Raw genomic sequence first — 144,179 nt, 5'->3', positions numbered from 1 at the left:
TATGTGGAAATGCTCTAGGCAAAAATCAGAAGCTAAATAAATCATTAAAAAATCTAACTTTAGAAATTGAAAGGCAAAAGATAAATCTAAGAAAAGGTCACCGGGATCAAGTCATGTTCCGCAGTCGTGAACACATAGGAGAATTCGTTAAACACTTTCTGGGAGAAGCCTTCAAGTCTACATCGATCGTACAAATGTACTATTGTTTTACAAGATTTTTAGAGGTGGTGTGCCATTTTCTTTACGCGATACATTTACCTTTTAGAATTTAGAATACATTTTATTTAACGCTTATTTCTATTTAGGTACCAAAGCTATTTTTGTAATACGTTTTGGAGAGCCGCTTACATCTTTGGTTTAATTTTTATGAAACCCAAAAGCCTTTGCTATTTCTTAAATAGGACCATTTTTTCCTTTCGATTGTTGAACCACAATGAGGAAGGCCACCTTCTCACTAGGAGGCCATAACAAAACTCAATGATTATGCAAAATAATAAATGAATGAATGTTGAAATGAATAGTTGTGCGTATGTATGTGCGTTCTATTGTCTGATCCTTTGCAAACCACGCCTATTATCACAAACAAAAATGCTGTTGTATTCTATTGTCCGAGAAATGAATTGAAATTTTGTCTGTTTTTTATTATTGACACTTGAGCTCTGCTTTTATTCTGACAAATTGCCTTGTTTTATTGCGTTGCCCAAGGAATTCCTTTGAAATGCTTAAGCCTTATTTGTTGCCTTTCAAGGCATTAGATAATTTTTTGATTTATATGCCATAGAGGTTGTGAAGTTGACCTTTAACTGTAATAAATACTCATGTCCTTCATTTCGTTTTGTCGTAACCACAAACAAAAGAGATTGTACGAGCTCTCTTTTAATCAAAAGGGATTGGAAATCTAACTATATTTATTAAAACAACTAAAAAGGCGTTAAGTTCGGCCGGGCTGAACTTTAGATACCTAGCACCTCGGGCATATATGCAAACCACCTTTGGTGAAAATTCATTATTAATATCCCTTAGCAGTTATATCGAAATATGGTCCCATTTGGACCAAATTCGTCGCGGACATTGAGTGGTCCAATAGGTACAAGTCATTGTTTAATTTGGTAGGACAAAATATAGGTCCAAATATACACCAATCTGAACCATAAACAACACGGATGTCGAAAAGCCTACAATAAGTCACTGTGTCACATTTTCCAGAAATCGGATTATAAATGCGCCTTTTTTGGGCCAAGACTTTAAATCGAGGGATCGTCCTATATGTCAGCTTTATCCAAATCTGAGCCGCTCTGGGCCAAATTGAAGAAGGATACCGAAGGCCATAACACAACTCGCTGTACCAAATTTCGGCTAAATTGAACGATATATTTGCCTTTTATGGGCCCAAAACCTTAAATCGGCAGATCGGTCTAATGGCAGCTATATCCAAATTTAAACCTATCTAGGCCAAATTGAAGAATGGTGTCTAAGGGCCTAAGGGCGGAGAATAAATGCGCCTTTTATGGTCCCAAAACCTTAAATCAAGAAATCGGTCTATATGGCAGCTATATCCAAATTTGAACCTATCTGGGCAAAATTAAAGAACGATGTCGAAGGGCCGAACACAACTCATGGTCCCAAATTTCGGCGATATTGGACAATAAATGCGCCTTTTATTGGCGCAAGACCTTAATCGACGGAACGGTCTATATGGGGCTATATCTAAATATGGACCGATCTAGGTCAAATTGAAGAGGGACATCGAAGGCCCAACACGACTCACTGTCCAAAATTTCGGCAAAATCGGACAATAAATGCTCCTTTTATTGGCCCAATACCTTAAATCGAAAGATCGGTCTATATGGGGGCTATATCCAAATCTGGACCGATCTAGATCAAATCGAAGAAGGATATCGAAGGCTCTAACACAACTCGCTGTCCTAAATTTCGGCGACGTCGGACAATAAATGCGCCTTTTATGAGCCTAAAACCTTAAATCGACGGATCGATCTATGTGGGGGCTATATCTAAGTCTGGACCGATCTAGGTCAAATTGAAGAAGGATATCGAAGGCGATCTGGGCCAAATTCAAAAAGAATTTCTAGGGGCCTAACACAACTCACCGTCCCAAATTTTGACGTCATCGTACAACAAATGCGACCTTTATGGGCCAAAAACCTTAAACCTAGAGATCGGTTTATATGGCAGTTACATATGCAAATTTGAACCTATCTAGGCCAACTTAAAGAACGATGTCGAAGGCCTAACACAACTCACTGTCCCAAATTTTGGCGAAATCGGACAATAAATTCGCCTTTTATGGGCCCAAAACCTTAAATCGAGAAATCGGTCTATATGGCAGCTATATTCAAATATGGACCGTTCAGGGCCAAATTGAAAAAGGATCGACATCCTTATCACTATTCACTATTCCAAATTTTGGCAAAATCGGACAATAAATTCTCCTTTTATAGGCCCAAGACCTTAAATCGTGAGATCGGTCTATATGGCAGCTACTTCCAAATCTGGACCGATCAAGGCCAAATTAAAGGAGGATGTCCAGTGGCCTAACACAACTCACTGTCCCAAATTTCAGCAAAAGCAGATAATAAAGTGACTTTTATGGGCCTAAGACCTTAAAACGGCGGATCGGTCATCATGAAGCTATATCCAAATCTGGACCACAACTCGCTGTCCCAAATTTCGGAGACATCGGACAATAAATGCGCCTTTATGGGCCCAATACCTTAAATCAAAAGATCGGTCTATATGAGGGCTATATCTAAATCTGGACCGATCTAGGTCAAATTGAAGAAGGATGTCGAAGGCCATAATGCAACTCGCTGTTCAAAATTTCGGCGAAATCGGACGCCTTTTATGGGCCCTAAATCGGCAGATTGGTCGGGGCCAAATTGAGGAAGGATGTCGAGAGGCCTAACAAAACTCACTGTCCAAAAATTTCAGCAAAATCGGATAATAAATTTGGCTTTTATGGGCCTAAGACCCTTAATCGGCGGATCGGTCTATATGGGGGCTATATCAAGATATAGACCGATATAGTCCATCTTCGAGCTTAACCTGCCTATGGACAAAAAATAATCTGTGCAAAGTTTCAGCTCAATATCTCTATTTTTAAAGACTGTAGCTTGATTTCAACAGACAGACGGACGGACATGGCTAGATCGTCTTAGATTTTTACGTCGATCAGGAATATATATACTTTATATGGTTGAAATGGATATTTCGATGTGTTGCAAACGGAATGACAAAATGAATATAGCCCCATCTTTCGGTGGTGGTTTTAAAAATGCTAAAATATAAGACATATTTAATGATTTTATATCTATTAACAAAATGTTTTCTTTGTTAAATTTGCATAGATGTAGTAACTTCTTCATACCACTTGTAGCTGATCGAAATACTTAACTAAGACCCTATAAGATACTTACATATTTAATCGATCCTCCGGACATTCTTAGTCGATAATTGCGATTCAAGGTAAAGGACAAGTGGTTTTTTGTGTATAATTTTCCCCTTAATCTTTTAAGTAAAGAAATTAATCTATAATAAAAATTTTTCCCCGAAAAATAGGCAACATATATTTGGCCTACGCAAATGTTGAACCATCTTCATAAAGATTTGGCCTAGCCTGTCCGCCCATACAACAAATGATTCATTCATTATCTTCTTGACAGCAGTCATCCAATTCGAGCTGTTGGGCCAAACGTCAACGTCCAAATTTAATCAAACTCGAAGTGCAACATTGCCGAGTTACTCCCAATATTCTGGCAAATAATGACTTGCAGGAAGAAGAGAAAAGCTCAATCATGCATATGTAGATGTGGGGAGCACTCGTAAATGATAAATGATGCAGAAGCTGTCAAATTTTCCACATAAGATTTGAGTTAGTATGGCTGCCATACTACATAGTATGGCAGCTTACAGCTCTTGGTTTTCAAGAAAGAGAGAGAGTGTAGATGCGTGCAAGTGAAGCCTCTTGGTCAAACAAGTTAATGCGAAACAATTACACTCTACTCAAGATAGCCATCCAAGTGCATTGAGACGAACACAAACGCAGATACCCACACTTACTTATGCAGCCATGAATCCGATATGGAGTGACGACGACAATGCCATTACTTGCTACAAAAGCCATATTGCAGTGACTTCAATAACCATACATTATATCAATGTTACCAGTTATATATTGGCCTTATTACGCTGGTGATAAACGATGATTGTTTGTGTTGGTAAAAGTCGATATAGGGGAAATTTCACGAAATCTCAAACATGGCATATGAAACGAAATAAAATAAAAAATCTTGGAAATGATAAAAATGTAAAGCTAAAGGTTTCCAGAGTTTTGTGAACCCAGCTGTAGCTGATCAAAGTCTTGCACGCAAAAAAAAATAATTCATTTGACATAAACGAACTCTTGGACAAGTAAAGTTATTTTATGGAAAACATGGGGACTTTGTTTATGATTAAATTGCAAAATGCGAAAGATCGATATTTGCTTAAAGTGCAAGATCTTGTCAAACAATCTGTGCAGTATACAAATTCTTGTTACCTCCAGCCTGGCGACGTTTGGAGCGAAGTTTTATGTTTGTGGTATTGTATTAACAAGCATTTTTTCGGCCTAAAGTAAATGCTTAAAAATTGCCGCTCGAGTTTATAAAGGGTGATTTTTTTGAGGTTAGGATTTTCATGCATTAGTATTTGACAGATCACGTGGGATTTCAGACATGGTGTCAAAGAGAAAGATGCTCAGTATGCTTTGACATTTCATCATGAATAGACTTACTAACGAGCAACGCTTGCAAATCGTTGAATTTTATTACCAAAATCAGTGTTCGGTTCGAAATGTGTTCAAATTTTGACAAATTTTGTTCAGCGATGAGGCTCATTTCTGGTTGAATGGCTACGTAAATAAGCAAAATTGCCGCATTTGGAGTGAAGAGCAACCAGAAGCCGTTCAAGAACTGCCCATGCATCCCGAAAAATGCACTGTTTGGTGTGGTTTGTACGCTGGTGGAATCATTGGACCGTATTTTTTCAAAGATGATGTTGGACGCAACGTTACGGTGAATGAACACATTTCGAACCGAACACTGATTTTGGTAATAAAATTCAATGATTTGCAAGCGTTGCTCGTTAGTAAGTCTATTCATGATGAAATGTCAAAGCATACTGAGCATCTTTCTCTTTGACACCATGTCTGAAATCCCACGTGATCTGTCAAATACTAATGCATGAAAATCCTAACCTCAAAAGAATCACCCTTTATTTGAACATGATGGCGAACTTAACAGTACTGACTGCTGGCCGAGTGAGCATAACTCAATGGAAAATCCAAAAAAAAAGACTTATATGCCAAATAGAAGATACACAAGATATAAACAAACCAAACGAATCATTTTTTTTTTTTTTTGTATCAAACAAAATATTTTTGGCTTAACAAAAATTTTTTCATTTTCAAATTTTTCTGCCTGTTAGGGCGGAGACCATAAAGACGAACTCAATTATCGGAGATTTTCTTTGCAAAAGGAAAGCCAGAGATCGCAATACATACCAAACACTATGGGAAGCGCTTCGTCTTTGGCTAGAAGACTTTTCAACCATAATAGGAGTGACGGCTTCTAGGGGCTTACTTTAGTATGTTGCATTTGTATCGTATTTATTGCGAAACGCCTCTATGATGCAAATACCTCATTAATAGAGATGGGCGATTAGTAAAACCCAAAAGGTATTTACCCGGTAAATTGGGTAAATACCCGGGTATTTATCCATTTGGGTATAAATGGGTATTCATATATTGCAGTTATCTTGGGTATAAAACATGTTTCACGCAACTTTTAATGATTTCGTATTCTTTGACCTTCCTGACCTTCTGATCTAATAAAATCGGATTTTAGTTATATATTGCCGCTTATAGACCGATCTCCAGACTTAAAGTCGTTAGGCAATAAATTGGTCATTTGTTATCCGATTTCGATGAAATTTCGCACAGTGAGTTTTGGTAGACCCCTACCCATTTCTGTAAAGTGTGGTTCAGATCGGACTGTATATGAATATAGCTGCCCTATAGATGGACCGCCCGTTATCTCGATATGGAGTAGTGAGGCCATTAAAGATCCATTTATTACCCGAATTCGATGAAATTTTGCATAGTGTGTTTCTGTCAAATGTGGTTCAGATCCGACCATATTGATGTAGCTGCCATATACACCGATCTCCCGATATAGTGTCATGAGAGCATAAAAGGAGCATTTTTCATTCTGTTTCAATGAAATTCAGCACAGCGAGTTCTGGTACCCCTCTAAACCTTTTTGTTGAATATCGTCCAGATCGGACCATATTTGGATATAGCTGCTATATAGACCGATCTCCCGATATAGAGTATTGAGCGCATAAAAGAAGCATTTTTCATCCGATTTTGATGATTTTGACGATTTTGAAACAGTGAGTTTTGATAGACCTCTACACCTTTGTGTCGAACATCGCCTACATCGCACCATATTTGGATATAGCTTCCATATATACCGATCTCCCAATTTTTAAAACTTAAGCTCGATCTTTAATGAACGTACGTACCATTTTGAACGTTTTAGTACCCATATGTACGAATTAAAAAAATCTAGTAGCCCAATATACACTGCCATCAGACTCACTTAGACATTTTCGTCCATTGTGATACCACAGGAACAAAAGAAGGAAGATACCTTCTAGTTCCTACGGTTGAACCATCCAGATCGCTTTAAAAATGCTCACAGCCCCCTCTTTGTGACCATCTATCATTCGTTACCCTTCGCGCCTAATCCTGAGCTTAGCTCACATGTCGCAAGAAGCATACCCACAGATTCCAGTATCCCTGGAATGTGTAGGGTAGTTCCTAGTCTTGCAAACTCGTTCCGCCTTATAATTCCCTGGGATATCTCTGTGAGTCGGTGAATTTTAAACTGTTCAGCCATCTCGTTGAGAGTTCTGCGACAGTCAAGGGCGATTTTCGTGTTCAGAAATGCATTCTCAAGGGCTGCCTAACTGTCTGAGAAAATATTTATGCCCATCGTAGTTATGACATTATATCTTAGCCATTCCGCAACTTCCTTATTGCCACGATCTCCGCTTGATACACACTGCAGTGGTGAGGTAACCTTTTCGATATGACCAGTTCTAGATCTTTAGCCCAAAGCCCACCTGGTCGTCTAGTTTAGATCCATCCGTATAGAAATCTATATAACATCTCTTACCAGGGATATCGTAGTTCCAATCGGTTCTATCAGGAATTGTGATACAGTACTTAACCTCATGGCAGTGGTTGCAGCAATTTATCTAGCCACAATTTCCAGGAGCATTAGATTTAAAGCATCAGATGGTGCAGTCCTCAGTGCGACTGGGATGCACAAACAAGCCATCCTTTGGATCCGGTTGACTATTGAACAGTAGGTGGACTTTTGAAGCATTATTGGTCTGACAACTGCAGTATATACCCAATGCATGAAACGCATTCTGCCATGGCTCTCTTGCAGGTGTATAGGGCAACAGTTGCTCTTCTTGGCCTTTCTAAAACGTTGGATTTGAAGTTCGATTTCCTGTCCAGCAAAAAACTCAGGTATTTTGCGCTTTCTGTAAATGAAACATTCTCTCCTCACAAGGAGACAGTTGCCACTATAGCGACTTGTATCTCGTTCTGAAAGGAACTACTTCTGTCTTGAACGGATTAACGCCTATACCACTTTTGGTAGCTGTCGCACATAGAGCTTCTCTTAGAGTGCTGGGAAACTTCCCCTAACCGCAATAGCTACGTCATCAGTCAACGCGACCACTTTTACACCTTTTTCTTTCAGAGACAATAATATATTGTGAACTTGCCTTTAAAATATACATGCTGGGGCCGAGACAAGCGTTCTCCAAGGAACTTTGCCCTAAGATATGATTATATCAACCTCTTAAAAGTCTTCAACATAAAGTATGACAGACTAATCGGACGAAAATCTTTCGCTTTCGTGTGGTAAGGTTTTCTTGTTTTCAGAATGAAAATTACCTGTGTGTCCCTCCATCCTGCAGGTATATATGACATAATGCTGCGAGCAGAGTATATCTCCCTAAGCCAAGGAACCACTCTATCAGACACAGCTTGTAAATCAGCCGGTAATATATAATCAGGGCCTGGCGACTTAAAGAAGTCAAGACTTCTTATCGCCAAAAAGATTTTCGGCTCAGACAAAATTTCCTCAATATCCTCCGATGAATGCACCCCAGTGATAAGCTCTTTTGGAGCCACGTTGTCCGTTGGAGAATTTCCCGGGAAATGTTTATCAACGAGTAGTTCTAGTGTTTCCTCACAAGGACAGGATCTTCCTTAGCCTAGAGGACTCGAATGTATCCTCCACGGAGCTACAGAATTCCACCCAGGATTTGTTCTGAGTCTTTCTCAACTCGCTCTTATATTTCCTTAGCTCAGCTTTATAGATGTCCCAATCGTTCGGTGATCTGGTGGTTTTGCCCTGTTGAAGAGTTTTCTGCAGTCCTGCCTTAGACCATCCAGTTCTGGGGACCACCATGGCGGGCGCGGTTTCGCTTGGCACTAGGACTGCTGAGACAAGCAAGTCATTCAGGACCTTCATGATCGGCTTCACCATTATGTCTATATCCACAATTACCACTTCCTTTTCTGGTCTAGAAGGTGCAGACGTGCAGAATTTTTGCCGAAATTTATGCCAATCCGGCAGCCAATGTGTTACTGTATCAATTTCAAGAGCTTTAACTCAATAGGTAAAGAATGTACCATTTTGTACCTTTTTTTACATTTTAGTACCAAAATGTGCGAATTTCAAAAAAACTTCTAGTCCTACAATATTTACTGTCAAGGTGCATCTGTATCCCAAATGTCAGAGCGGTTCAGAGAGTATCAACTACACCACATAAGTACGTTTTCTTCCACTTCTGGTACGATAACAGCATTACGTATTTTGTACTACTTATCTTATTTTTGTAAAGACTACGATCATTTTTACCAAATTATTTAATTTCATTTGTCTTTTTCATTACTGTAAAAGTATTCAAGCTATTTCGATTGTGAAAATATCATTAAGTTACAAAAAATATATTTCCTAGTTGTACCTACATGCCAAGTTTCAGATCTCTAGCTCAATCCGTAAAGAAAGTACGAAATGGTGCCATATGCGGTACTAAACATACATTTTCTTCCGTTTCCAGTACTATTTTTATACCCTCCACCATAGGATGGGGGTAAACTAATTTCGTCATTCTGTTAGTAACTCCTCGAAATATTCGTCTAAGACCCCATCAAGTATATATATTCTTGATCGTCCTGACATTTTAAGTCGAACTATCCATGTCCGTCCGTCCGTCTGTCTGTCGAAAGCAGACTTTCGAAGGAGCCGCTTGAAATTTTGCACAAATACTTCTTATTAGTGTAGGTCGGTTGGGATTGTAAATGGGCTATATCGGTCCATGTTTTGATATAGCTGTCATATAAACCGATCTGGGGTCTTGACTTCTTGATCCACTAGAGGACGCAATTATTACCCGATTTGTCTGAAATTTTGCATGAGGTGTTTTGTTATGACTTTCAACAACTGTGCGAAGAATAGTTCAAATCGGTCCATAACCTGATATAGCTGCCATATAAACCGATCTGTGGTCTTGACTTCTTGAGCCTCCAAAGGGAGCAATTCCAATCCCATTTGGCTGAAATATTGCATGACGTGTTGTGTTATGACTTCCAACACCTGTGCTAAGAAGAGTTCAAATCGGTCCACGTTTTGATATAACTGGTCTGGGGTCTTGACTTCTTGAGCCGCTAGAGGGCACTATTCTTATCCGATTTGGCTGAAATTTTGCATGAGGTGTTTTGTCATGACTTTCAACAACTGTGCCAAACATGGTTCAAATCGGTTCATCACCTGATATAGCTGCCATATAAACCGATCTGGGGTCTTGATTTCTTGAGCCACTAGAGGACGCAATTATTATCCGATTTGTCTGAAATTTTGCATGAGGTGTTTTGTTATGACTTTCAACAACTTTATTAAGAATGGTTCAAATCGGTCCAAAATTTGATATAGCTGCCATATAAACTGGTCTGGGGTCTTAACTTCTTGAGCCTCTAGAGGACGCAATTATTATCCGATTTGGCTGAAATTTAGCATGAGATGTTTTGTTATGATTTACAACAACTGTGCTAAGAATAGTTCAAATCGGTCCATACCCTGATAAAGCTGCCATATAAACCGATCTGGGGTCTTGACTTCTTGGGCCACTAGAGGGCGCAATTATTATCCGATTTAGCTGACCTTTAACATGCGTGTCGAAAATGGCATGAAAATGGCATGAATCGGTTGCAGCTACTCTATAAACCGATCTCCCTATTTTATTTCTTCAGCCCCTGAAGTGCGCAATTCTTGCTATTGTAGATTTGGCTGAAATTTTACACAATGGCTTCTACAATGGTCTCCAATGTTCAGTTCAATTATGGTCCGAAATGAACCATAATTTGGTATTGTTCCAATAACAAAGCAATTCTTTTCGTTTATCCTTTGTTTGCCTAAAAGGAGATACCGTGGCAAGAGCTCGACAAATGCGTGGTGGAGCGTATATAAGATTCGGCACGGCCGAACTTAGCACGCTTTTACTTGTTCATTTTCTTCTATATATAAAATGAACAAGTATATATTTCGCTACAACAATCATTTAAGTCAAATTTAGGAGTTCTAGCTCTACCCGTTCGCTCTGTGCAAAGTTTACCTATTTCGTGCCTTTTTGTTACTTTTTACCACCTAAATGTCCAAACGTCCAAAACTCATTTACCCTCCCAATTTAGGTTGCCATAGTGTATCTAAGTTCCAAAATTCAAAGCTCTAGCTCAATTTACAATAAAGTACAACAAGTATCAGTTGATTTTAAATTATTTTTTTTTTGAATTGACTTGCCTGTTCGCCAATTTTTTTATTTAAATACTACTTAAAACCAATTTGCAGAAAAAGATATGAACCCTTTGATCAAATGAAGGACATTTCAACGGTGTTTCTTCGAATAAAAAAAATCTAAATTTATCTTGGGATATATTTAATTTTAGTGTTTGGCTTATAGAAAATGTATATATTTTTCTGTCAATATATACATCTATATTTTTTTTAACCGAAATATATTCAGTTTCGATTAAGGAGCGTATTTTTTTTTTTAGAAAAAAATTTCAATTTTAAAATTTTTCAGGTAAAAATCAAACTGGTAATTTTGACTTGTTTGGTCTAACTAAGTATATAATAAATCTTGGACTTTCTAGTGTTAATAATATTTTTCCCAAATTCATGAATTGAGACATATGGTCTTACCCTTACTGTTGTGTGAGACATTTTTGTATGACTTTGAATGGCTTCAACTGTTATGTTATACACACATATATGCAAAATCAATAAACCGATGAAAATGTGTGATAAGAGAATTGTGCATACAATGTATATGTATTTGTCATATATGTATATATTCGTATATGTATTCATACAAATAATAAATCAAATAAATCACCAATATTATTAGTTTCAAAATTGTCAATTACTATTTAACACATTGCAGATATTTTGTGCGAACTGTAGTGTAAAGACACGCACATGCAAATATGTTCAAAATATGAGCGCTATCGTACCACCTCATATTTTCACAAGACAAATTTGTTGGTATATCAACATTAAGTGATATTCTCAGATTATTTTGAAGGCTATGTAAGAAGTAAAATTACAAATATAAGCTTTTTCTAAATATTATATATTTGATGCCATTAATGCCAAAAAAAAAGATTCAAGGGGACTTAATCTGACTGGGTCCCACTATTCGCAAACGTTTGTTGGAAAATAACTTATTCGCAAAAAGTCCGAGAATGATACTATTGTTGTCCAAGGAGTACACAGTTATACGCTTTAAGTTCCCAAAGGACATTGGATTGGCCGATTCAAAACTGAAGGCACATATTGTGGATCGACGAATGTATAATTGTATTATGTGGTGGTCTAGACAGGCGACCGCAGATCTGCAAAAATATAATTTAAACCACAACTTACATAAAAAGACAGACAAACACAAATTGGCAAGGAAGGGTTTCAGATCAATGTGGTTCTGGTAAAGCTAGTTTACCTGCTCAGTCTTCTGCCGTCAATTCCACTTAAAATTTATTTGAAGACATTGAAATTATGTTACAAAGAACCGATTGGCATATGCGGAAGAACTATAGAACGCAGTGCGAAGTGCCAGGTACAAAAACCTTTTAAGCCTATCCCAGGGTCACCCTGTAAAGAGATGCCAAGACAAGACATCAAAAACAGGTTTTTAATCTAGGCGCAGAAATAATTAACGTTTTTATTAATTAAATTTCAACTTCTGTATCATATGCTTGAAAAGCAAATTTTGTGGAACACGTTTTTCAATGAAATATTTTAAATTATTGTAGCTTTAATTGAATAATTTATTTCAAACAAGTAAGAGCGTGCTAAGTTCGGCCGGACCATAGATCGCATTTGTTGAGTCCTATGCGCGGTATTTCTTTTTGGAATAAGAACTGTTATGCTATTGGAGTTATATATATCATTGTGTAATATTTTAGTTCATTCGGATAAGAATTGCGCCTTGTAGGGGCTCAAGAAGCAAAATAGGGAGATCGGTTTATATGGGAGCTGTATCAAGCTATTGATCGATTCAAACCATATTACCCACGTCGTTGAAGGTCATGAGAAAAGCCGTTGTACAAAATTTCTATGCGCAGTATTTCTTTTTAGAATAAGAACTGTTATGCTATTGGAGTTATATCAAGTAAAATTCCGATTCGGACCATAAATTGATCGATTCAAACCATATTAGACACGTCGTTGAAGGTCATGAGAAAAGCCGTTGTACAAAATTTCTGCCAAATCGGATGAGAATTGCGCCCTCTAGAGGCTCAAGAAGTCAAGACCCCAGATCGGTTCATATGGCAGCTATATCAGGTTATGTTCCGATTTGCGCCATAATTAACACAGTTGTTGAAAGTGGTATCAAAAAACTATTTGCAAAATTTCAGCCAAATCGGATAGGAATCGCTCCCTGTAGAGGCTCAAGAAGTGAAGACCAGATAGGTTTATGTGGCAGCTATATCAGGTTATGGACCGATTTGAACCATACTTAGCACAGTTGTTGGCAGTCATAATAAAACACCTCATGCAAAATTTCAGCCAAATCGGATAAGAATTGTGTCGGCTAGCGGCCCAAGAAGTCAAGATCCCAGATCGGTTTATATGGCAGCTTTATCAAAACGTAGACCGATATAGCCCATTTACAATCCCAACCGACCTACACTAATAAAAAGTATTTGTGCAAAATTTCAAGCGGCTAGATTTACTTCTTCAAAAGTTTGCGTGCTTTTGACAGACAGATGAACGGACGGACAGTCGGACGGACATGACTAGTTCGACTTAAAATGTCGTGACGATCAAGTATATTTATACATTATGGGGTCTTAGATGAATATTTCGATGAGTTACAAACAGAATGACGAAATTAGTATACCCCCATCCTATGGTGGAGGGTATAAAAATAATGGAAAGAATTGCTATGCTATTGGAGCTATACCAAGTTATAAACCGATTGGGGCTAAAATTGGTTTGACTCTTGGAGATAAGAATTGCGTCCTCTATAGGCTTAAGGAATATAATCGGGAGTTCGGTTTATATGGAAGCTATATCACATTAATAACCGATTTAGACCATACTTGGCACAGTTGTTGGAAGACATAACAAAACACTTCGTGCAAACTTTCAGCTGAATCGGGTATTAATTGCGTCCTCTAGCGGCTTACGAAACAAAGATCGGTTGGTATGGGAACTATATCAGGTATTGTACCGATTTGGACCACACTTGGCACAGTCGTTGAAAGTTAAAACAAAAACTTCATGCAAAATTTCAGCCGAATCGGATTATAACTGCGCCTTCTAGCGGCTCAAGAATTCAAGATCCGAGAGCTATATTATGTTATAAACCGATTTGGATCTTACTTAACACAGTTTTTGGAAGTTAAACCAAATCATTTCGTGCAGTTTCAGTCAAATCCGATAATAACTGCGCCCTCTAACGGCTCAAGAAGTCAAGATCCGAAATCGATCTTGATATGGGAGCTTTATCAGGTTATAAACCGATTTGGATCACACTTAACATAGTTGTTGAAAGTAAAACCAAAATACTTCATGCAAAATTTCGGCCAAATCGGAGTAAAATTGTGCCCTCTAGTGGCTCAAGGAGTCAAGATACGAGTTCGGTTATATGACAGCTATATCAAAAATGGACCGATATATACACTACACCACACTGATAAGAAGTATTTATACAAAATTTCAAACACCTAGCTTAACTCTTTCGACAGACAGACGGACGGACGGACGGATATGGCTAGATCTACTTAAAATGTCATGGCAATCAAGTATATATGTACTTTATGGGGTTTTAGACGAATATTTAGAGGTGTTACAAACGAAATGACGAAATTAGTGAAACTTCTATCGTTATTTCTACAGGTAGCCTAGTTGGTAACGTGTGGGACTTACCAGTAGGAAAGTCGTGGGTTAGACTTCCACCAGAAACTTTTGTCTATCACTAAAAACTATAAATATAGTATCACAATAGACTAAAATTAGATTACACACAGCCACTAATATCTACCCTATCGTTATATCACTCACTATGCTCTTCTATTTCATAGGGGTAAAAGGAAGATTTTAGCACAGTAAATGCTTCAACTTCTCGTCGTTCGCCTCCCATGCAGTGTCAATAACAGTACTTATCTTATGTAGGATTACATGTTACCCTATTTGCCTCATTATAATGCGAAAGGTCATAGTGATTTCCTTTCTGTTCGTTCAATATTAGCCTCACCCTCACCCTCTCATTATCTGAATATCCCTGTAAAATCATTGTCACGCTTCCATCAGCCCTTTATTCCACCGAGTCTCTGGGGATTGTCTCACGTAAACCTTTTATGTATAGGATGGAGGAATACTAATTTCTTCATTCGGTTTGTAACACCTCGAAAATTGATCTGTGACACCATAATGCATATATATTCTTGATTGTCCTAACATTTTAAGTCGATATAGCGGTGTCCATCTAACTATCCGTCGCTTACTTTCGAAGCAGTTTAGCTAAGCGTTTAAAATTTTATACAAATACTTCCTATTAGTGAAGGTCAGTTGGGAATGTACATGGGCCAAATCGGTTCATGTTTTCATATAGCTGTCACATAAACCGATCTCGTATCTTGACATCTTGAGCCTTTAGAGGGCGCAATTATGATCCGAGTTGGGTGAAATTTTGTATGAGGTGTTTTGTTTTGACTTCCAACAACTATAGTCTAAATCGGTTTATAACCTGATATAGCTGCCAATCTCGTATATTGACGCCTTAAGCCTCTAGAGGGCGCAATTATTATCCGATTTAAAATTTTGAACGAAATGTTCTGTTTTGACTTCCAACAACTGTACTAAGTATTGTCTAAATCGAATCATAATTGGACAAAGTGGATGGACCATTTGATTGGTCAACATTTGCATGAAATAATCTTCAAACATAAAATTATATAGACCGTATTATCGTGTTATTATTATTTTTGTTTTTTTTGAAAAACTTTCCTATAGCTCTTAAACAATCACTATTTACAACCTTTAATCGTTTCTTCTATCGTCCTAAGCCTCATAGTTGCAAAAGCTGTAGCATGCCTAGTCCATTTTTCTATGAATCCGACTTTCGGAATCTTTTCTAGAGCCCAGACCGGAGTGGTTGTTTTATGTTAAGGCGGAACCAATCCGTTGCACCTTTTATAAGGTTGCTCATTTTTAACTTTTTCTCAATTGCTGTACATCATTCTAATGCGTGTATCAAAACCGGCATAACTAAGATTTTTTAGAGACAGTGAATTCAGTTCCTATTCAAGCACGTATCTTTTCTGCACTGCACTTCAACAATCTTCATGTCCTCAACTCCATCGGATATTGAGATCGCTCTGTTTGGGAAGAATGGGACATATCTTCATTTTGTTCTGCAAAAGCTACATCTATAGATAATCAGATATTGAGATCGATGTGTACAGAATGCGTGGGTCCTCGCATTGACCTAGAATCTTTGACAAGACCCTATATAGTACCAATTTAGAAACTTTCTTCGGTTTTGTTAGTTTTATTTTCATAATACTTTACCAATTTCTCTCAGTGTTTAATTACATTCAAATCAAATAACAATTATTGCTTTTGATTTAATTTTGTTGTTTTATTTTTATGTCCTGCCAATCATTGAAGGACAAAAGACCGAACAGTAATTGCCACACAAAAATAGCTTTGCTATGCTGAATAAGAAATTAATTAAGCCCTACTCTCAAGGTCGATTCTCAATTCATTGTTATTATTATTAAACTTAAATGTTTTTGTTGTATTGTTTTGTCGTTTTAATTTCCACAACTAAAGACAACTAAAACGATACGAAATTACATAGAAATGTAAATTGTTTGTCATGGAAATGCAAATAGCGTGTGTCACAAAGACAATCATTAGGTCCAATTACCTTCTCTTTGGGCGGGAATTTGGCAGGTGGGAGGGGTACTACCGGCAAAATAAGAATCGAATTAGCAAAAATGAACACCAAAGGAATTGTTTCAATATCCTTTTATTGCCGCCTTTGCAGGAAGTGTGTGAGAGTAAGCGAATAAATAGAAGGAAAGAATTCGCAAACACTCTGTTCCGTGGTCACATTATCATTATCTAGACTTTTGTGTGCTTTGCATAAATATGCGTCATTTAGCATTAACACTATTTGTTTACGTCTTTTGTTTATCGTTGGACTTAATCAATAGTCACCAGGACATGATGGTGTCACAACTTCCTGTTGCTGAGTGAGACATCCTACGAACATTGGAGACTCACAGCGTATAATGTCCACAGACACATACATGCACTGTGAATGAAATAGCAATAAGCCCTCATACACAAAGAAAAAAAAATATGTTGTAATTGTCTCAAAAAGCATGAATCTTGTTACTAAACCCCTTGTGAGATTATTTTTCGAAACTCTAAGGAGATACAAGAAGCTTAAGTTGTTATTGTTGAAGTCTAAAATCGGAATCGATTTCTGTCCATTGTGATAACAAAGTAGGAATAAGCCAAAACCTCTGGTGGGAATCGAACCCACGACCCTTGGCATGGCAAATCGAGTTTACTACCAACTTAGGATAACATGGCTTCAAGTTTCGTTATTATAAGCGCCTATATATTGTACCTCTATACATAATATGGAGCCGATCTCAAAACGATGATCTTATTGGCAGCAGAAATTTTTTGGTATATAGGGTCTACGGTATCTTCAAAGGGAAAACTACAAACAGTATATTCGATTTTTTCAGAGTGTACCACATTAATTCCAATGTATTGGAACTCAAATAGAATTTTGCGTTCCTCTAACAATTATTTGAAACAAATACTTCTATGCGTTGAGGAGGTGAAAAGTGGCTGTCTCTTTGTGTTTGCCACCAACTTACTAACCAACTAACCAGCCCCTCTATCCTATCCTGACAACCAACCAGTCTGTCAGGGCAGCCAGCCAGAAAACTCAACTTGCAAACCATTCAGGATAGGTAAACGAGTGAGTCCTCTAAGATAAGGTACTTGAATGAAAACCGCAATGATATTAGCAGCAGCAGTGCTAACAACAACAGCAGCAACAATAACACAAAGCAAATGCTTACAGTTACAACAACAAGAACAACCGCAACACCAATAACGACTACAACGACGACAATGATTAGAAAATTAATGGCAATTTAGAATTTCGCCAATCTATAATTACAATCACACCTTTCGCAAGAACACCAATACAATTATTCACTAATGCAGGGATGGAAGTGAAAGCGGACAATATAAAAGGCCTTCCTTCAATGCCATGAAATTTCCAAATTTCTTAAACCCAAAGTTGTAGAATCGGTTTTATCAAAGATTTTTCAACTTTTTTAAGTTTATTTAAGTTTACATTTTGTGTATAAGCCTATAAATCAACAGGTAGAATATTGGTCCTAAACAAGTAATGAATAAGTACGCTGTTCCATATTCGGACATCTGAAATACAATAATACTGAAATAAAATAATGATAAGTAAATTGCTTGGAGTTTTCGAAGAATTCATGTGTAAATTATAATTGCAGATTATTATAACCTCCACCATAGGATGGGGGTATACTAATATCGTCATTCTGTTTGTAACATCTCGAAGTATGCATCTAAGACCCCATAAAGTATATATATTCTTGATCGTCGTGACATTTGAAGTCGAACTAGCCATGTCCGTCCGTCCGTATGTCTGTCGAAAGCACGCAAACTTTTGAAGGAGTAGAGCTAGACTTTTGAAATTTTGCACAAATACTTCTTATTGGTGTAGGTCGGTTGGGATTATAAATGGGCCAAATCGGTCCTTGTTTTGATATAGCTGCCATATAAACCGATCTTGGGTCTTGACCTCTTGAGCCTCTAGAGGGCGCAATTCTCGTCCGATTTAACTGAAATTTTGCTCATAGTGTTTTGATATCACTTCCAACAACAGCGCTAAGTATGGTTCAAATCGGTCCATAACCTGATATAGCTGCTATATAAACCTGTAATTTTGCACATGGTGTTTTGGTATCACTTCCAACATTTATGCGAAGTATGGTCTAAATCGCTCCATACCCTGATATAGCTGCCATATAAACCCATCTGGGATCTTGAGTTCTTGAGCCTCTATAGAGCGCAATTCTCATCCGATTTGGCACATATTTTGTACAACGGCTTCTCCCATGGCCTTCAACATACATGTGCAATATGGTCTGAATCGATCTATAGCTTGACACAGCTTCCATATAAAGCGATCTCCCGATTTTGCTTCTTGAGCCCCGAAGCTTGATATAGCTCCACCTCCTCCTCCGTCCATATTCATTATTCTTTATTTGCCTAGAAAGAGATACTGCGCAGAGAACTCGACAGATGCGATCCATGGTGGAGGGTATATAAGATTCCGCCCGGCCGAATTTCGTCTTAACTCTACAGTTTACAAAATCCTTACAGATTAAATTAACTGATAAAGATATAGGGTGATTTTTTAAGAACAATAGGAAATTTTTTCGAAAAACAACACATAAAATTCAGAAAAATTCATGAAATCTTTATTTGAATCAATAGTACGGTCCATATAATTTAATGTTTGAAGATTATTTCAAATGTTGACTATGACTGCGCCTCAAATGGTCCAATTTTGGCATACTCTTTCCAACATTTCGGTCGATATGTCACGAATAAATACTTCAATGTTGTCTTCCAATGCGTCATTTGAAGTGACTTTGACTGTATAGACATGAGCTTTACCAAAAAATAGTCTAAAAGCGTTAAATCGCACGATCTAGGCCGCCAATTGACCGGTCCTGAACGTGAAATTAAATGTTCACCGAACTTGCCTCTCAATAAGTCCATTGTTACGTGTGCTGTGTGGCATGTGGCACCGTCTTGTTGAAATCACATGTCATGTAATTCAAGCCCTTGCATTTTGAGCAAAAATTCACAGTTACTTTACGATTCGCATCATCTTTGAAGAAGTACCGTCCAATGATGCCAACAGCCCATAAACCGCACCTAACTATGACTTTTCTGGATGCATTGGTAACTCTTGGTAGAAGATGCGCGATGAACTCTCTTAACAGAGCACGTATTTTGATAATAAAATTCAATAATCTGCAAGCGTTGTTTGTTTGTAAGACGATGCCTTATTGCACAATTACTCAAAATCGGGCGAACATATATATGGGAGCTATTGTATATCTAAATCTAAACCGATTTCGACCAAACTTCGTAGATATTGTCGTAGTTGCCGAGGAAAGCGTTGTGCAGTGGCTCTGTAAGTGAAAATGGGGCGATATATATACGGGGGCTATATCAAATCTGAACCGATTTCTATAAAATTCACCAGTAAAGTCGAAAGTCAAAAATGATTCTAAGTCAATCGGTATACTTATCAATGTGTCTAGCTGTCTTCCTTCTGGGTGTTACACACAAATGCACTAAGTTATAATTCCCTGTTCCACAGTAGTGGTGTAGGGTATAAAAATATCAGCATCGTGCTCTACTCTCAAATTTCTTTTATTTGTGTCCCAATTGCAATTGGTTTAGGGGGAGTTTATGGGATGGAGGCGTCCCCCAAACACTTGGCCCCAAAATTGGATATCAAATACAATTTCTACTCTCAAATACTTATGCCCAGACGGCAAATATGTCCGGTTTGGGGGGTGGACCCTTAAAAACTATCAATATCGTGCTCCAATTGCCATGGTCTGCAAAAACATCCTGTTTGGGGGTGGGACGCCACGTAAACACTTTATGTTTATATGAGATTCCATCCCAAATATCAGATATGTCTTCTACCACTAAGTACCTTTCATTTGAGTCCCACATTGTCTTGATTGGTCTATAAATATACATATATATTTGGAGGGTTTTAGGCGCTGCGTGGCCCTTTATGTATCACATCCCCTTTATGTACCACATCCCACCACCGAAGGATGGGGGTATATTAATTTTGTCATTCCGTTTGCAACACATCGAAATATCCATTTCCGACCCTATAAAGTATATATATTCTTGATCAGCGTAAAAATCTAAGACGATCATGTCCGTCCGTCTGTCCGTTTGTCTGTTGAAATCACGCTACAGTCTTTAAAAATAGAGATATTGAGCTGAAATTTTGCACAGACTCGTTTTTGTCCATAAACAGGTTAAGTTCGAAGATGGGCTATATCGGACTATATCTTGATATAGCCCCCATATAGACCGATCGGCCGATTAAGGGTCTTAGACCCATAAAAGCCACATTTATTTTCCGATTTTGCTGAAATTTGGGACAGTGAGTTGTGTTAGGCCCTTCGACATTTTTTGTCAATTTGACTCAGATTGGTCCAGATTTCGATATAGCTGCCATATTGATCCTCCGATTTAGGGTCTTAGGCCCATAAAAGCCACATTTATTACCTGATTTTGCTGAAGTTTAGGACATTGAGTTGCCTAAGGCCCTTCGACATCTTTCTTCAATTTGGCCCAGATCGGTTCAGATTTGAATATAGCTGCCATAAAGACCGATTTCTTGATTTAAGGTTTTGGGCCCATAAAATGCTCATTTATTGTCCGATGTCGCCGAAATTCGGAACAGTGAGTTAAGTTAAGCCCCTTGACATACTTCTGCAATATCACACAGATCGGTCCAGATTTGGATATAGTTGCCATATAGACCGATATCTAGGTTTTCGGTTTTGGGGCCATAAAAGACGCATTTATTGTCCCATGTCGCTGAAATTTGTGACAGTGAGTTTAGTTAGGCTTTTCGACGTCCTTCTTCAATTTTGCCCAGATCGGTCCAGATTTGGATATAGCTGCCATATAGACCGATCTCTCGATTTATGTTAGGCTTTTCGACATCCGTGTCGTATATGGTTCAGATCGGTTTATTTTTAGATACAGCTACTGTACTCCTTAGTATTTAATCCAAATCGCAACATATTTTGATATAACTGCTATGGGACATTAGGTATGAAATATTCACCGAATTTTGATGAAAGGTGGTTTACATATATACCCGAGGTGGTGGGTATCCAAGGTTGGCCCGGCCGAACTTAACGCCTTTTTACTTGTTGTTTTTAGTTTAATACGTTACTAGGTTACTCAGCTTCCAAATACCTTTCATTTGAAACCCATATTGTCCCAATCGGCAATTATGTCCTGTTAAAGGAGTTTTGGGGGATGGGGAGGAGCCTCAGATACCAAGCAATACATTTTTATATCAGATTCTCACTCTGCTGTTAAATACCTTTCATTTGATATCCATATTGGCCTATTTGGTAAATATGCCCTGTTGAGTGATTTTGGGGGGTGGACCCTCAGGTACCAAAGAATAAATTTTTAAAGTCAGATTTGTAATCTTCTTTTAAATACATTTCATTTAATACCCATATAACCCAAAGCAATGAAAGTGTCCTGTTGGCGGTTTTTTGAGGGGTGGGGTACACCATGACCAACCTCAATTCTTTGTATTCAGCAATTGATTCCATATCCATCGATTCCCATAAGTGGGTTTCATATGAATACACTAACACAGCATCGTCTTCCTCATAATGAATTATCATGTTTTTATGTAGAGTGTCCTTAGAATTTGTACAATTTCAATTTGCACTGCTTTCGAGTAATTGAACAGGTTTTTACGCACTCAAATTGTATTGAAACATTTTATTTATTTATTTAACAAATATTTTATAATGGCATTTTATTTTGTCGTGATGACAAGAATATAAATGTGACGCCGTCAATTTTTAATAGGCTGCTTTGTCTGGTACTGAATTGATATCAATGGTATTTAAAATCTTTGCTAATAGCGCGAACAAAATAATGCCAGGCGGTATTGGAAAAGTACCGTAATTTTTTTTTTAGCAGTGTACAACATTTCGTTTAAATCGGTGCACTCATCGCCGACTATCCGATTGGATGCCTTAGACGACACTTGAGGTCGAGTGCGAGGCACTGCTGCCAGCGGCACAGTCTCGTACTGACGGAATCCAGTATTGCCACCTGGAAGATCATGTTATACGGGTGAATCAAAGCTAGAGGACAGAGTGGGCCTTGCGGGTCTACATTGAGAACCCGGGGACTGAGATCTGACCATAATACGGTCCTGCTGGCGGAGATCCGCGCAATAACGGCAGGGGTGAGGTGGTGTGGTGCTATCGCGGGGACGTCGAGTGTGAACATCTTTACGGACAGTAAAATTGTTATAAAGGCAATAACAACCAGGACGGTAATATCACAAACAGTCTTGCAGTGCAAGAAGGAGATTAACGCCTTCTCTGAGGATAACGCAATCCGCATCGTTTGGTTGCCGAACTATTGGTTTTCTAAGTTCCAAGAAGACTGATTTCGCAATAATTTTTTTGACAACCGTTAATTAAAACATTCTCTGAGGAAGCCAATATTTGACCAGAATGTTTGTTAGCCCTATTAATTTTAAACCCCAATCCACATTCTCCCATAGTAATAATTTTTTATTATTAATATGTGTTAATGGTCAGCATTTGTTTATTTTCAGTTTTGATGGTTGACACTTATATTTCACTTTTGGGCCTCTATTCCCCAGGGCCTTCTAATCCTCTAAAAATTTATGAGAATGAAAAATGGTATACAGTGGGCACAAATTACGGATGGTGGGCTTTACACTCTGTGCCGTTTACCTTTATGCGGTGAATCTCACACCCATCACAACACAATCGCAACTAGAGTGGTAGCAATGAATTTAATGCCACTTCGAGAGGACATTAAAAAGAAACATTTCAAACCCCCAACAACAACAACAACAACAGCAACAATAACAATTGCAGAGACATTGATTATAGCAGCGGACGTTACAACGAACGCAGGACGTATTTCTCAGGTAAATTTGTATAAATATATCAGTAAATTGTTTGTATTTCTGTGTGTGCGTGTGTATGGGTGTTGAAGAGAGTGAGGGTTTCAATCGCATTGTTAAAGCTGATGTTTTATGTTTGTTGGTGTGTGAGTTGGCAGATAGTGAGTGAGTGAAATCCTGTGAATACACTTTGCACAAATGCCTGGCCATTGCTGGGCTAGCTACCTACCCTACCCCACCCCAAACCTACTATTATAACCACCCACCCATTTACCTTTTGGTTCGGCCACATCACAACGCGCAAATTTGTTGGTGTGGACACGAATATTTGAATTATGATTGTGGTTAAAGAGTAATTTGTCTTTTCTAAACAAAAGACCACAGACATAGGCATTAGAGGCTGCTGCCATTCTGCTATGGGGGTATAAATTACGTTATAGCCTTTATAGCTCCTACCCCCATAGTCCCCCATCCTCACTCTTTTGCTACGGGTCCTGGGAGTAGTTATATTGCCTTCCGAACAACAGAAAAGGCCTTGGACTGCCGCATAGAACCTTGTGTATATTTATAGAGAGGAAAGTGGGGTAGGGGGCTTGAGGGCTTGAGGTTGAAGCAACACACAAATCAAATAGTTTCAAAGTATGCCTCACCTTGGTGTGAGTTTTACATTTTTTGCGTTAACAGGTTAACAAAAATGTATATTTTACACCACAATTCCCTTGAGGACCATTACAACAAGGTAATGGACTCGAGTCATTGTTTTTCTTTCTTTTTTTTTTTGTATACACTTGCCCTCATCCTTTAAGCTGGTTCTAGTTATGCTTCGTTCTTTGGTTACAAGTATCCGGATACGGTATAAGCCATGAGGCGGTGGTTATATGTATGACTTGAATCGTATGTGTGTGTGTGTTATTGAGTATGTTCTTGTGTTTGTAGCAGACACTTTATCACTGGCATGGATGTAAGCAAATGGTCGTAGGATGTAGTTTATCATTTCGCAAATACGTTTAAAGACAAAACTGACAAATTATGGTATGGCCATAAGCCGAGAACAGCAAAGCCGATACCTATATATACACATACATAGAGAATAAGAAAATACTACGCCACTTGGGTATAGTAACATTAGGATTTAACAGCATTTAAAGCCACTGACATTATAGACCTCTCGTATAAGTAGAATTACTAATAAATATTTATGTGCTTCCTATGAAGTGGTGGGATATTCGCTATCATTATTTACTAACATTTCTTTTTTAAATAAATTTATTGCTAAGTAAGGACCTTGTACGCACAACCCTTACATATTTTTATTTTCCACGAACATTCCATTAAGTAGTAAAAAATAATTTCCCACACAAACAGTAATGTTGACCAATTCAAGTTGGGAAAAACTATAAACACATTTAGATATAAAATTTGGTATTTTATATGTTTGCCGAAGCGGAATAGAACGCCGATTTGGACCATACTTAAGACAATCGTTGAAAGTCGTAACAGAACACTATGTGCAATCGAGATAGCAAATCGGGAGATCGGTTTAAATGGGAGCTTAATCAGGTTATAGACCGATTTGGACCGTTCTTGGCAAATTTTTGAAGTCATATCAGATCGTCATGTGCAAAATTTTAGCCAAATCGGACAAAAATTGCGGCTTCAAGGGACTCAAGAAGTCAAATAGGGATATCGATTTATATGAAAGCTGTATCTAAATCTGAACCCATTTGGCTCAATCCCCAACGACCTACATTAATAGTAAGTATCTGTGCCAAATTTCAGCTCAATTTTTGAAGGCTCTTGCGTGATTACATCAGACGATTTGGCTGAATTTTGCAACAGGGAGTTGCACTTGGCCAACCGATATCCGATCCGGTCTTAACTGATTTTTTTTGAATTTGTAATATACAACTTGTATAAGGCTTTTCGGTAACTGAGCCAAATATGATCCAGATCGACTAAGTATGGATGTAGTAGAGTTAAAATAAAACAAATAAAAACGTGCTAAGTTCGGCCGTGCCGAATCTTATATAACCTCTACCACGGATCGCATATATCGAATTCTTTTCCCGGTGTCTCTTTTTAGGCAAACAAAGGAGAGAATAAAAGAAGGGAATTGCTATGATATTGGAGCTATATCAAGTTATGATCCGATTCGGATTAAGAATAGCGCCCCTTAGGGGCTCCAAAAGTAAAATAAAGAGGGCGTTTTATAGGGGATCTGTATTAGGCTATAGACCGATTCAGACCATATTTTACACGTATATTGAAGATCATGGAAGAAGCTGTTGTACAAAATTACACCTAATTCAGATAATAATTGTGACCTATACAGCTCAAGAAGTCAAGATCCCAGATCGGTTTATATGGCAGCTATATCAGGTTATTTACCGATTTGAACCATACTTTGCACAGTTCTTGAAAGTCATAACGACACACGTCATGCAAAATTTCAGCGAAATCGGATGGGATATGCGCCCTCTAGTGGCTCAAAAAGTCAAGACCCCAGATCTGTTTATATGACAGCTATATCAGGTTATGCACCCATTTCACCCATACTTGGCATAGTTATTGGAAGTCAAAACAGAACATCTCATGCAAAATTTCAACCAACTATTGGGTTGCCCAAAAAGTAATTGCGGATTTTTTAAAAGAAAGTAAAGCATTTTTAATAAAACTTAGAATGAACTTTAATCAAATATACTTTTTTTACACTTTTTTTCTAAACCAACCTAAAAGTAGCAGCTGATAACTGACAGAAGAAAGAATGCAATTACAGAGTAACAAGCTGTGAAAAAACTTGTCAACGCCGACTATATAAAAAATCCGCAATTACTTTTTGGGCAACCCAATATATCAGATTATGGACCGATTTAAACCATACTTGGCACAGTTGTTGAAAGTCATAACGAAATACGTCGTGCAAAATTTCAGCCAGATAGGAATTGCGCTCTCTAGAGTCTCAAGAAGTCAAGACCCCAGATCATTTTATATGACAGCTATATCAGGTTATTGACCCATTTCAACCATACTTAGCACAGTTGTTGGAAATCATTACAAAACATCACATGCTAAATTTCAGCCAAGTCGGATAAAAATTTGGCCCTCTAGAAGCACAAGAAGTCAAGATACAAGATCGGTTTCTATGGGAGCTATATCAAAACATGGACCGATATGGCCCATTTACTATCCCAACCGACCTACACCTACAAGAAGTATTTGTGCAAATTTCAATCGGCTAGCTTAACGCCTTCGAAAGGTAGCGTGCTTTCGACAGACAGATGTACGGACGGGCACGGCTAGATCGACATTTAATGTCATGACGATCAAAAATATATATACTTTATGGGATCTGAGACGAATATTTCGAGGAGTTATAAACAGAATGACGAAATTAGTATACCCCCATCCTATGGTGGAGGGTATAAAAATAGCGAAATAAAAATATCGACGGTGGGGAGCAACCGATATTCGGCACAGACGAATCGAATGCATTTTTATACCCACCACCGAAGGATGGGGATATATTCTTTTGTCATCCTGTTTGGAACACATCGATAAGTATATATATTCTTGATCGTCCTATAAATCTATAAGGATCTAGCCGTGTCTGTCCGTCCGCCCATCTGTCTATCTATCTGTTGAAATCACGCTACAGGCTTTAAAATTAGAGATATCGAGCTGGAACTTTGCAGTTTTTTTTTTGTCCATAGGCAGGTTAAATTCGAAGATGGACTATATGGGAGTATATCTTGATATAGCCCCCATATAGACCGATCTGCCGATTTAAGGTCTTTGGTCCATAAAAGCCTTATTTATTGTCCGATTTTGCGGAAATTTGAGACAGTGAGTTGTGTTAGGCCACTCGGTATCTTTCTTCAATATAATCCAGATCAATCCAGGTTTGGATATAGCTGCCATATAGACCGATTTCTTGATTTAAGGTCTTAGGCCCATAAAAGGCGCATGTCTTATGTCGCCGAAATTTGGGATAGTGAGTTGTGTTAGGCCCTCGATATCCTTCTTGAAGACGGCCCAGATCGGTCCAAATTTGGATATATCTGCCATATAGACCAATCTCTCGATTTAAGGTCTTGGACCCATAAAAGGCACATTTATTGTCCGATTTCGCGGAAATTCGGGACAGTAAGTTGTATAGTTGTAGTTGTGTAGGAGCAGATCAATCCAGTGGTTAATATAGCTGCCATATAGACCAATCTCTCGATTAAAGGTTTTGGGCCCATAAAAGGCGCATTTTTTGTCCGATTTCGCGAAAATTTAGGACAGTGAGTTGTGTTACGCCTTTCGACATCTCTTTCAATTTCGCCCAGATCGATTCAGATTTGGATATTGCTGCCATATAGATCGATTTCTCGATTTAAGGTCTTCATTTCGCTAAAATTTGACACAGTGACTAATGTTAGACTTTTCGACATCCGTGTCCTTTATGGTTCTGATCGGTCTATATTTGCATATAGCTGCCAAAAAGACTAATATTGAACTAAAATTTAACAGAAGTCACTGTTTAATTTTAGTTCTATATTGCTCAGTATTTATTAGACCATTCAATCTCCGTGCCGAATGTGGTCTAAATCGGACCATATTTCAATTTAGCTGCATAAATGTGCATAAATAATGCATTTTTCACCGCATTTTGACAAAGGGTGGTTTACTTATATTCCCAAGGTAGTGGGTATTCAAAGTTCGACCCGAACTTAATGCCGTTCTACTTGTTACTTATTGTACCCACCACCATAGGATGGGAGTATACTAATCTTGTCATTCCGTTTGTAACACAATTCGCAATATTCGTCTAAGACCCCGTAAGGTACAATATATATATTTTTGATCATCTCGACTTTCTGAGTCTATCTAGCCATGTGCGTACGTCTGTCTGTCTAAATCACGATAGCGATGTAGGTCGATCTCCCGATTTGACTTCTTGAGCCCCTTGAAGCCGCAATTTTTGTCCGATTTGGTTAAATTTTGGCAGATAGTGTTTTGTTATGTGTTGTTGGAAATCAACTGTGCCAAATACGGTGTAAATCGGTCTATAACCTAGTATAGCTCCCATATAAACCGATCTCCCGATTTGACTTCTTGAGCCGTTACAAGCCGCAATTTTTGTCCGATTTAGCTAAAATTTTGAACATAGTGTTCTGTTATGACTTTCAACAACTGTACCCAGTACGGTCCAAATTGGTCTATAACTTGATATAGCTCCCATATAAACTAATCTCCCGATTTGACTTCTTGAGCTTCTGGAAGCCACAATTTTTGTCCGATTTGGTTAAAATTTGGCAGATAGCGTTCTGTTAGGTGTTGTTAAAAATCAACTGTGCCAAATACGGTTTAAATCGGTCTATAGCTTAGTATAGCTCCCATATAAACCGATCTCCCGATTTGACTTCTTGTGCCCCTGAATTTTTGCCCGATTTAGCTAAAATTTTGAACATAGTGTTCTGTTGACTTTCAATTACTGTGGCAAGTAAAGTCCAAATCGGCCTGTAACCTGGTATAGCTCCCACATAAACCGATCTGCGCATTTGGATCGCAATGTTTTTCCGATTTGGGTGAAATTTTCTCTGTTACGACTTCCAACAACTGTGCTCTACTGAGGTCCAAATCGGTCTGTAACCTGATATACCTTCCATATAAACCGATCTCCCGCTTTGACTACTTAAGCCCTTACAAGCCGCCAAGTTTGTCCGATTGTCTAAAATTTTCCAAGTAGTATTCTGTTATGGCTTTCAATTACTGTACTACAGTTTGGTAGGTGGAGTAAAATTATGCCCTTCAACTAAATTTAGTTTGTATAAATTTTTAGCAGAATCCATGGTGGTGGGCAACCGAAGTTCAGCACAGCCGAATCGAATAATTTTTTACTTATTAAGAGTATACTTGTTTATCCGTAAAGTACCTTGTTCTGCTTGCTGACTTGCTAAATCAAGTAAAAAGGTTTACCAAAAGGTTTTTTCTCAAAAATTTTATATAATGAAACTGCTAATCGAAGCGGATTTTTCACTTCATTAACTGCAACTAAAAGAATGGCTGCAATTAGATCTGCGGTCTCAGTTTTTGCATCGAGTTGCTGTGTCATTATTGTGTTGCAGTTAATTTGCACTTTACCATTAGAAGACCATTTTCACTCATAGCCCCATCTCGCCCCACTTTCTCTCTCTCTCTCTCCCTCACTCTGCTACATTAAGGGATTTCCTTTTGTTGACGAATATTTGTCATACTTCACTGATTCGATTACCATATCGTGTAAAACAATAGCCGTAATTTCATTGACCGTAAAGCAAGTCGTGGCGTAATTTTTCCAATTAAAACCTTGCAACATGAATCGATATGTGCGTGCTACAGCTGCTGAAAGTCAGTCACAAGCAAATGAGATACAATGCTTAGATCAAGTCATCGAGTTATCACTCTAAACATAACCATGACGACAGGATGCGGTCCCAGCGATGGTAAGAGCCATAACAAGCAACGACATCACCGCCGCCACCACCACCACCACCAGTACCACACTACTATCATCATCCGCATCATCGTCATCAACGGCATTATTGTCCAAACGGATCATCTGCCAAATGCATTGGCCGCACAGCAACAGTCACCACACTGCCCACAATTCTACGTGTGTACATGCAAGTTATGTGCGTTGGACTCGCTTGTATATTTAAGCCAATGGGCCGAGCTGGGGTATTTGCATGTCTAAGTTTTAGTTTTTGGAAAATTTAAGTTTATCTTGAATTTTTGTATTGAGAAGAAAATTTTGAAAATTTTCATCTTTTAGTTTAGCTAGGTATGTTGTACCTTACCTTTATTTTAAAGATTTATAAAACTACGTTTAAGAAATTCTCCAACTTTATTAACAAAAATTTCCCTTAGCAAAGGGAATCTAAAGTCCACGTCCGCTTGTAGGTCAGTTTATTGATTTCATTTTAAATTTTCATTTTAAGTTTATGGCTATTCGTCGACTTTGATCTAGAATTTTCATTGACCCAATTTTCTTTGATTCTTATTTAAAAATGTCATGGGACATAACATTTCCAATAAATCTAAAGACATTTTTTAAAGACCATCGTCATAAGAGACGAATGATCCTTGACAAATGTTTCAAATACCACACTGCCATTAATTAACATTATTGATTTGAGTTATTAACACGTTCTTGCATGCATGCGACCAAAGACCTTTTTAATCTTGACCAACACATCTTGACCATTCGTTTAAGCAATCTAATGACAAGAACAACAAGCAAGTCTTCGACCTTTATAACCACAAACATGGAATATTTGAAATTTAGTCCTCTTTCCCCTTAGCCACACACACACACGAAGACACACTCTCATGCGCACACACTGAAAGCTGGTATGGCCGTTGATATGTTGCCATTAAGTATTTAATATTCAAAAAGGATAACAGCAGCCCATCATCATCATTGACGTCGCCTTTATACCCATACCCAACATTGTCATTGACGTTGGCGTTGGCGTTGTGTTCAAAGGATCCCTTCCTAACCAAATAACAAAGTGCGACTAACAAATTTATTATCGCCAACATCAAGAGCAACAGCATTAGTATCACCATCATACTCATCATTATCATCCTTCTCCCATTCCCCTTCCCCTCCCCACTCTTTCTTTCTCTCTAAGTGGTAAAGGCACTTATGTTGACCAAGCCGGATGAAAACATCTACAACAACAATGAAGGGACAAAAAAACACCATCACAAGTTCCACTGCCAGGGACCAACGAGTAATTGGTTCATATCTGTATGGTGTATGTGGTCACCGAGTAAAATGGAAAATTAATGTGGAAATAAGTTATAAGCATAGAGCGATGGTCTTCTTTTTGAGCAACCTAGAGCGTAGCTATTAATGGTATATATCTAATCAAAAATAATGAGCAACATATGTACCCTCTAACCCACGCATACATATATTCATATACTTGAAGAAGCGATGGAATAAATAACAAAACGTGTAGGATTACTTGCTGACTTTGTTTTTAATTGACTAAGGGTGTCGAAAATTAAAAAAACAAATTTATCTAGGTATACTGGTACAATGTATTGGGTTGCACAAAAAGTAATTGCGGATTTTTCATATAGTTGGCGTTGAAAAATTTTTTCACAGCTTGTGACTTTGTAATTGCATTCTTTCTTCTGTCAGTTATCAGCTGTTATTTTTAGCTTGCTTTAGAAAAAAAGTGTAAAAAAAGTATATTTGATTAAAGTTCATTCTAAGTTTTATTAAAAATACATTTAATTTCATTTAAAAAATCCGCAATTACTTTTTGGGCAACCCAATAAATATTAGAGTTTCGGGGTGATATACAAGTTACCCAGCAAAAAAACTTGCTGAAAATTCAGCACTTTTGTTAAGGAAGATTAAGCCCTGCAGCTCTAGCCATCTTGAGGAATTCACTGATGAAATTCAGACAAAAATTGCGGCTCGTAAGGGCTCAAGAAGTCAAATCGGGAGATCAGTTTATATGGGAGCTTTATCAGGTTATACACTATGTCGGACCGTACTTGGCACAGTTGTGTGGAAGTCATAACGGAACACCACGTGTAAAATTTCAGACAAATCGGACAAAAATTGAGGCTTCCATGGGCTCCAGATCTGAACCGATACTGCCCATTTGTAAAGATGGGCGAGCGATGGGTAAATACCCAAAAGGTATTTACCCCGCAAATTGGGTAAATACCCGGGTATTTACCCATTTATACCCCAAAGCTGGGTATTTATAATGTTGCAGATATCTTGGGTATAAAAACATTTTTCAAAATATTTTTGTATATAAACCAGATTTTCTAATCTCGTAAAACCGGATTTTAGTTATATATAGCTGCTATAAAGAGCGATCTCCAGACTTAAAGTCTTGAGGCCATAAATTGGTAATTTCTCATCCGATTTCGATGAAATTTGGCACTGTGAGTTCTGGTGGACCCCTACCCATTTCAGTGAAGTGTGGTTCATATCGGATTATATTTGGATATAGCTGCCCTATGGACCGACCGCCCTATCTCCCGATATAGGGTATTGAGGCCATAAAAGATCCATTTATTACCCGAATTCGATGAAATTTGTGTGTTCTGGTAGACCCCTTCCTATTACTGTCAAATATCGTCCAGATCGGACCATATTTGGATATAGCTGCCATATAGACCGATCCCCCGATATAGAGTATTGAGCCCATAAAAGTAGCATTTTTCATACGATTTGGATGAAATTTGATACAGTGCGTTTTGATAGATCTCTACACCTTTGTTTCGAACATGGTTTAGAACGGACCACATTTGGATATAGCTGCCATGTAGACCTATGTCCCGATATAGAGTATTAAGCCCATAAAAGGATAATTTTTCAGCCGATTTGGATAAAATTTGATACAGTGCGTTTTGATAGACCTCTAAACCTTTGTTTCGAACATCGTCCAGATCGGAACATATTTGGATATAGCTGCCATGTAGACCGATCCCCCGATATAGAGTATTGAGCCCATAAAAGGAGCATTTTTCATCCGATTTGGATGAAATTTAAAACAGTGCGTTTTGATAGATCTCTAAACCTTTGTGTCGAAAATCGTCCAGATTGGACCATATTTGGATATAGCTGGGTATTTATTGGGTAAATAGCCAATAAATACCCAAGCGTTGGGTATTTACCCGGTAGAAACCCATCTCTACCCATTTGCATTCCCCAATGACCTACATCAATATTAAGTATCTATCAATTTTGTAGAGCAAAATATTTATCTTTTTGCCAGCTATATCCAAATATAGACCAATCTGAACTATATTGGATACAGATGTCGAAATGCTAACTTGAAGTCACTCTGTCAAATTTCAGCGAATTCGGATAATCAATGCGCCTTTTATGGGGCCAAGCCTTTAAATCGAGAGATCGGTCTATATGACAGCAATATCCAAATCTGAACCGATCTGGGCCAAATTAAAAGAGGACGTCGAAGGGCCTTACACAACTCACTGTCCCAAATTTCACCAAAATCTGATAATAAATGTGACTTTTATGGGCCTTAGACCATAAAATCCACCACAAATCCTTTTATAACCGGATATAGCTCCCATATAAACCGATCTCCCGATTTGACTTCATGATCCCTTACAAGCCGCAACGTTTGTCCGATTTGGCTGAAATTTTGCAAGTGATTTTCGATTACAACTGTACCAAGTTCGGTCGGAATCGCTTTATAACCTGATATAGCTCCCATATAAACCGATCTCTCAATTTGACTTCTTGAAATTTTGCACGTTGTGTTCTGTTAAGACTTCCAACAACTGTGCCAAATATGGGCAGAAGCGGTCTATAACTTTATATAGCTCCCATATAAACCGATCTACCGTTTTGACTTCTTGAGCCCTTACAAGCAACAATTTTTATCCGATTTGCTGAAATTGAGCATGTAGTGTTTTGTTATGACTTTCAATAACTGTGCCAAGTACGGTCGATATCGGTCTATAACCTGATATAGCTCCCATATAAACTAATGTCCCGATTTGACTTTTGAGTCCTCACAAGCCGCAATGTTTTTCCTATTTGGCTGAAAATAAGCATGTAGTGTTTTGTTATGAATTTCAACAACTGTGCCAAGTACGGTCTAAATCGGTCTATACCTAATATTGCTCCCATGTAAACTGATCTATCGATCATCCTTGTTCGGTTCCTAGAAACTTTAATTTTTGCTGGTTTGACAGAAGTTTGGTGTATAGAATAAAATTATGCCCTTCAACTTTTCTTTTGTATAAATTTTTAGCAAAATCATTGGTGGTGGGTTCCCACGATTCGGCCGAACATTCATTAAGAAACAGGGGCAAATAAGATGTGCTGGAAAATTATGACAACATTTTATTTTGTTAGAATATTTTGTAAAAAATTTATTTCTGTCAATATTTTAATTCTGTAAAAAATATTTTAAATATTTTTTGACAATTTTGTCATAAATTTTTCAATCGTAAATGTTGACAAAATCTAATTGCTATAGATGTAGGTTAGGTTAGGTTTAAGTGACAGTCTGTCATCAGAATCACTAAGACGTTTTCGTCCACTGCGATACCATAGGAAAAGAAGAAGGTAGATGCCTTCTAGTTCCTTCCTTTGAACCACCCAGATCGCTTTTAAAAGCCCAATAAATTGCGAATGTTCATATCCGATAAATCAGGCAGGTTCTCAAAGAAATGAGAACCTAAATTGGAACTCCTTCTTACCTCTAGTGTGGGAGACACACACAGAAGGTGTTCTAAAGCCTCTTCTTCTTCGATGTCCTCACAGCTTCTGCAATAGTCATTGCTAGCAACCTTCGGTCTGTCAGCCTGTTTTTCGATTAGACAGTGACCAGTCATGACGGACACAATGACTGAGACGTCTGTTGGATATCTCTGTGGCCCGGCACCCAGAACAGGCGAATTTTGAACTGTTCAGCCATCTCGTTGAGAGATCTGTGACAGTCGAGAGCGGTTTATGTGTTCAGAAATACGTTCTCCAGGGATTTAATGGGTGCCTGGCCGTGTGAGAAGATATTTATGTCAATCGTCGTAATGACATTATATCTTAGCCAACACCTCCTTAATTGCAAGGATCTCCGCTTGATACACACTGCAGTGGTCGGGTAACCTTTTCGATATGAACAGTTCTAGTCGTACAGTACTTTTTGAAAAGTACTGTACCTGGTAGGGTGTAATCCACACTACCTGCAACATCGGATATTATATCAAGGATAACACAGTGTTCGTAACCACCAATGAGAAAGCTCCTTTAACCTCACGGCAATGGTCAAGAGGCATAAGATGTAGCATTAAATTCATTGCATCAGATGGTATCGTCCTCAGTGCGGCTGTGATGCACAAACAAACCATCCTTTGGATCTGGTTAAGTATTGAGCAGTAGGTGGACTTTTGAAGCGCCGTCCACCAGACCACAACACCATATAGCATTATGGGTCTGACAACTGCAGTATATACCCAATGCATGACGCGCTATCGAAACCCCCTTCTTTTGCCGATGGCTCTCTTGCAGGTGTATTGGGAAGTCTTGCCTTTCTGCTCTTTCCAAAATGTTGGATAAGAAGTTCAATTTCCTGTCCAACAAAACATCCAGGTATTTTGCGATTTCTGTAAATGGAACATTCTCTCCATCCAAGGAGACAGGTTCCACTGTAGGCAACTTGTATCTCCTGCTGAAAAGAACTACTTCTGTCTTGCACGAATTTATTCCTAGACCACTTTCGGTACCCACTTTGCTGTTGCACGTACAACTTCGTAAAGTATATCTCTTAGAGTGTTGGGAAACTTTTCCCTAACGGCAATTGCCACGTCATCAGCATACGCAACCAATTTTTACACCTTTTTCTTTCTGAGACAATAATATATTGTTAATGGCTACATTCAAAAGTAGAGGAGACAGTACACCTCCTTAAGGTGTTCCCCTGCTGATCCATCGTTTTAGATCCCCAGATCCCAAGCCTGCCGTAATGCATCTTATAGTAAGTAAGTTATTAACAAACTTTCTTACAGTAAAGTTGATGTCTAGAAACTTCAACTCCTTCATGATTGACGTTGGTTTTATTGTATATTATTGAAAGTACCTTCAATGTCAAGCAATGTTACCATTGTATATTCCTTGATATCCAGAGAACCTTCTATGTAGTCGATTAGGTCGTGAAGGGCTGTTTCAGTGGATTTGCTTTTACTATATGCATGCTGCTGCCGCGACTGGCGATTTCCAGGGATCTTTGCCCTTAGATATGTTTCTATCAACCTCTCAAGAGTCTTCAACATAAAGGATGACAGACTAGAAGGACAAAAATCTTTTGCCTTCGTGTGGTAAGGTTTTCTTGCTTTCGGAATGAAAATAACCTTCGTGTCCCTCCATCCCACAGGTATATATGACATGCTGATACAAGCAGAGTATATCTCCCTTATCCAGGGAACCAGTCTATCAGACACACAGCTTGTAATTCAATCGGCGATACATCATGAGGGCCTGGCGACTTAAAGGAGTCGAAACCTCTTATAGCCCAAAGAATTGTTGGCTCAGACAGACGTTGTCCGTTGGAGAATTTTTCGGAAATGCGTATCATCGAGTAGTTCTAGTATTTCCTCACTAGACGTTGTCCATACATGCTTTAACTTCTGAATATACCCCACCTTAATAGGTCTCGAGGACAGAATCTTCCTTAGTCTAGGGCCTCAGATGTATCCTCAACGGAGCTGCAGAATTCTACCCAGGATTTGTTCTAAGCCTTCTCCAGTCGTGTGGTGCTCTTGTGGCTTTTGCTCTGTTGAAGAGTGTTCTGCAGTCCTTCCTTTGGGGTCCACCATGACGTTCGCGGCTTGCCCCTTGGCTTGGCAATAGAACATGCTGACACAAGCGAGTCATTCAGGGCCTTCGTGATCCGCTTGACCACTATGTCTGTACCCTCCGTAGTTTCCACTTCCTTTTCTGGTCTAGAAGGGATAGAGGTGCAAAATTTATGCCGAAATGTATTCCAGTCAGCCTTTCTTCTGGTTAGCCGAGGGACCACATTTGCAGTATTTTCTCCAAGGCTGATGATCAGAGAAGCTGTGGTCCTCCAACACATCCCAGTTGCATATTCTTCCACTTATATCTTTCATGCAGGTTCCTGGTAAAAAAAGGTCGGTTTATCCCCTTTATTACAAATTGCCAGATTGCAACTTATAGTATATTCGACAAGCAGCTCACCCCTTTCGTTGACATCCGAACTTCCCTATATCTGGTTGTTGTTGTTGTTGTAGCAGTTTGTTATACACTGAGACGGCAGCCCCTGACGATGAAGAACTCTATCGGGTCAATCCGGTACGTACAACCGGCTGCCTTGGAATCCACCATATCTGATGATGTGCATTAGCATCACTTCCTGCAATGAGGAAATTCTTCCCTACAGAAGCGGCTTCAATCAGCAACTTATGGTTTGAAGGCGGCATCTCTGAATCGTGTGCCATATAGGGAAGCCAGTCAGTAATGAGACTTGTTTATTTCAAGACTGGCTACTACTAAATCATCAGTGCTTAGCTACGGAAGAAGAAAAACATTTAGACTAATCTTCGCAAGAATACAGGCTCTATGTTTCTCATTCCCTGTACCCTTGAGTAGTTTGAGTCCCGGAATCCCGGAAATCTTAGTCCACGAACCATTCCTCCACACACCCATGGTTCTTCGTGGATAAGAACCACGTCAAATCCCCCTGCCATCAGGAGAACCATTAGTGCCGTTAAAGCGGCCTTACAATGGTGGAGATGTATCTGTAGAAACCGGACCATAGTCAGGATTCAGAACTTCCACCACTGTTGCGTTAGCCTCGTCTTCGGATTCCACCAGAAGTTCATCCTCACAAGGTTCGTTAGATTCTGTCATGACGAGCTTCCGTACGCATCTAGAGACAGGTGAGAAAACTGTGGAACCACTCTTTCCCAGGTAACTGGACACTTGCTTTACAGACTTTAAATGTTAAATGTTTTTATATTTCTTATTTGAAAATGTCCCAAGAGTAAATACACCCCTCAAAATATCTCTGCAATTTCAGGTTGGCAAAGTTAAAATATACATTTTAATCAGAAAATCGTCTTAATAACCACTCATAACAAACCTGAGAAAAAGCTGCTGCAAACAAACTCGCTGTCCATTTTCCTAATTAAATATTTATTTCGCACGAAATGCAATGCCATTTCAAATCTTGACCAAAACTACAAAATTCACTTAAAATTAAGCAGAGGGAGCGAGAAACAGTGAGAGACAACAAAAAAAAAGGAAAAGGTGCTACGAGAACGGACTTATGTCAACGGCAATGAGCCTTTAACTTTAGTCCATTAAACTTCATATCAACTTCATTTCATGATTGCTCTACAGATTTTAACGGTTTTAAGGGTCATTAAACGACAAGTGCCTCAACCGTATGCGACCCATCCTTAACGGTCTTATTTTAAGGATGACAATTCCCTGATGGCCCAAACGTAGACAAATGTATCACAGCATACGTTACGTACAATTTTCGTCATAATGATGTTGTTTATGTTCGTTCGTTCGTTGCACTGCTGATATTGGTTCTTAATTTTATGCCACGCAAATGTGAGTTCTCCATAAAAAATTCATGTGTATGGATATGTGCATGTGTGTTATACGTCGATATGACATTTGAATCTCATTGAGAAGAGACTCTCATTACTTTGCGCCCCAAAGAGTTGACATCATTAATGATGTCATTGAATTTTCATTTAAAAATTTTCTGAAGCATAAGGCAAAATGTTGAACTTATACATACGAGAATAATTTTTCGAATGTATCGCTATTTTCGCAGTAACAGAAAGAACATTTTTCAATACAAAAAAAAATTAATTTATGGCGAGATGGAATTGCTCATTAACATTCCCAAATGAAAAATCTACAGCTGTATTGAAGATTCTCAATATTTTAACTTGCGTTTTTGCATGTAGGTAAAAAGGCCACATAAAACGCACCGAAAACATATCGCTCATGTATTGGTTGGCCAAAAAGTAATTGCGGATTTTTCATATAGTCGGCGTTGACAAATTTGTTCACAGCTTGTGACTCTGTAATTGCATTCTTTCTTCTGTCAGTTATCAGCTGTTACTTTTAGCTTGCTTTTGAAAAAAAAGTGTAAAAAAAGTATATTTGATTAAAGTTCATTCTAAGTTTTATTAAAAATGCATTTACTTTCTTTTAAAAAATCCGCAATTACTTTTTGGGCAACCCAATATTTAAAGAGTGGCATACTTCAAAAAATCGATTTTGCCGAAAACGCAAATTAAGTCCCAACGGCCATTTGGGTTCAAAGAAAAGAAGAAAGCTAAAACAAATAAAAACATGTTAAAGCGCGCTAAGTTCGGCCGGGTCGAATCTTGGGAACCCAACACAATGGAATCTGCTAAAAATTTATATAAAGAAAATTTATTTGAATGGCATAAAACTAAACTTCTGTCAAACCAGCAAAAATTAAAACTTCTAGAAACCGATCAAGGATGATCAAGAGACCGGTTTACATGGAAGTTATATCAGGGTATAGACTGATTTGGACCGTATTTGGCACAGTTGTTGGAAGTCGTAATAGAACACCGTATGCAAAATTTAAGCCAAATCGGACAAATATTGCGGTTTATAAGGAGTCAAGAAGTCAAATCGGGAGATCGAATTATATGGGAGATATATAAGGGTATAGACTGATTTGGCCCGTATTTGGCACAGTTGTTGGAAGTTGTAATAGAACACCGCATGCAAAATTTAAGCCAAATCGGACAAAAATTGAGGTTTGTAAGGACTCAAGAAGTCAAATCGGGAGATCGGTTTATATGAGAGCTATATCCAAATCTGATCCGATATGGTCAATTTGCAATCTCCAACGACCTACATGAACATTAAGTTTCTGTGCAAAATTTCAGGCGGCTAGATTTACACGTTCGACCGCTATCGTGATTTCGAAAGACGGACGAAAGGACATGTTTAGATAGACTCAGAATGTCGATCAAGAATATATTTATTATTATACTTTATAGAGTCTTAGACGAATATTTCGAGATGTTACAAACGGAATGACTAGATGAGTATACCCCCATCCTATGGTGGTGGGTATAAAAAGAATATCGATATGAAATTTTTACACAATGTAAAGCATTATAGGGAGCACATTTACAAATAACTATTGGGTTGTCTAAAAAGTAATTGCGGATTTTTTAAAAGAAAGTAAATGCATTTTTAATAAAACTTAGAATGAACTTTAATCAAATATATAATTGCCATTTTGTTTGATAACCTTTTGCCATCTTCCCGGCAAATTTAGTATTCCACGCTCATAGAACTTCTGGCCTTTATCTGCAAAAAACTGAACCAAGTGCGATTTTATAGCCTCATCATTGCCGAAATTCTTACCATTTAAGGAGTTCTGCAAAGATCGAAATAAATGGTAGTCTGATGGTGCAAGGTCAGGGCTATATGGTGGATGCATCAAAAGTTCCCAGCCAAGCTCACTCAGTTTTTGGCGAGTGACCAAAGATGTGTGAGGTCTAGCGTTGTCCTGGCGGAATATTACACCTTTACGATTGACCAATTCTGGTCGCTTCTCCTTGATGGCTGCATTCAATTTGTCCAATTGTTGACAGTAAACATCCGAATTAATCGTTTGGTTCCTTGGAAGCAGCTCAAAATATACCACACCCTTCCAATCCCACCAAACAGACAGCATAACCTTCTTTTGGTGGATATCAGCCTTTGAAGTGGTTTGAGCTGGTTCATTATGCTTGAACCATGATCATTTTCGACTAACGTTGTTGTAAACAATCCATTTTTCATCTCCAGTTATGATTCGTTTTAAAAACGGATCGAATTCATTGCGTTTAAGGTGCATATCACAAGCGTTGATTCGGTTTGTTAAATAAATTTCTTTAATACATGTGGTACCCATATTAAAATTGACGCCAAACAAACAAATGTAAACAAAATATCGCGCACTTTTTTTCTAAAGCAAGCTAAAAGTAACAGCTAATAACTGACAGAAGAAAGAATGCAATTACAGAGTCACAAGCCTTTGAAAAAATTTGTCAACGCCGACTATATTACTACTATATTACCGACAATTACTTTTTGGGCAACCCAATAGTATTCGCTTCGCTGCCCCCGTTTTTGATAACCCCGTTTTTAGTGTAGGACTTCCAAAAACCTAGGTAGTCACACAGTTTATAAGATTATGAAGTTTTGTAATAATCTTATATATAAAAATCAATTTGTGTTTGTTTGTTTGTGTGTCCCTTATAGACTCAGAAACGGCTGAACCGACCCCGTGGTGAAAATAGGGTACGACATTTTTTGATATCTGAAGGAGGGGTACCCTAAACGAAACGCCAGATCTCGGAGATGGGTGGTGCGATTTAAGCGAAATTTTGTGCGCTCTCATATAGTACCTTAAAAATAAAAAATTGGTATCCAAATTTCGGATGGGTACCTAGGGGGGCTGCCCCACCCTAAAACCTACCAAACATATATTTAGACCAATCACGACAATATGGGACTCAAAAGAAAGGTATTTTGTATAAGAAAACGTATCTGATATCCAATTGTCGGACCAAGTGCTAGGAGGACCACCCCAAGCCCCAAAACACCCCTAAATCGGACATATTTACCGACAATGGCAATATGGGACTCAAATAAAAGGTATTTGCGAATAGAATACGAATCTGATTTCCAAATGTGGGACCACGTTTCTGGGGGTCCACCCCATCCCCAAACTGGACTTATTTACTGACCATGGGAATATGGGGCTTAAATAAAAGCTATTTGAGTGTAAAATACGAATCTGATATCCAAATATAGGACCAAGTGTTTGGGGGGCTGTCTCTCACCAAAAACATCCCCAAAGGGGCAAATTTACGACCATAGCAATATGGGGTCTTTGGGAGTAAAATGAAAGGTCTTTGGGAGTAAAGCACGAATTTGATATCAATATTCGGAAAAAGTGTCTATGGGGCCACCCCACCCCCACAACACCACCCAAATAGAAAGTATTTTCTGACTATTGCAATATGAGACTTAAATAAGAGGGTTTTTAAAGTGGAACACGAATCCGATATATATTTTCAAGGCCAACTCACTGAGTGGCCGCGCATCCCCCAAAACACCCCCCAAGCCGGTCATGTTTGCCGACTATGGAAATATGGGGCTCAAATTAAAGGTATGTGGGAGTAGACCACGTATCTGATATCATCAACATTAGGGGCCAACTGTTTAGCGGACGTCCCATCACCATAAAAACCCCCAAATAGGACGTATTTGCTCACCAAGATAATTTGGGTCTTAAAGAAAGTGGAACTAAATATTCATAGTTTTTAGGGCCAATACCACAAACAGGACATTTTTGCTGACTTTTGTAATAAGGAGTTTAAATGAGATTAGAAAACGAATTTGATACCCAATTTTGAGGGCAATGTCAATATAGGGTTCAAATATATGAGAATAGAGCACGTTGCTGATGTATTTTCCGGGCTTAGTGTTTGGGAAACCACCCCAATCCCCAAAACAGCCCTAATTCGGGCATATTTACCGACCATGTCAATGTGGAGCTTAAATGAAAGACATTGGGGGTAAAGCAAGAATTGATACCCGTTTTCGGGACCAATTTTCTGGGGGTCTACTCCTTTTTCAAAATACCACACACACAGCAATTTTTTTACTGACCATCGCAATATGGGGCTCAAATAAAGGTATTTGGGAGTAGAATACGAATTTGATATCCAAATGTAATGTAGGACCATATAGTTAAGGCATCACCCCTTTCCCAAAACACCCCCAAAGGGAAAAAATGTTTCGACCATGCCAATATGTGGCTCGAATGAAAGGTATTTGAGATTAGAGATCGAATTTGATAACCTATTTTGGCCATGTATTTGGGGGACACCTCATCCTGTAAACTCATCTTAAGCCAATGGCAAAATGGGTTTAAATAAATGGTATTTGAGAGAAGAGCACGATGTTGATATTTTTTCAGGGCCAAGTATCTGGGGGACCACCTCTCCACCGAAAACACCACTAAATCAAACATCATAAGAATATTGGGCTGAAATGAAGTATTTTAAGAATGGAGTACAACATACATCCAAAATTCGTATACCAATTAAGATCATATGGGATAAAGGCACTTATATTGTTAAACTATATCCTTAATTAAAGGTCTTCGAAAATAAATATTCTAAGGAAAGTTTTGTTCCATATAAAGTAAAAGAAGGCCCAGCGGAGCGGGCCCGGGTCAGCTAGTGATCTATAAAATCAATAACATTTTGCATGTTACATTTTTAAGATTTGTAAAACGATATTAGGGTTATTGAGTACAACAATTGAGTCGTTAAAATCACCACTTTTACATGCAATCCCTACAAAGTTAAAATTTTCTCGAACAAAATCGGATGTATCACCATAACTATCAGAACGACAACAGATATTGCTTTAAACACCGATGTATGGACCGATATGGTCCATGCTGTTTGTAGGGTGGGGAAGGGGTAGACCCCCAGAAAATTGGTCCCGAAAGTGGCTATCAATTTCGTGCTCTACTCCCCAAAATCTCTCATTTGAGCCCCACATTGATCGGTAAATTTCCCCGTCTTAGGGGTTTTTTCAGGGAGTGGGGTGGTCCCCCAAACGCTTAACCCTGAGAAAATATCAGCATCGTGCTCTACTCTCAAATATCATTTGAAGCCATATTGCCTTTGGCCTAAAAATTGGATATCAAATTCGTTTTCTAATCTCAAATAACTTTCATTTAAACCCCTTATTGCAAAAATCACCAAATATGTCAGGTTTCGGGAATGAACTCTAAAAGCTATCAATATCGAGCTCCACTCTCTTTAAGACCCAAATTGTCATGGTGAACAAATACGTCCTATTTGGGGGTTGTTATGGGAGAGGGACGTACCTAAGGCAGTTGGTCCCGAATATTGATATTAGATCCGTGGTCTACTCCCAAATACCTTTCATTCGAGCCCCATATATCCATAGTAGGCAAATATGTCCGGGCGGCCACTCAATAACTTAGCCTTGAAAATATATATCAGATTCGTGTTCTACTCTAAAATACCTTTTATTTGAGCCCCATATTGCAAATACTTCCTATTTGGGTGGTGTTATGGGGCTGGAGTGGTCCCATAGACACTTTTCTCCGAAAATTGATATCAGATTTGTGCTTTACTCATTAAGACCTTTCATTTGAGCCCCATATTGGTATGGTCGCATATTTTTCCTCTTTGGGGGTGTTTTTGGGGAGGGGCTAACTCCAAACATTTGGTCCCACATTTGGATATCAGATTCGTATTTCTACACTTAAATACCCTTTATTTTAATCCCATATTGCCATGGTCAGTAAATAAGTCCTGTTTGGGGGTGTATTGGGGAGGGGGTGGAGACCCAAAAACTTGGTCCCACATTTGGATATCAAATTCGTTTTCTACTCGCAAATACCTTTCATTTGAGTCCCATATTGCCATGGTCGGTAAATATGTCCGATTTAGAGTTGTTTTGGGGGTTGGGGAGGTCCCCCACACCCTTGGTCCGACAATTGAATATCAGATATGTTTTCTAATCTTAAATACCTTTCATTTGAGTCCCATATTGTCGTGATTGGTGTATATATATATTTGTTAGGTTTTGGGGTGGTGCGCCCACCCTAGGCACTTAAATACCCTTTATTTTAATCCCATATTGCCATGGTCAGTAAATAAGTCCTGTTTGGGGGTGTATTGGGGAGGGGGTGGAGACCCAAAAACTTGGTCCCACATTTGGATATCAGATTCGTTTTCTACTCGCAAATACCTTTCATTTGAGTCCCATATTGCCATGGTCGGTAAATATGTCCGATTTAGAGTTGTTTTGGGGGTTGGGGAGGTCCCCCACACCCTTGGTCCGACAATTGAATATCAGATATGTTTTCTAATCTTAAATACCTTTCATTTGAGTCCCATATTGTCGTGATTGGTGTATATATATATTTGTTAGGTTTTGGGGTGGTGCGCCCACCCTAGGTACCCCATCCGAAATTTGGATACCAAATTTTTGTTTTTGGTTACTATAAGTGAGCACACAAATTTTCGCTTAAATCCCACCACCCATCTCCTAGATGTGGTGTTTCTGAAAACGGGTGTAAAGGGGAGGGTAAAGAAAATTTCTCCCTATAGAAAGCATCAGCATTATATTTCTTTATGGATTGTTTTTATTTCCCTTGGTCCAAATTTTAGATATAAAAAAATCTTATTAATTTAATTTGTTAAAAAAACAAATGGTTTGTGCTTCTTATTTCAATCAAAACCTTTTTGTGATCTTTTTTTTAATTTACTGTTTTGTTCTATTTCAAAAACTTAACGTAATGCTGCTATACAGAGCAACACCGTTAGTTAATATTTTAGAACAAACTTTATGATACAGCCTAAAAGTATGCTACAGTTTTTATAATACAAGTTGTAAATGGTCGGCCGAATAATAATAATACCAATGAATAGCCGTCTTGTCTTATCTGAAATTTTGCACGATGTGTTTATTTTGTCAAGAATTTTGGCATATGTTGTATATTGTTCAAATATGTTGTAAGATCCATAATCTGATATACATTGCTGTCAAATCGCTCTTTCGCACGTTTTTACATGAAATTACAACTATATTTCATTAATAAATAAATCTCACAAATTCAGATAACGACAAGTGAAAACTTGTTATCATTAAATTTCCAAAAAAAATTATTAATTGTGTGAATATTAAAGAAAATGCAAGCATTTTTCGCTGTCCCTAGCAAATTCTTTTTACTGGGCAAACTTTTAACCAACGACTGACTGTATGCCGATTCAAATATCTTCCAAGCCAATAACTCCATTTATTAACTTCAGCATTATGTGCTTCTCATTTCTGTTAATATAGTTTATTTTCGATGCTTTTTGCTACAGATATTGTTGTACCCACCACCACATGCTATGAAGTTTTTAATTTTGAAATATTGCATTTTTACAACATTAACCCATGTCGGGAAAAAATGAATGCAATTCAATTTCCATAAGGGATACAGTGTGGAAAGCTCATTTACACTAAATGGCTCTCATTTATTATTAAATAAACGATTCATTATGGAAGTCATTATTCAAGAATTAACAACACATTTTCCAAAGGAATTAAGCATACCAAACGCAACCCTTTTAATAATACACTTACCAAAGAGTTATAATGGCCAAAAAGAAGAGCAAGAACATGGCCAAACTCACACCATCACCAACGGCCATCGGTATGGATTAGAAAAGACGATAAAATCGTTAATTCAATTTAATCACCAAACAAAAGGCAAGGCAAATGAGAACATATCCCAAACTTTCCCATCCGCACCATGCCTCGCCTCGCCGCTTAGCGTTGCAACCATGAACGTCATGACGAAATGGTTGGGAAAGAAAAATATTGAAACATTTTCAACGCTCCGCTTTTTTTCAATTTTTCCAGTTTTTTGTTGTTGGTCTTAGTTACAGTGAAAAATATTTATAATGCTCTTAGTACTTACTTTATTAAACGTTAAGTATGGAAAAAAGTTTTTTCCTCGCCTTGTAATTAATACTTAAAAAAAAATTTTTAAGCAAAGCGAAAATGAATTGCCTTAGGAAGAGCACAAATCCTGTGAGGACCTGCAAGAGGCACGTGAGATATTTTAGGGTTATTAAGTATCTCTGAAAACTTAATACGATACGAAAAGAACTTCTTCGAATAGTTCAATATCAAACGTAGTTTTAGACACCCAAATTTTGATAGGTTACATGGAAAGGAGGATGCGAATATTAATTCGCCACTATGGATATACACCGAAGCCTGTAATCAGCTTGTTTTACGCTCTAAATACCAAAAAGTAAGGGCGTAGCGCAGAGGTTAGCATTTCCGCCTATGACCCTGAACGCCTGGGTTCCAATCCTGGCAGGAACATCAGAAAAATTTTCAGCGGTGGTTATCCCCTCCTAATGCTGGCAACATTTGTGAGGAACTTTGCCTGTAAAAACTTCCGCTCTGCGGCACGCCGTTCGAACTCGGGTATAAAAAGGAGGTCCCTTATCATTGAGCCTAAAACTAAATCGGACAGCACTCATTGATTTGCGAGAAGTTTGCCCCAGTTCATGGGCAAATTTGCATTTGCAACCCCGAAAAAGAAAATTTGAAGTTAGGAATTCCATGCCACTTACAAAATCCTTAATTGTTTTCGATATCACTTCCCTAAGTTGGTTCATATCTGGTTTTGTGTCCCCACTTAAGTACCGGTGTCTGCTAGCAGCGAAAGCTGGGCCGGGAAATGCTCCAACGTCTCATCATCTTCCCCACATGCCCTACACATGTTATCACTTGCCGCACCTACTTTGCATAAGTAAGCTCGTAGACCTATTTTTCCCGTTATAATACCGAAAGCTATACTGACCTCCTTCTTACTTCCTTTCAGTAATTCCCTCGTCTTCTTGCGATCCTAATATCCCCATAGTATTTTCCCGTTCTACCAAACGTTTCGCTGTTCCTTAATGTTAAATGAGCATTCGTAGGCCACGCCCTTAACTCGGATTGCGTCGACCCAAAAGGCGTCGGGTTAACCAAGTTTATTGACGGCAGTCCTCTAACCTTCACTGCCAAATCCTCGGCTCTTTCCTTCTCCCTTACTCTGGTATGATACGGCACCCTAACGATGCAGACTGTGCCACTCTCAGAGAAGGCGTTAATCTACTTCTCCTTCTTTCATTCCAATACTGTTCGTGACCTTACCGTCCTGGTTGTAGTTGCCCTGATGGCCAGTTTACTGTCCGTAAAGATATTCTCACTCGATGAACATAGAAAATTTGATGAACATCGAATTTTCATAGAAAATTTGATGAACATCGAATTTTCATAGAAAATTTGATGAACATCGAATTTTCATAGAAAATTTGATGAACATCGAATTTTCATAGAAAATTTGATGAACATCGAATTTTTATAGAAAATTTGATGAACATCGAATTTTCATAGAAAATTTGATGAACATCGAATTTTCATAGAAAATTTGATGAACATCGAATTTTCATAGAAAATTTGATGAACATCGAATTTTCATAGAAAATTTGATGAACATCGAATTTTCATAGAAAATTTGATGAACATCGAATTTTCATAGAAAATTTGATGAACATCGAATTTTCATAGAAAATTTGATGAACATCGAATTTTCATAGAAAATTTGATGAACATCGAATTTTCATAGAAAATTTGATGAACATCGAATTTTCATAGAAAATTTGATGAACATCGAATTTTTATAGAAAATTTGATGAACATCGAATTTTCATAGAAAATTTGATGAACATCGAATTTTCATAGAAAATTTGATGAACATCGAATTTTCATAGAAAATTTGATGAACATCGAATTTTCATAGAAAATTTGATGAACATCGAATTTTCATAGAAAATTTGATGAACATCGAATTTTCATAGAAAATTTGATGAACATCGAATTTTCATAGAAAATTTGATGAACATCGAATTTTCATAGAAAATTTGATGAACATCGAATTTTCATAGAAAATTTGATGAACATCGAACATCGAATTTTCATAGAAAATTTGATGAACATCGAATTTTCATAGAAAATTTGATGAACATCGAATTTTCATAGAAAATTTGATGAACATCGAATTTTTATAGAAAATTTGATGAACATCGAATTTTCATAGAAAATTTGATGAACATCGAATTTTCATAGAAAATTTGATGAACATCGAATTTTCATAGAAAATTTGATGAACATCGAATTTTCATAGAAAATTTGATGAACATCGAATTTTCATAGAAAATTTGATGAACATCGAATTTTGAACATCGAATTTTCATAGAAATTTGATGAACATCGAATTTTCATAGAAAATTTGATGAACATCGAATTTTCATAGAAAATTTGATGAACATCGAATTTTCATAGAAAATTTGATGAACATCGAATTTTCATAGAAAATTTGATGAACATCGAATTTTCATAGAAAATTTGATGAACATCGAATTTTCATAGAAAATTTGATGAACATCGAATTTTCATAGAAAATTTGATGAACATCGAATTTTCATAGAAAATTTGATGAACATCCAATTTTCATAGAAAATTTGATGAACATCCAATTTTCATAGAAAATTTGATGAACATCCAATTTTCATAGAAAATTTGATGAACATCGAATTTTCATAGAAAATTTGATGAACATCGAATTTTCATAGAAAATTTGATGAACATCCAATTTTCATAGAAAATTTGATGAACATCCAATTTTCATAGAAAATTTGATGAACATCCAATTTTCATAGAAAATTTGATGAACAACGAATTTTCATAGAAATGAATTTTGAACATCGAATTTTCATAGAAAATTTGATGAACATCGAATTTTCATAGAAAATTTGATGAACATCGAATTTTCATAGAAAATTTGATGAACATCGAATTTTCATAGAAAATTTGATGAACATCGAATTTTCATAGAAAATTTGATGAACATCGAATTTTCATAGAAAATTTGATGAACATCGAATTTTCATAGAAAATTTGATGAACATCGAATTTTCATAGAAAATTTGATGAACATCGAATTTTCATAGAAAATTTGATGAACATCGAATTTTCATAGAAAATTTGATGAACATCGAATTTTCATAGAAAATTTGATGAACATCGAATTTTCATAGAAAATTTGATGAACATCGAATTTTCAAAGAAAATTTGATGAACATCGAATTTTCGGGTGTTTGTAACAAACAAAAACATCGAATTTTCATAGAAAATTTGATGAACATAGAATTTTCATAAAAAATTTGATGAACATCGAATTTTCATAAAAAATTTGGTGAAAATCGAATTTTCATAGAAAATTGGATGAACATCGAATTTTCATAGAAAATTTGATGAACATCGAATTTTCATAGAAAATTTGATGAACATCGAATTTTCATAGAAAATTTGATGAACATCGAATTTTCATAGAAAATTTGATGAACATCGAATTTTCATAGAAAATTTGATGAACATCGAATTTTCATAGAAAATTTGATGAAAGAGAAACAAACAAAAACATCGAATTTTCATAAAAAATTTGATGAACATCGAATTTTCATAAAAAATTTGATGAACATCGAATTTTCATAAAAAATTTTGTGAAAATCGAATTTTCATAGAAAATTTGGTGAACATCAAATTTTAATAGAAAATTTAAGTTTTCATAGAATTTTCATTAGACATTTTAATGTTCAATGAGTGGAGATAGGCGATGGATGGACCAAAAAGGTGTTTAAGGTAAATTGGATAAATATCCGGGTATTAACCCATTTATACCCAAAAGCAGGGTATTTATAATTTTGCAGATATCTTGGGTATAAAAACATTTCGTATTCTTTGTATATAAACCTGATCTTCTGACCTCATAAACTCGGATTTTTGTTATATATAGCCGCTATATAGACCGATCTCCAGACTTAAAATCTGGAGGCAATAAATTGGTAATTTTTCATCCGATTTCGATGAAATTTGGCACAGTGAGTTCTAGTAGACCCCTTCCCATTTCTGTGAAGGGGTGTTCAGATCGGACTATATTTGGATATAGCTGCCCAATAGACCGACCGACCGATCTCCCGATATAGGGTATTGAGGCCATAAAATATCCATTTATTACCCAGCACAGTGTGTTCCGGTAGACCTCTACCCATTCCTGTCAATTGTGGTTCAGATCGGATTATATTTGCATAAGTCTCCCATATAGATCGATCTCCCGATGTAGTGTAATGAGCCAATAAAAGGTGCATTTTTCATCCTATTTCGATGAAATTTGGCAGAGCGAGTTTTGGTACCCCTCTGAACCGTTTTGAGTAATATCGTCCAGATCGGATATATATATTTGGATATAGCTGCCATATAGACCGATCTCCCGATATAGAGTATTGGGTGTATATAAGAAGCTTTTTTCATCCGATTTTGATGAAATTTGAAACAGTTCGTTTTGATAGACCTCTTCACCTTTGCGTCGTACATCGTCCAGATCAGGCCATATTTGGATACCCAAGCGTTGGGTATTTACCCGGTAGAAACCCATCTCTAGCAATGAGAGAATTTTTCGTTAAATTTAAATATACTTTTATTTTTGTTTAAATCATTATTTGAATAATTTTTATTTATTTATTATCTATGGAAGCTATGCTCCGTTATTCTCTGTATCCAGTTGTAAGCACTTCCTTATTAAGCTTGCGGTGGCACCCGCTTAAAAATTAGTTGCCGCAACCCACATTTTTCCCATAACCTTTTTTCTCTCGTTGCTTTGTGATAATAGAAAGGAAAACGTTTGGAACAAAATAACCTATCCATCCATCCATTCTGCCAAAGGAAAGGGAAAGAAGTTTTCTGTTTGATAACTTTTAATAAAGTTTTTTGTGTTTCAGCAGCTTTATGTGAAATGATGCTTTTTGTAACATTATAATCAGCACAATTATAATGTATGTGAATATTTTATTTTATGGTTCGCAACTTTGAACAGCATGAAAATTAAATAAAATGGGTTCATGAAACTAAATACAAAAATTTCTTGCACTCTGGACTATGTTGTGTTTGTTCGGGTGGTGGGGGGGGGCGAGAAGGGGTCGTGTTTGTTAGAGACGTTTGAAAGGAAATAGCAGTTGAGCAGCACTTAAGCGTACGTTAATTGTGCCGTATAAAGTAATTTGTTGCTGGTAGTTTGTGTGACAGTGGGTCGCTAATGGCAACAATTAGGCAAACCATTGGATTTGAAACTTATATTTTTTGCTTAAATCCACAAACGATACAGACGTTTCTTACGAACCTGAAAATGCCCGCTTTTGAAATAACATCTGCACATCTCTTCCGATATCAGCAGCATTATTTTTGAGCTAATGTAAGAAGGCAGAATAGTCCTTTCTGAAGGAAATAAAGCTAAAAAAATAATTCGTATAAACAACGAAAGGTCATGAATATGGACAGCAAATCTTGTGTCACATGAAAAGGTGGATAGTTATGTGTAGTTTAGATTAGGTTAGAGTGGCAGACTCACTTATACTATTTTCATCCTTGTAATACTACAGTATGAGACCTACAGTGACAAACCCACAACCTGGGCTACCGAGACGATCTACAAACACAGGGGAAAGCACTCAACAATATGGTCGATAGTCGCCGTGCTGGGCAGCATGTGAGCGTACCTCAATGAACGGATATATGCTAGCACCAGTTTTGTCAATCCAAACTTGGCAGATACTGTGGTTAGAAGGCTGGTGGTAAAGAAAACGGCCCACGGTGGATTAATCTCGCCGAATCTCTAGAACCTCGTAGCATGAAATTAATCGGACGACATCGTCCTGCTGATCCGAGGCAAATTTCTGTCGACAACCATCGAGTTCATAGAAAGGAGGAGAAGGAGGACGACTGAGGAGACTGTCGAGAATGGGTTCAAGACGAAACCAAAGGAAGAGGGAACTTCTGCTTTTGAGCGAGAGATATAAGATAAGTGATTTTGCACTCCCGTCTCTGGAGCGATCCCACCCCGATTCAAAACTGTCGTGAAAAAAGGAGGAGGACTAAGGAGACTGTCCAGAACGGGTTCAAGACGAAACCAAAGGAAGAGGGAATTTCTGCTTTTGAGCAAGATAATTAATTTTGGACTCCCGTCTCTGGAGCGATCCCACTCCGATTCAAAACTGTCGTGAGAGAAGAAAATGCCCAAAGACACGGTAGGAAGGTGAAAGACACTGTAAAAAAAAGAAGCCACAAATTACGGTTAGACTTCTAGGAGAAGAAAGAGGTTTTGTAAGAAATTGACATTTAAAACAAAGGTGTTTAGCTGCTGACAGAAGGATTCGAACTAGGCAATTTAGGAAGGCCAATGACAGAAATTGAAGGTGCTTTCAATAATGTTAAACCAACGTCAATCATAAAGGAGTTGAAATCAAAACTGTCGTGAAAGAAAAAAAAACCGAAAGACACTATAGGAAGACGAAAGACACTGTAAAAAAAAGAAGCCGCAAATCACGGTAAGACTTCTGGTAGAAGGAAGAGGTTTTGTAAGAAATTGACATTTAAAACAAAGGTGTTTAGCTGCTGACAGAAGGATTCGAACTAGGGAATTTAGGAAGGACCAATGACAGAAATTGAAGGTGCTTTCAATAATGTAAAACCAACGTCAATCATAAAGGAGTTGGAGTTTTTAGGCATCAACTCTGCCGTAAGGCGAAAGTTTCCCCGCACTCTAAGAGATAAACTTCAGGAAGCTCTACTTTCAACAGCAAAGTGTGCTACCGAAAGTGGTCTAAGTATAAATCCTTGCAAGACAGAAGTAGTTCTTTTGGGCAGGAGATACAAGTTGCCTACAGTGAAACCTGTCTCCTTGGATGGAGAGATTATTCCATTTACAAAAAGCGCAAAATACCTGGGTGTTTTGCTGGACAGGAAATTGAACTTCAAGTCCAACATTTTGGAAAGGGCAAGAAAGGCCACTCTTGCCCTACACACCTGCAAAAGAGCCATTGCCAAAAGTTGGGAGTGGTCTTTGTCATGCTTTGGGTATATACTCCAGTTGTCAGACCTATAATGCTATATGGTGTTGTGGTCTGGTGGACGTCGCTTCAAAAATCCACCTACTGCTCAATACTTAACCGGATCCAAAGGATGGTTTGTTTGTGCATCACAGCCGCACTGAGGACGACACCATCTCAGCACAGAATTTAATGCTACATCTTATGCCTGCCTCTGGACATTGTGGCTACCCAATTAACCTCACCACTGCCGTGATGTTAAGGGAGTTTTCTCATTGGTCATGTGGCGGCTACGGACACTGTGTTCTCCTTGATACAATATCCGATGTTCCAGACAGTGTGGATTACACCCTACCTGAGCCGTTTTTTGATAAAAATTACTGTTCCACTATTCCTGCTAGAACCGATTGCAACTACGAAATCCCTGGTAACAGAAGTTACATAGACTTCTATGCGAATGGCTCCAAACTAAACGACTAGGTGGGCTTTGGGGAGTACTCTAAAGATCTAGAATTGGTCATATCGAAAAAGGTTACCCCACCACTGGAGTGTGTATCAAGCGGAGATCCTTGCATTTAAGGAAGTGGTGGAATGCCTGAGATAAAATGTCATTACGACGAGTGACATAAATATCTCCTCAGACAGCCAGGCAGCCATTAAATCCCTGGAGAACGTATTTCTGAACACAAGAGCCGCCCTCGACTGTCGCAGATCTCTCAACAAGATGGCTGAACAGTTCAAAATTCACCTGTTTTGGGTGTCGGTCCACAGAGATATCCCAGATATCCCGTGGGTATGCCGCAAGCGAAATGTAAGCTAAGTTTTCAGGACCAGGCCCGAAGAAAAACAAATATTAGATGATAACAAAAAGGGGGCTGTGAGCATTCCAAAACTATGTGGCCTAATCTAGACTTGAAGAAGTCTACTGCTTTGCTAGAACAGACAGTCTCAGTCATTGTGTCCGTCATGACAGGTCACTGTCCGGGTCATAGGAGAGTAAGGGGGAATGAAAGAGCAGACGATTAGGCAATGAAGGCCAGAGGATTATTGTCAATAATCTTAGTTAACCCGAAGCCTTTCGGGTCGACGCAGTGCGAGTTAAGGGCGTAGTCGACGCTGTGGAACGGTGAAACGGTCGGTAGGTTGACGAAAATATATGGGGAGACCCGGATCGTGATAAGACGTGGCTATAACTGAAGGCCACCGTAGCGCAGAGGTTAGCATGTCCGCTTATGACGCTGAAAGCCTGTGTTCGAATCCTGGCGGAAACATCATCAAAATTTTCATTTGCGGTTATCCCCTCCTAATGCTGGCGACATTTGAGAGGTACTGTACCATTTTGTATGGTAGCCATGTAAAAACTTCTCCACAAAGAGGTGTCGCGCTGCGGCACGCTGTTCGGACTCGGCTATAATAAGGAGCCCCCTTATCATTGAGCTTAAACTTGAATCGAACCGCACTCATTCATATGTGAGAAGTGTGCCCCTTTTCCTTAATGGAATTTTCATAGGCAAATTTCCATTCGCATTACAGAAAGGAAGTAAGAAGGAGGCCATTTAAGTTTTCGGTATCATAACGGGACACAGTTCTATAGGAGTACAGTACTATAGGACGAGTGCGGCAATTGATAGCATGTGTAACGCACGTGGAGAAAATGATGAGACGTAGGGGCATTTCCTATGTCATTGCCCGGCTTTCGCGGCTAACAGACAGCGGTACTTAGGTGGGAAACAATACCAGAAATGAACCAACTAAGGGGTGTGGTATGGAAAACAGTTGGGGATTTTATAAGAAGCACGGAATTTCTAACTTAGATTTTCTTTTTCGAGGTTATGTAAGGTTGAAAAGAGGGTGCGGATATTAATCCACCCCATGCCACCTATGGACATACAACTAAGCCTGTAATCGGCTTGTTGTGCTCTCTAAATACTAAAAAAGTAATGTTTTTCGAGGTTACTTCTTTAGTAATTAGAGCGTACAACAAGCCGATTACTGGGTTAGGTGTATGTCCAAAGTGGCATGGGCCGGATTAATATCCGTACCCCCTGCGCAAATGGAAGGCTTTTAATATAATTGTGTATCATAATATCGAAATAATTTCTAAAAGAGTTTTGATTTACCAATTGGGATCTGCTTATAATTGGTCAAAATATGAGTTTGAATTATACAACAACATTAAATTCAACTTGTCACTTTTCTACAATATATGCGCAATCTATTTTGAAATTAAAAATAATATACATAAGGGCGACGTTACATTTTTATATACCCTCCATCATTCGTCATTCCGTTTGTAACACATCGAAATATTGATCCGAGGATTTTAAGTACAATAGAAATAGCCATGCCCACCCGTCTGTCCGTCTGTCGAAAGCACTCTAACTTCTGAAGGAATAAAGCTAGGCGCTGGAGGCCACCGCAGCGCAGAGGTTAGCATATTGAGCGTAAACTTGAATCGGACTGCACTCATTGATATGTGAGATGTTTGCCCCTGTTCCTTAGTGGAATGTTCATGGGAAAAATTTATATTTGTTGTATTTGTAAAGTTAGGCGCTTGAAATTTTGCACAAATAGTTATTGATCAATGCACAATTTATACTATTAAATAGCAATTTAATTCGTACGATTAAAAATATGTTCAACGAAGGCCATGTTGACCAATCATTTGGCGTGATAAAAAATAAAATCGAATTTCTATGTCAAAACTTATTGAAGCAATCAACGCCCTGTTTGAAAAGTTTTTTTTAGTCAATACCATATTCAATCGGTTAAACTTTTTTCTGTGAATGTTCTCAAAATTAAACCCCAAACTGCTTTGTGCCCACTGTTCAGCAATAACCCTATATCGTTCAAGTGGCCTGCTACACCCGTCGTCTTTGGGCTACTGTGCCTATAAAGTAAATATTCCCTTGACTTCAGCCCATATTAAGTGTTGGGCACGCACGCATGTCAGAGTCACAATGACCAACTGTCTGTTAAATTAAACGTCTTTTTTTCTAACTGGACACACAATTTGTCAGCGTTAGTTAAAGTTTGAAATCAAAACTTATTGTACATCCATTCATGCGGTGATTTCTTTTGTTTTTGCTATTTTTATACAGCTAACTAATGAAGACTACTGACTGACACTAACTGACGACTGAGTGACGTTATGCAATATTTTAATAGTGTATATTTATGTAACGTATTTATTATTGTATTGAGTTGAAACGTTGGACAATTGATATAAAATTAAGTTTATTCTTTTTGGCATTCCGAAGCAAGTGTCCTTGTGTTCTATAGATGTTAAATTCAAAGGATCGAAAAATTTTATGACAGTTTTTTATACTATTTCATGTAAAAATTTAACAAATTTTGCCTATGAACATTGCATTAATGAAACGGGGCAAATTAATGAACCGGAGTAAACTCAAAAACCTTCAATAAAATATGGAAAAATTACCCGAAAGCAGGTTAGCAATTATGCAAAATTATTTTGGCACATTAAATAAATTAACATTAGTTATAATTCTTTTATTAGAGGATTATTGGTAGTACGACATGCTATAGTAAATTTTCTATTTAACAATTCTATTCTATGTGTGAAAAGTTCTGTTTTACTTATTTCGTGAAGTCTTTTTATGTTGAAATGCCGGGCAGAATTCACATCATCTTAATTATTTTATTTTGGGCTACTTGAATTTTACCAATATTAGTTATTGCACAACTGCGCCAGCCGGAACGGCAATATAAAAAAATTGCTTGAAAAATAGATTTAAGAATACAAATTTTATTTTCAATGTTTAATTCTGACCTACACTGATAGGAAAATATGTTGCACAATCATGCGCTAACGTTGTGATTATCATACACGGGCGTTGTTGGAAATATTGTCAACAAGCGCGGATGATTTTGTTAACACGCGTTGTTAATTCATGAACCGACGGTTGTGAACATCATCCCCTCGAAATGTGTATGTATACCAACCTTATGTTTAAATGACTCTTAAAAACTTGTATGTGTATAGCCGGCCATGGTGCAATGTGATAAGGCGTTTGTAAACACACATGAAATTAACACAGGTTCGATAATCATCGGCACACAACATCTTTTTGTAATCTTTAAATAAACTGTGCACTAGAGGTTGTCAGAATGTGAACGGCTGTGGACGTTTTGTTCAACATAACTGTTGTTGGTTTATAAATATTTCTTGTTAATCTAATAACATTTGTGTATTCATTTTTGTGAACGAATGTGGCCACTTTGTCAACGTGGTGCTTGATTTTTTCTATGGGTGTACGATTCATTATAGGATAAAGAAGCTTAATAGCTATATTTATTTTGCTAATAATATGCGAGATGTGGTCTTTAAAAGTCAATTGAGTATTAAGAAAGACTCCAAGATATACTGAATTATACCATTCAATGTCGTTCCCGTACATTCTCAAACATTATTGGGGTGTGTAACAAGCCTTCTTCTTTTCGCAAAGTAAATGGCCTGCGACTTTGTAGAATTAAGTTTTATCTTTTATTTACTTGAAAATTTTACAGTTTTGTCTAATGACTCTTGCAAATAATGTATAGTATGTCCCGATCGGAAATATCCCGATCAACGTTAACACAGAAAGAACGACCAATAAGGAAAGATTGTATTAATTTAATGAAATGTTTAGGTATATTGAAACGAATTGAAACCATTTTCTCAAACCGTGTCGAAAGCTTTTTCAACATCCAACAAAACCATATCGGTTGATCTTTTCTGTCTAAGTTAACAACTTATGAAATTTGCGACTAGTCTAATTTGATGAGTTCGGCAAAGATAATTTTCAAAGCTTCAACATGAGCCCAGAGATTTTCCTTCAGTATTTTCTCAAAAATCTTACTCATATTGCTCAGTAGAGTTATAGGCCTATAGCTACAAACCAAGTCGGGTGATATCCCAGGTTTAGGAATTGGTACTACTTTGGCTTTTTTCCGAGATGTGGGAAAATATTGTAACTTCATACAAGCAGTGAACATTTTTGTCAAGTAGGTTACAGCCAGGTGTAACAGATTTTTAAGGTATAAGTTCTTCAAATAATCCAGACCCCATGACTTGCCTGTTTTCAGACTCCTTACAATAGAAATTATAGACGTTGTTGATACTTCCAAATAACATTGAGGTGTACTATATCGGTTACGACGCCATTGCTGTCTCAAATAATGTCTTTTCTTTACTGAGTCCAAAATATGTTGAGGCAAATTCACAACCTTATTAGCCAAAGGCTTACTTATTTCATTACCAGACAAAATGATCTTTATAAGCATTAAAAAAGAATTACCGATGTCATTCGTGCTATTTATCTCATTCGAATAAAGAGGGTATTGCAAAAAATAGCAGAAATATGTGAATTATATTTCTTCCAATTCGTTCTGCAAAAATCATATCACGCCTAAGTAGAAAATAAAACCGGTAGATGTTCAGAATTAATAGCATTTTCAACATGGGGCTTGTTTAAAATGTGGAATATTTGTAAGAATAACTTCGAACACCGAAGGTCTATGTATGCATTAGGATAACAGATATATTGGGTTGTCTAAAAAGTAATTGCGAATTTTTTAAAAGAAAGTAAATGCATTTTTAATAAAACTAAGAATGAACTTTAATCAAATATATAATTGCCATTTTGTTCGATAACCTTTTGCCATCTTCCTGGCAAATTTAGTATTCCACGCTCATAGAACTTCTGGCCTTTATCTGCGAAAAACTGAACCAAGTGCGATTTTATAGCCTCATCAATGCCGAAAGTTTTACCATTTAAGGAGTTCTGCAAAGATCGAAATAAATGGTAGTCTGATGGTGCAAGGTCAGGGCTATATGGTGGATGCATCAAAAGTTCCCAGCCAAGCTCACTCAGTTTTTGGCGAGTGACCAAAGATGTGTGCGGTCTAGCGTTGTCCTGGTGGAATATGACACCTTTACGATTGACCAATTCTGGTCGCTTCTCCTTGATGGCTGTATTCAATTTGTCCAATTGTTGACAGTAAACATCCGAATTAATCGTTTGGTTCCTTGGAAGCAGCTCAAAATATATCACACCCTTCCAATCCCACCACACAGACAGCATAACCTTCTTTTGGTGGATATCAGCCTTTGAAGTGGTTTGAGCTGGTTCACCATGCTTGGACAATGATCGTTTTCGACTAACGTTGTTGTAAACAATCCATTTTTCATCTCCAGTTATGATTCGTTTTAAAAACGGATCGAATTCATTGCGTTTAAGGTGCATATCACAAGCGTTGATTCGGTTTGTTAAATGAATTTCGTTCAATACATGTGGTACCCGTACTAAAATTGACGCCAAACAAACAAATGTAAACAAAATTTCGCGCACTTTTTTTCTAAAGCAAGCTAAAAGTAACAGCTAATAACTGACAGAAGAAAGAATGCAACTACAGAGTCACAAGCCGTTGAAAAAATTTGTCAACGCCGACTATATTACTACTATATTACCGACAATTACTTTTTGGGCAACCCAATAAAAAGGGTTAAAATAACTTAAATCAGCCAAAATATTTCCCCAGCTATTTGATCTGTAACAACCCCAATCTTAATGCTTGCTATTCAAATCACCACAAATCAAATAGCTCCCACCGAGGTTAAAGATTTTTCTTAGATCGCTTTGGAAATCTGATTTACTAATATTGTTAAGGCTACCCCCAGGGAAGTAAACACAAACGATTTTCAATACTTCGTTGTGGGTGATTTGCAATACCACAACCAAATTTTTAAGCTGACGGATATTGAGTGATTTGGGCGCAGTGATAGCAACACCACCTCCTCTTCTGTTCGCATGATCTGCCGGGTATTTTTGGTAGACCCCTGGCGCTTGACCCAACTTTTGATGTTAGATTCATACTATAATCATATTCGTATTCCACTCCATTTATTTTAGTTCCATAATGTCCGCTTGTGGTTTCTATACACTGTGGTACAGGGTATTATAACATAGTGCATTTGCCATCAACGCTAAAAAGGAGAAGAGCCATTCATAAGTATACCAATCTGCTTAGAATCAATTCCTGATTCGATTTAGCTATGTCCGTCTGTCTGTCCATGTTTTCTTGTGATCAAGGTACAGGTCGCATTTGTTGTCCGAATGTCATGAAATTGTTCACAAGTCTCTTTTTTGGTCCAAGTGATTCAAGCACAAACGCTACTAATTTAAAAAAAAACGGATCACATTTAGTTATAGCTCCTATATATATCTTTCATCCGATATGGCCTTTTAAGGCTTTAGTATCCATAATATCTTATTTTACGTCCCAATACGTGCGTAAAGTTTCCATTAATTCGGTTCAGATTTAGATATAGGTCCCATATATATCTTTCATCCGATATGGCCTCTGAAGGCCGTAGCTTCCAAAAATTTGGTCCAATCTTGCAAAATTTAGCATGAGGTGTTTTGTTTAACGTCTTAATACGTGTGCGAAATTTCACTAAAATTGGATCAGAATTAGATATAGCTCCCATATATATCTTTCAACCGATATGGCTATCTTATGGATATCTTAAAATTTTGGTCCGATCTTTGCAAAATTTAGTTAAGGTGTTTTGTTTATCGTCTTGATACGTGTGCAAAATGTCACTAAATCGACACAAATTTCGATATAGCTCCCATATATATCCAATATGGCCTTTATAAGGCTATAGAAGCTAAGTTGCTTAGTGTGGGTAGACTCCCTTAATATGTATTCTTATCACAATGACGTTTTGCTTGATTTGTAGGCTCTTCTCCGTCGGGTAGGTCCCGCGAAACTTTATTTCCCGGCACTTGATCAAATTTGGATCACATATTCGTACTCTGCTCTCAAAAAACTTCCATTTGAGTCCCACATTGCCAGAATTTGTTCATATATACGATTGGATAATTTTCTAGAGCGGTCGAACCCCAGACACTTGGGACCACGTTAAATGACTAACTTTACTTGCAAATACCTTTTAAGTAAGTCTCTTATCACCCCGACTGATCTTTATACTCGCAAGTTGGGATTTTTGGGTGAACTGCTCATAAATGAACCCATCAATTACTGGGCGGATGAACGCTACTAAAAAATGTTTAGATTTTCTTCTCAGAATTCGAAGACATGTACGTAAACCTCAACGTCAAGATTGTCCCTAATTTCTTTCACTCTATTTAAACTTGGCATTCTAGACTCTTAATAAAAAAACAAAAATTTAGACAAAAACTCAATGTCAACAAACTGAGACCCACACATCCACTCACTTCCCTCACTCTACCCCCTTTGAGTTTATTAACATACTTCCCAATTGTACTAAAAATTCAATAACCTATGCTCGTATGTATTTATTTTCGCAATAAAAGACCATAAAAAATCAACACAAAAAAAAATTCAAACGTACGACAAATTGTGAACAAATCTCAAGAAAAAACACAACATTACAAACAATTTGCAAAACGTTGTCAACAGAGTCGCATTATTCGCATATGTTGACTGACCATCACTGGCCGCAATTTGACCAAAAAAACAAAAAACAAAAGCAGCAACAAAAACAACATGACGGCCAGCAAAAAGAGTAGAAATGCCAAATATGAAAATACTCATCAGCCAAAATAACAACAATTACCAAATGTAAGGGGTACGACAACAATCGCTGGCAACAACATGTACGCATCCCAAACATTGCATTGAAGACAATCGGGGAATATAAACAAACGACTTTAAGGTAAGTAGCAACGAATTATTTTTACACTTTATGAATTTTAAAAACCACATTACTCATGGCCACCACCATTAGTTCTGTTAAAAACTATATACCGATTAGCTCTGTTTGTATGCATAGAAATCATGCCCAAAAATGCTTGAGGCTTCTATGACTTTATTTACCCGAGAAACTATTTGCGCCATATTTAACGTAGATGTTAGAGATCACAAGTCCACTATACAAGCTAAATGCTAGCGAAATCGGTGGAGGCTCCTAGGGGCCCAAGAAATCTAGGCGTGTCTCAGTTATCTCGTTCATTTCAGATTTTAATCTCTCACACAGTACTCTTGAAGGCATCTTGTTGGAGATGGAAAAGATACTTAATTGTCTATAATTGGCAAAAACTATTTTATCTCCTTTTCTGTGTAAGGGACTAAGTTTTCTAAGGTTCCAGTCATGGGATAAGTTTACTTCTAGCCACAATGCGCGAACGAAAACATGCATACGCGTGATTAGTGTGTCGCCTCCGGTCTTATCTTGATATCCTTCAATACGCGGTTACTTGTGTGCAGACCTAATTCTAGCCAGAGGTTAAGAATTCCACACTGTCATCAGGGATTAGTTCTGAAATATATTCGTAGCTGCGACTATTGAATATCCTAGGCATTTACTTCCAGATCTCGTTCTATGTCTAAGATGTTCCATCACAAAGTGGGCTTGAGGGTTTACATTCTAAACCCAGAGACTGAGATATGTTTCCGACTGTCTGACCATAATACGGTCCTGTTACTGTAGGCGAGAATCCAGGAATCACGGAATGCCTGATAGTAAACTGGCTTTACGGATAGTAAACTGGCTATTAGGGCAATAACAACAAGGACTGTCAGGTCACGAACAGTCATGAACAGTGTTGCCGTTTTTGATAGGTTCCTACCAAAATTGGTAGGTTTTTATCCTCTTGGTAGGTTGGTAGGCTGACCTCAATTTTTGGTAGGATTTCCCCAACATAAATGCCACCAATACATAAATGCCAAGTTAATTAATGAAAAAACCGACGGGAATAACTGAAAATATTAAGATTTCTTATTGGGAGATCAGTATAAGGGTTTTATATCAATATATAGGTCATTTTTATACCCACCACCATAGGATGGGAGTATACCAATAACCGTTTGTAACATCTCGAAATATTTGTCTAAGACCCCATAAAGTATATATATTATTGATCGTCTCGATGTTCTGAGACGATCTAGCCATGTCAGTCCGTCTGTCGAAATCATGATAGCGGTCGAACGCGTAAAGCTAGCCGCGTGAAATTTTTGCACAAATACTTAATATTGATGTAAATGGGCCAAATTGGTTTAGATTTAGATATAGCTCGCATATAAACCGATCTCCCAATTTGACTTTTTGAGCCCGTTGTCGGATTTGGCTGAAACATTTCATGTAGTGTTTTGTTATGACTTTCAACAACTGTGCCTAGTACGGTCCAAATCGGTCAATAACCTGATATAGCTCCTATATAAACCGATCTCCCGATAGAACTTCTTGATCTCCTGGAAGCCGCAATTTTTGTCCAATTTGGCTGAAACATTGCATTTGGTGTTCTGTAAAAACTTTCAACAACTGTGCCAAGTACGGTCCGAATAGGTCCGTAAACTAATATGCATATGCAAATTTTCCCATAAACATTCCATTAGGGAACTGAGGCAAATTTGTCACAAATCAATGAGTACTTCAATTTTAAACTAACTGATAAGAACCTCCTTTTTATAGCCGAGTCCGAACGGCATGCCGCAGAGCGACACCTCTTTGGGAAGAAGTTTTACATGGCATAATACCTCACAAATGTTGCCAACATTAGGAGGGGATTTTTCTCGCACCATCCCATACAAACGAGACCACTGTGCAGTGGACCCCTACTCACTCCTGTGACATGCGGTCCACATCGAACCATATATAGATATAGCTGCCATATAGACCAACCGACCGATCTCCCGATATAGGGTATTGAGGCCATTAAAGATCCATTTATTACCCGAATTCGATTATATTTGGCACAGTGAGTTCTGGAAGACCCCTACCCATTTCTGTCAAATGTGGTCCAAATCGGACCCTATTTGGACATAGCTGCCATATAGACCGATATTGAGTATTGAGCTTATAAAAGGAGACAGACCGCCCGATGGATGGGCGAGGCCATTGATACTTTGCGGCTTAAGTTTGTATCCAATTCTTACTCTACTACCAAATACTTATGTCACATTTTGTACTGATCGATATATGCCCGTTTCGTTAGGCATATATATGGATGGTTGAAAAGTCTTCTAACCAAAGACGAAACACGTCCCATAGTGGTTGGTGTGTTGCGATCTATGGATTTCCTTTTTCATTTACAAAATCTCCGATAATTGAACTCGTCTCGAAAGAGAAACAAACAAAAATTATGAAATTTAATGATCTTCACCCTACAGGCAAAAAACTTGAAAATGAAAGGGTTCGGCGGTGCCCGGCCGGGTTTCACACGGAGCAGCAGTGAGGGCCGTTGTCGTTGTCTTGCGTTCGAGGCCATCAATAAAACTTCTAACAGATGCACAGAATCATGTGCACCATGGAAGTAGTGTAATTGTCGCAGACAAAAAATCTGCCATTACTCGAAAACACATGCATTGGGAAAAGTACAGCTAAGAGACAGGGTTGTCGAGCGTGGTTAATGTGGTATTTGTAACATAGAGGCGTTTTCGACATAAACACGATTCAAACACAACGTACCAACGTACGGCCCATAAAGCCATCACACCTAATATGGCTGAAAAGTCTACTAATCAAAGACTAAATACGATCTCTGGCATTCCTTTTTCTATTTGCAAATCTGCGATCATTGAGCTTGTCTTGAAAGAGAAACAAACAAAAATTATAAATAATTTATTTTATAAGTAGATTATTTTACAAAAAATACATTTTGTGAACACATACTATACGTTCAGTCTAGCAAACTTACATACTTATGTAGGAGCGCACACTACATTACATCGAGACCATGGCATGTAAACAAATCGTCTCATCTTCCTCTTTCGATAAACATAAACAGAGCCCATTCATTATTCGTAGCGTCAACAATAACATATATTATCGCATGACCGATATCACCTTGTTGTTGCCATAAATTGGTAGATGCACACACTTAACACATATGTAAAGACATCTAAGCTTGTAGTGGACACTCTCCCAGTGTGTGTAAAGAGAGAAATATTAGCAATCAAAATATCAATACTAAAAAAAAATCATTTCTAAACAAGTAAGAACGTGCTAGAAACGTAGTCCCGAATGTGGATATCAATTTCGTGCTCTTCCCCCAAATAAATTTGATTTGTGCCCCATATTGCCATGGTCGGTAAACATAAATGTCCGATTTCGAGGTGTTTTGAGGGGTAGGGTCATCCTCAAAACATGTAGCCCTGAAAAAGTATCAGCATTGTGCTCTACTCTCAAATACCATTTATTTCAATCCCATATTGCCATATGTTTGAGGGGAGTTTATGGGATGAGACATCCCCCAAATACTTGGCCCTAAAATTGGATATCTAATTCTTTTCTAATCTCAAGTGCTTTTCATTTGAGCCGCATATTACCACGATCGGTAAACTTGTCCTCTTCGGAGGGTTTTTGGGGCAGGGGCGGTAACCAAATACTTGGTCCCACATTTGGATACCATTTTCGTATACTACTCCCAAATACGTTTTATTTGCGGAAGAGGTACCTCAGGAACCCCAGAAACTTTGTCCCGAAAGTGGATATCAATTTCTTGCTCTACTTCCCAATACCTAACATATTAGCCCCATATTGCCTTGGTCGGTAAATATGTCCGATTTAGGGGTATTGGGGGGTCGTCCCCACTTAGCCCTGAAAAAATATCAGCATTGCGCTCTACTTTCAAATATTATTTATTTGAATCCCATGTTGCCATTGGTTTAACGGAACCAAACACTTGGTCTCAAAATTGGATATCAAATTCGTTTTTTAATCAAAAATAACTTTCATGTCCGATATTGGTCTTCAAAGAGGAGCCAAATTTAACGAAAGTTTTTCGTGGAAGAAGCACTTCGAAACGTATGGTCGCCTTTTTATTCGACAAAACTGGTCATGTAGCGACTGTTCCGCTTGTGCACCGTATGACGGTGAAGTCTTCGAAGAAGTTCGAAAAACAAATATGAAAAGACGAATCATTGACAATGCGAGCTCACAAACCAGCGCTTTTTTCACCAGGACGTGGGAGGTCAATTTTGAGTTGTACATCACAATTTGAATTCCTCAAGTCTTGGGAGAAATTCGAAAACGAACATGAGAGGACGAATCATTGTTCACCAGGCAATGCGAGCAGCAGTCAGGTCCGGAACTGCCAAGATAAAGCTGTACAACGTGTACATAGTTGTGATCCAGTTAAGCTTGCAAGCCCGACATAAGTAAGGCACTGGCTGGCCATAACTGTCTGGTTCTAGGAGACTTTCATGGTGTTCTCCCTTAGGTATCGACCAGCGGGACATAGCTTTGGCAGAGCAAATTAAAGGCTTCTCGTTTTGCACGGTGAATTCGGATGTCACTACTAGGATTACGAGAAGGTACAGCAGCTCATCAGACATTACCATTACATCCCCGCAGAGCAGATTAAAGGCATCTCGTTTTGCACGGTGAATTCGGATGCCACCACTAGGATTACGAGGAGGTACAGCAGCTCATCAGACATTACCATTGCATCCCCTGATCTCCTCAGTGACGTAACCTTGCAAGCCGTCATTTCTTTGGGATCAGACCTCCTCCCCATATTTCTCACCATCGACCGACCAGCCGACGTTTATCAATCAGAGACTACACCAATCGCCGCTTCAGTGAACTCCCACCCCCCGCGGATGTGCTAGTTGCCAAGAGGAAATTCGGAGACATCATTAGTGCATCAGTCGCTCGCTTTATACCAGCCGGTCAAATACCCGAATTGCGACCTAATTTCCCGGCGTAGGCAGTGGTACTCGCAGACGAGCGTGATGGGATTCGTTGCACAGACCTTACTACACCTTCTAGAATCAGCGAGCTGAACCTGGAAATTGACAGGGTAGTAAACGAACATAAGCGGAATTTGTGGCTGGAATACTTGGAGCAATGTAACTTAGATACCGGTTTGCTATGGTCCACTGTTAAGTCACTCTCGATCCCCGGTAGATGGTACGACAGGACCTCTGTCACTTTTGGCGACGTCGTATCCGTGGTCTCCGAGCCGAGGGACAGCCATCAAAATTTACCGTGGGCGAAGTTACGAATGTCATTCGTGGCGCCAAATCATCGAAGGCATATGGCCCCGACGGAATCTCTACACTGATGCTGAAGAATGTGGATCTACATGGAGTTGAGCACCTTACATTATCTTACATTACCGATGGAAGATAGGCAGCGGCAGACCATGCGATAAGACGATCCTCGTGGCTCAGGACCTATCGAAGACACTTCACGCCATGCCAAACTATTTGATGACTTCTGCCAGGCCTGAAACGCTAAGTCGCGAATTATATGTGTACTCGCCAGTGGAATGTAGAAGTCAAAGCGCCGTAGAGTGAAACAGGGAGTTCCCTAAGACGGGGTGATATCTTCAGCACTATTTAATCTCTGTCATTCCACCCCCTCCAGACGGTGTATCATATGCGGACGATTGTACAATCATGGCATCAGACCCCCCACCAATTGATGACATTCGGGATAGGTTGAACATCTTCCTCAACGAACTTGCCTCTTATTTCGCTGCGAGAGATCTGAAGATATCTGCCACCAAATCTTCGGACACATTTTCCACTACAAATACGCGTGAAGTGAATACTGAGCTGAATATGATGGTCGATGAAGGATTGAATCCGACCATCAAATGTTCCAAAATACTTGCGGTCACATTTGACAGCTCCTTCACATTCGTCCCACATACCACAGCATTTTCGATAAAGTCAAAGGTGGAAACAAGACCCTCAAGTCACTTGCCGGTAGCTCTTGGGGTGCTGTCAAAGAAACTTTGTTGACAACATATTGGGTTGCCCAAAAAGTAATTGCGGATTTTTCATATAGTCGGCGTTGACAAATTTTTTCACAGCTTGTGACTCTGTAATTGCATTCTTTCTTCTGTCAGTTATCAGCTTCTACTTTTAGCTTGCTTTAGAAAAAAAGTGTAAAAAAAGTATATTTGATTAAAGTTCATTCTAAGTTTCATTAAAAATGCATTTACTTTCTTTTAAAAAATCTGCAATTACTTTTTGGGCAACCCAATACAAAGCAATTACAGTAATATTCCATAAATTAAAATCATATCTTCCAATAAAATTCCTAAGAAAATGCCTAAAGTAATCAAAACAAGTAACAAGCAATCATAAAATTGCTAATTGCCGAAATGTTTGTTAATACAGCAACCTTATGTTTGGTAAAACAGCAGTTATGTCTGCTTTCCCATTTTCAGCAGACAAAAACTGCAGTTTAAGCAAACATTTTTGCTGTATTAAATAAAAAATTTGGTAAAATATAGGGGCCTATAATACCATATTGACCGATTCGAATAAAACTTGGCACTGATGTTGTAAGTCATAAAATTTTTTCGTCAAATTTCATCCAAATCAGGTAAAAATTTAGGTTTCTAGGGGCTTAAGAAATCAAAAGCGCGATCGGTTTATATGCGGGCTTTATCTGTTTATAGACCGATTCAGATCTTACTTGGCATGGATGTTGGAAGTCTTTGTTCCAAATTTCAGTCAAATCGAATGGAAATTGAGGCTTCTACGGGATCAAGAAATCAAATCCGGGGATCGGTTTATATGCAAGCTATACCAGTTTATAGACCGACTATGATCGTACTTGGCGTGGATTTTGCAAGCCACAACACAAGTCTTTGTTCCCAATTTCAGCCAAATAGGATGAAAATTTAAGCTTCTAGGGGCTCAAGAAGTCAAACCCGGGTATCGGTTTATATGGGGACTATATTTGTTTATAGACCGACTAGCATCGTACTTGCATGGATGTTGGAAGTCATAACACAATTCTCTGGTCCCAATTTCAGCCAAATCGGATGAAAATTGGTGCTTCTAGCAGCTTAAGAAGTCAAAACCTGAAATCGGTTTATATTAGGGCTATATCTGTTTATAGACCGATTGGGATCCTAGTTGAATTGAATGCTGGAATTCATAACACAAGCCCATGTTCAAAATATCAGCCACATCGGATGAAAATTAAGAATCCTTGGGGCTCAAGAAGTCAAATCGTGAGATCGGTTTATGTGGGAACTATATCTAAATCTGAACCGATGTGGCCCGATTGCAATCCTCAATGACCTACATCAATAGGAAGTATCTGTGCAATATTTCAAGCGTCTTGCTTCACGCGTTCGACCCCTATCGTGATTTCGACAAACGGACAGACATGGCTAGATCGACTCAGGATGTCGAGACGATCAAGAATATATATTCTTTATGGGGTCCTAGATCAATATTTCGGAATGACTTGATTAGTATACCCCCATCCTATGGTGGTTGGTATAAAAAAATGGCACAGGGCTTAACACAACTCACTGTCCCATATTTCAGCGAAACCGGATAATAAATGCTTCTAAGACCCTAAATCGGCGGATCGATCTATATGGCAGCTATATCCAAATCAGGACCGATCTGGGCGAAATTGAGGAAGGATGTCGAGCGGCCTAACACAACTCACTGTCCCAAATTTCAGCAAAATCTGATAATAAATGTGGCTTTTATGGGTCTAAGTCCTTAAATCGGCAGATCGGTCTATATGGCCGCTATATTAAAATATAGTTCGATATAGCCCACCTGCGAACTTAACCTGCCTATGGACAAAAAAAAAATCTGTGCAAAGTTTAGCTCAATATCTCTATTTTTAAAGACTATAGCGTAAAGACTGTAACAGACAGACGAACGGACGAGATCGTCTTAGATTTTTAAGATGATCAAGAATATATATACTATATAGGATCGGAAATGGATATTTCTATGTGTTGCAAAAAGAATGACAAAATGAACATCCCTCGCTGTTGGGTAAAAAAACGCTATATTTACCACACTTTCCCCTCCCTAACTAAAAGAAGCTTGTCGCTTATTGAAACGTTAGCTCAAGAAATAAAATATTCAAAAGAGAATAGGTAGTATCTCTATCTGACCGCTAGCTATCACATGCTCAACTAAAATGTCTTTATATTACGTTGAGTTCGTATAACTCAATATCAGCTAACTGCAAATCAGAGCGAAAGTACACAAACTAGGCTGTTTGGTTGGTTTAGTCTTTGGGAGACCACCAAACACCCCACCTCATCAGTTGTGGCTGTCGATCGCAATGGTCGGCCGGTATCATATCACACTTATCAACAGCACCCAAAGCTGTTATTTATTTAATCGCAGTTCAGCTCTCGCAACTAACATAACACTCGGTCTTTCATCGTACGGCGCGCCACCACATATCAAACCCTGTTGTCTGCCGTGGTAATGCGCATGCGCATATACTCCTCACATATCGCGCGTTCCAATAAAATTTAAAAACATGTAAAAAAATTCCGCATTGAACACCATCGAAAATCATTGGAAAATAAATCGTGCCTTCATCTAAAATTGCATTGAATTAAATCAGAAAATTTATGGAAGGAATGTTTTATTTCGTATAAAAAAAATCCCACAAAAAAAAAACCGAAAATTAGGAAACACCATTCATCCACACATTGATTGTGATCGAACCAACAATGTTAGTGTTTTTTAATAGACGCACCTTTTGTTTTTATTTGAAGGCGTTAATCGGTGTTATTTGCATATGTTCATCGTATTTGCAATTAGCAAATAGCGCTAAATTGTCCAGTAAATATTATCCAGCGGGAGTGGATTTTTTTGAGCATGAATTTCCCAATGTTGGAGGTGGAGGTGTGTATGCTGCCATTGTCTGTGTGTGTGTGTGTGTTTGTGTAAATTTGATTATAAAACTATACTATTGAAGCCCATCGATAAACAAGTCCCCATTGAAAAAGGTGTTGAGAAATGAAAACCAAAAAACAAGAATTTCAAACTATTGTGATGATTTTTGAAATATTATGAAATTATTATTTGTTTATCTTAACTTCGAATTGGACTCGGTGCAAAAAAAACATACATATTTATAGTCTTGCAAAAAAAAGCAAAAATCAAAAACAATGTGCTGAATGAGAAATAAAAATAAATTAATTTTACACATTCACAACTGCTACAAAACAAAATATTACAAAAAATATTAAAACATTATTAATTTTTGAAGTTGACTTAAAAAAATCGTTAACAAAAATGGGATAAATGTCAAAAGTTTTCTATAAAAATTTATTTTATAAATAAAAATTATTAAAAACAAGGAAAAAGGCATTAAATTCGGCCGAGCCGAACTTTGGATACCCACCACATCGGTTATATTGCGTTGCCCAAAAAGTAATTGCGGATTTTTTAAAAGAAAGTAAATGCATTTTTAAAAAAAACTTAGAATGAACTTTAATCAAATATACTTTTTTTACACTTTTTTCTAAAGCAAGCTAAAAGTAACACCTGATAACTGACAGAAGAAAGAATGCAATTGCAGAGTCACAAGCTGTGAACAAATTTGTCAACGCCGACTATATGAAAAATCCGCAATTACTTTTTGGGCAACCCAATATATGTAAACCCCCTTTCGTCACAATCCGATGAAAATTGGATAACTTATGCACCCAAATTCAGCACGGACATTGAGTGGTCTTATAAATATAACTCACTGTTGAATTTTGTATTTCAAATTTCAAGAAAATCGGGTAATAAATAAGGCTTTTATGATCTTCAGACCCTTAACCGGCATATCGGTTTATTTGACAGCTATATCTAAATACAATCTTATTTTGACAATATTTGGGGCGGATGTCGGGATACCTAAAACTACGCACTATTTAAAATTTCAGCTAAATTGGGTAATAAATAGGGCTTTTATGGGCTTCAGACCCTTTATCGGAAGATCGGTCTATATGGCAGCTATATTTAAATATAGTCCGATCTAAATCATATTTGGGTGAGATGTTGGTAAGCCTAAAACTACTCACTGTTTCAAATTTCAGCGAAATCGGATAAAAAGTAAAGCTTTTATGGGCTTCAGACCCTTTATCGGGAGATCGGTCTATATGGCAGCTGTATCTAAATACATTTCGATCTGAACCATACTTAAGTCAGATGTTAGAAGGCTTAAAATAACCAACTGTTTCAAATTTCAGTGAAATCCGATAAAAAATAAAGCTTTTATGGGCTTCAGACCCTTTATCGGGAGATCGGTCTATATGGCAGCTATATCTAAATATAGTCCGATTTGAACCATGCTTAGGTCAGATGTCGGGAGGCTTAAAATAACCCACTGTTTCAAATTTCATCGAAATTGGGTAATAAATAAAGCTTTTATGAGCTTCAGACGCTTTATTGGGAGATCGGTCTATATGCCAGCTATATCTAAATATAGAATGATTTGAACCATACTAAAATCAGATGTTGGAAGGCTTAAAATAACCAACTAATTTCAGCGAAATTAGGCAATAAATAAAGCTTTTGTAGGCTTCAGACCTTTTATCAGCAGATCGGTCTATGTGGCATCTATATCTAAATATAGTCCGATCTGAACCATATTTGGGTCCTATATTAGGAGGCCAAAAACTACTCACTGTTTTAAATTTCAGTGAAATCCGATAAAAAATAAAGCTTTTATTGGCATCAGACCCTTTGTCGGCAGATCGGTCGATATGGCAGCTATATCTAAATATTGTCTGATCTGAAACATATTTGGATCAGATGTTGGTAGGCCTAAAACTACTCACTGTTTCAAATTTCAGCGAAATCGGTCAAAAAATAAAGCTTTTATGAGCTTCAGACCCTTTATTTGGAGATCGGTCTATATGACAACTGTATCTAAATACAGTCCGATCTAAACCATACTTAAGTCAGATGTTAGAAGGCTTAAAATAACCCACTGTTTCAAGTTTCAGGGAAATTGGGCAATAAATTAAGATTTTATGGGCTTCAGACCCTTTATCGGCAGATCGGTCGATATGGCAGCTATATCTAAATGTGGTCCGATCTGAACCATATTTCAAAATTTCATATTGCAAATTTCAGCGAAACCGGTTAAAAAATAAAAATGGGCTTTAGACCCTTTATCTGGAGATAGGTCTATATAGCAGCTATACCTAAATATAGTCCGATTTGATCTATATTTGATCAGATATCAGGAGGCTTAAGATTACCCTCTGTTTCAAATTTCAGCGAAATCGGGTAATAAATAAAGCCCTTAAACGGCAGATCGGTCTATATTACAATTATATCTTAATGTTGTCCGACCAGAAACATGTTGGGGTCGAATGACGGGAGGCCTAAAACTACTCACTGTTTAAAATTTTAGCAAAATCGGATGAAAAATGAAGTTTTTATGGGCATTAGACCCTTTATCGGAGAATCGGTCTACATAGCAGCTATATCCAAATGTGGTCCGATTTGGCCCGTTCAAGAACTTAACCAGCTTGCATCAAAAAGACCGATCTGTGCCAAATTTCAGCTCAATATCTCAATTTTTGAAGCCTGTAGTGTGATTACAATAGACGGACGGCAGACACACGGACATCGTTAAATCGTCTTGGAATTTTACGACGATCCGTAGGGTCGGAAATTGATATTTTGATGTGTTGCAAACGGAATGACTAAATGAATAGGGGGTATATTCATTTAGTCATCCTACGGTGGTGGGTATAAAAATCGCGAAGGTATACATAACTTAACGAAATTGTCTGGGTCGACCAAATGAAGAAACAGCATGTTCAAAAAAAATCTAGTTTGACAGTTTTTATACCCACCACCATAGGAGGGAGGTATACTAATCTAATCATTCCGTTTGTAACACCTCCAAATATTCATCTAAGACCCCATAAAGTATATATACTCTTGATCGAACTAGCCATGTCCGTCCGTCCGTCCGTCTGTCGAAATCACGATAATGGTTGAACGCGTAAAGCTAGCCGTTTGAAATTTTACACAAATACTAACTATTGATGTAGGTCATAGGTGATTGCAAATGGGCCATATCTGTTCAGATTTAGATATAGCTCCCATATAAACCGATCCCCCGATTTGACTTCTTGAGCCTCTGGAACCAGCAATTGTTGTCCGATTTGCCTTTTGTAGTGTTCTGTTATGACTGCCAACAACTGTGACAAGTACGGTCCAAATCGGTCTATAACCTGATATAGCTCCCATATAAACCGACCTCCCGATTTGACTTCTTGAGCCCCTAGAAGCCGCAACTTTTGTCCGATTTGACTGAAATTTTGCTTGTAGTGTTCTGTTTTGACTTTCAACAACTGTGTTAAGTACGGTCCAAATCGGTCTATAACCTGATATAGCTCCCATATAAATCGATCTCCCGATATGACTTCTTGAGCCTCCGGAAGCTGCAATTGTTGTCCGATTTGGTTTTGTAGTATTCTGTTATGACTGCCAACAGCTGTGACAAGTACGGTCCATACCGTTCAATAACCTGATATAGCTCCCATATAAACCGATGATTCCTTTTTCTCCTTGATTTAGCATTGCAATCCTCCCAAGGACTATCTGTACTGTTGTCGAGTGAGTCCGTGCTGCTTTCTGTAGCCCTCGTTGTCTAGGTAGTCCGGGCGCTTTTGGCAATTCTTGAAATGTCATCTCATTTCGAAGAATTTTTCGGGCTGACCAATCTTCATTTGTAGTCCGATTTTCAAAATTCTTGATAGTGCTAAAAAATCCCTACAATTTTCTCACTGGTTTCGGAGCTATACGAATTTTAATTGTTATTTGTTGAAATTTTGGCCGAGATATGTCTACCCGTGATATGTCAACTCTACCGTAAGAAAGTTTAATAATAACTTACTCACTAAAAGATGCATTACGGCTGGCTTGGGATCTGTATATATAAAAAGATGTGTCAACAGAGGAATACCTCAAGGAGGTTTACTTTCTCCCCTACTTTGGAATAAAGCCATTAATAATATATGATTGTCTTTGGAAGATAAAGGTGTAAGTGGTCGCGTATGCTGATGACGAGATACAAGTTGCCTATAGTGGACCCTGGAGGAGAGAATGTTCCATTTACAGAAAGCACAAGATACCTGGTGTTTGACTGGACAGGAAATTGAACTCAAATCCAACATTTTAAAAAGGGCAAGTAATGCAACTCTTGTCCTGTACACCTGCAAGAGAGCCATTGGCAGAAGTTGGGGGGATTAGACCACGCGTCATACATTGGGTATATACTGCAGTTGTCAGATCAATAATGCTATATGGTGTTGTGGTGTGTGGGACGGCGCTTCAAAAGTTCACCTATTGTTCAATACTCTTTGTGCATCACTGCCGCACTGAGGACGACACCATCTAATGCACTGAATTTAATGTTACATCGAATGCCTATTGACATTGTGGCTAGACAAATTGCTGTGACCACTGCCGTGAGGCTAAGGGAACTTTCTCTTTGGTCATGTGGCGGCTAAAGACACTGTGTTATGCTTGATACAATATCCGATGTTTCATGCAGTGTGGATTACACTCTGCCTGAGCCGCTTTTTGATAAAAAATACTGTACCACTATTCCTTATAGAACCCATTGGAACCACGATATTCCTAATAATAGAAGTAACATAGATTTCTATATGGATGGTTCCAAACTAGACGACCAGGTGGGCTTTGGTGTGCGCTCTAAAGATCTAGAACTGGTCATATCGAAAGGTTACCGGCGATTGGCATAAATATCTTCTCTGACAGCCAGGCAGCCATTAAATCCCTGGAGAAAGTAATTCTGAACACAAAAACCACCTTCGACCTGTCGCAGATCTCTCACGAGAAGGCTGTAAGTTCAAAATTCACCTGTTCTAGGTGCCGGGCCAAAGAGATATCCCAGGGAATCGTAAGCCGAACGAGCTTGCGAATCTTGGAACTACCTTACACATTCCCGGGAAACTGGAATCTGTGCGTATGCCTCTAACGAATGAATAACGATGGTGTCAACGATGGTGTGTGTGTGTCCCTCACTGGAATTCCACTTTAGGTTCTTATTGCCTTGAGAACGTGTCTGATTTAACAGATGTCAACATTCACAAGTTGTTGGGCTTTTGAAGCGATCTGGCTGATTCAACGGTAGGAACTAGAAGACATCTTCCTTCTCCTGTTCCTGTGGTATCACAATGGACGAAAACGTCTAAGTGAGTGTGATGGCAGACTGCCACTTAAACCTAACCTAACCAAACCTACAATTTCGTTAACATTTACGAACCCACAACATTTTTTTTGGTTAAGGATTTCGAGGAGGCCAAAAATACTAAAAAGTACGGCTAATAAACGAGGCTTTTATGAGCCCATAACCTTAAATCGGGAGATCGGCCTATATGGCAGCTTTATCCAAATATGATCCGATCTGAACCATATTCAGCACGGATACCAAGGGGTCTAATACAAGTAACTGTTCCAAATTTTACTATTCCAGATAAAAATTTTGTCTTCTAAAACGGCATATTGGTCTATATGATAGCTATAAATAAATATGGGTCTTTTTGGACCATATTCGGTTCGTATATCGGGTACCTTAATGCATATCGGTCTATAAGACTGCTAATCGGGGACCTTAGTGCAACTAACGATTCGAAGTTTCCCCAAATTCGGCCAATTAATGCGACTGTTATGGGCTAAAGACCTTAAATCGACAATCTTCGCATTTCGACATCTTCAATGTTCATGGAGCCTTTCCATATTTTTTTTTCTAAAAACGCCTTAATTTTGTATTAGTGGATCCAGCATGAAAGTGAAATTTTAAACAACGTTTATTTTAATGAAAACTATGTTATCTCATAATGCACAATTAGTAATTGCATGGCAGCCGGTTCTACGTACCGGTTCTATCCACTGTAGTCCTTCATAGGGAAGGCCTGCCGCCTCACAGTACAACATACTGCTACATCAACTAATTCTCCTTTTTTTATTCACATTTTTTAGATGACTTCGATCAATATGGACAAAATTACGATGAATTGGATTTAACCGACACTGGCGATGATCCTGAAACAAAGCCCAGATTATTTCAAGGAGACATAGCTATCGATCCGTTTACCTACATAACTCTTCGCTTAGGTGTGAATCCAACGAAACATCCTAAACGGCTTTGGCCAAATGCAACAATACCCTTTGAGATTAGTTATTTGTATGAGAGTCATGAGAGAAATGCTATAGAACGCGTTTTAAAAACTTTTAATGCCCTCACCTGTATTCGATTTGTACCCTACGATGGTGAAGAGGACGATTACATATTAATAACACCACCCGAAGATGGTCCCCAGGGTTGTTGGTCCTATGTGGGCCGAAAAGGTGGTGAACAGGTGGTTTCCTTACAACGACCCGATGAGACGAGTGCCCACTGCTTCAGTAGCGAGGGTCGGATAATGCATGAACTCATGCATGCCATTGGCATTTATCACGAACAATCAAGAGCTGATCGTGACAATTATGTTAAAGTCCACTGGGAAAATATTGTGCCAAAATTTCGAAAAAATTTCAAACTAATATCGAAAAAGCGCGGCAAATACACCTTCGATTATGATTATAACTCTGTCATGCATTATGGAGAATTCTACTTTAGTAAAAGCAAGGGAAAGAAGCCTTCCATAACTCCGCTGCAGCCGGGTATTCGAATTGGCCAAAGAAAGACCATGAGTAAAACGGATTGTCTGAAAATCAACGACTTATATGGATGCCTTAAAGGGCGCCAAGCAAAAATGTATCGTAGTTTCTGTCATTTATTGGGCCTATAACTATGGGAGGGTTTCTTGAAGGGTTTCAGTGAATCATATTGATTTAATTATATTGCAAGTGAATGTGCATATAAGTACAAGAATTGGTATCATTAGATATATAAGAATATTTATTACTAAATATAAAAATATGTATATGTAAATACTGCCATAAAGTATTTATATAACTATTGGGTTGCCCAAAAAGTAATTGCGCATTTTTTAAAAGAAAGTAAATGCATTTTTTAATAAAACTTAGAATGAACTTTAATCAAATATACTTTTTTTCTTAAGCAAGCTAAAAGTAACAGCTGATAACTGACAGAAGAAAGAATGCAATTACAGAGTCACAAGCTGTGAAAAAATTTGTCAACGCCGACTATATGAAAAATCCGCAATTACTTTTTGGGCAACCCAATAAATATTTTGTTTACAAAGAAAAAAATATTTAATTTTTACGAAACAATGCTATATTAAAAATTTATAAAATATTAATACGAAAAATATCCTACAACTAAATTACCGCAGCAATCAAACCGTTTTATTTTAGAGATGTTTTCCCATTAATCGGATTTTCTCGCTTAGTTTGTATGGACAAAAATGCTATGCCCGTTTAGCTAAGCGGCTAATTCTATCGCCATTAATTAAAAGACTAACCGAACTGGTCCCGCTCCGCTGCTCCTTCTTTAACTCTCTAATATCTTTTTAGGTGGGGAAACTTCGCCCTGAATGCGGATATCGAAGTCGTGCCATTGTAGCCTATGACGCTGAACGCGTTCGAATCGTGGCGAGAATATCGGACAAAGCGGTAATTATCCCCTTTTAATTTGGCGACATTTGCGAGGCAGAATGCCATGCATGATCATTTAAAAAATGTTCCCCAAAGAGGTGTCACACTGCGGGACGCCGTTCGAACACGGCTATAAAAAAAGTTCCCTTATCATTGAGTTTAATTTTGAATCGGAAAGTACATATTGATGTGTGAGAAGTTTGCTCCTGCTCGGTTTTTGGTGTTTTTTAAAAATTAGGGTAATGAGAAGTGATCTTTAGGGAAGGGATGGCAGCTCAGACATTTCGACTCAAATATGGATATCAAATTCGTGCTGCACTTCCAAATCCCTTTAATTTGAGCCCCATATTGTCATGGCCGGTAAACATGAACCGTTTGGAGAGCGTTTTGAGGCTGAGGCGTCCACCGGCGCTTTGCACCGAAAATAGATATTAAATTCGTTCTTTATTCCTAACGGAAATGAAGTTCAGTTTAAGGGGTGCTTAAGGGCTTATCCAAAACACTTGGCTCCAAAATTGGATATCAAATTCGTTTTCTACTCTCAAATACCTTTCATTTGAATCATATTTTGTCAAATAACTTATTTGGCGTATCTTTAGGAGGAAAAGCGCCACCTAGACTACCATTCATGGACCTAATGTTTTATGCCATATTTGTAATCTACTGCCTAATACTTTTCATTTGAGTCCCATATTAACATGTTCCACATGACATACGAATATATCTGTTTAGAAGAGTTTTGGGGTCGGGGAAGGCCGCTGGGTACTTGAACCCAAATTTTAACACCACTATTCGTTTTCTGGTCTCCAATACCCATCGGACCTCTTTCGGATATGGTAGGCGTTTTTGGAGTAAGGGGGAGGGTCCGCCTCAACCCGATATCTAAAAATTATATAGCCTATGTTTTCTCCCAGACAAACTTACACAATCTATGAAAATTTTAAGAAAATCGGTTCAGCCAAGTATCATAGTCATAATGGGTCTAATGGGATTTTTGAGGCGTGGCGTGATTTTGAATGCCAGATTCGAAATCTTCTCCCGAATACCTTTCATTTGAGCCCCATATTGAAATGAACGTCCAATATGTCTGTTTAGGGGAGTATTGGGGTTGGGGCTACCCGATAGGTACTTGGACTCAAATTTTACAATAATATCATATTCGTATTCTACTCTCCAATACTTTTAATTTGATACTTATGTTGTCCCGATCGAACCACTTTTGATTTTGGGTTGTGTTTTTGGCATAATACGGAGTATCCCTCCCCCGTCCGATATGGAAAAATTATATAGCCTATGTTTCCTTCTGACCAACCTATACAATATGCGAGAAAATCGGTTCTCCCTTTTTTCAGTCTATACGGAACAAACAAACCGGTGACCCCCTATACTTCGACATGAATTTGTATGCCAGATTCGTTATCTACTCCCGCATACTTTTCATTTGATACCCATATTGTCCTTATCGGTCCACTTTTGGTTTTGGGTGGTGTTTTTGGGGTAACAGTGGAGAGTCTGCCCCCTTCCGTTATCAACAAACTATAAAGCCTATGCCAACTTCCTGACCATATTCGTAATCTACTCCCCAATACCTTTCATTTGAGTCCCATGTTATTATGATCCTCAAATAAACTTATTGTAAGGAGTTTTGGGGCTGGGGCGGCCCCCTAGGTACTTGGACCCAACTTTTATTATGAAATTCATACTCTTCTCTTGAATACCTTTCATTTGAATCCCATATTGTCCCGATCGGTCCACTTTTATTTTTGGGTAGTACTTTTGGGGTAAAGGGGAGGGTCCGCCCCCTCCCGATATCAAAAACTATATAGCCTATGTTTCCTTTCAGACCAACCTACACAATCGAAGACAATTTCAAGGTAATCGGTTCAGCCGTTTTTGAGTCTATACGGAACAAACAAACAAACCACAAATTGAATTTTATATATATAAATAGATATAAGATATGGTGTCATCATTCGATTTGAATGACAAAACTAGTACTGACTTCATTTACAGTGAAAATGCCTATTAAATTATTGCGAAATCCTACAGACTCTTTCTTTATTGTGTCAAAGTATAACATTTACACTATTCAGCACTTCAATACAGCAGAACGAATAAATGAGAATCCAACAAACCATTTACAAAAGACATATTTTCTATTTATAACCAGTCGAAATCTTCCAAAAAAAAAACAAACAACAGTTTTTTTATTGATTGCTGCTTTATATTCGGTGTGTTCGCATACTTTTCCAGTAATAATTTGTAGTAAAATTTGTCAAGGGAGTTAGAATCTTCTGCTGGGAAAAAATCTCCAGCAGAAATTTGCAACCTTTCTAAATGTTTTTCACATTTTATAATACATTTTTTCCTGGGTTATTTTTTCTAACATTAGAACATTTTTCAGCGGTGGGTTTCCCCTAACTAATGCTGGCTACATATCTGAAGTATTCTGCCAAGTAAAAACTTCCGTTCGGACTCGGCAATAAAAAGGAGGCCCCTTATCATTGACCTTTAACATTAATCGGACTGCACTCATTAATATGAGAAAAGTATCCCCTGTTCCTTTTCGCGATTACTTTTATGAAACACTACCAAAATCTAAATGATAGCATATAATGTTATTAAAATTTTATCAAAAGTAACGAGGTCCTACTGAATGAAATCAACAAAAAAAATTAGGTTACAGCCAAGACATTTATGTCGCCACTGAAAAATAGTTGTGTCGAATACAAGATGGCGTCCAACATCGATTTATAATTTTGGACGAATTTTAATCATTTCTGATTAATAAATTACATATGTGCTGTAATTAATCATTTTTATTTGCAAGTAACTTTATTTCATGTTACATGGAGCTATTAAAATATTTCATTCGTGATTGCAAGAACAAATTCTCCAATGCCTATTATGTCACCCTGTTACAAAAAGAAAATTTTATTTGAGCTGCGTCCCTGCAAGCCAAGACATAATGACACAGGTAGTATTCAGCAAACAGCTGAGTACAATTTATTTTCGCGAAGTGCGTTATCTGTCAACGAGTTTAAATTGTGTGTGTGTGCATTTTAATTAAGAACCATACACACAACCATAGAAAAATGGCGCGAACTAGTAACATACTCAAAATCAGAGTTGCACTAATCACTGCTTTTCACAGATAGTGCACTAAGTATTTAGTTGTTGGGCAACTGTTCCTACCTGTAAATCCAAGGCGGATTCAATAAGGTGGTCCCACGCGAGCAGCTGTTAACAACCGGCCAGGTTTGACAGTATTAGATTTTTATTTTTTATTTTAGATTTTTGTTGCCATTCTCTTTGTTGTAATCTTCTTTCTCGCATATTCGCTGCTCATGTATGCATAAGTATACACACACGCACACAAATTTGTTTGCGTGTGTTGGCAAAACGACGATCAGCTTGATGGCAAGATGGCGTATTGCATCATATGATTTGTGGTTGTTGTACAAATGAGCCCACCTTTAATTGTTTCGCCATGGCTGCATCCGAAAAATTCGCCAGAGGTGCATGCTCAGCTTTAAGCCAAGTACTGATTTCGACTTTCCGCCCGAACAACTGTCAAAACGCTTCATAAAAAATGGTGACTAAGGTAATGCGAACACATTCCGTGCAAGTTGTACTAAGTTTTATGAGCAAAATAGTAGCGACGTGTCGCTGCATCAGGATAAATATTGCACAATTTTAATTTCAAATGTAATTAAATGCTCACAAAATGGGTCGAATCAACTCTACTGTTGCCGGTGTTGTGTGTTTTTGTTTGTGTTCTGACAAAGAAAAAGAGTCCGTCGGATTTCGCAAGAATTTAATAAGCATTTTCGCTGTGAATGCAGTCAGTACCAATCTTTAAGGCTGGTACTACATTCGCTTTTCACGATATTTTTCGCCCATTACTTTTCTTAGATAATAGATTTGAAAGGAAAAAACTTGCTGATTTCATTTAGCAAGTGGTGGGTACTATACTTGCATTCATTAAGGTGGGTACTATATTCGATTTTCACAGATGGAAACGGTTACTTTTTTGAAAAACTACAAAAATTTCAATGAAGACGTAATTCTTAAGAAAACATTTTCATAAATAAGAGCAAATCTCCTGCTAAATGCAATCAGCAAGTTTTTTTGCTTCAAAATCTATTATCTAAAAAAGTAATCACGAAAAAATGTTGCGAAAAACGAACATAGTACCAGACATTATGAGTAAAATAGTTGCGACATGTCTCTGCGGCAGCGTAAATTTCGCTTCAATTAATCGCAAATGTTATTAAATACTCACGAAATGGGCACCAATCAGCAGAATTGAGTACAATATATATTCATTTACAGGTAGTGGCAGTTGCCCAACAACAAAATATTGAGTGCACTATCTGTCAAAATCAGTGATAGTGCAACTCTGATTTTGTGTATGTTACCAGTTCGCGCCATTGTTCGTTGTTTCTGTGTGTTATCGTTCTTAACTATAATATACACACACAAACAAAACTCGTTGAAATATAGTGCACTTCGCGAGAAAAAATTGTACTCAGCTGTTTACGGTACGCTACCTGGTAATTATGTCATGGATATAATTAAATGCAGCAAATGAATATATCTTGGTACTAACTTCATTCGCGCGAAAATTGCATATTATTTGTTGACGAAATGTGCCCCATTATATTGGACAACATAACACAAAAAAGTCAAATAAAGCCGCACAACAAAAGAAACTATGATGCAATACCGTTGCTTGGACCCAGTTCGTGAGAATTTAATTACATTTGCAATTAATTGAAGCGAAATATTTATTGGCGCTGCGATATGTCGCTAGTATTTTGCTAAAAGAACTCAGAATCACTTCTGCGAAATGTGTTCGAATTTTCTTCGTCACACCTTTTTTGACAGTTGTTCGGCTGAAAAGTCGAAGTCAGTACTAGGCTTTAGTAGTAATGTCTTGCCAAACTGCCTAACCCCGTTTATGGTTGGTTTTCTATTCTGCTTTCGGTCTTTGTCCATATTTATAGTATTATTTCTCTAAATACATTTCCCACCTAGAATTCATTACATTAACATATGTTTAAAAATAAATCGAATTCAGTTTTTCGCCAACGTACATATTTGGACGCCGCCGCCTAGCCATGAAAACTTGAACGGCGTCATATCGCCAAAGACAGGGTCGACATTGTTATCTGCTAGTCGCCATGCGTCATTCCACTTTTGGACGAGGTTAGGTAAGAACGTTTGCGGTCGTCTCGCGTTGTGTGCACGAGTTGGTTTTTTTCCCCAACAGTGATTTTAGTAATTAATTGTGATATACACATGTGTATATATATAATTGTACAGTACTTAGCTTAGTAAAAAAGGAGAATAATTATGTTTAAAATAATTGTGCCTTTGTTAACGAAAAACTCGTGCAGAGATAACGCGAATTTGCGGACCGCATGTTGTGTTAAAAATTTTCTAATTTCACCAGAAACGCATAGGAAAAAAACCACATTGTCGGTGAATAATTTTACTCAACGACGCCATTTTCTTTTTTCGTCGACCAACAGAAAAACTATCGCAGCTTTTCCAACATATCCCCAACAACAATTAGGAGTTAGTAACCGCTTAGGACAACACCTAGAGCTCCTTTCCACAAATCGCCAACGGAGATTATATTGCTCTAGCATCAGACAAGAGGAAGCGGACAATATTACAACTACTACTAATTCCAGGGAAAAGCAGCTGACCTCATCAGAGTTGGGAACAACATCCAAAAGACAGGACTCAAAAGCAACATCTGCAAACTATAGAAAACAACAACAAACCTTATTTGAAGACTCAGACGAAGAAGAATTTTATAAAATGTAAGTAGAAAATGTATATTTCTTTATTTAATTTTTTCTTAAACCATATGTATGTAGAAAAAAATTGGCTTTTACTACATATACATACATACATACTTATCTACATCTGATTTTGTCATCCATTTTGAAATATTTCTTTCATTTCTTGCCTCTCTTATTCGCGATTATCATGTTTTTCTCTACACTAAATTTGGTTGAATGTACCCTATCGCATTTTCTCTTTTGGTTGTTGGTTCGTATGTTTGCCAAACGTGTGAGTTTGTGCGTTTGTTGGACCGTCTTTCAAAGGCCAGGGTGATAAGCAAACCACTTATCACCACCAACACCCCCTGCCTGTAGCAGCAATCCGTTGTTGTGTGGTTCAACAATCCATGTGTAGGGTTTTAAGAAGTCCAATTCTAAGAATTATTGGACAAACGACAAATTAAATGCGTTTGATATTGAAATGCTAACTACCTGTTTGGGAGACCTATAGTGATTTGATTAAACCAAAAGGTGACGTCAGTAGACATCCGATAGTGTGTATTTGAGGGTTTTTGTACCGTTGGCAACACTGAGTAAAAGTTGCTTGCACATTTCTTTACCTCGTGCTTTTCATATCCCGCCTTTGCCGTATTCTCCGTCATTCTTTTTCGTTCCCGTCTCTCCTTACTTTCTGTATACATACCTATTTTCGTTTGTGTATTGCTGAGTTTATTTAGCATTGAGTGGCAAATTGTAAAACGGAGGTTTTTTTAATTACTTTTTGCCAACTCGACACGTTTGTGTGTTTTTTTATTTCTTCTTTTTTTTTTTTTAATGCACAAACAACAAGTCAATGTAGTGTTGGTCACTTGACAGACAGAAGATAATAGCATCTATTTGTAGATGTCGAAGCTAGTTTTTTTTTATGTTTTCTTCTGTGGTCTTTGGCACACAAGGCAACGAAACAAAAAAAAATTATGCTTCTTGATGCATAGACGGTGAAATCCATCATTCCGCAAACTTTCGAAAAACTAAATATATATGTGTGGTATGGTTTAGTGCTTACCAACAAAGTTTGTGTAAATTGTTGCCCGGGTATATCGGCCATTTTTCAGACGTTGATGTATCTACGTATACACATCAAAGTGCATTTAATTAACTTTATTTAGGTTTGCAACAGCTGTGAATTTATATATGCGTATGTATATATAAAAAAAACACCCGAAAATAGGTTATATGAAGTATATTGAAAGCAGACGCTGAAACAACACCTTAAAAGTTACTATACATACATATGATGTACATAAAAATTAAATTGTACCATTTAACTACAACCACAGTCTGCCATAGCTATTTGCCCCCATAATTTCAATGTTCTAATTTCACAGTGTCCAGTCAAAATGCTTTTTATTTTTAATATCAACAATCTTGTTGAAAAACTTATACAGGGTTTGAAATTTATTGCGCTGGTATGACATTCATCGCTTAATGATAAGGGCCTCCTTGTTCGAACGGCGTGCCGGCACCTCTTTAGGGAGAAGCTTTTACATGGCAAAGTAGTAACTCACAAAAGTCTCCAGCAATAGGAGGGGATAATCACCGCTGATTTTTTTCCTATGTTCGCGCCAGGATTCGAACCCGTGCTTCCAGCGTCATACAAGGACATGCTAACCTCTGCGCTACGGTGCCTCTACCCTGTATCTAAGCATATAAATATTTGCCGCTACAATATCTCAATATGATGCTTAGGCTAGGTTTGGTTGGATAGAGGTTGTGGGTTTTAACTTGCCCTACGCTACTAAAGACAGTATTAACCTAAATAACCTTGAAAAGTCTATACTAAGAATTCTATGCTAATTAAATAATCCCTCATCTTTTCTATCCCATACCTCTGAGTTGGTTCAAGTCTGGCATCGTGTCTACAACAAAGAGTCTGAACTTTGCTATTTCGTATAGGTGTTCTTCTTAGTCCTTTGTTTTTTGCAATAGTACCGAGAAGCCAAGAAAATCTTACTTCCCCTTTGTATGACCTTCTCTTGTTACAATCGACCGTTTCACTGTTCCACGTACAACCGGCTGCCATGGGATTGATATGGGTCTTTGGCATTGTGGAGGGGTTAATTCAGATTATGTCAAGAAAAATCCTCTACGTTAACCCACCATCTGTTTAGACTTCTTAAGCACATGTACTCCTCAGTTCTTATGTGATTTAACTGAAATTTTGCATGCTGATGTCATTATGTTTTCCAAAATGAATTCTTAGTAAGGTGCAAATCAGTTCATAACTAATTGTAGCCACAGATTTGTATGTGGAGGAAGCAATCTTTGACGATTGCTATGTACCGGAATCACTCGATTTTCACTATAGCTGTGAGTACCACACTGGAATATTGAGTTCCGATTCGTTATTGTAGCCACATATTTACATGTGAAGGTAGCAATCTTTGACGATTGCTATGCACCGGAATCACTCGATTTCCAGTATATATAGCTGTGAGTACCACATAGGTTGAAACATTGAGGTTCGATCCCTGTGGTGTTCATTGCTATCACGAGAAGCTTAGCCACCAGTTACCGGGCGCGTCGACAGGTTGCGGATAGTGGAATGCTCCATACGGAGTAGCTGCAATGGCAGTCGGCGATATCGAGCGGAGAGTCTGAGAGATCGGGCGGCACCAGCTTTTGCACAAATACTGAGTCCCTATGATGCTTGATATGACAAGGCGAGTTATTGGCGCCTTTAATAACCAATGGTCAGCATGTTCCCGCAGCAATCGGTCCTTTGGACCGGAACCTTGCTCACCTACAAGCAGGAGCCTGTCGAGGATCGGAGACCCCATAAATTATATATATTCTTAGTCGTCATGTCATTTTTAGTCGATCCAGCCATGCCCGTCTGTCTTTCTGTTGAAAGCACGCAAACTTTCGAAGGAGTAATGTTAGACGTTTGAAATTTTGCACAAATACTTTTTATTAGTGTAGGTCGGTTGGGATTGTAAATGGTCCGAATCGGTCCGTGTTTTCATATAACTGCCATATAAACCGGTCTTGACTTCTTGAGCCTCTATAGGGTGCAATTCTCGTGGGATTTGACTGAAATTTTGCACGTGGTGTTTTGGTATAAAACAACTATGCTATTTGTGGTTCAAATCGGTTCCTAACCTGATTTTGCTGCCATATAAACCGATCTGGGTTCTTGACTCCTTCAGCATTCAGGGGGCGCAATTCTTATCCTATTTGGCTGTAAATTTGCACGTGATGTTTTGGAATCACTTCCAACAACTGCGCTAAGTACCATTCAAATCGGTTCATAACCTGGTATATCTGCCATATAAACCGATCTTGGATCCTGACTTCTGGCGCCCTCCGCTGGAGAGCGCAATTCGATTGGAATCCGATTTGGATGAAATTTTGCATAAGGTGTTTTGTTATGACTTCCAATAAATGTGCTAAGTATGGCGCAAATCGGTACATTACCTAATATAGCTGCTATATAAACCGATCTGGGATTTTGAGTTCTTGAGTCTCTAGAGGGCGCAATTCTCAACTGATTTGGCAGAAAGTTTGTACAACGGCTTCTTACATGACTTTCAACATACGTGTTCATTACGGCCTGAATCGATCTATAGCTTGATACAGCTCCCATATAAAGCATCTCTCGGTTTTGCTTCTTGAAGCCCGTACAAGGCGCAATTCTTATCCGAATGAACTGAATGCACTGATTACATAATCTAACTATAATCTGATATAGCTCCAATAGCATAACAGTTCTTATTCATAATTCTTTGTTTGCCTAAAAAGTTGTTCCGCGCAAAGAACTCGGCAAATGCGATCCATGGTGGAGGGTATATAAAATTCGGCCCGGTCGCACTTAGCATGCTCTTACCTTTTCTGCTTGCTTTCAGTCTTTTCTCCTTCCGTCTCTCTCTACTTATTACTCAACTTAAACAATTCTAAAAGTTTTGTCAGTGGTCGACGAGGAGATTTGAACTCATCGTTTTATGTTTGATAGACTTCCAGGCATCCCCTAGCCTACTGACATCACTTTCTTAATGATGGAATAACGCATTACTGCACAGCAATAAGATCCTCAATTAAATTAAATTTAAAAAAGTGTAGAAATCACTTTAAAGAATTAATGAGAAATACATAAGAATTAACCCGAATTTTTTAAATTTAGTTTAAAGAAAAATTTAAAAAAAAAATGACAACCTGGGGAATCGAACGTGGGTTCGCAAATCTATCATTGGCATTTGAATTTTTGGTGATGCAAATTTTTTCATAAATAACTACATATCTTAGAATTTCGAGTCCAATATTGATGGCAAAATATATTATCGAGCTTATTTATTGATACAGTACCCCCCAATACCTGCAACTATAAAAATCTGTCTTTCCTTCAAATATTCGTACATCCTGGTATAAATTCAAATTAAGCTATAGCAATATTATTTCAATCAGTTCCAAATTGGTAAGATCGGTCAATGTTATTTTCTTATCATCTAATATTTTTAAGGTGAATGTGATGAAAAAAATTCAAAAACGATTATATTTTTATATATATATTTTTTTAGCGGGATTATATTTTAACACTTTATTTCCTGTGAATAAGCGTATTATAAAAAAACACAATGTACTCATAATAAAAATAATTTATCTAACAACACAGATGAGATAATTTATAAAATTTCAATAAGTTTATGTGGTACTCTCAAAATTAATATGACAATACAATTTTGAATAGTTTGCTAGTATTTTATCTGCTTTGAGCACTATCTTGCCCACAAGGGATATAAAAACTCATTTCATTCAATATATTTTTTTCTTTACTTTTCTATAGTACAGTATCTTTTTATTCGCTTGAAATTTATTAAAAATAAAAACTAAATTCTCGGTTCATAAGCCATATAACCTCTTACATAGTCTGGTCTTCTTTATTCTTTCATTTCTACCTTTAGTGATCAGAACATATCCCACGGGTAATAAGGGCTTCTTACAAAAGAACTCTTTGGTCGCTGTATTGAATTCTGCCAGGACTTTCTCTTGGATTTTGGAACTTCATCAAAACTTGTGTATTAGAATAGGCAAAATCTAATTCTCTACTCCATTTTCCTTTCGGCAATTAAACGCAAAGAAGATTTTGAAACGTTTTCATAACATAAACCATGTGGTAAGAGGCTGACTATACACAAAACTATATATATTTTTTATATGCAAATATCATCGCGTGGGAATTGAGTTTTGTTTTGGGAATAATTCGTAACTCAAATTCAATGTTACCTAAGTATTGATGAAAAAATTATATCAATATGCCCTCACTTAGTTTGTTTTCATTTTTATTTACCATTAATTATTTATTTAGAGGAAACAGAACAATTTTTTTCGTAACCTCATCCAATTGCCTTGAACGTAGTAACTTCTACAGCGCCCCTTCGTTGAATGGCTGATTTTAACAATTGTATTGTATGGACAGTTAAAGTGTATTATGCGGCGTGGTAAAAGAGTTCAAATATGAATCTCTTTAAATAGTAATTTTTTTTTGATGGGAAATGGTTTAGATTTGATATATATTCCTATTGGATTGGACAGTCGTTAATTATCTGGCTTCTCCCTCTCGTTAGATGCGTTTATTGGGCAGGGAAATTTTAAGCTGGAGAATTAGAGAAAAACGGGGAAAATAATCCAGTATTTACTGCTTTCAAAGCATGCAAAGCTTCCAAAGCATGGCCTTAGCACCAAACAACCTTTGACTCTTCATAAAAAAGACAAAATAAGGTAATTGATCGACCTATCCGCCGTTTCCTAATACTGCGGCGACATTTATGTGCAGGAGATCTAAATTTGTTTTAAAACCCAACCCAACATTTTTGGCGCATTTTAACACGCTGCCGCACATCTTAGATATTGTTGCTGATAATTGAAGAATATTTGTATGTGTCTTAGCGATTCCCCCACCTGAAGTACAACCGTCAGTTAAAGCAATTTTTTATTTTATTTATTCATATCATGGGTACAGTATTGCCCAAGATCGATTATGGATTTGGATTGTAAATATTAACACCGATATTCACAAAACTTATTTGACAGATTTCCTTTATAGAACTGTCTTATAGGGTTTTTATACCCTCCACCATAGGATGGGGGTATATTAATATCGTCAATCCGTTTGTAACACCTCGAAATATGCATCTAAGACCCCATAATATATTCTTGATCGTCTTGACATTCTAAGTCGATATAGCCATGTCCGTCCGTATGTTGAAAGCACGCTAACTTTCGAAGGAATTAAGGTAGACGCTTGAAATTTGGACAAATCCTTCTTGTTAGTGTAGTTCGGTTGGGATTTTAAATGGGCCAAATCGGTCCATGTTTTGATATAGCTGCCATATAAACCGATCTTGGGTCTTGACTTTTTGAGCATCTAGAGGACGCAATTCTTATCCGTTTTGTCTGAGATTTTGCACGTGGTGTTTTGGTATCGCTTCCAACAACTGTGCCAAATATTTAAATCGGTCTATAGCCTGATGTAGTTGCCATATAAACCGATCTTGGATCTTAATTTCTTGAACCACTGGAGGGCGCAGTTCTTATCCGATTTGAAATTTAGCATGAAGCTATTTGTTATGACTTCCACCAACCGTGCCAAATATGGATCAATTCGGTCTATAACCTGATATAGCTGCCATATAAACCACTAGAGGGCGCAATTATACGATTTGGCTGAAATTTAGCATGAAGTATTTTGTTATGACTTCCTACAACTGCGATAAGTATGGTTAAAATCGATACATAACCTGATATAGCTGCCATATAAACCGATCTGTGATCTTGACTTTTATAGCTTCTAGAGGTCCGATTTTGCTAAAATTTTGTACAACGGCCTTCAACATACGTGTCCAATATGGTATTAATATGCTTCTAGAGACCCTAAAAGGCGCAATTCTTATCCGAATGGACTGAAATGTTTCCCAATGACTTCTACTATGGTCTTCAACATTCAATTTACTTATGGTCCGAATCGGACTATAACTTGATATATCTCCAATAGCATAACAATTCTTTTCCATACTTTGTTTTCCTAAAAAGAGATACCGCGCAAAGAACTCGACAAATGCGATCCATGGTGGAGGGTATATATGATTCGGCCCGGCCGAACTTAGCATGCTCTTCCTTGTTTTATTGATATAGTGAACTAGCTATACGACCTATTTCTGTTTCAAAAACTAATGGAAGGTAAAAACAAGAAATCCCATGGATGTTTCTATATTTTTATATAAGAATGGTTGTTTTTTGTATTAGCAGTGTGTTGTACACTGAGGCGAAAGCCCTTGTCGTTGAAGGAATCCATCGGGTCAATCCGGTACGTATAACTGGCTGCCATGCTTTTGCAATATTCTGTAGTTGCTTTCAACTTTCTTTTTGCAATTCTTATCCGATGTGACTGAAGTTTGCATGAGGTGTTCTGCTCCGACTTCTAATAACTGGTTTAAATCGGTTCATTACCTGATATAGCTGTCGAATCTTGACTTCTTGAGCCTTAGAGGGCGCAATTATTATCCGATTTGGCTTAAATTTTGAACCAGGTGTTTTGTTTTGATATCCAGCAATCTTCAGATTTGAATTCTTGGGCCTTTAGAATGCACCATTACCAACCGATTTGGCTGTAATTTTGCACGTAAAGTTCAGCTATGAATTCCAACGTACGTACCAACTATAGTCCAAATAGGTTTAGATATAGCTCCCATATAAACCGTTTACCCCATTTGACTTCCTGACCCGCTAGGGGGCTCAATTACTTCTAAAATAGTTCATATGTATCGGTGGATCTATATAACTACATTTTCCAACATTGTTCCTTAAGCACATGCAGGGTTCAATGTTCAAATTGTGCAATATTGTATTTGATTACCAGTAATGTTTTATATCAAGTATGATCCGTTTGGGTTCTCTCCTGGAATAGCTTCTATTGAAATTGGTTTTGTATTGACCTGTGGCACATGTTCGGGGACTTCAACAAAACTTTTCTACGCAGAGGTGTCGCTTTAGGCCAAAACAGAATGAACACGTTGAGCTTTGCTTTTAAGTGTAGCTTGCAATAGTGCAACTCTGCACACAAATCCAACAAAAGCAACGCGGTAAAGTTGAAAACTTTTAAACTTTGACGCTTGAAAATGAGCGTCATTCAGTGCTGCCACATGTAGTTAGTGTTTTTAGTTGTCAAAGCTAAAATTTTTTTTTACTTTTGCGTGTTGCTTTTGTGGGATTTGTGTGCAGAGTTGCATTTTTGTAACGCGACGCTCAAAGCGCTCATTCTGTTCTGGCATTTAATGGGACGTCGTTTAATATGTCAGCGCTCATTGGTATGAGACAAGCATCTCCTTTGTTACGCTTGGGAACATTAATGGATTAAATTACAATTGAAACAATGAATGACAAAATTCTCAAATAAGTTGTCGAAAGTCTGTTAGACGGCAAAGACCTGTCGAGCCTAATGGATATAATCATTGGTTTAGTTTGAAGTCTTTCAAGCATTTTGATAATTTGATAAAAGGAAATCGACAAATTCAATACAGTCCTATTGGCACAATATTATTTTTGTGGATGTTGAGGGGTAAATTATTATAGTGGAGGTCACGCTGGTGTTAAATTGCTCCAAGTAATATACCTAGGCAACTCAATTAAAGTAATTATTCTCAAAACAAAGTTAGTCACCTACATGTCCTTTTGGCGATATTGCACCCTCAATGTATTTTTAAAGTATATTATTGGCATATAATTGGTAAGCTTTGAAGAAACTTTTTGTTTGCATTTTTTGATGTTATCATAACAAAATTGCAATTTAATATGATTTTTTATTTGTTTAATTATTTCCGAATAATTCACCCAAATCGCATCATATGAAATTTGCACTTTTTTTAGAATGTTTAGGTATCATCAGCGAACAATGTCGTGTCTTTTTTCTCTCTTAAATGCTCATTTCGTGGGATCCCAATAAATGAACACCACTTTCTCATTATTAATACTAATAAAAATGTCGTCTTATTGCATGTTAACAATTATTTATATTGCCCTTAATTTAGAAATACATGCCAGAAAACGAAAACTAATCATTTTATAAGAGAAAACACGCGACAAAACAACAGCACAATCCCAGCAAGCAAGCAAACAGTCCCCAACTAAACGAATGCCATTTCCTTCACTTTGTTGTTATTTGTTGTAGACTTTTTCTGTTTCTGCATCAAAAATGTCAACCACAAAAACAACACAAGAGAAATACATATATACGAGAGATGAGGTGCATAGTGGAGCAAAAGAGCCCCGAACACCTGGCATATAATTTATAAATACAATTTTAAATAACTACATAGCATGCAAACAAATCAAAATCACATTGTGATCATTCAAAATTGCAAAAACCAAATTACTGGGTGGCTGGCATAAGCAACAATGATGTGTGTGTGGTGTAGAGCCATTCAAGAATATCAAGTTATCTTTAAGCAGAGGCAACCTTTTTAATTGTGAAAAAGTCGGAAGCAAAACATTAAAGCCACTGACAACTCTTTGGATTTTCTTTTACTCTGGTTTTGCATTTCAAACTTGAAAGTCGTACCAAAACAGAAAAAATTATTTGAAATTAAAATTTTTAAAGTGTTTCTTCATCCATAGCACTAAAATGTCTCCCTCTCATCAAAAGTCATTTCATAAAAGGCACCAGATTACGTTTTCGCTTTTCTGATATAATTTTTTAATATTTTTTTTTTCGTTTGTTTCAGGGCTCCTCATGATAGAACTTATGGCAGTGGCAGTCGCGGAGGCCGTGACGACCGTGGTGGACGTGCAGAAGGAGGAGGAGAACGTTATGGCAGCCGTTCATCTGGTGGTGGCCGCAGTGGTGATTACCATGGCGTAAGCAAAGGCCGTATCGAGAAAGGAGGTCGCGGAAATGACCGTGGTGGTCGTGGTTTTGGCGGCGGTGGCTTTGGTGGAGGTTCTGGTTTCGGTGGCGGTGATCGTCGTGGAGGTGGTGGTGGCAACACTCAAGATTTATCTATTCGCCCAATGGATTTCTCCAATTTGACTCCGTTCAAAAAAGATTTCTACAAAGAACATCCCTTGGTCGCCAATCGTTCTTATGGCGAAGTTCAACGTTATCGCGATGAACATGAAATCACCGTACGCGGCAATGCTCCCAATCCCATTCAGGATTTCAGTGAAGCCTATTTCCCCGATTATGTCACCAAGGAAATCCGTCGCCAAGGCTACAAATCACCCACTCCCATTCAAGCTCAAGGCTGGCCCATTGCCATGAGCGGCAATAATTTGGTTGGTATTGCCAAAACCGGTTCCGGCAAAACTTTGGGTTATATCTTGCCCGCTATTGTACACATAAATAACCAACAGCCCCTGCAGCGTGGTGATGGTCCCATTGCTTTGGTTTTGGCACCCACCCGTGAATTGGCCCAACAAATTCAGCAAGTGGCCACCGAATTTGGATCGTCATCGTATGTACGCAACACTTGCGTATTTGGCGGTGCGCCCAAAGGCGGTCAGATGCGTGATCTGCAACGTGGTTGCGAAATTGTTATTGCCACACCGGGACGTTTAATTGATTTTCTTGCCGCCGGCGCCACCAATTTGAAACGTTGCACATACTTGGTTTTGGATGAAGCCGATCGTATGTTGGATATGGGTTTTGAACCACAAATCCGTAAGATTGTCTCACAAATTCGCCCAGATCGTCAAACGCTTATGTGGTCCGCCACCTGGCCCAAGGAAGTGAAACAACTGGCCGAAGATTTCCTCGGCAATTATATGCAAATCAACATTGGCTCATTGGAATTGTCGGCTAATCATAACATTCGTCAAGTTATCGATGTATGTGAGGAAAATGACAAAGAAGAAAAGTGAGTATGAAAAGAAGAACGAATTGTAATATGATCCAACAACTGTTTCACAACATTAGAGAAGATTAGATAAAATTAATTTTAAAAATAGATTTAGGGAAATTAGCTTAAATGTTTCGAGTGCGCTTTCTTCTCTAAGGCTTGGTTACTGTTTTGGATATGCTGAAATAGATACCATTTTCAGTTACTACACATAAGTTGTAATGTGAAAAATCATTAGTTCCTATTTTTAGACTAGGCAACATTTAGCAATTGTCAGTTTGCTGGACCCTAAGTAGGGGAATGCAAAGCGAATTCTCTTTTTTTTTTGAGAGAGAATGAAATGGAAAGAAACCCCATTTCCCTTGGCTCTCTCTTTTTTATTTTTTGCAAACTTTGAATTGTCAAATTGCCTAGAATGCCCATCAAAACATAATGTGTTACAATATTTTTAAAAAAAAATTCTTTTTTCTTTCCATTCCATTTCTTCTAGACTTAAAGCTTTACTTTCGGAAATCTATGACACCAGCGAGAATCCCGGCAAAATTATTATTTTTGTTGAAACAAAACGTCGCGTCGATCATTTGGTACGTTTCATTCGTAGCTTTGGTGTACGTTGCGGTGCTATCCATGGTGACAAATCACAATCAGAACGTGATTTTGTGTTACGTGAATTCCGTACAGGCAAATCAAATATTTTGGTAGCAACTGATGTTGCTGCCCGTGGCTTGGGTAAGTTATTTCGGAATTTCTTTTATATCAACCCCCAACTTTGCTACAAAGATGGAAACAAATTAGTATGTATCATCAATGCCATCATCAACATCATAAACTTTTTGTTTTCATTTACATTACCAACATCTATATCTTCAAAAAGAAGTGATTGAATTTTAAATGCAAGCTTGAATGGCAATTTGAATTTATCAGCGGTATAATTCCCCTCATTCCTTCGGTGTGGTAAAAGAAGGATTGCCTAGAAATTGCATATAAGAGATTTTAAGAAGGAAACGAGTTTTGGTTTGATATTTGGACCATAATTAAATTGAACGTTGGAGACCATGGTAGAAGTCATTGTGTAAAATTTCAGCCAATTCGAGTAAGAATTGCGCCCTTTAGGGGCTCAAGCAGTAAAATAGAGAGATCGGTATATAGGGAGCTGTAACAGGCTCTGGACCGATTCGGACCATATTTGACACGTATATTGAAGGTAATGGGAGAAGCCGTTGTACAAAATTGCAGCCAAATCGGATAATAATTACACTGGTGGCTTAAGAAGTCAAGATCCCAGATCGGTTTATATGGTAGCTATATCAGGTTAGGAACCAATTTCAACCATATGGGCACAGTTGTTGGAAGTCGTAATAAAACTCCTCGTGCAAAATTTCAGTCAAATCGGATAGGAATTGTGGCGTCTAGTGGCGCAAGAATTCAAGATCCAAGATCGGTTTATATAGCAGCTATAACAAAACATGGACCGATATAGTCCATTTACAATCCCAACCGACCTACACTAATAAGAAGTATTTGTGCAACATTTCAAGCGGTAAGCTTTACTCCTTGAAAAGTTAGCGTGCTTTCGACAGATAGACGGACGAACAGGCTAGATCGACTTAAAATGTCCTGACGATCAAGAATATTTATACTTTATGGGATCTTAGACGAATATTTCGAGGAGTTGAAAACAGAATGACGAAATTAGTATACCCTCATCTTATGGTGAAGGGTATAAATATGCAAATTTGTCCATGAACATTTCATTAAGGAACAGGGGCTAACTTTTCACATACCAATGAGTGCTATCCGATTAAAGTTTAAGCTCAATGATAAGGGGCCTCCTTTTTATAGCCGAGTCCGAACGGCGTGCACCAGTGCGAGACCTCTTTGGGGAGAAGTTTTTACAAAGCATAGTACTCCACAAAAGTCGCCAGTATTATTAGGGGATTACCACCGCTGAAAATTTTTGTTCTGCTGTTCTCACCAGAACTCGAATCCATGCGTTAAGCGTCATAGTTGCTAGAGTACATCTCCTGCAGTTTAAAACAGCAGATATCTGTAGATTCAAGTTTTAGCTCAATTATAGGGACTCGTTTTATGTCGATCCTTTCATGGGTGAAGGCCTTGCAACATGCAAATCCAAATTTCCCTATAACATTCTATTAAGTAACAGGGGCAAAACTCACATATCAATGAGTGCTGTCCGAATAAAGTTTAAGCGCAATGATAAAGGGCCTTAGTGCAGTGCAAAACCTCTATGGGAAGAAATATTTTCATGGCTACCATACCAAATGGTACAGTACCTCACAATAGTCGTCAGCATTAGGATAAGATAACCACCGCTTAAATTTTTTTCTGATGACCTCGCCAGGATTCGAACCCAGTTGTTCAGCGTCATAGGCGGACATGCAAACCTCTGAGCTTCGGTGGCCTCAAACTTAAAGCATATTTTTCTTAGCCTTTTGCCAGCTTTTTTTGGTAGCATCCCGTGTTTTAGAGTTAGGAGTACAAGAAAGAAGGTTCCACAATTTTCAACACCCCATAGGTCCATTGTCTTTTAGTAAAAGCTCCTTTTGAAGAGTAAGGTATTTTTTGGAAGTATTAACTAGGCCATCCGATAGGACTTGACATACCTTTTCCTGGAGAAGAAAAGTTTCAACCACTTCCCACCCACCACTTGAAAGATAAATTTTTAGTATTTTTTTTTTTTTTAAGATGGTCAAATACAAGGTCCAGGCCTTGTGTAGGTACATTCATTCTTATTCTCAAGTATGCTTATTTTTCGAACAAACCCTATGGACTATTCGCTGTTATAGTCTCTCTTAGATAATTTAACTGTGTTACGTTATCTCCTAAGCCTGATGAATGGTAAATGGTCATAAAAATAACTTTGTATTTAAAATTCATGAATTTCAGAATTTATTTTTTTTTTCTATAAAATTGGGCTTTAATGAAACCTTTAACCAATTTGTTGCGTAGTAACCTAAATCATGTTGGCTAGTGAGGCGCACTTTGAAACAATCACAACAACACATAATATACATAAACACTATCACACTAAAAATAAACGACATTATAGATACCCCCCCTGTTCGGCTACATCATTTTCTTCACACCGCCACCTACCTTAATAACCCTATTATCAAAAACGAAATCTATCTTGAATTTAGTTTATAAGATTACAACAAGATTTAAACATGACTTAATTAATACTTATGGTATTTTTCCTTTCCCTCCTTCTTACCCCTCCACCCTGTGTGTCACATCAACACTGTTTTTGTCTCTTCCCAATTCTCTTTTTCGTTTCGTTTACAGAGGCCATAAATAATTGCATGGTGGGGATAAAATGTCAGCTAAAAATCTGATAAATGAAAAAGATAATGTATCTGAAATGATTGAAAGCAATATGGATAATTGTTGTTTATAACAAATATTGCCAAGAGAAATTTCATTGATATTCTCTCTCTCTCTCTCTCTCTCTCCATCTCTCTCGAGTAGAGTAGAGTCGAGTCGAGTCTTGTCGTGTTTCGTTCGCGCGTTCGTTGTAATGTGAAGTGAATGAATGGAAGCGGCGGCAACGGAGAAGCGGCAACACTTTTTTACCACAATGGCCATTGGAAAAAAGGGTATGTCGTGCAACCGTCTCACCACCGCTGTACCACAAAAAAGCACGTCTAAAAGGAGGAGGTATATTTGCAAAGAGTAAACAAACTAAAAACAATACAAATGTTACGCTCTGGTTATCTATCACACGCAAGTTAATATGGTTTTGAGATGGTTGGTGTTGTCAGTCAATTATCAGCACACAGAGCGTAACACTACACAACATCCATGTGTTGTTACAACAATAAAGACAACATCACAGAAAAAATATACCACCACCTTGAGAGAATCCGCGTGTAAATGTGAATGAAAAATAAAATTAACAAAACGAGTCTCGTCATATATCCCTATCATCAAGCAAGCATGTAATTCTGTGCATAAGAGGCCTCTGCTGTTAAATTTGGGAGCACAAATTGGTGTTGAGGAAGAACAACAAAGAGAAATACATACTTTTAAATACAAACATACAATAATCATAATAATAATAATAATAACAATAACGATATAATAATTAATGACAGTTATGAAAATTGAAAAGCAAATTTAATGATAATAATAACAATAAACTCTCGGAAAAGCAAAAGTAAATGTGGGGACACACGTGCAGCAGCAGCAGGTTATCCTATATAAACTATCTCACCAACAAACGGAGTGCATTGTGCAGGAGTTCAAGTCAATCAATCGTTTTCAATTCCAAAGTGCAAAGGGGTGATGGTGGTGGTTTGGAAATAAATTTTGTCATAGATCACTCACTCATTTGATTCTTACCAACCAACAACCATCCCATTGGCGCCCCACCCCAACTCTCTGGCAAATGCTCTCCGGATAGCTACAGTTGGATATGCAGGCATCTATATCTACTTCCTATCACAAAAATACTCTTGTCAGTAGTCACAGTGTGTATGTGTTCTTCTCTTATATACAACATAAGCTGGATCATTGTAACTGGTGATGATTTGGTTTAGTCCAGAAGGAAACAAACATGTTGGAGAGACGTACCCCAAGTGTGTGGTGGCTTCGTATAACAAATGTTGAAAAGCTGTTAATTGTGGACATCAAAAAAGACGGCAGACATCATCATTTGGTTTTACGTCCTTAACAACAACCGAGTACGTCGTCCTCTGCAAATACAAAGAATGAAAATAGAATAAATCACATTGATTGTGTAACTGTAATCTACTGTGCAGAAAAACGAAGATCAATCAAAGGACACATTTAAAGCGAAAGATTTCCTCTCCAAACTGAAACAGTTAACCAGTCAGTTATGTAGCTTGTTTCTAGGGGAAATGCATACACAACACACAACAATGATGTTAAATAAAGGATGCCTGTTTCCATCTCACGTTCTCTGTACACATTGGATGCTCGAGCCTGTGAAGAAACTAAAGAAACGCACGCAGCCAAACTAATACCACAAACATGAAATGATCGTGGTATGTATGCTGTTATGGTGTGTGTGTTGAAACACAGTCAAATAATGGGCTTTGGCGTCTTTTGAAACATCGTCCAACGATCGATGCATGTACACAAAGTTAACAACCAACTACAACTAGGAATGAACAAATCATCATAACTACCTGCTGATCATGTGTGTCTAGTATTCAAACCAACAAACAAACAAACCGAAAAACTGCCCAAAATTGACTAAACAAAACTTTTGAAAAACCATAACTCTTTTATGTGAGTGTGGGCCATGTTTAGTTTTTCGCCCCCTTCAAAACTTCATTCAAGTTTGTTGTTGTTTTACTACAGGCTCTTCTGATTACTACGTCGTCTAAGGTGCCGTTTATCCACACTGCCTGAAACACGACGTGGTTGGCGAAGAGTTTGCCCCATATTTTCGTTCGAATTTGATACAAAAAAATCCCAAATAAGGTAAATTATTTTTTTTAAGCTAAAACATTATTACATTTTCGGAAAAAAAACAAACAAATGCAAAGTTTTTTATTATAAAAAATTGTTTACCAAAAAAAAAATTACTCCTTTACAGATAATAGTTTGTATTTTAAGCTTTTCAAAATTCTAACCCCCTTCAGAGTTAGAGTAGTTGAGTTGTATTGTATTTTGTTTTTCTGTTTTAAGGGGAGAAAACACAAATAATAACGAAAAGAAAAGTCATGGTTTTGTATATTTATACTGTCTTCTCTCTCTCTCTTGGAGATTATGCATATTATTCCTTTGAAATTCAAGACATACCATTGAGTTTCTATTCTTTGATATTAATTTTTATTCTTTTCTATTTTTTTACTTTACTTTAATCGACAAAACAAAAAATTTCTCCCAACACAGACGTTGATGGTATCAAATATGTCATCAATTTCGATTATCCACAATCATCTGAGGATTATATTCATCGAATTGGTCGTACGGGACGATCAAATACCACAGGCACATCCTACGCATTCTTCACACGTAACAACTCAAAACAATCCAAGGCCTTAGTCGATGTACTAAGAGAGGCTAACCAGGTAAGAATAGTTGTTGCTATAGTTATTCAATTTTATTATGTTGTAATTATTTTTATAATTTTATTTTTTTTTTAATTTCGATTATGATTATCGAAAATTCAAGTCTATATTTAGTTCGAGATAAGTTTTGTAAAAGATGCAATCGTTTTGTTTTAACCTCGTCGTTGCGTCAGCGATCGGGAGTTTTCCAAGGAAATCTACACCCACGTTCAAGCATATGACTAGAACAAAAAAAAAAATGAAAACGCTCATCCGAAAAATAATGAAACTATCTACCTACTTTGTCCTAAATGATTGGTTCGGAAATGTTGATAGGTAGATTTTTTGCGGATTAGAATAGTTTAGTGACAGGGATAGTGCTTTCGGGATAGTGGCTTTTGGTTTACGATCTCCAAAATAGTCATGAGGCAGCTTTTTACTATAATCATTCCTATTATATTGTGTGGTTAGGTTGAAAAGAGGGTGCGGATATTAATCCGCCCAATGCCACTGTCCATATAGTTGCTGGCTCACCTATATAGTTGCTGGCTCACCTATATAGTTGCTAGCTCATCTATATAGTTGCTGGCTCACCTATATGCCTGCTTGATTGCCTATATAGGTGCTTGATTGCCTATATAGGTGCTTGCTCACCTACATAGATAAGCGAGCATCTATATAGGCAACCAAGTTCCTTTATAGGCAAGCAAGCACTTCTATAGGTCAGCTAGCACCTATATAGATCAGCTAGCAACTATATAGGTCAGCTAGCAACTATATAGGTCAGCTAGCACCTATATAGATCAGCTAGCACCTATATAGGTGCTAGCTGACCTCTATAGGTGCCTATATAGATCAGCAAGCACCTATATAGGTGCTAGCTGACCTCTATAGGTGCTCGCTCACCTATATAGGTGCTCGCTCACCTAAAGGGTGATTTTTTGAGGTTAGGATTTTCATGCATTAGTATTTGACAGATCACGTGGGATTTCAGACATGGTGTCAAAGAGAAAGATGCTCAGTATGCTTTGACATTTCATCATGAATAGACTTACTAACGAGCAACGCTTGCAAATCATTGAATTTTATTACCAAAATCAGTGTTCGGTTCGAAATGAAAAAATACGGTCCAATGATTCCACCAGCGTACAAACCACACCAAACAGTGCATTTTTCGGGATGCATGGGCAGTTCTTGAACGGCTTCTGGTTGCTCTTCACTCCAAATGCGGCAATTTTGCTTATTTACGTAGCCATTCAACCAGAAATGAGCCTCATCGCTGAACGGTGAATGAACACATTTCGAACCGAACACTGATTTTGGTAATAAAATTCAATGATTTGCAAGCGTTGCTCGTTAGTAAGTCTATTCATGATGAAATGTCAAAGCATACTGAGCATCTTTCTCTTTGACACCATGTCTGAAATCCCACGTGATCTGTCAAATACTAATGCATGAAAATCCTAACCTCAAAAAAATCACCCTTTATATAAGTGCTTGCTCACCTTTATAGGCGCTTGCTCACATATATAGGAGCTTGCTCACATATATAGGCGCTTGCTCACATATATAGGCGCTTGCTCACATATATAGGCGCATCCACCTATATATAAGCGCTTGCACCTATATATAGGCGCTTGCACCTATATATAGGCGCTTGCACCTATATATAGGCGCTTGCACCTATATATAGGCGCTTGCACCTAATAGGCGCTTGCACCTATATATAGGCGCTTGCACCTATATATAGGCGCTTGCACCTATATATAGGCGTTTGCACCTATATATAGCGCCGGCACATATATATAGGCGCCTGCACCTATATATAGGCGCCTGCACCTATATATAGGCGCTTGCACCTATATATAGGCGCTTGCACCTATATATAGGCGCTTGCACCTATATATAGGCGCTTGCACCTATATATAGGCGCTTGCACCTATATATAGGCGCTTGCACCTATATATAGGCGCTTGCACCTATATATAGGCGCTTGCACCTATATATAGGCGCTTGCACCTATATATAGGCGCTTGCACCTATATATAGGCGCTTGCACCTATATATAGGCGCTTGCACCTATATATAGGCGCTTGCACCTATATATAGGCGCTTGCACCTATATATAGGCGCTTGCACCTATATATAGGCGCTTGCACCTATATATAGGCGCTTGCACCTATATATAGGCGCTTGCACCTATATATAGGCGCTTGCACCTATATATAGGCGCTTGCACCTATATATAGGCGCTTGCACCTATATATAGGCGCTTGCACCTATATATAGGCGCTTGCACCTATATATAGGCGCTTGCACCTATATATAGGCGCTTGCACCTATATATAGGCGCTTGCACCTATATATAGGCGTTTGCACCTATATATAGCGCCGGCACATATATATAGGCGCCTGCACCTATATATAGGCGCTTGCACCTATATCAGCAAGCTTGCTCACCTATGCAGGTGCTAGCTGACCTATATAGGTACTAGCTGACCTATATAGGTGAGCAAGCGCCTATATAGGCAAGCAAGCACCTATATATAGGTGCAAGCGCCTATATATAGGTGCAGGCGCCTATATATAGGTGCAAGCGCCTATATATAGGTGCAGGCGCCTATATATAGGTGCAGGCGCCTATATATAGGTGCAGGCGCCTATATATATGTGCCGGCGCTATATATAGGTGCAAACGCCTATATATAGGTGCAAGCGCCTATATATAGGTGCAAGCGCCTATATATAGGTGCAAGCGCCTATATATAGGTACAAGCGCCTATATATAGGTGCAAGCGCCTATTTATAGGTGCAAGCGTGACCTATATAGGTGAGCCAGCACCTATATAGGTGAGCCAGCACCTATATAGGTGAGCCAGCACCTATATAGGTGAGCCAGCACCTATATAGGTCAGCTAGCACCCATATAGGTGGTTGCTTGCCTATATAGTTGCTGGCTCACCTATATAGGTGAGCCAGCACCTATATAGGTGAGCCAGCACCTATATAGGTGAGCCAGCACCTATATAGGTGAGCCAGCACCTATATAGGTCAGCTAGCACCCATATAGGTGGTTGCTTGCCTATATAGTTGCTGGCTCACCTATATAGGTGAGCCAGCACCTATATAGGTGAGCCAGCACCTATATAGGTGAGCCAGCACCTATATAGGTGAGCCAGCACCTATATAGGTGAGCCAGCACCTATATAGGTGAGCCAGCACCTATATAGGTGAGCCAGCACCTATATAGGTGAGCCAGCACCTATATAGGTGAGCCAGCACCTATATAGGTGAGCCAGCACCTATATAGGTGAGCCAGCACCCATATAGGTGGTTGCTTGCCTATATAGTTGAGCCAGCACCTATATAGGTGAGCCAGCACCTATATAGGTGAGCCAGCACCTATATAGGTGAGCCAGCACCCATATAGGTGGTTGCTTGCCTATATAGTTGAGCCAGCACCTATATAGGTGAGCCAGCACCTATATAGGTGAGCCAGCACCTATATAGGTGAGCGAGCACCTATATAGGTGAGCGAGCACCTACATATATGAGTATAGGTGAGCGAGCAAGCACCTGTATAGGTGAGCGAGCAAGCACCTATATAGGTGAGCCAGCACCTATATAGGGTGAGGCAGCACCTATATAGGTGAGCCAGCACCTATATAGGTGCTGCCTCACCTTATATAGGTGCTTGCTCACCTATATAGGTCAGCTAGCACCTGCATAGGTGAGCGAGTACCTATATAGGTGAGCGAGCACCTATATAGGTGCTGGCTCGCTCACCTATACAGGTGCTCGCTCATATATGTAGGTGCTCGCTCACCTATACAGGTGCTCGCTCATATATGTAGGTGCTCGCTCACCTATATAGGTGCTCGCTCACCTATATAGGTGCTCGCTCACCTATATAGGTGCTCGCTCACCTATATAGGGTGCTAGCTGACCTATATAGGTGCTGCCTCACCTAGGTGCTCGCTCACCTATATAGGTGCTCGCTCACCTATATAGGTACTCGCTCACCTATGCAGGTGCTAGCTGACCTATATAGGTGAGCAAGCACCTAGGTGAGGCAGCACCTATATAGGTCAGCTAGCACCCTATATAGGTGAGCGAGCGCCTATATAGGTGAGCGAGCACCTATATAGGTGAGCGAGCACCTATATAGGTGCTGGCTCGCTCACCTATACAGGTGCTCGCTCATATATGTAGGTGCTCGCTCACCTATACAGGTGCTCGCTCACCTATATAGGGTGCTAGCTGACCTATATAGGTGCTGCCTCACCTAGGTGCTTGCTCACCTATATAGGTCAGCTAGCACCTGCATAGGTGAGCGAGTACCTATATAGGTGAGCGAGCACCTATATAGGCAAGCAAGCGCCTATATAGGTGAGCGAGCACCTAGGTGAGGCAGCACCTATATAGGTCAGCTAGCACCCTATATAGGTGAGCGAGCACCTATATAGGTGAGCGAGCACCTACATATATGAGCGAGCACCTGTATAGGTGAGCGAGCCAGCACCTATATAGGTGCTCGCTCACCTATATAGGCGCTCGCTCACCTATATAGGTGCTCGCTCACCTATATAGGTGCTCGCTCACCTATATAGGTGCTCGCTCACCTATATAGGGTGATAGCTGACCTATATAGGTGCTGCCTCACCTAGGTGCTCGCTCACCTATATAGGCGCTTGCTTGCCTATATAGGTGCTCGCTCACCTATATAGGTACTCGCTCACCTATGCAGGTGCTAGCTGACCTATATAGGTGAGCAAGCACCTATATAGGTGAGCCAGCACCTATATAGGGTGAGGCAGCACCTATATAGGTGAGCCAGCACCTATATAGGTGCTGCCTCACCCTATATAGGTGCTTGCTCACCTATATAGGTCAGCTAGCACCTGCATAGGTGAGCGAGTACCTATATAGGTGAGCGAGCACCTATATAGGTGCTGGCTCGCTCACCTATACAGGTGCTCGCTCATATATGTAGGTGCTCGCTCACCTATACAGGTGCTCGCTCATATATGTAGGTGCTCGCTCACCTATATAGGTGCTCGCTCACCTATATAGGGTGCTAGCTGACCTATATAGGTGCTGCCTCACCTAGGTGCTCGCTCACCTATTTAGGTGCTAGCTGACCTATATAGGTGAGCAAGCACCTAGGTGAGGCAGCACCTATATAGGTCAGCTAGCACCCTATATAGGTGAGCGAGCGCCTATATAGGTGAGCGAGCACCTATATAGGTGCTGGCTCGCTCACCTATACAGGTGCTCGCTCACCTATATAGGGTGCTAGCTGACCTATAAAGGTGCTGCCTCACCTAGGTGCTTGCTCACCTATATAGGTCAGCTAGCACCTGCATAGGTGAGCGAGTACCTATATAGGTGAGCGAGCACCTAGGTGAGGCAGCACCTATATAGGTCAGCTAGCACCCTATATAGGTGAGCGAGCACCTATATAGGTGAGCGAGCACCTACATATATGAGCGAGCACCTGTATAGGTGAGCGAGCCAGCACCTATATAGGTGCTCGCTCACCTATATAGGCGCTCGCTCACCTATATAGGTGCTCGCTCACCTATATAGGTGCTCGCTCACCTATATAGGGTGCTAGCTGACCTATATAGGTGCTGCCTCACCTAGGTGCTCGCTCACCTATATAGGCGCTTGCTTGCCTATATAGGTGCTCGCTCACCTATATAGGTACTCGCTCACCTATGCAGGTGCTAGCTGACCTATATAGGTGAGCAAGCACCTATATAGGTGAGCCAGCACCTATATAGGGTGAGGCAGCACCTATATAGGTGAGCCAGTACCTATATAGGTGAGCCAGCACCTATATAGGTGAGGCAGCATCTTTATAGGTGAGCCAGAACCTATATAGGTGAGGCTGCACCTATATAGGACAGCTAGCACCTATATAGGTCTGCTAGCACCTATATAGATCAGCTAGCACCTATATTGGTGCACCTATATATAGGTGCTTGCTCACCTATATAGGTGAGCATGCAATAATCAATAATCGTCCGGTATTTGAAAGGCGGGAAAAGTAGCGTCGAAAGATTCATGATAAACTGGCAATATTTCAGAGTTAAATAAAGCCAATGAAGAGTTTTCGAGTGATGCTGGCAATAGTAGTTGGAGTTTGACAATTATATCACAGAAGGATGCAGCATAATTTAAAAGGCTGGGTTGGGCGTTGAGGGCTCCGCTTATATCTTTTTTTCTGCACGATTTTTAAACTTTTAGTAAATTAATTTTACCACTTTCTTCCATTTCAGGAAATTAATCCCGCACTAGAAAGCATGGTCCGCAGCAGTCGTTTCGACGGTGGCGGTCGATCTCGTTATGGTAACTCCTCGCGTTATAATGGCACTTTCAAAAAAGGATCTATGGGCGGAGGTGGCGGTCGTACTGGCGGTTATGGTGGTGGACGCAGCAATGGTTATGGCGGAGACAGTCGAAACGGCTACGGCGGTGGCGACAGTGCCCGAAATGGCTATGGCGGCGGCAATGACTACAACCGCGGTGGTGGATCCAGTGGCGGTACCCAGAGACATACGCGATTCGATTAAACACATCAATACAAAAAGTTAGTTTATAAGGACTTAATCTTAAATTATATATTTAGTATCTACATTTTATTTTTAATAACTAAATCATTTGTTTCTCATTTTAACAAAATAAGCAAATTAAAAAACTGCAGATTCCATACATTTATATATATGTACACACAATACACATACACAAACAGTAACAATCTAATTAATCTGTCTTTTTTTTCCTTTCAAGGAACAAGACACTGAGGCTTTTTATAAAAAATAAAATTCTCATTGGACATTGAAAAGTAAAAGAAAAATTAAAGATATAAAATAAAGTACATAAAAAATCATTTTAATAATAAATGGCTAAAGAAAAAAAAACAAAGAAACAATTTCTATCAAATTGTGTTTGAAATTTAATAAACCCACAACAAATTCGAAAAAAGAAAAACAAATGAATGTGCATTTTTTGTGATACTCCCTCCCCCTTATCTATCATCCGCATATGTCCAAGTAAGAACCAACTCACCCTAATATTAAACAAATATTTCTTACGTAATCGTTTTTTATCCAACAACATTCACATGTCTTGAGACAATGTACAAAATAACAAAATGTAATTACAATTAGGCACACACATATCGTTGATTAATTGAAACACAAGTATTTTTATGCAAGGATTTCAAGTTGGTCTTCTGCAAAGGGATAACTGGACTAAAAATCTTAAAACTTCAAATACTTTGTGTGTTTAAGAAAGCAGTATGGAAAGTATCCTTAATGTGTGCGTGTAATTATTTGTTTATGCCGTAAAGCTAAAGAATTGTTTTCAAATTTATTTTTCAAAATGAAATTTTCTATCGTTTGCTTTATAAACTAATTTAGTATTTTTGTAATCCTTGAGCCGCCGCACAAACAACTCACCCGCGTATGTCTCCCGCCCCCACATAGGGGTCTTAGTTTATTTTAAATTGTGCACATTTTGTAAATGTGGGCACAATAATGACACACCGAATGAGTAGAAGAGTATTTTATTTAATTTTTCTTAGACGTATTCCATATTACCTGAAATGAATTACTCTATAACAAATTTTTTGTTTATTTTTATTTTGGTTGTGAAATCTACCATTTTTGATTTTTTTCTTAAAGTTTAATCAAACATTTGGCATTCTAATTATACTTTATTTGTATGATGAAACTTAAAAACAAAATCCTAAATGTAGTATTTAAGATTGATGTATTTCATTGAAAAAATAAATTATACAGAAACGCAATCAACCTCTACCATTGTTTTTATTTTAAAATTAAACCCACCATCTTTGGGGAAAGTTAGGTTGGGTTTAAAGGCATGAGACTAGCAGTCTTAACTGGAAGACCATAGGTCCATTGCGTTCGCGCTAGAAAAAAAATAGGAGAGGAGGAGCAGATAGAGAAACGCAGACAGATATAGAGCTGCAAGAGAACAGAAACGACAGAAAAACGGAAACCACTGCACAAAAAAAAAAAGCGCGTTAAGATTGGATCTTATATACCCTCCACCATGGATCGCAGTTGAAAAGTTCTTGCAATAACTTTTTATACCCACCACCTATGGATGGGGGTATATTCATTTTGCCATTCCGTTTGCAACATAACGAAATATCCATTTCCGACCCTATAAAGTATATATATTCTTGATCAGCGTAAAAATCTAAGACGATCTAGGCATGTCCGTCCGTCTGTCTGTTGAAATCACGCTACAGTCTTTAATAATAGAGTTATTGAGCTGAAATTTTGCACAGATTATTTTTTTTTTGTCCATAAGCAGGTCAAGTTCGAAGATACTATATCTTCATATAGCCCCCATATAGACCGCTCCACCGATTTAGGGTCTTAAGCCAATAAAAGCCACATTTATTATACGATTTTTCTGAAGTTTGGGACAGTGAATTGTGTTAGGACCTTCGACATCCTTTCTCAATTTGGTTCAGATCGGTCCAGATTTGGATATAGCTGTCATATAGACCGATCTGTCGATTTATGATTTTGGCCCCATAAAAAGCGCATTTATTGTGCAATTTCGCCAAAATTTGAAAAAGTGAGTTGCGTTACGCTCTTCTTCAACCGATCTGCCGATTTAGGGTCTAAGGCATACAAAATGTTGCCCACGAACATTCCACTAGGGAACAGGGGCAAACTTATAGTACCTCATAAATGTTGCCAGCATTAGGAGGGGAAAACCATGGTTGAAAATTTTTTTTAGATGGTCTCGCCAGAATTCGAACCTAGGCGTTCAGCGTTATAGGCGGACATGCTTACCTCTGCGCTACGGTGGCCTCCCATAAAAGACCAAAAGGCCCATAAAAGCCACATTTATTATCCGATTTTACTGAAATTTGGGACAGCGACATTCCTCTTAAATTAGGGTCAGATCAGTCCAGATTTGGATATAGCTGCCATATAGACCGATCTCTAGATTTAAGGTCTTGGGCCCATAAAAGGCTCATTTATTACCCGATTTTGCCGACATTTTGGACATTAAGTTGTGTTAGGCCTTTCGATATCCTCCTTCAATTTGACTCAGATCGGTTCAGATTTAGATATAGCTGTCATATAGACCGATCTCTCGATTTAAGGTCTTGGGCCCATAAAAAGGGCATTTTTTGTCCGATTTCGCCGAAATTTTGGATATTAAGTTGTGTTAGGCCTTTCGACATCCTCCTTCAATTTGACTCAGATCGGTTCAGATTTAGATATAGCTGTCATATAGACCGATCTCTCGATTTAAGGTCTTGGGCCCATAAAAAACGCATTTTTTGTCCGATTTTGCCAAATTTGGAAGAGTAAGTTGCGTTAGGCCCCTTGATATCTTTCTGCTATTTGGCCCAGATCGGTTCAGTTCTGGATATAGCTGCCATATAGACCGATCTCTCGATTTAAAGTTTTGGGCCTATAAAGGGCTTTTATTGTCCGTTGTCGCCGAAATTGGGGACAGTGAGTTAAGATAAGCCCTTCGACATCCTTCTTCAATTTGGCTCAGATCGGTCCAGATTTGGATATAGATGCCATATAGACCGATCTGTCGATTTATGATTTTGGCCCCATAAAAAGCGCATTTATTGTGCAATTTCGCCAAAATTTTAAAAAGTGAGTTGCGTTAGGCTCTTCGTCAACTTTTTTCAATTTGGCCCAGATCGGTCCAGATTTGGATATAGCTGCCATATAGACCGATCTATCGATTTAAAGTCTTTGCCCCATAAAAGGCTCCTTTATAATCTGTTTTCGCTGAAATTTGACACAGTGACTTATGCTAGGCTTTTCGTCATCCGTGTCGTATATGGTTCAGATCGCTGGATATTTGGATATGGCTACCAAAATGACCAATATTTTGGTCTACAAAATTTAACAATGACTTGTACTTATTAGGCCTTCCAATATCTGTGTCAAATGTGGTCCAAATCGGACCATATTTCGATAAAGCGGCTATGGGGGCATAAATTATGCATTTTTTACCGACTTATGACGAAAGATGATGATCGCCATCCTACTGACCGTTTTGCTGTTCCACAATGTTACTGTTCGGACTCGGCTATAAAAAGGAGGCTCCTTATCAATGAGCTTAAACTTGAATCGGACTGCACTCATTGATATGTGAGAAGTTTGCCCCTGTTCCTTAGTGGAATGTTCACGCTCAAAATTTGCAATTTTACCGTGGCGCAGAGGTTAGCATGTTCAATTATGACGCCGAACGTCTGGGTTCAAATCCCGGCGTGAACATCAACAAGAATTTCAGCGGTGGTTATCCCCTTACTAATGCTGGCTACATTTGTAAGGTATCCTGCCATGTTAAAACTTCTCTACCGAGTGGTCCATCCAACCCCCAAAACATCCTTAAATCAGACATATTTACTGACCAAGGCAATATGAAAGGTAATTGGGTATTGAAAGGTATTTGGGAGTAGAATACGAATCTGCTATCCAAATGTGGGACCAAATCTGGGGGTCCACCTCTTCCCCAAAACACCCCCAAACAGGACTTATTGACCGACCATGGCAATATGAACCTTAAATAAAAGATATTTGAATGTAGAATACGAATCTGGGTGGCTGCCCCTACCCAAAAACATTCCTCAAAGAGGACAAATTTAAGGTAAAGCACATATTTGATATGAATATTCGAGAAAAAATGTCTGTAGGGCCTAACACCACCCAAATAGAAAGTATTTGCTGACCATTGCAATATGGGACTCAAATAAGAGGTATTTTAGAGTAGAACACGAATCTTTCCATTCCCTAAAACACCCCCAAACCCGTCATGTTTGCCGACATACCCATACCCAAAAGCGGACATATTTGTTGACGTTTGCAATTAGGGATTTAAAGGAAAAGGTATTTGAGACTAGAAAACGAAATTAATAACCAATTTAGGGGACATTTAACATCCAAACTTAAATGACATTAAACCCTTCGCGCGAATTCGTAGACCAATAAAGATCATATGGGATTCATACAAAGGTACTTATTGGGTTGCCTAAAAAGTAATTGCGTATTTTTCATATAATCGGCTTTGAGAAATTTTTTCACAGCTTGTGACTCTGTAATTGCATTCTTTCTTCTGTCAGTTATCAGCTGTTACTTTTAGCTTGCTTTAGAAAAAAAGTGTAAAAAAGTATATTTGATTAAAGTTCATTCTAAGTTTTATTAAAAATCCATTTACTTTCTTTTAAAAAATCCGCAATTACTTTTTGGGCAACCCAATATATTGTTATATTGTTATTCAAGCGATATACATATCCTATTTTCGTAGCATGATATTTCACTAAAAGCTGCCGAAAATAAATATTCAAATGATAATTTTTTTCCATATAAAGTAAAAGAAGGCTCAGGGGAGCGGGCCCAGTTCAGCTAATATGTTATAATATTGACACTTAAATTAATAGGAACAAGTATAAAGGCATTAAGTACGGCCGACAATGTGCGGACCGACGCACTGATCCAATCCTTAGACCAGTACCGGGTGGACCCGGTCCTTAGAGACTGGATAAACCATATGCTAAGGAACAGGTGGATAAATTGTTTGTTCCATGGCATAAATATAAGGGAGAAAGTGGCACAAGGCACGCAACAGGGGGCATTTATCGGTTGTATGTACCGGATTGACCCGATGAATTCCTTCATCGGCAAGGGCTGCCGCCTCAGTGTACCACACACTGCTACTACAACAACAACAACAACCACCATAAATGACTTATTACGGATGCTGACTGGGGAGGGATTTGAACCCGTCTGCTACGCAGAGGATAATAAATACTTCTGAGAGGTAAGGATTCGAACGAGCTATGCAGAAGGGCCGAAAGAGTCTTGCATATGACATATGAGTGAGTTAGAGCCAGAGGTCTCAATATTAACCCAGAGAAGACTGAAATATGCCTGTTCAGGCGGGCCAATTTAACGCACCACGTTTCATCAATAAGACGATTTCGATATCTGACATGGTCAAATACTTAGGCGTGATCTTGGACAGAAAACTGAATTGGAAGTGTCACATACAGGAGCGTACCGAGAAGACTCACAGAAGTTGGGCACTATGTAGACGGGCCGTAGGATCGAAATGGGACCTGAATCCGAGGATAGTCCACTGGCTCTACAGGAGCGCGATTAGACCAATACTTACTTACGCTTCAGTAATTTGGTGGACTACTATGAAGTCGAGTGTAAGGTACTGCTGCCATCGGCACAGTTTTGGATTGACGGAACCCTAGTATTGCCATCTGGAACATCATGTTACACGGATGGATCAAAGCTAGAGGACAGAGTGGGCCTGGGGATCCACATTCAGAACCCAGGGACTGAGATGTTTCAGACTGCCTGGGCGGAGACCCGGGCAATCACGGAATGCGTGAGGTGTTGCGGTGCTAACGCGAGGACGTTGAGTGTGAACATCTTTACGGACAGTAAATTTGCCATGAGGGCAATAACAAACAGGACGGTAAGGTTTCGCATAGTCTTGAAGTGTAAGAAGAAGATTAACGGTTGCACTGAGGATGGAAAAATCAGCATCGTTTGGTGGGTGCCGGGCCATAACGGAGTAAATGAGAATGGAAAGATTGACTGTCGTCAATAAACTTGGTTAACCCGAATCTTTTCGGGTCGACGCAGTCCGAGTTAAGACCGTGGGTGGCAAATGCGCATGCATTTCCTGTGGAACAGCGAAACAGTCGGTAGAAAGGCGAAAATCCTATGTGAGATCCAGATCGTGAGAAGACGAGGCTATTACTGAAAGGAAGTAAGAAGAAGGAGGTCAGTATAGCTATTGGTATCATAACGGGACACAAAGGACTACGAGCTCACTTATGTAAAATCGGTGCGGCAAGTGATAGCATGTGGAGCAATTCCTTTTGTCATTGCCCGGCGTTCGCGTCTAACAGATACCGGAACTTAGGTGGGGACACAATACCAACTTAGGGATGTGGTATTGAAAACAATTAAGGATTTTGTTAGTACGGAATTCCTAACATAAAATTTTCTTTTTAGAGGTTACTTTATAGTTTTTAGAACGAACGCATTAACTCCTAAACCCATCACTGGTCCAGAGGGATCTGGGTCTCAGTCGAGTGGCTCTGGTTGGGCAGTTAAGCACGTGACGTGTTTCTTGTGGTCCCAGGTCACAAACAAGACACACATCCTGCACGTTGGCATCAATCTAGCTTTGTAGAAGTTGAGGCGGCTGCATCTGCCGGAACGTAATTGAGTCAGAACTAGTTTGTACAAAGTTTCAGCTATATATGTATCTCTATTTTAAAAAGGATATGCAGTGACTTCAGCAGACAGACGTAATTTGTTTTCTCGTGAGCGTGAGGAGTGAAAAACTACTCACGATCATATATCGCTAAAAAGGATCAAAACGCAACGCTGATGGCAAGTCTGCATATACCGGTGAATGTTTCAACCACAGTAAAATCAAATGCCGACTGGGCTTTTATAATATACAATTCCACTAATCTATAGAGCTGTTTTGTTCGACATAGCTTACACTATACAAATGTCAAAACATTTTAATGTCCTATCTCAATATGTGGCATGGCACCTCCCTTAGCTTTAATTTTAAATTTAATATTAAAATGTCATAAAGGAATAGTTAAGAAATTTAGATAATACTTACAGTTTGCACTGCATGCCTCGTTTAGTTATGTGTTGAACAACAATCCAACAAAGATTGTGGCAGAGGATTGTTAAAATATCCTTTTATGAAGGCAGGCTGGACAGTATGCGCTATCGATCTTAATAAAACTTTTGAAGGATTTTTATCATTTTTCTCCAATTCTTGATAAGCTGCATCATTGATGTATAAAACATCAATTCCTTCATTTATACGATCTCTAGCAATTTTCTGGTGCGTTAAATGATACAAATCTTTTGGAGTTAAATTATCGGTGACAATAGATTTTACGTATTCATCTGAAAGAAGCAATACATTATTTAGGGATAATTGTAATAATATGAAGAGAACTTGTATGATAATTTTAATTTTGTCATATAATTATATTAATTTTGTAATAATAATTATGTCAAACAACTGGTATATGACCCATAAAAACTTCTTCTAAATTCGACAAACCTTTGGTAAATATCCGAAGCAAACGTGGCATTTCAGTGACGTTGTTGTTAGTAGACACATATTTGCATGTGGAGTTAACGATTCTCATCAACCTTCATTAGGTGAGCGAGCTCGTTACGGGTCTATAGGACCGAGCGCAGCGGGAACGTGATAACCATAGGGTATTGAAAGGCGCCGGTAACTCATCTTGTCATATTGAGCATCACAGCCACTCACTTTTTAAGCAAATGCCGCGCGCCCTTGCACTTGCAATCAGTGTTGCCGTTTTTGGTAGGTTTCTACCAAAATTTGTAGGTTTTTCTTGTCTTGGTAGTTTGGTAGGCTGACATCAAATTTTCGTTTTTCCAACATATAAATACCAAGTTAAATACTGTAAAAATCGTCGATGATAACCCAAAATTCGATTCTGTGTAATCGTAAAGAGTGCAGAACAAAACCATTGATGTTGAGGCGCCAAATACTGTAACAAGGGGTCTAACTGTTTCAAATTTCAGTAAAACGCCGTAAGTCCTGATGACTAAAATTGGTACAAATGTTAAGGGATTTCTTCAAAACCTTGTAAATTCTGGGTAGGAAATTCAGCTTTTGTGCTTTGAATGCCTTCAATCGGAAATAAGAGCTATATGGCAGCTGCATACAAATATGGTCAGATCTAGTCCATACTCAGATGTTGAGCGGTCCATGCAACTCACTGCAACAGCAAAAATTGGGGCAAAACTACGATTTTCTGAATTAAAGAATTATTATCGGGAGATCGGTATAAAGGGTGCTTGCTATATCAAGATATAGGCCATCTTTGAATGTAAGGCTTTAGAGTGGTTTCGGCAAACAGACATTAGACGGACGGACATGTTTAGATCCTATATGTCGATCTAGTACTTTGTAACGTTGCAAATGTAAATTTTGATGTGTTCCAAATGGAATGGCAAAATGGCTAACTCTGCGGTTGGTATAAAAACATATGGCACATTTTTGGCTTGTAAAATATTTGGTAGGTTTTGTTCGCGGTTGGTAAGATTTTTCTTAAATTTTGCTAGGAAATAATTTCCTTAAGTGGCAACACTGCTTGCAACCTGTAGACGAGCCCAGTAACACTCAGCTGAGCTTAGGTTACGATGATCACTACATAGATCGGAGCTTAAAGTTCCAGCCTATGTCGTGTTCATAGCTATCCCGTGTCGAGATTACAGTGATCGCAAAACGAGAATATTGTTACGGATCTTGCTACTGACTTCCGTAATGTTACGCAAGCGCCAAAGGGGTACCCCTATATATTACAATACTACCAAATGGATAAAACTTAATCATCGTTGGGTTAGGATTTACTCAGAATCCAGATTTGGCGCATTGTGACAACCTAGCTAGGTAAACTGTTCAGTGTGAACAAAGGGCATCAACAAGCTCTCTCCATATAGCTCTATCGTTGGTTGATTCCAACTCTGTTTTCGTGCAGCGGAGCCATGTGTTTTTCGGCGTCCCCTCCTTCGCTGTCCTTCTTTCTCGCTATATCATCGCGCGGTCGGCGTAGAATATTACCCAACCAAATCCATTTTCTCTCCCGGATTTCTACATCGACCGGGAAGTGTTTGTTCTTATTTGCAATTTCTCATTTGAAATACAATATGGCCATAAAATTCGAAGTATTTGTCGCAGGCAGCGATTTAAAAAAACTTGGATTTTGCGGATTGTCCCTAGAACATTGATGAAGGAGGAAAGAAAAGGGAAGGGTGTACAAGCTTATCCAAATAAGCCTGCCAGTTTACGCATCACAGAAAGAGCATTGGCATGCCACCTTTCTCCACACAAAAGTTTGCATTTCAGGGTGGCAGAATCCCCCAAGGAATTTCAACACGGGGTAAGAATTTGCTTAAAAGCCTGTTAAATTATCAGACAGTCTCAACCGCATGCCGATTTTAAGTGGTTGGGGTAGACCTCAATCTGCGAAAATTCGGTTATAATCATATTCAAACACAAAATTTGACGTCAATTTTGTTTGCATTGAGTTTGGATACTCATATTCTAGTTCTAATCCCGAATTGGTCTCGGTGCCAGATATTGTAAGACAAAGTCAGCATTATTTAAACAATCACCGGGAACGGGGTAGCCACTGGTTATTTGAAGGCGCCAACTCTTCTTGTCAAATCGAACATCATAGGCACTCAATATTTGTGCAAGAGCGGGTGCCGCCCGATCACTCACTGAGCCCCTTTGCCCGATTCCGCCGACTGTCCGCGATTGCCTTTGCAGCTACTCCGTATGGAGCATTCCACTATCCGCAACCTGCGGACGCGCCGAGTAGCCCGCAGCTAAGCTTCTCGTGACAGCAATGAATACAACACAGATGTGACCTCAATGTTCCAGCCTGTGTGGTGCCCATATGAACCATAATCGTATAATTCAACAATACTTTACATGAATGTTGAAACTTTTACACGCCGACGGAAAAACATTTCCGAATTTGCAATGGTATGGACCTGAGGGAATGTTTTTTTTCAAAGCGGCATTAAAAAAACCTTAAGTTAGTAACTTTTTTTCTCGAGAGTATGCAAATTCACTTGCGACTTCTTTGCTCAGTGGCCTTTCATTATATCATCTACTGTTGACATAAATTTGCATCGGACAAACAGTACGGCATCTTCCGTAAAGACATTTATTTCTTGCTTTAGATGCATTAAAATTTCGTTTACAATATAAGGCTAAAGACAATAGCCTTTATCTTTCCACCCGCCTTCTGAACATACCGTCTCCCTACTTAAAGATGATATTTTGCTAAGAGATTAGCTTATGACGCGGAACGCCTGGCGAGAACACAGGAACATGTTTTCAACTGTGATTTTACCCACCAAACGCTGTCGACATCTCTTATTATTAAGCTTAAAGTTGAATCCGACAGCACTCATTTTTAAGTGCAAATTAGTTGTTGTTGTTTTTATAGCAGTTTATTAGTTTCTATCTTTCGTCTGCTTGATTCTGTTAAGTGTGAAGATCCAGGAACTCTGCGACTATGGTGGGTGCGTCTAGAGGGATCTGGGTCTGGGTCTTAAATAGTTGACATGTTTTGTGTGGTCCCTGGTCTCAATCGGTACTTACATCTTGCACGTCGGCATAAATCCATGCGCTGTAGGAGTTGATGCGGCTGCATCTGCCGGAGCGTAATTGAGCCAGAATTACTCTGGTTTGACGGGGGAGGTCAATTTCTTCAGGTGCAATGGGAGGCGGTCGTTCTCTAAGGACTACATTCACCCGCATCTGCTATCGTGTCTGCATGAATGTTGTCTAGACCCGCTTGATATGCCGCTTGATCTAAAGATTTTCTCTTGTAGCGCTGAACCTCACGCTGGGCGGTGGATATCTATCCATAAGATGATGATTTGGATGGTCTCTGCGATAATAGCCCAAAAGGCATGTATTGTAGTTATGTCTTCGCACTGGTAGGATCTTTGTCTCCTGATGGAGGTGGTCCACATGAGAACATATATATACTTTATGGGGTCTTAGACGCATATTTCGAGGTGTTACAAACAGAATGACGAAATTAGTATACCCCCATCCTATGGTGGAGGGTATAAAAATGAAATTGTTGCGCTTTGTATGTTTCTTAGTTTGATTGTCTGTTCAGCCAGATCTCTGAGATGGATGCACCTATTTAAGTCAAGTTTTTTATGTCACCTTATGGTACCCCAAATACAAGAAATTGGTATACAATTTTGGGGTCAAATAATCTGCGGGGACGACCCATCGCAAAACCCACCCGAACGGACATGTTAACCGATTAGAACAATATGGGTATCAAATGAAAGATATTAAAAAGTAGAGCACAAATCTGGCATAAAAATGTTTTAGTTGGTGTCTGAATATTATTCCACTGCGTTTCACAGAGCTGACGAGACAACACTGGCGCTGCATAACTTACCACAGACCGGCCAATTGCTACGTACGTGATCAACAAGATTTCTATGCCTGCACCCCACGAGCTGCCGGCTAGTGACAAGTACCTTGGGACACTTGATGGTCGGAATCATTTCTTCATCTACCATCACTGTCAGCTCGGCATTCACCTCACGCAGATTTTTTCCGATTGCTTGCAGCGAAATATGAGGCAATTTCGTTGAGGTAGACGTTCAACCTATAGCAGATGTCAACAATGGGTGGGTGGCCTGATGCCATGATTGTACAATCGTCCGCATATGATACGATCTCTATGCCTGTTTCACTCTACGGTGCTTCGACTTCTTATCCCTAAATTGCACAAATGACTGGCGACCACACAGATAATTCGCGATCCAACGTTTCAGGCCTGGCTGGAGGGACGTGTTTGGCATGGCTGACAGAGTCGAATGCCTTCGATACGTCCAGTGCCACGAGGACCGTCCTATCACATGGCCTGGGCTGATTGAAGCCACGTCAAATGTGTGCGGTGATAATAACCGACTAGACGAAAATGATGTATATTGTAACAAGTTTCAAAGTCTCTATATCTTATGAACATTTTCGATCTTGAACTAAGGTGTTTATGGGTCGTTATGTAAAGATAGTTTTCTAATAAAACTTATGACTTGGAACACTTACCTTCTATAATAAACATCATATTTTCGAACAAAGGAATCATGGTTAACTTAATCTTATTGCCACCCTTGAGTGTGATATTGAAAACTTCAGAAGGCAACAGAGGAATTGATTTGTACGGTACAGTCCAAGGAACCTAAAATTGAGCGACCATAGTTGTAAGTTGATTTTTTTTTAAATATTTAAAATTTATACTTGATCATTTGATTGGATCACACTATTGATAATCGCTTCAGATGAATACAGCGTTCCTTTCCAATATTTGGGGAAGTATCTTTCAAATATACTATCCTTGTGGCACAAAATCATGGGGGCATCCTAAGGAATAAAATTTATATTATATTTAGAAAATTATAATTAGATTATAAAAATGAATTAAATGACTCATTTTCCATCCATTTATATGGAACATCTACTATTTGCATCTTTTGCTCCTCTTAAATTAAATTATAGAAACAAAAACTAACCTCAAATATGTACTATATTGGATAAAAAATATAAGAAACAACTTTAGCCATTGTTTGCTACATGAGCAGCAGTTGTACGCCGGCAGCTGAATGTGATCTTTGATGATGTAACGATTTCAACTATTCCAAAATACATGTTGTACATGCACAAAGCCCCCAATCGCTATCGGTAGTTTTTAAGTGCAAACAAGAAAGCTTGTTGACCACATATAAGATAATTGGTTGGTCAGTTGTGAACTATGTCATAATGCTGCTCAACGCATTGCGAATGGTTACAACCTTAGTTTACCATTGAATCACCTCCAAAAAGATAAAAATACGTTTAATTGTTGTCACCTCAAAAAATGCAAATTTGCCTGTGAACAATAAGGAACAGGGGCAAAATTTTCACATATCAAAGAGTGCTGCCCTATTCAAGTTTAAGCTCAATGATGAGGAACATCCCATTAATAGCCGAGTCCGAACGGCGTGCACCAGTGCGACACCTCTTTGGGGAAAAGTTTTTACAAGGCATAGTACCTCACAAATGTCGCCAGCATTAGGTGTAAAAACCATGTTCAGCGGTGGTTTTCTGATGTTCTCGCCACGATTCGAACCCAGGCGTTTAACTTCATAGGCGGACATGCAAACTTTTTTTTGCGAATTTCGTATAATAAAAACTACTAGCTGCCAGTAAAGACAAAAAAGGCTGGAAAGACATCCAATATCTTCCGAAAATTCGTTAAAAAGGATCTTCTCGGGTCGAAAAAGTACAGAAGAAAGTACATTAGTACTGACTTTTCCATACCTGGTTGGAACCATAAGCTTCGATTTGTGTGGTTGACATCGTAGAAGAACTCCATCGGGTCAATCCGGTACGTACAACCGAATGCCATGGAATATACATTGCCATAACGAGAAGCTCAGCTGCGAGCTACCGGGCGAGTCCACATGTTGCGGATGATGGGATGCTTCGTATGCAATGTAAGTCGCGGACAATCAGCGATATCGATATGTTGTTGTTGTAGCAGTGTGTTGTATTCTATCTTCGTCTGTTTGATTCTGTTGAGTAACCAGATCCAAGGACTCTGGAACTAAGATGGGGTGCGTCCAGAGGGATCTGGGTCTGAGTCGAATGGGTCTGGCTGGGCAGTTAAAAGTTGACGAGTGTAGTATGGTCCCTGGTAACAATCGGGACATACATCCGCCTGCATCTGCCGGATCGTAATTGAGCTTGAACTACTCTGGTTTGCCGGGGAGGTACATTTTTTAAAGCAAAGGGAGGCGGTTTTTCTCCAAGAACCACATTCACTCGGTAGCTATTCACCGCATCTGCTACCATTGCTTTTATTGGTGTAGCAGAGTGTTGTACACTGAGGCGACAGCCCTTGCCGACGAAGGACTTCATCGGGTCAATCCGGTACTTACAACCGTGCCATGGGATTGCTGCTACCGTGACTGCATGAATGTTGTCTAGACCTGCTTAATATGCCGCTTGATCTAGAGGTTTTCTCTTGAAGCAATATCAAGTGGAGTGTCTCAGTAAGAAGTTGGGCGGCACCGGCTCTAGCCTAAATGCTGAGTGCCTATGATACCCGATAAGACAAAGTGAGCTATTGACGCCTTTAAATAACCAATGACAATGAGGTTCCAGCGGCGACCGATCCCATGAACCGGAACGACCTTGCTCCCCGTGGAGCTTGATCGCTATCTCCACATACGGAAATGTGACTACAACACCAACAACTACTACTGGGCTCAGATTGATGCAGACGTGACGATTTGTTGACTGGTAATTATTGACAACACAACACACGTCACCTGTTCATCTGCTCAGACAATCTACCAAATGACTTTGCGCACATCCAACCCAAGTTGCAGAGTTCCTAGGTCTGGATTTTAACAGAACCCAGCAAACATATTATGTATAATATACAACATACTGTTACAATAACAAAAAAAAAGTTTTGGCTCAACTACCATCCGGCAAATTTACTGCCTCAATTGGATTTATATTGATTTAAATTTGTTTGATGAGTGTCACATTTTAAACAGACACTGTACGCTGAGATTGCCCCTGGTGGAATGTTAATGGTAAAATTGCAAATTTTACGCTGAAACTTGTACTTCAATATCCGTATTGCCTAGATTTGGGGTAAACAATATTGAAGATCACAATTTACCGAATTCAGTTTTTATTTGCATATATGAAATCTCTTGATTCCTGTTCTTATTTGAAAGCTATGGCATAGGTTGGAACACTTTGTGAACAGCAGACCCAGGGCTGTTATCGCAGAGACCATCCAAATCATCATCTTGTGAATAGATATCCCAGAAGCCTTAAGGCAGATCTACAAGATCTACAGCGTGAGGTTCAGCGCTATAAGAGAGAACCTCTAGATCAAGCGGCATATCAAGCAGGTCTACAAAACATTCATGGAGACACGGTAGTAGATGAGGTAAATGGCTACTGGGTGAATGTAATCCTTGGAGAACGACCGCCTCCCATTGCACCTGAAGATATTGACCTCCCCCGGCAAACCAGAGTAGTTCTGGCTCAATTACGTACCGGCAGATGCAGCCGCCTCAACTCCTACAGAGCAAGAATTGATGTCGAAGTGCAAGATGTATGTCCCGATTGTAACCAGGGACCGATACACGACACCTGTTTAACTGCCCAGCCAGACCCATTCCACACCGTCCCAGATCCCTGTGGACGCACCCCATCTTAATCGCAGAGTTCCTGGGTCTTGACACTGAACAAATCAACACAACAAACTGCTACAACAACAACAACAGGAGAACCACGGCACAGTGCCTTTAAAAACAATCTACCTTAACATGTTCTTAGCGTAAAAACATACATTCACTATGTTTATTATATGAATGTGTGTGTACTTACCCTCCATTCTAATGAGGATGCATTTGTTTCATCGTCTTTCAGTATTGTAGGCTGACCATAGGAATTCAAAAGCATTATTTTATTCTGTTGGCTGGTTGGTGACTTTTATGAAGCCGGTCGCTATTCGCTTTAAGTTATGCTACAAAACAAGAAGAGTCTACAGCAAAGAAACGAAAACAAAAATGATAAATTTATTACCTGCAGAATATGATTTTCAGACAAGTGTATTAAGTTTAAAGTAATTAAAAACCGCGTAAGTATGATCAGCTGAGATACGTGTTATATTCCTATTAACAGTGCTGGCACTTTTACACATGTATAACCTTTTTGATAATTTAGATGACGCTATGATACAGGCGACATGTAGTAAACAACGCGAATGCGAAATGAGACACTTTTTTCTTCACCAGTATACAAAAAAAAGTCAAACAACAACACAAAAAGACAACATCATTGGTGGCCATTCCACGAGTATTTAATTATACTGGCAATTAATTGAAGCGAATTTTGTATTGGGGCAGCGTCATGTCCCTAATATTTGCTTTTAGAACTCAGTACCACATCTACGGAATGTGTTCGTATTATCTTCGTCACAATTTTTTATAATGTGTTTTGACAGTCAGTACTAGGCCTTGGGGAAATTTGTTCATGATAACTGTTTTTTAGATAATAGATATTGAAGCAAAAATGCTTAATTGCATTCAGTAGGACATTGCCACAGTACTTTTGACAAAATTTTTATAAAAATATCCCGTGCCGGGTCGGATAAGTGTTAGTGTTTATCAGAGTTAGAATAAAAAGTATTAAGCTGAAGAGCGTTTTATTTGTCCATTAGCTAGCGAATCCGCTAGATTGGCAAATAAAATATACCAATTGTACCCAAATTAGAGACCATGTTGCGTATGACCATCATTTACAAAAATGCAACATATTCATGGCGCAATTTTGTGAAGAATATTTATAATAAATCAAAAAAAATTATGAACCCATCTTGTTACAATTCTAAAAAAAAAATATTCCTCAAGATCATGGAGCACTTGGATTAACTCTTAGGACTATTTTCTGCCATATTCGCGTGTTCCTGGAGTTATTTTATACCAAAATTCGACTTCCAGATATTTTACGTAAATTAAACTTTTGCTAAGCACACTGTTGACGCGCCCCATAAAAATACAATGACTATAATATGGTTGTTTGTACTTACCCTCCATTTTATAATGCACAGGTATTTCAATATTGTAGACTGACCGTCAAAATTCAAAAGCTTTGATTTCGTCTAATAGCTTGTTGAAGCAGAGCCCCTAATGGCTTCAAACAATTCCAAAAATAAAGTAGGGTTTATTTGCGGCAGTATGTGCTTACTCGACAAGTGTCTTGCTCAAACTGAATTAAAACCGTGAAAGAAAATAATTATCAGCTGAGAGATGCGTGATCTTCCTATAAACAGAGATGCCACTGTTTAGTAAATATAAAGCTTTCATTCATTTAGTCGACGCTTAGGCGCAGGCTACGTGTAGCTTGCAACACTAGTGTTGCTTGCAATGTATCAATTACAAGCGACACTAGTAGGAATAGTTGGCCAAAATCAATAAACCGAGGATATTATCTGTTAAAATCAGTATTTGGTCCAACTCTGATTTTGAGTATGATACTAGTTTGCGTGATTTTTCGTTATTTGTGTGTGTTATGGCTCTTAACTATAATGCATACACACAACCAAACTTTATGAAAATTCGTTGAAAGATAGTGTGCTCGGCGAGAAAAATTACACCCAGCTGTTTGCGGTGCACTACCTGTAAATGAATTTATCTGGGCTGGTACTATTTTCGTTTTTCACAAAGTAATAAAATGCCTATTGAATTATTGTGAAATCCGACGGACTCTATCCTTCACCAGTATACAAACAAAAGTAAAACATACAACAATATCAAAGCAGAGTTGATTTGTGGCCATTTCGTGAGCATTTAATTATTTTTGCAATAAATTGAAGCGAAATTCGACACAGCGACATGTCGCTAATATTTTACTTATAGAACTCAGTACCACTTCTATTGAATGTGTTCGCATTTTCATCGATCCCCTTTTTGTATAATGCGTTTTGACAGTTGTTCGGCTGAAAAGTCGAAATCAGTACTCCGATCCGAAATCCGATGAACTCTATTCTTTGCCAGAACACAGACAAAAGTCAAACAACCACACCCAACAAAGACAACATCATTGTAACAGAGTTGATTGGTGGCCATTTCGTGAGCATTTAAAAACATTGGCAATTGATTGGAGCGAAATTTGTATTGGCGCAGCGACATTTCGCTAAAATTTCGCTTATAGAACTCAGTACCACTTCAGTTCGCATTTTCTTCGTCCCCATTTTTTTATAAAGCCTAATACTGAGTTCATTCATAGCGAAAATGCCTATTATATTATTGCGAAATCCGACGGACTCTTTTCTCTGTCAGAACACAAATAACAACACACAGCAAAGACAACAGTATTGAACTATTGCTTCGACACATTTGCAATTATGCGAAATTGTACTGATGCAGCGATACGTCGCTACTATCTTGCTCATAGAACTCAGTACCACTTATACGGAATGTGTTCGCATTATCTTCGTCACCATTTCTTTATAGTGCGTTTTGACAGTTGTTAGTGTGAAAAGTCAAAATCAGTACTAGTCATTAACCAAAAAATGTGAAGAAGCTTTTGTAGCACAGAAAAATGTTTTTAAAATATTCCACACTTTATAATTAGGCCCCTCATTAAGGCCAAAACAGAGTGAGCGTTTTGAGATTTGTTTTTTAGCGTTGCGTTGAAAAATTCAACTCTGCAAACAAATCCTACAAAAGCAACGTGCAAAATCGGCAGAACAGTCTATATGACAGTTAAATCCAATTATGTTCCGATCTGGACCTTTTTCGGTTCGGATATCGACGGGCCTAATAGAACTCACTATGTCAAATTTCAGCGAAGTTGGGGAAGAAATGACCCAATGAAATGTTATAGGCTAAAGACACTAAATAGGCAGATCGGTCTATATGGCAGCCAGGGACGTAGCATGGGGGAGCTTCGGGCCAGGGCCCCTCTCAAAATGATTTTGTCTACAGAAAAAAATTATATTAAGTTTATTCTAAACAAAAAATTTCATTAAAATTTTTATAATGACAAAATTTCATATTTATAATATTCTACAAAGACAACATTTTGCTGAGGCCAGGGACGACTTAAAATTAATTTTCTTAAGGACAAAATTCTAATGAAATTCTAAATAAAAACAAAATGTAATGACATTTTTTTCGAAAAAAATTTTAATAATTTCAAAAAAACTTCAGCGTAATATTCGCTTAGGACAAAACTTTAACACGGGTAACGAAATTCTTCATGAAAACAAAATTTTAGTGACATTTTTCTAAAAAAAAATGATCTAATGATGTTTTTTAAAGACTAACTTTCCGCGAAAATCTCTTTAAAGACAACCTAAACTCGAGATTATTTTTAAAACCAAAATTTAAATTTTCCATAAACATTTTAAAGCTTTTTTATTATGCATATCTGTCCCGAACAACATTTTCCTAAAATTTTTTCGATAGACAAATTTCAACAAATATTTGTATGGACAAAATTTTAACTTATTACGCCTGACCCTCGATTCCGTTAACCGATTTTGATGAAATTTTACCTCTATATATAAAAAGCTAGAGTCATGAAATTTGGTACAAATGTGAGTCCTGCGTCGTAGGCACGCGATAAGACGGGGTTTTGTGATATTCATACGTTTAGGCACTTATGGTACGAAATGGTGACTTTTTACCAAGCGCGAACGGATGGGACTAGAATTATGATTTTAGGCTCAAATTAAAGATCGTCTCAAAAAAGGACCGGAAGTGGGAAAAATTGTACGTTTCTTACCGCAAGTGGTACTTTTTGGTAGGAACAAAAACATACCAAAAAAGGTACGAAATAAGTGAACTTTGCTTAGGGCAAACGGGTAGAGCTAGAACTTCGAAATTTGTCTTAAATGATTGTTGTAGCGAAATAAAGGGGGTAGATAGAAAAAAATATGAAAAACAGCAATGGCAACGGAAGAAACGTACGTTTTGTACCGTATTTGGTAGCATATCATACTTTCTTTAAGGATTGAACTAGAGCTCTAAAATTGTACATGTAGATTCTACTAACAAATATTTGTTGGCTGACTAAGTAATTTTTACAGAAATCATACATTTTGGTGCCAAAAAGTTCAAAATAGCTTATTTACTTTTACAGTGAATGGAGAACGGAGAAGGGTAAAATTAAAAAATTTCCTAAAATGTATCAATGTTTTGACAAATATTGTTAAAATTCGCACATTTTGGAACTAAACATACAATACGGCACCTTCTTTACGGATTGAGCTACATCTGTAAAATGGGCTATGTTTTATATATATTTTGGGATACAGGTACATCATGGCAGTATGTAACGGATGACTAGAAGATTTTTTGAAATTTTTACATTTAGTTACTAAAACGCACAAAATGGTACTTTATTTACGGATTGAGCTAAAGATCTCAAAATTGCGTTACAGTTACACCTTGACAGTATTTATCAGCCGACAACATTTTTTTGTACCCTCCACCATTGGATGGGGGTATACTAATTTCGTCATTCTGTTTGTAACTACTTGAAATATTCGTCTGAGACCCCATAAAGTATATATATTCTTGATCGTCGTGACATTTTATGTCGATCTAGCCATGTCCGTCCGTCTGTCTGTCTGTCGAAAGCAAGCTAACTTTCGAAGGAGTAAAGCTAGTCGCTTGAAATTTTGCACAAATACTTCTTATTAGTGTAGGTCGGTTGGGATTGTAAATGGGCCATATCGGTTCATGTTTTGATATAGCTGCCATATAAACCGATCTTGGATTTTGACTTCTTTAGTCTCTAGAGGGCGCAATTCTTATCCGATTTGACTTAATTTTGCATGAAATGTTTTGATATAAATTCCAACAACTGCGCTAAGTATGGTTTAAATCGGTCCATAACCCGATATAGCTGCCATATAAACCGATATTGGGTCTTGACTTCTTGAGCCTCTAGAGTGCGCAATTCTTATCCGATTTGACTTAATTTTGCACGACGTGTTTTGTTATGATATACAACAACTGTGCCAAGTATGGTTCAAATCGTTTTATAACCTGATATAGCTGCCATATAAACCGATCTTGGGTCTCGACTTCTTGAGCCTATAGAGGGCGCAATTCTTATCCGATTGGAATGAAATTTTGCATAACGTGTTTTGTTATGATATCCAACAACTGTGCCAAGTATGGTTCAAATCGGTCCATAACCTGATATAGCTGTCATATAAACAGATCTGGGGCTTGACTTCTTGAGCTTCTAGAGCGCGCAATTCCTATCCGATTTGGCTGAACGGCGGATCCTCTCATGACCATCAACATACGTGTTTATTGTGGTCTGAATCGGTGTATAGCCTGATACAGCTCCCATATAAATCTATCTCTCTATTTTACTTCTTGATTCCCCAAAGGGCGCAATTCTTATTCGAATTGGCTGACATTTTACACAGGTCTCCAACATATAATTTAATTGCGGTCCAAACCGGACCATATCTTGATATCGCTCTAATAGCAGAGCAAATCTTTTTTGCCTAAGAAGAGATGCCGGGAAAAGAACTCGACAAATGCGATCCATGGTGGAGGGTATATAAGATTCGGCCCGGCCGAACTTAGCACGCTTTTACTTGTCTTAAATTCGTATATTTAGGTACTAAAGCTTTCAAAATGTTTCTGCTTTGCGGATAAGGCTAAAGCTATTCAAATTGCGATTCAATTACACCTTGATATTGGGTGTACCATCGGGGGCAGCGAAACGACCAGGCATATGCTAGTATATTCATAATTTAGAGAATTTATATTGACGTAGCAGGATTTTTTTCAAATATTTTGAATTTTAAAAATTTCTGAAAAAAAAAATCTTTTTATTTTCTAAGCTACAACAAAAAATCACTTTCTTAATATTTTATGACCATTTAGCGAAGAAAGTTGGGTTTATGAAGAAGAAACTGCTGTTAAAAGAAATATGATTATTGGCATAATTTTTTTTATAGAAACCATCAAATGCAACGAGACATTAAAACTGATTCCAGAAATCTCACTCCTAAAAATTTTGAGAAATTTTTTCGTTTGATTTTTGGGATCTAAAACATTGCCGATTTTCGACAAGCTAATTTTCCCCCAAAACATGAGGGAAAAATTTGTTCAGTCGTCTATTTTACGCCAATCTAAATTTCATTACCATACCTCTTTCCTAACTCGAGCTAGAATTTTTCTAAGACAGCTCTATTCATGGGTATTTTTCGTCGTTAATGCGAACCTGGGCACACGGAGCAGCAACAAGAGTCGTTACCGTTGTCAAGCGTTCGAAGCCATTGATACAACTTCCAAAAGATATTTGCACTGTTTTGGCAATCAGTGCAAAAATTCAGTTCTGACTTCATGACCAAATGTCAAAGCAGATGTGTCAGCTCCTGCAGCGAAAAGCGATCACAATTTCCAAAAAAAATTGAGGTATCTTTACCAATTTCACTGTAACACAAATTTTGGCAATTTTCGATTATGAAAAAATGTGGGCTGGGCCCCCCCAAAACGAAATCTTAGTTACGTCCCTGATGGCAGCTATGTCCTAATATAGTCCGATGTGGCCCATTCAAGAACTTAACCTTCTGCGTATAGAAGAAATACGAGCCAGTGCAAAATTTCAACTCAATATCTCAATTTTTAAAGACTGTAGCGTGATTACATCTGACTGGCAGACGGACGGACAGACACACGGACATCGTCAAATCGTCTTAGAATTATACAACGATCCGAAATATATTTATTTTGAAGAGTCGGAAATGGATTTCGATATGTTACAAACGGAATGACTAAATGAATATACCCCTATCTTATCCGCCCTCGACTGTCACAGATCTCTCAACTAGATGGCAGAACAATTCAAAATTCACCTGTTCTGGGTGCCGGGTCACAGAGATTGCAAATTTTACCCATAAACATTTCACTAAGGAACAGAAGCAAACTTCTCACATATCCATGAGTACAGTCCGATTCAAGTTTAAGCTCATTTATAAGGGGCTTCATTTTATAGCCGAGTCCGAACGGAGTGCCGCAGTGCGACACCTCTTTGGAGAGAAGTTCTACATGGCATAGTACCTCACAAATGTTGTCAGCATTAGGAGAGGAAAACCACCGCTTTTTTATGGTCTCGCCAGGATTCGAACCAAGGCGTTCAGCGTCATAGGCGGACATGCTAACCTCTGCGCTACGGTGGCCTCCGACGTGATGAAATAAAAATCATAGCTTGAAAATTTTTTCAAAAAAAGAAATGTTTTTTTGGAATTTTTAATATAAAATAAATGTTTAAGGGGTTTTGTATCACCGTTGCTCTGCGCTACGGTGGCCTCCGACGTGATGAAATGAAAATGAAAGAATTTTTGATAAAAATAATTTTTTTTGGATTTTTTTATATAAAATAAATGTTTAAGGGGTTTCGCATCACAATTGTATGTTAGTTAAAGCTTCAATAAAATTTAAATTTAAACATATTTGCAGTGAAAATAAATTTTTGTCTAAATTTGAAGATAATAATACTAGTAACTCTATTAAAAATATTTTTTACAAATAATTTTCTAAAAACTACACAAATTTTATTGAAAACACACAACTTTTATTAAAAATTGTCCACACTTATTCACCTACATTCGCAATTTGTTCATAATTTTCCAAGCTATTTAACATTAAAGGAGCCCTAAAAAATGGTTCAAAAGCCATAAGGAAAAAACTTCTGGTCAATGGGAATAAAAAATCATGAGCCACATCATTCACGAGCAGGTGAATCAAATTTAATTAACACTTAAGCAAAGAATTCAATCAGGAAAGACCATTACGGTGCCGGTGGTATCTTTTAAGTGAAAATGATTTCAAAAAAATATCGCACACAAAAAAAAACTAAACCAAAACACAACCGCTACAAACTGATAAAGTAGCAGTTGGGTGCCACCCCACCTGGCAAACACCCACTTACTCCTCTATTTACGCCGGATGTGAAAACCCACCCTGTAGAGTTTTTCTATGCTGCAGTACATAGAAGTAACATATTTTTTAATGTTAATGTACATGGACGGGGTCTAAGGTGTTGGCGCGCAAAATGTATCTTGAACAACAACAAAGGAATTCAATTTCTTAAACTACCATAAAAATCCTTTCACAATGTTTAGCTTCAATGTAACCACCAGCAGTATATGAAATATAGCGCCAAAGAAACGACGAACACAGCGAGTGGTTTGTACACCTGGGGCATTGCTGTTATGGTTTATGAAAAAAATCAGGGTTTGGGTTTTATTTTCAGTTTTATTATCAAATTTCCGAATGTTTTTGCACTACGATACAACTTTTCAAATACTGGCAAGACAACATATATTCTTATAGTCATTTAAGGCTTATTTTCGACTTGATTTCGTTGAAATGTTGAAGTAAACCATTTGACAGCATTTTAAGGAGGATGTAAACTGGTTGGCTTTTGCTAAAGCTCATAGAAGGTGGTCTGTTGACACAATTATAGGGGATTTTAAAAATATCCTTGATGTTGGGTATCCAAAGTTCGGCGCCATTGAACTTACGCATTTTTTACTTGTGTTTATAAATATATATCGTATATATATAAATCAATTTGTGTTTGTTTGTCGGTTTGTTTGTTTGTGTGTTCCTTATAGACTCAAAAACGGCTGAACCGATTTTTGACAGATGGTGCATAATGATACCGTGGTAAAAATAGGGTACTAAATTTTTTGATATCTGAAGGGGGGGCGGACCCTCCCCCTTACCCTAGTTTTCAGAAACGCCAGATCTCGGAGATGGGTGGTGCGATTTAAGCGAAATTTTGTGTGCTCTCATATAGTTCCCTAAATATAAAAATTTAGTATCCAAATTGTGGATGGGGTACCTAGGGGGGCTGCCCCACCCTAAAACCTACCAAACATATATTTAGGCCAATCACGACAATATGGGACTCAAATGAAAGGTATTTAAGGTAAGAAAACGTATCCGATATCCAATTGTCGGACCAAGTGCTAGGGGAACCACCCCAACTCCCAAAACAACCTTAAATCGGACTTATTTACCCACCATGGCGATATAGGGCTCAAATGAAAGGTATTTGTGAGTAGAATACGAATCCGACTTCCAAATATGGGATCATGTTTCTGGGGGTCCATCCCTTCCCTAAAACACCCCCCAAACAGGACTTTTTTTACTGACCATAGCAATATGGAGCTTAAATAAAAGGTATTTGAATGTAGAATACCAATCTGATATCCAAATGTGGGACCAAGTGTTTGGGGGCTGCCCCTCCCTAAAAAAAACCCCAAAGGAGGACAAATGTACGACCATGCCAATATGTGGCTCAAATGAAAGGTCTTAAGGGAGTTAAGCACGAATCTGATATCACTATCGGGAAAAAGTGTCTATGGGGCCACCTCATCCCCATAACACCACCCACATAGGGAGTATTTGCTGGCCATTGCGATATGAGGCTCAAATAAGAGGTATTTTAGAGTATAACGCGAATCTGTTATATATTGGGTTGCCCAAAAAGTAATTGCGGATTTTTTTAAAAGAAAGTAAATGCATGAACTTTAATCAAATATACTTTTTTTACACTTTTTTTCTAAAGCAAGCTAAAAGTTACAGCTGATAACTGACAGAAGAAAGAACGCAATTACAGAGTCACAAGCTGTGAAAAAATTTGTCAACGCCGACTATATGAAAAATCCGCAATTACTTTTTGGGCAACCCAATATTTTCAAGGCCAATCACTGAGTGGCCGCCCATCCCCCAAAACACCACCGAAACTGGTCATATTGCCGACTATGGAAATATGCGGTATTTGGGAGTAGACCACATATCTGATATCAACATTCGGGAGCAAATGTTTAGGGGACGTCCAACCACCATAACAACCCCCAAATAGGACGCATTTGCTCACCAAGACAATTTAGGTATTCAAGGGTATATTTCCGCACCATGTGGGGCGCAAATGAATGGTATTGGGGAATAAAGCACGAAATTGATACTCACTTTCCGAACCAATTTACTGACCATAGCAATATGGGGCTCAAATAAAGGCATTTGGGAGTAGAATACGAATCTGATATCCAAATGTAGGACCATGTATTTGGGGCACCGCTCCTTCCCCAAAACACACCTCAAATGAGAGGTAATTGAGATTAGAAAATGGATTTGATTACCAATTTTGGGGCCAAGTGTTTTAGGGGACACCTCGTCCTAAAAACTCTCCTTAAAACAATGGCAATATGGAGTTTAAATAAATGGTATTTGAGAGAAGAGCACGATGCTGATTTTTTTTCAGGCCCAAGTGTCTGGGGACCAGCTTACCCCCAAAAGCACTCCTAATGACACTCCATGAGAATATCGGGCTGAAATAAAGTCTTTGAAAAATGGAGTACATGTACCATCCGAACTTTAATAAGATAAACCCCTCCAAGCAAATTTGTAGTCCAATAAAAATTATATGGCATTCAGATAAAGGCATTTATACTATGTTATATTATACTGTTTGTTAAGCGATATGCATATACTATTTTCGTAGCAATAAATATTCAAAGGATAATTATGTCCCATATAAAGTAAAAGAAGGCGCAGCGGAGCGGACCTGGTCCAACTATTTTGTATAAAGGTTAATCATTAATTTTAAAGTTTTTTTTATAAACTTTTTTGCAACATTTTCGTTTTGAAAGGACGTCCCATCTCGCACCCTGACTTTGATGTGGGCATCCTTGGTAATGTTTCAGAAACATATTTGATAAAGATTCCTTTTGATGCTTCCTACCTAGCTAGCTATTGGTGGTGGTAAAATGATGGCAGCAATTCACTATCAATGCGGCTATTACCCAAAACGGAAATGGTGTCAAATATCATTATAAAAATTGACGTAAAGCAAAGACGTTGCTATGCTGGTTACATAGCGTTCCCAAAGAAAGCACAAAGAAAGAAGGAAAACCTTAGCAATACTTCTTTGTGTTGGTAGCCAGAGCTATTGGCAAGCCGAGAAACGTAAGAGTGTTTATAAGGCAAAGTGTTAAATAATAAAGTTAAATAAAGAGTAAAATCGTAACAAAATTAAAAAATCATAAAATTTTTTTAAAAATGTTTATTTCACGAAAAAATTTTAGGATGAGTGAAGATTTTGAAGATAAGGCCATAGTCACTTGTGGGAATTTAACCTTCAACACCAGCGCTAAAAATCTACCGAACTACTGCCTTCAAAGCTACAGGTGCTATAGTTAAGCTTCTTTAATTATTTTGCTATCCAAACTCTATACAGCCTAATGTACATCTTATGTTTACCTTATTTTGCAAAGCTTTCCACATCGTATATATAGCGTGCACCAAACATACGGGCATTATTTCCCTATTCAAAGAATTTCTGCTTTGGAACTAAAAAGATTTCTCTTTAGCCAGAATTTTAGAAAATTCCAAGGTATATCGTTGTGTAGAGATTTCAATAAATAGTTTCATTTTTCAAACTATTGTAACGGTTTAGGAATGCAGATAGAGAATTCCTATTCCTTTGGTAGGCAGGATCTCTGAAAAGCAGTTTTTAATATAAATACCAACATTTCAACGAATGCTACTGCGGCTGGTCTTCAGCCTAACTTTTGCTAGGTTAGGTTGAAACCAGTTAGGAAGGGCAAAAGTCGGGCGGTGCCGACTGTTTAATACCCTACATCTACCGTATAAGTACAATGTGGAACTATTGGGTTGCCCAAAAAGTAATTGCGGATTTTTCATATAGTCGGCGTTGACAAATTTCTTCTGTCAGTTATCAGCTGTTTCTTTTAGCTTGCTTTAGAAAAAAGTGTAAAAAAGTATATTTGATTAAACTTCATTCTAAGTTTTATTAAAAATGCATTTACTTTCTTTTAAAAAATCCGCAATTACTTTTTGGGCAACCCAATATATCCAATTCTGAACCAATTTTGAAAGACCTCCGCGAGAAAATATGCTTAAACTGTAATAACTATGGTTGACAAATGACAACATTATTGAAAATTACCCAAAATCTGACGAACATATATATGGCAGCTATATCTAATTCCGAACCAATTTCGAGGAAATTTCTCAGGTAATGTGGTAATCATCGAGTAAAGAGTTGTGTAAAATTTTGGCAAGATTGGTCAAACAATGCGTTTGCAGTGGCTCGTGGGGTGAACATTTGGCGATATACATATATCTAAATCTCGATCGATTTCTATGAAATTCACCAGTTTTATGGAGAAAAAAAATGAGGACTTTCATGCAACATTTCTCAAAGTCGGACGAAGATATATATGGGAGCTATACCTTAATCAGAACCGATATCGAGCAAACTTCTCAGATACTGTTGCAGTCGTCGAGGAATGCGTTTTACAAAATTTTGGCAAGATGGGTCAATAAATGCGCTTGCTGTGACCCTAGAAGTTAAAATCGGGCGATATATACATATATATAAGAGCTATATATAAATCTGAACCGATTTCCATAAAACTCATTAGTAATGTCGAGAGTCAAGACATTACTGACGAGTTTTATGGAAAAAGTAAAGACGATCGGATGAAAACTGCGACCTGTACTTTACCTGTACATGGACAGACGGACGAACAGACAGACAGACGGACATAAATAAATCGAAGTATAAAGTGATTCTGAGTCGATCGGTATACTTATCAATAGGTCTATCTCTGTTCCTTTTCGGTGTTACAAACAAATTCACCAACTTACCGCAGTAGTGGTGTAGGGTATAAAAATGGTGAGGATATTAATCCGCCCCATGCCACTATAGTCATTCACCGAAGCCAGTAATCGGCTTCCTGTGCGGTCTAAATACTAAAAAGTAACATCGAAAAGGATTTCCGTGCTATTAACAAAATCCTTAATTGTGTCCATGCCACGCCCCTAAGTTGGTTCATGTCTGGTATTGTGCACCCACCTAAGTGCCGGTATCTGTTGGACGCGAAAGCCGCTCAATGACAAAAGAAATACTGCAACATCTCATCATCTTCACCGAAATGCCCTACACATGTTATCACTTGCTGCACCGATTTAAAAGAAGTGAGCTCGTAGTCCTATGTGTCCTGTTACCGACTGTTTCCCTGTTCCGCAGGGTTGCATGCGCATTCGTTGGCCACGCCCTTAACTTGGACTGCGTCCACCCGAAAGGATTCGGGTTAACCAAGTTTATTGACGGCAGTTCTCTGGCCTTCACCGGCAAATCGTCAGCCCTTTTATACCCCTTTTCTCCGTTATCGCCCGGCACTCCAACGATGCGGATTTTGTCATCCTCAGAGAAGGCGGTAATCTCTTTCTTACACTGCAAGACTGTTCGTGACCTTGTCATCCTGGTTCTTATTGCCCTTATGGCAACTTTACTGTCCGTAAAGATGTTCAGGCTGGTGGTCCTCGCGTTAGCACCACACCACCTCACGCATTCCGTAATCGCCCGGATCTCCGCCTACAGGACCGTATTATGGTCAGACTGTCTAACACAGATTTCAGTCCCTGGGTTCTCAATGTAGCCCACACTGTCCTCTAGCTTTGATTCACCCGTGTAATATGATCTTCCAGAATGCAATACTAGGGTTCCGTCAATCCAAGACTGTGCCGCTGGCAGCAGTGCCTCGCACTCGACATCAAGGTTCATCTAAGATATCCGATCGGAAACCTCTTTCCTTCCTTCCAGGTTTCCTATCGTCGATTATAACGCTCCCATCCTCAATCCTTTCTGCCATCGCCTTAAGTCTCATAGCTGCAGTGGCTGCCTCACACTTAATCTGTATGTCAATGGGCCGTATATCTAAAATAGTCTCCTGTGCCCTAGTGGACGTGGTCCCCATCGCTCCGCCTTTGCCAAAACAACATGTTGCCTGAATATGTTGTATGGTCTTTATTTGGGCAGTCCTACTGAGGCGTAAGTAAACAATCACGCTCCTGTAGATCCAGGAGCGTGATTGATCTGAATCCTCGGATTCAGGCCCCATTTCGAGCTTCTGTGAGCCTTCTCAGTACGCTCCTGAATGTGAAACAACTTCCAAATCAGTTTCCTGCCCAAGATCACACCTAAGTATTTGACCTTGTCAGATATCGAAATCGTCTTATTTAGGAAACGTGGTGAGTTATATTGGCCCACCTTCGTCTTCCTCGTGAACAGGCATATTTCAGTCTTCTCTGGATTAACATTGAGACCTCTGGGTCAAGCCCAATCATATGCAAGACCCTTTCGACCCTTCTGCACAGCTCTTTCGGAACCTTACCCATTAGAAGTATTATAACATCGTCAAAGCTGAAGGGTTCAATTCTATCCTCGGTCAGCATCCGTAATAGGTCATTAATGGTGGTCACCCATAGGAGTGGCGATAAAATGCCCCTTGTGGCGTGCCTTGTGCCAATTTCTCCCTTATGTTTATGTCATGGGACACACAATTTATCCACCTATTCCCTAGCATATGGTTTATCCAGTCTCTAAGGATTGGGTCCACTCGGAACTGGTCTAAGGATTCTTCTATTTCATGCACAATCTCGTACAGAGCAGTCTCAACCGACCTTCCCTTGAAATATGCATGCTGTTTGTATTTAAGTAGTTCGCTGCATGTCCTAATCTTTATCATGATGTCCACAATACGTTCCATGGTTTTGAGAAGAAAGGACGAAGGCTTTTAGGTCTGAAGGACATCAACGTCGCATAACTTGTCTTGCCGGGCTTGGGTATAAATACCACCCTTGCCTTCTGCCAAGTTTTCTGAGTATATGAAAATCCCAGGCAAGCTGTGAAAATATTGGCCCCCAGATTGTCTTCCTCCTTCTGCAGTAACGTCGGAAATATTCCATCAGGTCCGGGTGAATTAAATGATTTGAAGCTCCACAATGATTCCTTCACCATAAATGTTGTAATGATAAGCCTTCGATCAACCTCACTATTCCAAGATTTCGATTTATCCGCTAGTGCCGTTGTATCCTGGGGAAAATGCGTTTTCACCAAAAGCCTCAACATGTCCTCCGTTGTCTCTGCTCTCACTCCCATGTCGTCTACTAACGTTTCAGTTTGGACATGACTTTTTGAGGGAAACTTTTTATCTTGGCGGTGTCATTAACGCTATCGACCTGTTCGCAGAAATGCTTCTAGGAGGCACGTTGTGCCGCTCTGGCCGTGTGTAATTCAAATCGCAATAAACTTCAGCTTTTTTAACGACGTGCTCTGTAAAGATGTCTGCGAACCTCTTTCCCAATATTGCGAATATCCCCGGTCGTCCAGGGGTTTTCTTGGGCTGATTTCCTTTCCCGAAGAGAACAACTATCTTCAAAAGACTCAAAAGACCCCACCAGTGCAGTTGCCTTCCGAATTTTGCCCAGTTGGTTGTCAACTTATTCCGGAGGCTTATCGGATGCGGCGCTGACCGTGCTATTCTAAACCTAATGTAGCGATGATCTGAGAAGGAATGCGCCATGGAGACCCTCCAATCCTGAACCTCATCGATTAGATTTTCCAAACATATCGTCACATCTAATACCTTCTCCCCAATCCTTTTAACAAAGGTAACGGTGTTACCAATATTATGTATTATAAGGTTGTTAGTATTGAAGAACTCTGCCAGGGCAGTGTTGGTACTAACCCACGAAATGTGGTGAGAGTTCGCATCGCAGCCTATTAGTACCACCAGCCGTTTGCAGCTCCGACGTGGGTGGTGGTGTCGGAGAGTCGAGAGGTAGATAACGTGATGCCACGTATGCTCCACCGTCTCCCTGTCTCATCACTATAGCATCCGAAGTTAACAACTCTCGGGAAAATATATGTATAACTTAAATTTTTATGACAAAAAATGCAGGTTCTCGGCCGAGTACCAGTGATATCATAGAATAATTGGTAATGGATATGGTTTATTCCGGGTCTTCCATGGCTCCTGAATTAAGACAATATGATTCTTGTCTTTGATTTTCTCCATCTCGCTCCGGTGGAGGTTTACTTGGATGACCTCAATCATTGGTCCTCCAGTAAATGGGCTTCCTGGGAGTGGGTGATGGTCTCATCGTTGACCTCCTAGTCGCCCGATTACCTTAATGGATCAATTAAAAAAATAAAAACTTCTCGTCGCCTGGTACAAACTGCGATGTACCTGTCTGTCTGTCTGTCTGTTAAGAAAGTACCATTTTGTATGTTTTTGTACTTATATGTACGGATTGGTGGACCTTATCGTTTTTTTTCAAGACTTCGATAATTTTTGCCAAATTATATAATTTTACCAGTCTTCGTTCCTCGAAAAAGTAGATTAGCTATTTCGTACTATTTGGTTCATTTTGGAACCAAAATGTAAGATTTTTGAAAAAATCTTTCCGAATCTTCACCGAACATATATTTCCTAATTGTACCTACACGGTAAGTTTCAGAGTTCTTGCTCAATCCGTAAGTCAAAATGGTACTAAAGGTTCGTTTTCTCCCATTTCAAGTAATATTTTTCATATTTTTTCTCGTTCCCCTTTATTTCGCAATAACAATAATTGTAGCTAAATTCCAGCTCTTACCGTTCGCCCTCTGCAAAGTTCACCTATTTTGTAGATTTTTGGTACTTTTTAGTGCCCAAATGTACATATGTACAAAAACTTATTGAGTCTCCCAGCTTATATTGTCCTACTGTTCTAATGTGCTGAAATTCATAGGTCTAGCTCAATATAAACAAAAAGTGCAAAAAAGTACCCATTGCGGCACTAAACGTACTATTCTGCCACTTCGGGTACTATTTTGGGAGTTTTTTTTCACAAGGCGCTCTTTAACTTGAGCCCAAAATCATTCTCCTAGCCCTTTTTGTTCACGCTGGGCAAACATTCACCATTTCGTACTATCACAAAGTCCCGTCCTATCACACGCTAATGACCTTAGACCAACTATCGTGCCAAGTTCCATGATTCTAGCTTTAGTCGTTTGGCCTGGGCGTTTGTCAGTCAATCAGTCGGTAAGTCACGATACTCATTTATATAAAGAGGAGAATACTGCAATTGTCAATAAGGAACATATATATTTATATAAATATCTCCTACACTATATTCCTTGGAGTAGCAGCGAGACATCATCCACAATTGTCCCTTCTTTGTTGAGATCTTATCAAAATATTTCAGAGAGAAGGCGAGAACTCGCCCTTTGACCATCTGCCAATAGCTATTATTCTGTATAGCATATTTTTTTTATGGAGAGCTGTAAAGAACAACCCTCGCGTGGTTAAGAGTGCCGATATTCAATTCTTTTACCACATTATTAAGTATTTCCACAATGCTTATAAATGCCGTACGGCGTTATCCTTCTGTGGTAGAGACATATCAACTCGTACTTCGTGGCGCGAAAACCTTTGAGTTGTTTTTGTTATGGCTCACAAAAGTTACCATCATGATTCAGATTTGCCCCGAAAATCACTTTTAGCAATAGGAGTTCATTTCGAGAGACTCTAGGTTGTTGAGAGACTTCAGGTTGCAGTCAAAAACTTTCTTGATGAGATCATCTCCAGATGTCTCATTGACTCCTGTTTGTCCTCAAAAGTCCTGCAAGTCAGCTTTCTGCAGTCCCATAAGCTCAAACCACTTGCCTGTGGTTGCCTTAAACCATGGCAGGTTATTGTGATCGAAAAACATACAAAAAAGTAACGAAGGGATACTTTAAAAGGACTTCTGTTGTCCATGTGTCCCGCACATACACATTTAGAAACTTATTTTGCCTGCATTAAATTTGCGGATGACGTGATGCAAAATTACCTTTATTATTAGGTTTTCGAACAGTTAAACAGTGTTTTTTTCTTTTTTTCCCAACAAGGACCACAATTTCCCCAAAAAACTCATCCCAAACTTCAGTGTTTTTTTCTTTTTTTCCCAACAAGGACCACAATTTCCCCAAAAAACTCATCCCAAACTTCAACTCACATTTGAAATCCCTTTTCCAAAAAATGGTACATTGTACATCCTTTGTGGATTTTGGCGAAAGCGTATAAACGAAAAATAAGCGTGATTGCAAAAAAAAAAGAAGTTGTTCAGACATCATTAAATGTTACATTTAACAATCCTGAAAAACTGTCAATCTAATTTCCCATTAAAAATAACACCATAGTGTGAAATACACTCGTTTTGGCACTTCTTACTGCAAACCCTTCACAACTGCCCTCCCCAGTGGTTTGGTCGGTTTAACCATCGCTCCTCTATCAAGAATTTTGGATTCTTGAGCAGCACCAAAGATACGAACGACATGAGTATCGAATTAAAAAAGAGCTCTTCAGACATAGTCTCCAAAGGCAATGATTCGAAGGATGGTTGGTTGAATGTTTAGCTGTTAGCATGGATGGTATCGGAATCGGTTGGGATAGCAAAGAGAGGTGAATGAATGAAAGATGGAAAATTGATTTGGGTGAGTATCACACCATAATGGATGTGTGTCATCTCGAGTGGTGCTTATTATTTTGTGTTATTTGTTCATTGTTGGAAAGCTGTTCGCAGATAACAAAAGTGAAGTTACACAGGAGACTATCATCCAAAGTATTCCATTTACGGGCAATGAAGCCAATTTTGGGGCATCTCATCTTGCATTGATGCTCATTTTGTCTTTTTCATGGTTTGCATTGCAATTTGAACTAAATTCGATAAATGTTGACCTGCATGTCGACTCTTGTTATGTTGTTTGAAATGGCCACTAGCGATTTTAATACTAAATACTAAAGCAGTTATATTTTTGTGAAGTTTTTTTATACCCTCCACCATAGGATGGGGGGTATACTAATTTCGTCACTCTGTTTGTAACTACTCGAAATATTCGTCTGAGACCCCATAAAGTATATATATTCTTGATCGTCGTGACATTTTATGTCGATCTAGCCATGTCCGTCCGTCTGTCTGTCGAAAGCAAGCTAACTTCCGAAGGAGTAAAGCTAGCCGCTTGAACTTTTGCACAAATACTTCTTATTAGTGTAGGTCGGTTGGTATTGTAAATGGGCCATATCGGTTCTTGTTTTGATATAGCTGCCATATAAATCGATATTGGGTCTTGACTTCTTGAGCCTCTAGAGTTCGCAATTCTTATCCGATTGGAATGAAATTTCGCACGACGCGTTTTGTTATGATATCCAACAACTATGCCAAGTATGGTTCAAATCGGTTCATAACCTGATATAGCTGTCATATAAATCGATCTGGGATCTTGACTTCTTGAGCCTGTAGAGGTCGCAATTATTATCCGATTTGTCTGAAATTTTGTACGACAGATCCTCTCATGACCATCAACATACGTATTTATTATGGTCTGAATCGGTCTATAGTCCGATACAGCTCCCATATAAATCGATCTCTCTATTTTACTTCTTGAGCCCCCAAAGGGCGCAATTCTTATTCGAATTGGCTGACATTTTACACAGGTCTCCAAAATATTTATAATTTAATTGCGGTCCAAACCGGACCATATCTTGATATCGCTCTAATAGCAGATCAAATCTTTTCTTATATTCTGTTTTGCCTAAGAAGAGATGCCGGGAAAAGAACTCGACAAATGCGATCCATGGTGGAGGGTATATAAGTTTCGGCCCGGCCGAACTTTGCACGCTCTTACTTGTTTTTTAAAATTACGCGAAGGAATAATTTGAAACCAATAAATGGGAACTATTAGAAGCAATAAGCCAACAGAATCAGCAAATTAGAATGAATGACTTTGAAAATCTAAGCTTACCCATCCCATGTTAAAAGTACGGAATTTTTGGGGTTATTTATTAAAATTTTTAATTGCGACAGACAAGCAGAAATGGCAGGAAGGCTTTATAAAATTATTGCGGTTAAAGGATCCGGCACAAGTCTAATAGGACTTGTGCGAATCCCCCATAAAAGCTAATGCCGCACAGTGTTGCCAAATCGAAAAATCTTGGAAATAATTCTGCAACTTTCGAACGGATAGAGATATGTACACGAAACTTAACCCTTCGATGCAACATGAGGGACCCTAGGGACCTTTTCCAACTTAAACTTCATTTATTCCTTAAATTAAATTTTCTGAATCGATTAAAACCTAGTTTGAGGACCCGTAGGACGTCGTTAAAGCCTTGTAGTAATGTATTGAGATTTTAATAAATATTAGGTTTCGATTTTTTGAATGTAAAAATGGCATAAACAGCACTCAGGGAGTAATAAGTTCCCTTATTATGCTACATCGGACTACATCTTTCTATGGCACCCATACAAATATCCTGATGAACCATCTTGAGCATTTAAAACGTATATTTTTTATTCGATTTTGCTAAAACTTACAACAGCTAGGGCCTCTGGACATCCGTGCTAAATATGGTTCACATCGGTCCATATTTGATTATAGCTGCCGTATAGACCGATCTCTCGATTTATGGTGATAACCCCATAAAAGACGCATTTATTTCACGACTTCGATGTAAT

The 144,179-nt window shown here is 38.4% G+C and overlaps 3 protein-coding genes and 1 long non-coding RNA gene across 8 annotated transcripts; 2 read left to right on the top strand and 2 right to left on the bottom strand.

Annotated features, from left to right (window-relative positions):
- Window positions 1-23,232: 23,232 nt before the first annotated feature.
- On the top strand, window positions 23,233-78,161 carry LOC106093253 (hatching enzyme 1.2). Its single transcript, XM_059361512.1, has 3 exons — window positions 23,233-23,269; window positions 23,389-23,496; window positions 77,311-78,161. Exons 1-3 carry the CDS (start codon window positions 23,233-23,235, stop codon window positions 78,120-78,122), a joined length of 957 nt encoding a protein of 318 aa, XP_059217495.1. The 3' UTR covers window positions 78,123-78,161.
- Window positions 78,162-84,157: 5,996 nt separating this feature from the next.
- On the top strand, window positions 84,158-108,542 carry LOC106093254 (ATP-dependent RNA helicase p62). Of its 3 annotated transcripts, XM_013260299.2 has the most exons (6): window positions 84,635-84,725; window positions 89,648-89,859; window positions 94,463-95,593; window positions 96,066-96,304; window positions 101,459-101,637; window positions 107,901-108,542. In XM_013260299.2, exons 2-6 carry the CDS (start codon window positions 89,855-89,857, stop codon window positions 108,192-108,194), a joined length of 1,848 nt encoding a protein of 615 aa, XP_013115753.1. In that variant the 5' UTR covers window positions 84,635-84,725; window positions 89,648-89,854; the 3' UTR covers window positions 108,195-108,542. The 3 variants fall into 3 exon arrangements, with proteins under 3 accessions (XP_013115752.1, XP_013115751.1, XP_013115753.1); XM_013260297.2 differs by lacking the exon at window positions 89,648-89,859 and having other exon boundaries at window positions 84,165-84,725; XM_013260298.2 differs by lacking the exons at window positions 89,648-89,859; window positions 101,459-101,637; window positions 107,901-108,542 and adding an exon at window positions 98,882-100,265 and having other exon boundaries at window positions 84,158-84,725.
- On the bottom strand, window positions 84,727-85,675 carry LOC131994873 (uncharacterized). Its single transcript, XR_009396896.1, has 2 exons — window positions 85,182-85,675; window positions 84,727-85,123 (listed from the first exon to the last, which is right to left on the bottom strand). It is a non-coding gene; the product is annotated as an uncharacterized LOC131994873 (long non-coding RNA).
- On the bottom strand, window positions 101,752-125,025 carry LOC106093255 (uncharacterized). 3 transcript variants are annotated; one of them, XM_013260303.2, is made up of 6 exons: window positions 123,868-124,246; window positions 123,670-123,808; window positions 120,517-120,639; window positions 120,325-120,457; window positions 115,300-115,595; window positions 101,752-101,858 (listed from the first exon to the last, which is right to left on the bottom strand). In XM_013260303.2, exons 2-5 carry the CDS (start codon window positions 123,742-123,744, stop codon window positions 115,321-115,323), a joined length of 606 nt encoding a protein of 201 aa, XP_013115757.2. In that variant the 5' UTR covers window positions 123,745-123,808; window positions 123,868-124,246; the 3' UTR covers window positions 101,752-101,858; window positions 115,300-115,320. The 3 variants fall into 3 exon arrangements, with proteins under 3 accessions (XP_013115757.2, XP_013115758.2, XP_013115756.2); XM_013260304.2 differs by lacking the exons at window positions 101,752-101,858; window positions 123,868-124,246 and adding exons at window positions 109,320-109,555; window positions 124,874-125,025 and having other exon boundaries at window positions 123,670-123,826; XM_013260302.2 differs by lacking the exon at window positions 101,752-101,858 and adding an exon at window positions 109,320-109,555.
- Window positions 125,026-144,179: the final 19,154 nt, after the last annotated feature.

Source organism: Stomoxys calcitrans, chromosome 2 (assembly GCF_963082655.1).
Source record: "Stomoxys calcitrans chromosome 2, idStoCalc2.1, whole genome shotgun sequence".
NCBI lineage: Eukaryota > Metazoa > Arthropoda > Insecta > Diptera > Muscidae > Stomoxys > Stomoxys calcitrans.
Note: the sequence above shows the minus strand (reverse complement) of the source record. Positions and strands in the feature narration are given on the sequence as shown.

Coding starts and splice junctions, on each gene's coding strand:
- LOC106093253 (XM_059361512.1), top strand. CDS start 23,233: ATGAAAAATGGTATACAGTGGGCACAAATTACGGATG. Junction 23,270..23,388: donor GTGGGCACAAATTACGGATG/GTGGGCTTTACA, acceptor GACATTAAAAAG/AAACATTTCAAACCCCCAAC. Junction 23,497..77,310: donor ACGCAGGACGTATTTCTCAG/GTAAATTTGTAT, acceptor CACATTTTTTAG/ATGACTTCGATCAATATGGA.
- LOC106093254 (XM_013260297.2), top strand. CDS start 84,250: ATGTTTAAAATAATTGTGCCTTTGTTAACGAAAAACTCGTGCAGAGAT. Junction 84,726..94,462: donor GAAGAAGAATTTTATAAAAT/GTAAGTAGAAAA, acceptor CGTTTGTTTCAG/GGCTCCTCATGATAGAACTT. Junction 95,594..96,065: donor GAAAATGACAAAGAAGAAAA/GTGAGTATGAAA, acceptor CATTTCTTCTAG/ACTTAAAGCTTTACTTTCGG.
- LOC106093255 (XM_013260304.2), bottom strand. CDS start 123,744: ATGCTTTTGAATTCCTATGGTCAGCCTACAATACTGAAAGACGATGAA. Junction 120,640..123,669: donor CATCCTCATTAGAATGGAGG/GTAAGTACACAC, acceptor TTTATTCCTTAG/GATGCCCCCATGATTTTGTG. Junction 115,596..120,324: donor TATGATGTTTATTATAGAAG/GTAAGTGTTCCA, acceptor TGCTTCTTTCAG/ATGAATACGTAAAATCTATT.